We start from the raw sequence: 118,735 nt of genomic DNA on the forward strand, positions 1-118,735 counted from the left end.
AAGGGGCTGAATAATTTTGCACACCCAATTTTTCAGTTTTTGATTTGTTAAAAAAAGTTTGAAATATCCAATAAATGTCGTTCCACTTCATGATTGTGTCCCACTTGTTGTTGATTCTTCACAAAAAAATACAGTTTTATATCTTTATGTTTGAAGCCTGAAATGTGGCAAAAGGTCGCAAAGTTCAAGGGGGCCGAATACTTTCGCAAGGCACTGTATATTGTTGTACATTATTATTAGTTTGACAATTAGGGGGTTCAGTCCAGTGTTGTGTTTACCCTTTTCTTTCATATTTATCTATAATAATTGGTAGTTCTCAGTACTTATTTTCCCAGTTTTTTTTCCCCCACAGTATTTAACAGTGGTACACAATAGGAGAGAGACAGATAATATCTCCTTTTGTTGTTAATATCAACCATAAAGGAAAAGGGCAAAGTACGAGAGTCATGCTATTACTTGTCCAAAGCAGGGATGGAGTGTGAGCTAGTGAGGTAGGCTGCAGTGGGTTTGTTGGTCAATACATATACTGAACATGTAACCACAGTAATGGTGGCCAGTAAATCAGTGAATAAAAATATAATATTGACAAATTAAACAAATTGTAGACCTTTAATCTTTTCCAACATGTCAACAGACACAACTTCAATTATGTATGAAACATTTCACCGTGTTAACTTTCTCTGTATCCCTGGTTGATGTACATGTCAGAGCCTCTTCAGTGTGGATGGGGTATAGCATACATTTTCAACAACAAAGACTGCACTTCTCGTTTGTGTTCTTTACTCTGTTGAGCTCTTTTGTCTTCGTTCCTAGGCACAGCACATGGAGCCTCAGTTGGCATACCAAAACATTCAATCAAAACAAACTAAAGTGTAGCATAAATCATGTAAAATATCAATGTAGTATGACGAATTAGCCATCCATTGTGTTATATCATAAATTGTCTTATATGCCGTCACTGTTGTCAAAAGATTATAAACATGTTAAATAAAGTTACTAACCCAGCCAGTCTTTGGGCCACATCCAGGTTCTTTATCAGTGGCACACATGAAGCAGTTGTTGGCTTTGTTGAACTCTGAAATCAGAGGCATGAACTGAACGTGTGGCTGTCCCACACAGCTACATCAAAATAAAGAATTTACATTTACTTTGAATTAAATGTCATTACCAGACATGTTTAGTATATCCTCAGTCATTTCTTTTCCCAGTTGCTCCATGTGTTTTTGAAGTTTCTATATCAATTTGGGAGGGGATGTTGGGGAAGTTCTGTGCAACTTCCTTGGCCATCTACACCGAAAAATAAAATAGAGCTTTTTTAGCTAATTGTCACATAACAGCTAACCATTCATTATTGAACATATAACTATCAAACCTGCATTATAAAGACCCCACAGCTGAAGGTGTCCTGCTGCATGGTGAGTTATTTCCCCTCCTTTCCACTTTATGTCCTGCCAGTTATCTTTTCCATGGCAGGATCTTCTCATTTTGAAGTATTCTCTTTTTTTATGTAAAAATAATGTAATTATGATTAGTTAGAGGCAAATGAATAGTCGGGCCAAAGTTGTATGCTGTTTTCCTTGTCACTATAATCTAGTAGTCATTTATTAGTAGAGGTAATTTCCTTTATGCCCCATTCTACACACAGCCTAAATTATAGGCACTGAACAATTTACAGGACAATAAAAGTAACATATAGGATCCAACCCTATCACAGAGTGAATAAATGTAATGGCCAGTTTTGAGAATGACACAAATATACATTTTCACAAAGTCTGCTGCCTCAGTTTGTATGATGGCAATTTGCATATACTCCAGAATGTTATGAAGAGTGATCAGATTTAATTGCAATTAATTGCAAAGTCCCTCTTTGCCATGCAAATGAACTGAATCCCCCCAAAACATTTCTACTGCATTTCAGCCCTGCCACAAAGGGACCAGCTGTCATCATGTCAGTGATTCTCTCGTTAACACAGGTGTGAGTGTTGACGAGGACAAGGCTGGAGATCACTCTGTCATGCTGATTGAGTTTGAATAACAGACTGGAAGCTTCAAAAGGAGGGTGGTGCTTGGAATCATTGTTCTTCCTCTGTCAATCTTGGTTACCTGCAAGGAAACACGTGTCATCATCATTGCTTTTCACAAAAAGGGCTTCACAGGCAAGGATATTGCTGCCTGTAAGATTGCACCGAAATCAACCATTTATCGGATCATCAAAAACTTCAAGGAGAGCAGTTCAATTGTTGTGAAGAAGGCTTCAGGGCACCCAAGAAAGTCCAGCAAGCGCCAGGACCGTCTCCTAAAGTTGATTCAGCTGTGGGATCGGGGCACCACCAGTACAGAGCTTGCTCAGGAATGGCAGCAGGCAAGGTGTGAGTGCATCTGCACGCACAGTGAGGCGAAGACTTTTGGAGGATGGCCTGGTGTCTAGAAGGGCAGCAAAGAAGCCACTTCTCTCCAGGAAAAACATCAGGGACAGACTGATATTGAGGACAGGGGTACTGTCATTTTCTCTGATGAATCCCCTTTCCAATTGTTTGGGGCATCCGGAATAAAGCTTGTCCGGAGAAGACAAGGTGAGTGCTACCATCAGTCCTGTGTCATGCCAAGAGACCTGAGACCATTCATGTGTGGGGTTGCTTTTCAGCCAAGGGAGTGGGCTCACTCACAATTTTGCCTAAGAACACAGCCATGAATCAAGAATGGTACCAACACATCCTCTGAGAGCAACTTCTCCCAACCATCCAGGAACAGTTTGGTGATGAACAATGTATTTTCCAGCATGATGGAGCACCTTTCCATAAGGCAAAAGTGATAACTAAGTGGCTCGGGGAACAAAACAGCGACATTTTGGGTCCATGTGCAGGAAACTCCCCAGACCTTAATCCCATTGAGAATTTGTGGTCAATCCTCAAGAGGCTGGTGGACAAACAAAAACCCACAAATTCTGACAAACTCCAAGCATTGATTATGCAAGAATGAGCTGCTATCAGTCAGGATGTGGCCCAGAAGTTAATTGACAGCATGCCAGGGCGGATTGCAGAGGTCTTGAAAAAGAAGGGTCAACACTGCAAATATTGACTCTTTGCATCAACTTCATGTAATTGTCAATAAAAAGCCTTTGCCACTTATGAAATTCTTGTAATTATACTTCAGTATTCCATAGTAACATCTGACAAAAATATCTAAAGACACTGAAGCAGCAAACTTTGTAGAAATTAATATTTGTGTCATTCTCAAAACGTTTGGCCACGACTGTAGAGCGTTTGTAGACTTTAAGAAATAAATATTAAGTGACAGTTTCATCAGTACGTGCTTAAAGAAAGTCATATCACAAAGATCACAGATGACAGTGCCCACCAAATCTATGACAATAGAGAATGAATTGTAAACACCAAAGTGTGTTTGTCAAAATAATATCTGAAAATGTCAGTTGTTGAACATAATACTTCTATTTGCAATAGCAATTTATGATCTATGCAGTTGAGGAATACTCAATGTACCAACACTACATGTAGGAGGGACATGAGACATTCCCACATACAGTATTTTTAAAAGTTTTTTATTTCACCTTTATTCAACCAGGTAGGCCAGTTGAGAACAAGTTCTCATTTACAACTGCGACCTGGTCAAGATAAAGCAAAGCAGTGTGACACATACAACGACACAGAGTTACACATGGAATAACCAAATGTACATACAGTGTGTGCAAATGAAGTAAGATTAGGGTGTTAAGGCAATAAATAGGCCGTAGTGGCGGAATAATTACAATATAGCAAATATTCTGTTAGTGTTCAAATACTGGAGAGTTGAGACCAAATCACGGACGCTGGACAGAGTGGATTTCAGTTGTAACAAAAGACAATTTTAATGAGTCAGAGATATCTTGTCCCGCAGTTTTACGTGCACGGACCTAGTTCACATAACTCGGCAAGAAGCCAGGTGAAAAAGAGGCCTATACAATGGTTACATACATTTTTATACATAGAATAAAGTAGGTGGAGTCTTGTCGTTTCGGTCTTCTTGACTGGTCGGAGGGTTGGAGGCGGGCCTTGCTCTAGCCAGAGCGGGCCCCATTGGTGCACAGCAAAAGTTCTTTGCTCTTGGGACCGGCCAGTTAGAGGGAGATGAGATGTGTGTTTATATAAGGAAGAGGGGGTCAGTCTTATGGCTGGGTGTATGTGTTCTTACGACGGAATGTCTTTGTTTATATGAGCTATGTGTATGAATATTTATATAACAAAACGCTAGAGTGAGATGTGCAGAAGACGAATGTGCAAGTAGATATACTGTGGTGCAAAGGGGAAGAAAAATATATATAAATCAAATAAATAACCATATGGGGATGAGGTAGTTGGATGTGCTATTTACAGATGGGCTACGTACAGGTGCAATGATCTGTAAGCTGCTCTGACAGCTGATGCTTAAAGAGAGTGAGGGAGACATGAGTCTCCAGCTTCAGTGATTTTTGCAATTCATTCCAGTCATTGGCAGCAGAGAACTGGAAGGAAAGGCAGCAAAAGGAGGAATTGGCTTTGGGGGTGACCAGTGAAATATACCCCTGCTGCTATGGGTGGGTGCTGCTATGGTGACCAGTGAGATAAGGTGGGGCTTTACCTAGCAAGGACTTATACGTAGATGACCAGGAGCCAGTGGGTTTGACGACGAATATGAAACGAAGGCCAGGCAACAAGAGCATACAGGTTGTGGGTAGTATATGGGGCTTTGTTGATGAAACGGGTGGCACTGTGATAGACTGCATCCAATTTGCTGAGTAGTGTTGGAGGCTATTTTGTAAATGACATCGCCAAAGTCAAGGATCGTCAGTTTTGCGAGGGTATGTTTGGCAGCATTAGTGAAGGATGCCTTGTTGCGAAGTAGGAATCTGATTCTAGATTTAATTTTGGATTGGAGATGCTTAATATGAGTCTGGAAGGAGAGTTAACAGTCTAACACCTAGGTATTTGTAGTTGTCCACATAAGTCAGAACCGTCCAGAGTAGTGATGCTATGCGGGTGGGCAGATGCGGGCAGCGATCAGTTGAAGAGCATGCATTTAGTTTTACTTGCAGTTGGAGGCCACGGAAGGAGAGTTGTATGGCATTGAAGCTCGTTTGGAGGTTAGTTAACACAGTGTCCAAAGAAGGGCCAGAAGTATACAGAATGGTGTCGTTTGCGTAGAGGTGGATCAGAGAATCACCAGCCGCAAGAGCTACATCATTGATGTATACAGAGAAGAGAGTCGGCCCGAGAATTGAACCCTGTGGCATCCCCATATAGAGACTGCCAGAGGTCCGGACAACAGGCCCTCCCATTTGACACACTGAACTCTATCTCAGAAGTAGTTGATGAACCAGGTGAGACAGTCATTTGAGAAACCACGGCTGTTCAGTCTGCCAATAAGAATGCTGTGATTGACAGAGTTGAAAGCCTTGGCCAGGTCGATGGATACGGCTGCACAGTATTGTCTTTTGTCGATGGCGATTATGATATCTGTCACGCCCTGACCGTAGAGAGCTTTTTATGTCTCTATTTTTGAGTTGGTCAGGGTGTGATTTGGGTGGGCATTCTATGTTCTTTTTCTATGTGTTTGTATTTCTTTGTTTTGGCAGGGTATGGTTCTCAATCAGGGACAGCTGTCGATCGTTGTCTCTGATTGAGAACCATACTTTGGGATCTTGTTCTTCGTTTGTGTGCAGATAGTTTGCACAAGGAAGCTGTTTGGTCGTTGTTTTCTTTCTTGTTTTGTTTTGTCTAAAGTTTCACTTCAGTAATAAAGATTATGTGGAACTCAAGGAATGCTGCGCCTTGGTCTCATCCTCCTTCCGATGATACCCATTACAGAACTACCCACCACCAATGGACCAAGCAGCGTGGTGAAAGGGACTCCTGGACAGGTGAGCAGAGCTATCTGGAGTATGAGACAACCTGGGAGGAGATAGAGAGGTGGTTGGTCGACCCAGGGAGAGTGCCGGAGCCCGCCTGTGATTCTCTGGAACAGTGCGAGGAGGGATACCGGAGAATGGAGTTGGCAACACGAACACGCCCTCCTGTCTGGAGCCTGCAGTCCAACCCTTCGTTCCAGAGGCGCCCTTCGTTCCAGAGGCGCCCTTCGTTCCAGAAGCGCCCTTCGTTCCAGAGGCGCCCTTCGTTCCAGAGGCGCCCTTCGTTCCAGAGGCGCCCTTCGTTCCAGAGGCGCCCTTCGTTCCAGAGGCGCCCTTCGTTCCAGAGGCGCCCTTCGTTCCAGAGGCGCCCTTCGTTCCAGAGGCGCCCTTCGTTCCAGAGGCGCCCTTCGTTCCAGTGGCGCCCTCCAGTCCGGGGCTCTCTACGAGGGCCTTCAGTCCGGGGTCGGCGGTGAGGGTCGCCGCTCTAGAGGCGTTACCTAAGTGGGCCGAGCCAGAGCCGCGGAGTAATGCCCACCCAGACCTTCCCCTATAGGTTCAGGTTTTGCGGCCGGAGTCCGCACCTTTGGGAGGGGGCGGGGGGGGGGGGGGGATGCTGTCACGCCCTGACCGTAGAGAGCTTTTTATGTCTCTATTTTTGGGTTGGTCAGGGTGTGATTTGCTACTCCCCACAGGGTTTTTGTGGGTAGTTGTTTTCTGTTTTGTGTCTTTCTGCACCAGACAGAACTGTTTCGGTTTTCATTCATTCTCTTTGTTATTTTTGTTAATCAGTGTTCAGTTCAAATAATAAAGATGAACACGTACCACACTGCACCTTGGTCCTCCACTCCTTCCAACAGCCATTACAATATCGTTTTAGACCTTGAGCGTGGCAGAGGTGCACGCATGACCAGCTTGGAAACCAGATTGCATAGCGGAGAAGGTACGGTGGGATTCGAAATGGTCGGTGATCTGTTTGTTAACTTGGCTTTCGAAGACCTTAGAAAGGCAGGGTAGGATAGATATAGGTCTGTAACAGTTTGGGTCTAGAGTGTCCCCCTCTTCATGACCGCGGCAGCTTTCCAATCTTTGGGGATCTCAGACGATACGAAAGATGTTGAACATGCTAGTAAAAGGGGTTGCAACAATTGCGGTGGATAATTTTAGAAAGAGAGGGTCCAGATTGTCTAGCCCAGCTGATTTGTAGGGGTCCAGATTTTGCAGCTCTTTCAGAACATCAGCTATCTGGATTTGGGTGAAGGAGAAATGGGGGAGGTTTGGGAAAGTTGCTGTGGGGGGTTCAGAGCTGTTGACCGGGGTAGGGGTAGCCAGGTGGAAACCAAGCCCAGCCTTAGAAAAATGTTTATTGAAATTCTTTATCGATGGTGACAGTGTTTCCAAGCCTCAGTGCAGTGGGCAGCTGGGAGGAGGTGCTCTTATTCTCCATGGACTTTACAGTGTCCCAGAACTTTTTTGTGTTTGTGATACAGGATGTAAATTTCTGTTTGAAAAAGCTAGCCTTTGCATTCCTAACTGCCTGTGTATATTGGTTCCTAACTTCCCTGAAAAGTTGCTTATGGCGGGGGCTATTTGATGCTAATGCAGTACGCCACAGGATGTTTTTGTGCTGGTCAAGGGCAGTCAGGTCTGGAGTGAACCAAGGGCTATATCTGTTCCTGGTTCTACATTTTTTGAATGGGGCATTCCTATTTAAGATGGTGAGGAAAGCACTTTTAAAGAATAACCAGGCATCCTCTACTGACGGAATGAGGTCAATATCTTTCCAGGATACCCGGGCCAGGTCGATTAGAAAGGCCTGCTCGCTGAAGTGTTTTAGGGAGCATTTGACTGTGATGAGGGGTGGTTGTTTGAACGCGGACCCATTACTGACGCAGGCAATGAGGCAGTGATCGCTGAGATCCTGGTTGAAGACAGCAGAGGTGTATTTAGAGGACAGGTTGGTCAGGATGATATCTATGAGGGTGCCCAAGTTTACGGATTTGGGGTTGTACCTGGTAGGTTTCATGATATTTTGGGTGAGATTGAGGGCATATAGCTTAGATTGTAGGACGGCTGGGGTGTTAAGCATGTCCCAGTTTAGGTCACCTAACATTGCAAACTCTGAAGATAAATGGGGGGCAATTAATTCACAAATGGTGTCCAGGGCGCAGCTGGGGCCTGAGGGGGGTCTGTAACAAGCGGCAACAGTGAGAGACTTATTTATGGAAAGGTGGATTTTTAAAAGTAGAAGCTCGAACTGTTTGGGCACAGACCTGGATAGCATAACAGAACTCTGCAGGCTGTTTCTGCAGTAGATTGCAACTCCACCCCCTTTGGCAGTTCTGTCTTGGCGGAAAATGTATTCACATACATAAAGGCATTATTCAGCTCTGATTTTACCTCTCAGAATCCAGAATGGATATGACAATGGGGCCAGCACAGGATGTAATACACCCTTACAACAATCTACTTTTTGATCTTCTTGACTTGTTATCTGGTAAACTGCTACTATGTAGAAAAGAAAAGAGCCCCAATTAGGGGTTAGTGTAGTCCAGTAAAAAAGGTCTGGTTTAGATGAAAAACTATTGCCCTGTGTCCCCGTTCATAGGGGCATGAGAGACTCGTCACTGGTAGAATTGAGTTGGCACTTTATTGGCCAAAACACCCATAGACCCACAAGGTTGAGGTTACTCATGGACAGTAATTAGTAATACTTTTTTTTTGCATTGATGCATTTTGTCTTCTAACTGTCCAAGAATAGGATCCAAAGTGTTAGGAAATATTTGTTCCCATAAATACAAAGGTGGATGTCTCTCCTCATACCTCTGGCACTTTAGTCATACTGCCAGACTGTGCACCACAGAGCCAATCAGGAGAGAATACATACAGTTCAACGGTGCCAGTTGAAAATCAGGGGGTGCGTCTGTGCCTTTTGGATTACTCTCTCTTTACAGAGAACCCCTGTGGTTCTTGTCTGCTCTGCACATGTCTGAAAGTGACAGAGCCAGCAGCCAAGAGAGTTTTTCACAGTATGTCATAAAGTATTACACTTATCAATGTATGTAAAATGCTAATATGTATTAGATCCAGTACAATGGAATAACTAAGACCTGAATTTGAATGCAGCGTGTTCCGATTCCTCCTTCTCTTTCTGTCCAGCAGAGTCAACCAAAAACACTTGGCCTGATGGTTCATGCAGATACTGGGGAAGCAATATAGAAATGTATTGATCCCTTAAAAGATTTTACTATTAAATGACCCATATCACAACCCTCATACCTCTTCACAAAAATGTACCTAAATCAATTTTGGAAAAAGGATTTTACTTATAAAAGACGTAGGAATTTATTTTTCCAGTTAGAAATAGTAGGCCATGCATCAAATAACTATTTTCATCAGAAGAACGAACCCTCAAATGCAATATTGCATTTTTTAAGTTGTCTGCAGGTGGCTTGTTGTGAATGCACTCAAATATCAAGTCATTATCAGGTTATGTAAATTGCGTTCTAATACTCAACGTAGAAGGATTTGTCTTAATGTACAGTATATGAAAGTGATGCTATGAAAATGATTCTTTCACCTTATCAAGCTCACTCTGACTGACATCACTGCCTATTACTGTGATTTAAAAGAGCATATGAAACATTGTTTTTCATGAGGCCTACCTGTGCTCCTTCCTTTAAGCACCTCTGTTTGAACACCTCTCCTGTCCTTGATCCATTCCACATACAGCCATTTGTGGGTCTTTTCAGTGTCCATGTTAAAGATAGTTATTGCGAGGATGGAGCATTTGTTGACTTAAAAGTTTTTTTAAACACCCATGTGAAATGAAGGCCTGCAAAGCTTACAGGTTTAAGTCTAATAGCATGAGATGAAAGTAGACAAACATCAGAGTGTGCAATGTGTAGGCCCACTGAGTGGACATTCTGAACCTTGTTTGAAGTCACTAGGTCACATGACCAAAGAGCTATTGAAATTCTACATTTTGAAAAATTCATGGAAAACCATGTGAGATGAAAATGGACAAACTAAAGGGTGTACAATATAGAAGGGTAGCCAGTGGACATTCTGAACCTTGTTTGAAGTCACTAGGTCACACGACCTAGGAGCTATTGAAACTTTACATTTGGAAAAATTCATGTAAAATCTTGTGAGATGAAAATTGACAATCTAAAGGGAGTAGTCAGTGGAAATTCTGAACCTTGCTTGAAGTAAGTATGTCACATGACCAAGGAGCTATTGAAATTCGAATGTAAAAAAAGTTTGTACTTTGTTCACGCTCCCTAACTAATTCAATTAGGAATACAAGAAGCTGCTCACATTTCCACATGTTTATTAGCTTTGGAAAGCAAATGAATGTCTAAATCGTGAAAATAAGACCTGTGCAATGTTGTGCGCAATGTTTCCAACATCATGACACTTATTTGGAGTTTGTTGCTCAAGTGGTTTGGAAGCTATTGAGGTTTGAAAGCGCGAATATCCGTTGAATATCGAACTTGAAACTGTCTTTACCTCGGTCTTTTCACCCCACTTCGATGCAAAGTGTTCGTAGCATGTTAGGAGAGCATTTTTGATAAACCAAACCATTTTCCTGACCTCAGTCTCCTAACCTGCTATGTTAATTCTCCTAACCTTACTAAAGTGTCGTGAAAAGAATGTTTGCTTTTAACATTTTTGACATTTAGCAGATGCTGTTAGCCTCTTATCCAGAGCGACTTACAATTAGTGCATTCATTTTAAAATATGTGGGACGACCGCATATCACAGTCATAGTAAATACATTTTCCCTCAATACAATAGCTATCAGCAAAGTCAGAGCTAGTAAGGAAGAAAAATTGTAGTTTACGAAAGGCATTTTTTGGGGGTGCTGTGAGATTATTTAAAATACTCTGTGTTTTCGGAAGATGGGCAGGGGACTCTGCTGCCATAGTTTCATTTTGAAGCTTGTTCCAACATTGGGGTGCAGGACAGAGAAGAGCTTGGGCTGGGCTCGATTTGGGGTGTAGGGTCTGAGCATAGTCTGAAGGTAGGGAGGGGCAGTTCCTCTTGCTGCTCCGTAGACAAGTACCATAGTTATTTTGAGGTGACATTTCAACCACAAGATTGTCATTTTGGTAACCAAACTTCAACATAGACAAACCTTTAAAATAATGTCAGATCTTCAATGTTATATCCACTATCAGAAAGAAAACTCAAGGCTGGGCAGCACCTCCTACTGGAGAGCTACCCTTTGGTCTCCCACACAGGGTTTTATTCAAGACCAGCCCTGATATTTGTCACTGGCTATTACTATTGTGAGAGTGATTGTTGAGAGATCTCCACTTAATGAAGTAGATTCACTGTTGCTACCAAAGTCATTCCAAAGGGTAAGTTTAACAGAGCAAATTAAATGTCACCATACTTTATCACTCATATATCATTAATGATGCTATTTAGGCCTACAGTAACTTCAGAAAGTATTCACACCCCTTGACTTTTTCCAAATGTTGTTGTGTTACAAGGTGGGATGGAAATGTATTTCATTGTCATTTTTTGTTAACAATCTACACAAAATACGGTGTAATTCTAACATTTGTAAAATATTTATGAGAAATAAAACGCTGATATATCTTGTTTACATAAGTATTCAACCCCCTGAGTTGAACATGTTAGAATCCCCTTTGGCAGTAATTACAGCTGTGAGTCTTTCTGGGTAAGTCTGTAAGAGCTTTGCACACCTGGATTGTACAATATTTGCACATTATATATTTATTTATTCTTCAAGCTCTGACAAGTTGGTTGTCGATCATTGCTAGAAAGTGATATTGTCTTGCCATAGATTTTCAATCCGATTTAAGTCAAAACTGTAACTAGGCCATTCAGGAACATTCAATGTCATCTTGGTAAGTACCTAGAGTGTATATTTGGCCTTGTGTTTGGGGTTATTGTCCTGATGAAAGGTGAATTTGTCTCCCAGTGTCTTTTGGAAAACAGACTGAACCAGGTTTTCATCTAGGATTTTGCCTGTGTTTAGCTCTATTCTATTTATTTTTATCCCAAAAATCTTCCTAGTCCTTGCTGATGACAAGCATACTCCTACATGTTGCAGCCACCACCATGCTTGAAAATATGAAGGTGTGCTCACTGATGTGATATGTTGGAGCTGCCTCAAACATAACACTTTGTATTCAGGACACAATTTATTGCTCTGCCACATTTTTTTGCAGTTTTACTTTAGTGTCTTTGCTAACAGGATGCATGTTTTGGATTATTTTACTCTGTACAAGCCTCCATCTTTTCACTCTGTCATTTAGGTTAGTATTGTGGAGTAGCTACAGTACAATGTTGTTGATCTATCCTATTTCTCCTATCATAGCCAATAACTGTTTTTAAGTCATCATTTGGCCTCATGGTGAAATCCCTGAGCGGTTTCCTTCCTCTCAGTTAGGAAGGACGCCTGTATCTTTGTTGTGACTGGGTGTATTGATACACCATCAAAAGTGTAATTAATAACTTTACCATGCTCAAAGGGCTATTAAATGTCTGCATTTTTTAAACACATCTACCAATAGGTGCCATTCTTGCGAGGCATTGGAAAACCTCCCTTGTCTTTGTGGTAGAATCTGTGTTTGAAATTCATTGCTCGACTGAGGGACCTTACAGATAATTGTATGCATGAGGTACAAAGATGAGGTAGTCATTAAAAAAGCATAATAAACACTCACACAGTGAGTTCATGCAACTTATTGCGACTAATTAAGCAACATTTTACTCCTGAACATATTTATTCTTACCATAACAAAGGGGTTGAATACTTATTGACTCAAGAGATTTCAGCTTTTCATTTTTAATTAATTTGTAAAAGAAACAACATATATATATATATAAACATGAATCCACTTTAACATTATGGGGTATTGTGTGTAGGCCAATCTCAATTTAATCCATTTTAAATTCAGGCTATAGCATAACAAAATGTGGTCAAGGGATGTGAATACTTCTTAAGACTATTGTTTCAATTCAACACAGAATTCAACAAAACATTGAAAATACAAAAAGGCCTGTAGTTTCAAGCTCTGGTTGATTTCAAATGTATGATCTTTAGTGATATTGAATTGTGTTTGGTTGTCAACAGAACCAAATATCAACATTTGAAGGACGTGTCTTCTGCTAGTTATATCTGTGCCACTGACTTAATAGGCTTTAATTCCCGTTTGTCTACAAATTGATATTGATATATTAGATCCACGTCTCCATCTCAACCAAAAATCTAAGTTAAAGAATAGGCATTTCAATGCATTTAAAGATTGATTTGATTTAGTCTTATTCTTTATCTTAGATTGTTGGTTGAGATGGAGTCATGAATCCAACACATCCAGCACATTTGTAATTTGTAGAGAAACTAGAATTAAAGCCAGACTAAGTCAGTGGCACAGATGGAACTATCCAAGCAGAAGATTCATCTCCTTCAAATGTAGATTTTTGGTTGCTTTGATAACCAAACACAATTCAATATCACTTGAAATACAATAAATAGCCTATTAAAATGGAAATTCAACTAAGTTTTGGCTGTCTTTTTAATTGGTTGAATATAGGTTGTTATCTCATTGATCAATGTCTCAACCAAATATTACCCAACTATTCACTTTGAAATTATGTGGCGTGCCCAGTAGGATGTGTGTGTATGTGTGAAAGAGAGAGCGAGAGACACTTTTGTTTATTATCTATTTCAATTGCTTTGGCAATGTAACATGTTTCCCCTACCAATAAAGCCCTTTGAATTGAATTAAGAGTCAGACGGACGGACGGACGGTCGGACGGAGAGTGTCACAATCGTCGTATGAAGGAGACCAAGGCGCACCGAACAAACTAACAAAATAACAAACGAAATGTGAAGCTATACAATAATGCTGACAGGCAACTACACATAGTCAAGATCCCACACCAGAAAGGGTTATATTTCAATCACCATATGCTGCCTAAAGGCCTGCCTAAATATGATCCCCAATCAGAGACAACGATAAACAGCTGTCTCTGATTGGGAATATCAGGCCAACAGAAATACAAAAACCATAGAAGAACAAAACTAACCCTAGATGAGCAAAACTAGAATACCCACTCTAGCCACACCCTGACCTAAACAAAATATAAAGAAAAAACAGAGATATCTAAGGTCAGGGCGTGACAGAGAGAGAGATATGCCATTCCTATTGTGTGGTGTAATTAATGATCAATAGACTAGTTCAAATGTGTTGGCCTATGTAGGATATTATCTCTGAAGCCGAACATACAACCAGTCAACATACAAACCTCTGTTCATCTGGGTATTATAATCTTCGGTGATTATACTGTAATGATTGACTAGCCAGTCGGGTTTCTCTACTACTAGCGTATGGTTATTGAAATATAACCTAACCTGGGATCTAATTCCCAAACTTATACAACCAAATTGCACAGAATAACAGTATGTGTATTTATAAAGTACCATCATGTAATCATTAAAACGTGATGAAGTACTTGCCAGCCAAGGAGATACATCTGGGCTGTTTGTGTATGTGAAGCCTGTTTCTTTCTTTATCTATCCATTGATGTTGATGATGTTCCCTATTGTTGATTAGTGACGTTATTGTGGGGGTAATCAGCACCAGGGATGGGGCCCTAGCTGTACACTCTTATAAAAAAAGGTGCTATCTAGGACCTTAAGGGGTTTTTCGACTGTCCCCTTAGGAAAACCCTTTGAAGAATCTCTGGGTTCTACATGGAACCCAAAAGGGTTCAACCTGGAACCAATAGGGGTTATGCTATGGGGGCAGCCAAATAACCCTTTTGGAGAAAAAAAATCTAAGAATGTAGGAAGTTGGTGTCTCTGAGCACCATTCTATTCTCCTCCTGGTGAATCGCTTCAGGAGGTGTCTTGGGACGGATACCCTGGTGGCAGGACAGGGAGATCATCAGGGGACTGACCACTAGATGTCCTCGTACACACATGTATGTATCACATCTGGATTTTTCATGTGGATTTCAATAGGATTAGATTATATTAATTAAATCCAAGTATTCATACTATTTTGTTGAACTTTACATAATTTAACAGTATTTCAGTTTTATATTCTGTTACACATGCATATACTGTTCCCGAGCTAGTGGAGGCAGGGAGAGGCCCTGAGTGTAGTAAAGTATATGAAAAATGTGAAAATGTGTGTATGTCATTTGAAAGGCATTTTGTGAAAACATGCTAAACTACAGGTTGTTGAAGACAGACAGGGACATGCTGCTATATGTGTTGATTCAGGTCCATCTCCTATTCCTGTCACTAACTCTGGGTTGACAGCTGCTACAAGCATTTCGCTACACTCGCATTAACATCTGCTAACCATGTGTATGTGACAAATAAGATTTGATTTGATTAGAGGAGCCTAAGTGAAGGGTGTGGCCACAGTGTTCCTCTTGCGGTGTGGTTGGTGGAGGCAGTGTGTGGGCCTGTCTGAAGTGATGTCACACTTCAAAGCTGATCTCCCGTGATTGGCCAAACAGGGGTTCCGAGGCCAGGTGTCCGTCTGAGTAGGCACGGCGCAAGTGGGTGGAGCTACAGGTGTTCTTGATGGCGACCTCGTAGGGAGGTGGGGGGCCCAGCCAGTGGGGATAGTGGGAGGGGGGGCTGAGTGGGGGGTAGTCCACATCATCACCCCCATTCACACCTCGCTGCTGGTGCTCGGAACTAGACACACAAACACACACCCACATAAAGAACAGTTGCAGTACGTGCACAGTGCGTTGTGAACTTGAATTGACCTTTTATGCACTTTAAAGGCCCAATGCAGCCAAACATGTGATATTCCTGTTTTATACAGTGCCTTCGAAAAGTATTCAGACCTTTTCCACGTTTTGTTATGTTACAGCCTTATTCTAAAATTGATTAATTAAATACAAATCCTCAGCAATCTACACACAATACCCCATAATGACAAAGCAAAAACAGGGTTTTAGAAATACCTTATTTACATAATGTCACGCCCTGACCATAGAGAGCCATTGTTTCTCTATGGTAAAGTAGGTCAGGGCGTGACTGGGGGGTATTCTAGTTTATTATTTCTAAGTGGGGTTCTAGGTTATTATTTCTCTGTTGATGATTTGTATGATTCCCAATTAGAGGCAGCTGGTAATCATTGTCTCTAATTGGGGATCATATTTAAGTAGCTGTATTTTCCTCCTGTGTTTGTGGGATATTGTTTATGGGTAGTTGTATGTCAGCACTCCATTGTCGTCATGTTTTGTTATTAGTTTATTGTTTATTGTTTTTGCTAAGTTTCACTATTAATAAATGATGTGGAACTCAACATTCGCTGCGCCTTGGTCCGTTTCTACACACGAACGTGACACAAGTATTCAGACTCTTTGCTATGAGACTCGAAATGTAGCTTTCCATTGATCATCCTTGAGATGTCTCTACAACTTGATTGGAGTGCACCTTTGATAAATTCAATTGATTGGACATGATTTGGAAAGGGACACACCTGTCTATATAAGGTTCCACAGTTGACAGTGCACGTCAGAGCAAAAACCAAGCCATGAGGTCGAAGGAATTGTCCGTAGAGCTCCGAGACCAAATTGTGTCGAAGCACAGATCTGGGGAAGGGTACCAAAAAATGTCTGCAGCATTGAAGGTCCCCAAGAACACAGTGGCCTCCATCATTCTTAAATGGAAGAACTTTGGCCGCCTGGCCAAACTATGCAATCGGGGGAGAAGGGCCTTGGTCAGGAAGGTGACCAAGAACCCGATTGTAACGATCTGGGTGTAGTGGGTGTGAAGTCAGGCGCAGGAAGCAGAGAGTTCAGGGTAGTGCTATTTAATGCACAAACGGTGAACATAAGCCACCCCACGAAAACACAGGGCGCACACAAAGCAAATGCCCCAAACACGGGGACTCAAACAGTCCAGCAAAAACCCTCGAACAGGAAACACGTTAACCTGAAACGTGCACACTAGTCACACAAACAATCCCGCACAAAGAGCAGGCGGGCCGGCTGGCTAATAAAGCCCAACTAATCACCAAATAAACAACAGGTGTAACCAATAAACAGACAAGGAGGGGGAGGAAAGAATCAGTGGCAGCTAGTAGGCCGGTGACGATGACCGCTGAGCGCCACCCGAACGGGAAGGGGAGCCACCTTCGGTAGGAGTCGTGACACGATGGTCACTCTGACAGAGCTCTAGAGTTCCTCTATGGAGATGGGATAACCTTCCAGAAGGACAACCATCTCTGCAGCACTCCACCAATCAGGCCCTTATGGTAGAGTGGCCAGGTAGACTAGTTTTTAAAATGTTTTTATTTTATTTCACCTTTATTTAACCAGGTAGGCAAGTTGAGAACAAGTTCTCATTTACAACTGCGACCTGGCCAAGATAAAGCAAAGCAGTGTGACACAGACAACAACACAGAGTTACACATGGAATAAACAATAATCAAGCCAATAACACAGTAGAAAACAGTGTGTGCAAATGGCGTGAGGAGGTAAGGTAATAAATAGGCTATAGTAGCAAAGTAATTACAATTTAGCAAATTAACACTGGAGTGATAGATGAGCAGATGGTGATGTGCAAATAGAAGTAATGGTGTGCAAAAGAGCAGAAAAGTAAATAAAAACAGTATGGGGATAAGGTAGGTAGATTGGGCGGGCTATTTACAGATGGACAATGTACAGCTGCAGCGATCCGTTAGCTGCTCAGATAGCTGATGTTTAAAGTTGGTGAGGGAAATAAAAGTCTCCAGCTTCAGCGATTTTTTTGCAATTCGTTCCAGTCACTGGCAGCAGAGAACTGGAAGGAAAGGCGGCCAAATGAGGTGTTGGCTTTGGGGATGATCAGTGAGATATACCTGCTGGAACGTGTGCTACGGGTGGGTGTTGTTATCGTGACCAGTGAGCTGAGCTAAGGCAGAGCTTTACCTAACATAGACTTATAGATGACCTGGAGCCAGTGGGTCTGGCGATGAGTATGTAGTGAGGGTCGCAGTGGTACAGGTAGCAGTGGTGGGTGGTATAAGGTGATTTGGTAACAAAACGGATGGCACTGTGATAGACTGCATCCAGATTGCTGAGTAGAGTATTGGAAGCTATTTTGTAGATGACATCGCTGAAGTCGAGGATCGGCAGGATAGTCAGTTTTACGCCGCCAAACTTACCCTAGTGAGTGAAGGAGGCTTTGTTGCGAAATAGAAGCTGATTCTAGATTTGATTTTGGATTGGAGATGTTTAATATGAGTCTGGAAGGAGAGTTTACAGTCTAGCCAGACACCTAGGTATTTATAGTTGTCCACATATTCTAGGTCAGAACTGTCCAGGGTGGTGATGCTAGTCGGGCGGGCAGGTGCGGGCAGCGAATGGTTGAAAAGCATGCATTTAGTTTTACTAGCGTTTAAGAGCAGTTGGAGGCCACGGAAGAAGTGTTGTATGGCATTGAAGCTCGTTTCGAGGTTAGTTAGCACAGTGTCCAAGGAAGGACCAGAAGTATACAGAATGGTGTCGTCTGCATAGAGGTGGATAAGGGAATCGCCTGCAGCAAGAGCAACATCATTGATGTATACAGAGAAAAGAGTCGGCCCGAGAATTGAACCCTGTGCCCTCTGATTTGACACATTGAACTCTGTCTGCAAAGTAGTTGGTGAACCAGGCGAGGCAGTCATTAGAGAAACCAAGGTGATTGACAGAGTCGAAAGCCTTGGCCAGGTCGATGAAGACGGCTGCACAGTACTGTCTTTTATCGATGGCGGTTATTATATCGTTTAGCACCACAGTTATCGATGGCGGCTATGGAAACATATGTCTCCGAATCCCTAGGGCAGGGGTACATTTGGCCCTCCACTCCACCTGCCTCCTCCAGTTTATTTTTGTGAAGGAGAAGGATGGAGGTCTGCGCCTGTGCAGGTATCAACCAAATCGAGGTATCAACCAAATCCCTGTGAGGTACAGCTACCCGCTGCCTCTCATAGCCAGTGCGATAGAGTCAATGCACGGGGAGCGCTTCTTCACAAATTTGGAATATCAGGAGCGCTTACAACCTAACTTAGTACCACCTCAGAGCACTATGAGTACCTCGTCATGCCGTACAGGTTGATGAATGCTCCATCAGTCTTCCAGGCATTTGTAGAGGAGAATATCCGGGACCAGCACGGGCAGGGTGTAGGGGTGTACATCTTTTTTTTTTCTTCTTTAAAAAAAAAAATGTGTTACCCCTTTTTCTGTGGTATCCAATTGTTTAGTAGCTACTATCTTGTCTCATCGTTACAACTCCCGTACGGGCTCGGGAGAGACGAAGGTTGAAAGTCATGCGTCCTCCAATACACAACCCAACCAAGCCACACTGCTTCTTAACACAGCGCGCACCCAACCCGGAAGCCAGCCGCACCAATGTGTCGGAGGAAACACCATGCACCTGGCAACCTTAGTTGCACCGGCCTGCCACGGGAGTCGCTGGTGCGCGATGAGACAAGGATATCCCTACCGGTCAAGCCCTTGCTAACCCGGACGACGCTAGGCCAATTGTGCGTCTCTGGTGGCACAGCTGGCGCTGCAGTACAGCGCCCTTAACCACTGTGCCACCCGGGAGGCCGGTAGTGGTGTATATCGACGACATTCTGATATACTCTGCTACACGCGCCGAGCATGTGTCCCTGGTGCGCAGGGTGCTTGGTCGACTGTTGGAGCATGACCTGTACGTCAAGGCTGAGAAATGTCTGTTCTTCCAACAGTCCGTCTCCTTCTTAGGGTACCGCATTTCCACTTCAGGGGTGGAGATGGAGAGTGACCGACTCCCACCACGGTAAAGGAAGTGCAGCGGTTTCTAGGGTTTGCCAACTAATACCAGAGGTTGATCCGGGGCTTTGGTTAGGTGGTGGCTCCCATTACCTCACTGCTGAAGGGGGGACCGGTGCAACTGCAGTGGTCGGCTGAGGCGGACAGGGCTTTTGGTCACCTGAAGGCTCTGTTTACCTCGGCTCCCGTGCTGGCTCATCCGGATCCGTCTTTGGCGTTCATAATGGAGGTAGACGCATCCGAGGCTGGAATAGGAGCCGTGCTCTCTCAGCGCTCGGGTACGCCACCGAAGCTCCGCCCCTGTTCTATCTTTTCGAAGAAGCTCAGCCCGGCGGAGCAAAACTATGATGTGGGGGACCGGGAGCTGTTGGCTGTTGTCAAGGCTCTGAAGGCGTGGAGACATTGGCTTGAGGGGGCGAGACACCCTTTTCTCATCTGGACTGACCACCGTAAATCTGGGTGGCGAGGAGACTGAACACTCGCCAGGCAAGGTGGGCCATGTTCTTTACCCATTTTGTTTTCACCCTGTCCTACAGACCAGGTTCCCAGAACGCTAAGGCAGACGCACTGTCCCGGATGTATGACGCAGAGGAGCGGTCCATAGATTACACTTCCATACTTCCGGCACCTTGCCTGGTGGCATCGGTGGTGTGGGAGCTGGACACGGACATTGAGCGAGCATTACGTGCAGAGCCCACTCCCTCCCCCCAGTGTCCAGCTGGGCGTCTGTACGTTCCATCTGCTGTCCGCGACCGTTTGATCTATTGGGCCCACACGTCACCCTCCTCTGGTCATCCTGGCATCGGTCGGACGGTGCGCTGTCTTAGTGGGAAGTACTGGTGGTCCACCTTGGCCAAGGAGGTGAGGGTTTATGTTTCCTCCTGCTCGGTGTGCGCCCAGTGCAAGGCCCCTAGGCACCTGCCCAGAGGGAAGTTACAGCCCTTACCCGTTTCACAGCGGCCGTGGTCGCATGTATCGGTAGATTTCCTCACAGATCTTCCTCCCTCACAGGGTAACACCACGATCCTGGTCATTGTGGATCGGTTCTCTAAGTCCTGCCGTCTCCTTCCTTTGCCCTACAGACTGCGGAGGCCCTGTTTACACACGTCTTCCGGCACTACGGGGTGCCTGAGGATATAGTGTCTGATCGAGGTCCCCAGTTCACATCCAGGGTCTGGAGGGTGTTCGTGGAACATCTGGGGGTCTCGGTCAGCCTTCCCTTGGGTTTTCACCCCGAGAGTAACGGGCAGGTGGAGAGAGTAAACCAGGATGGGGTAGGTTTCTGCAGTCTTATTGGCTGGACCGTCCGGGGGAGTGGGCGGCGTTCATCCCCTGGGCAGAGATGGCCCAAAACTCCACTAACCTCTCCCCCTTCCAGTGAGTACTGGGGTATCAGACGTTTCTGGCACCTTGGCATCAGAGCCAGCCAGAGGAGAGATGCAGGGTGCCGGTGGAGGACGTTTTGTTTGGACTTTGTTTTACACACCTGGTTTCAATTCCCCAATTACATGTTCATTATTTAACCCTCTGTTTTCCCCATGGTTTTTGTGAGTGATTGTTGTATTGTAAGTTCGGTCCGATGTTCGTGGGCTTGGTATTACTTAATGTATTTGGACATTTTTAGTAAAGTTCCTTGTGTTACACATCTCTGCTGTGCTGCGCCTGACTCCTCTGCACCAGATACCCCCAGATCCTTACAGTTCTTAGTTCTGCATTTTTTTAAAGGGGCATGCTTATCTAAGATGGTGAGGAAGTTACCTTTAAAGAACGACCAAGCATCCTCGACTGACGAGATGAGGTCAATATCTTTCCAGGATACCCGGGCCAGGTCGATTAGAAAGGCCTGCTCGCAGTGATGAGGGGTGGTCGTTTGACCGCTGACCCATAGAGGATACAGGCAAGGAGGCAGTGATCGCTGAGATCCTGATTGAAAACAGCAGAGGTCAAGTTGGAGGGCAACTTGGTCAGGATAATGTCTATGAGGGTGCCAATGTTTACGGATTTAGGGTTGTACCTGGTGGGTTCCTTGATGATTTGTGTGAGATTGAGGGCATCTAGCTTAGATTGTAGGACTGCCGGGGTGTTAAGTATATCCCAGTTTAGGTCACCTAACAGTACGAACTCGATAGATGGGGAGATGGGGAGTGATCAATTGACATATGGTGTCCAGGTCACAGCTGGGAGCGAGGAGGGTCGGTAACAGGCGACAACAGTGGGAGACTTATTTCTGGAGAGATTAATTTTTAAAATTGAAGTTCGAACTGTTAGGGTATAGACCTGGAAAGTATGACAGAACTTTGCAGGCTCTCTCTGCAGTAGATTGCAACTCCTTCCCCTTTGGCAGTTCTATCGTGATGGAAAATGTGTAGTTGAGTATGTAAATCTCAGAATTTTTGGTGGCCTTTCTAAGCCAGGATTCAGACATGGCAAGGACATCAGGGTTGTCGGATTGTGCTAAAGCAGTGAGTAAAACAATCTTAGGGATGAGGCTTCTGATGTTAACATGCATGAAACCAAGGCTTTTTCGATCACAGAAGTCAACAAATAAGGGCGCCTGGGGACATGCTGGGCCTGGGTTTACCTCCACATCACCCGAGGAACAGAGGAGGAGTAGGATGAGCGTATGGCTAAAGGCTATCAAAACTGGTCGTCTAGAGCGTTGGGGACAAAGAATAAAAGTAGCAGATTTCTGGGCGTGGTAGAATAGATTCAGGGCATAATGTGCAGACAGGGGTATGGTGGGGTGCGGGTACAGCGGAGGTAAGCCCAGACACTGAGTGATGATAAGAGAGCTTGCATCTCCGGACATGCTGGTTATAATGGGTGAGGTCACCGCATGTGTGGGAGGTGGGACAAGGGAGGTATCTAAGGCATGTACAGTGGGACTAGAGGCTCCGCAGTAAACTAAAACAATGATAATTACCCTAAACAGTATACAAGGCATATTGACATTTGAGAGAGACATAAAGCGAGGCATAAAGCAATCACAGGTGTTGATTGGGAGAGCTAGCTAAGACAATAACGGGTAAGACAACAACAGCTAATCGGCTAAAACAACAACAACAGGTAAAATGGCGATGAATGGGCAGAGAGGGTCGGTTAACTACACACCGGGCCTGAGTTTGGGGCTAGGGCCGACAGATAAACAAAGGTAAACAAAGTGGAGTACCGTGATAAATGAACAGCACACAGACAAGACAACGCAGGAGTGGCTTCGGGACAAGTCTCTGAATATCCTTGAGTGGCCCAGCCAGAGCCCAGACCTGATCAAACATCTCTGGAGAGCCTTGAAAATAGTTGTGCAGCAACGCTCCTCATCCAACATGACAGAGCTGGAGAGGATCTGCAGAGAAGAATGGGAGAAACTTTCCAAATACAGATGTGCCAAGCTTGTTGCGTCATACCCAAGAAGACGCAATGCTGTAATCGCTGCCAAAGGTGCTTCAACAAAGTACTGAGTAAAGGGTCTTAATATTTATGTAAATGTGAGATTTCAATTTTTTTTAATAAATAAGCGAAAATGTAAAAAAAAAAAATGCAATTCAATGCATATTAGAATAAGGCTGTAAAATAACAAAATTTGGAAAAAGTCAAGGGGTATGAATACCTTCCGAAGGCAATAGACAGTTTATTAGGTACACCAATCTAGTACTGGGTTGGACCCCCTTTGCCTACAGAACAGCCTGAATTATTCTGGGCATTCTACAAGGTGTGGGAAATGTTTACATGGATGTTGGTCCATGCTGAAGCAATGGCCAAATCAAATCACATTTTATTTCTCACATGCTCAGAATAAAACATGTGTAGATCTTACAGTGAAATGCTTACTTACAAGCCCTTAACCAACAATGCAGTTTTAAGTAAAAATAAGATTTAAGTAAAAAATAAAAAATAACAGTGACAAATATTTAAAGAGCAACAGTAATAACCATTACGAGGCTATATTACGAGGGTACCGGTACAGAGTCAGTGTGCAGGGGCACCGGTTAGTCGAGGTAATTGAGGTAATATGTACATGTAGGTAGAGTTAAAGTGACTATGCATAGATAATAAACAGAGAGTAACAGCATAAAAGAGGGGGGAATGCAAATAGTCTGGGTAGCCATTTCATTAGCTGTTCAGGAGTCTTATGGCTTGTGGGTAGAAGCTGTTAAGGAGTCTTTTGGACCTAGACTTGGCGCTCCAGTACTGCTTGCTGTGTGGTAGCAGAGAGAACAGTCTATGACTAGGGTGGCTGGAGTATTTGACCATTTTTAGGGCCTTCCTCTGACACCGCCTGGTATATAGGTCCTGGATGGCAGGAAGCTTGGCCCCAGTGATGTACTGGGCCGTAAGCACTACCCTCTGTGGTGCCTTGCGGTCAGAGGCCAAGCAGTTGCCATACCAGGCAGTGATGCAACCATGCTCTTGATGGTGCGCTGTAGAACTTTTTGAGGATCTGAGGACCCATGCCAAATCTTTTCAGTCTCCTGAGGGGGAATACGCTTTGTCATGCCCTCTTCACAACTATCTTGGTGTGTTTGGACCATGATAGTTTGTTGGTAATGTGGACACCAAGAAACTTGAAGCTCTCAACCTGCTCCACTACAACCCCGTCGATGAGAATGGGGACATGCTCGGTCCTCCTTTTCCTGTAGTCTATAATCCTCTACTTTGTCTCGATCACGTTGAGGGAGAGGTTGTTGTCCTGGCACCACATGGTCAGGTCTCTGACCTCCTCCCTATAGGCTGTCTCCTTGTTGTCGGTGATCAGGCCTACCACTGTTGTGTCATCTGCAAACTTAATGATGGTGTTGGAGTCGTGCCTGGCCATGCAGTCATGAGTGAACAGGGAGTACAGGAGGGGGCTGAGCACGCACCCCTGAGGGGCCCCCGTGTTGAGGATCAGCGTGGTAAGGGATGTTATCTACCCTAACCACCTGGGGGCGTCCAGGATCCAGTTTCAGAGGGAGGTGTTTAGTCTCAGGGTCCTTAGCTTAGTGATGAGGTTTGAGAGCACTATGATGTTGAACGTTGAGCTGTAGTCAATGAATAGCATTCTCACATAGGTGTTCCTTTTTGTCCAGGTGGGAAATGAATGGCTCATCCGTGACAAAGATCGGCAAGTTGTGCATTCTGAGATGTCGTTCTGCACATCACTGTTGTACTGCGCCATTATTTGTCTGTTTGTCTGTTAGCTTGCACGATTCTTGCCATTTTCCTTCAACCTCTCTCATCAACAAGCTGTTCTTGCCCACAGGACTGCCGCTGGCTGAATGTTTTTTTGCTTGTCGCACAATTCTCGGTAAACCCTCGCCTTGACACTGTCGTGCGGTAAAATCCCAGGAGGGGGGCTTTCTGAGATACTAGATTTGGCGCGCTGGCACTGACAATCATACAAAACTCAAAGTTGCTAAGGTCACTTTGTCTTTGCCAATTCTAACATTTAATCGAACAGTAACTGAATGCCTTGATGCCTATCTGCCTGCTTTATATAGCAAGCCATGGCCAGGTGACTCACTGTCTGTAGGAGTGATCCATTTTTGTGAATGTGTACCTAATAAACTGTCCGGTGAGTATATTTCCACACTATGAGTCTAGAATAATACTGTGAAATTGTAAAAATTATTATAATGCCCTTCAGTGTAAGAACTGTTTGACAATACCGCCTGAAATGTCTGCCTGTTTTGGTGGGACAGTCCTTGCAGTCCTTGCAAAATTCTTGCATGAGGGATTTCTGTTTGGTAAGAAGCTATTTTTGTTTCATTTTCACCATATTAATTGAAAAAAAAATCACAGTAAGGTACTTAATTGTTACCCAGAAATTATTTGATATTGAGATAAAAACGGCTGCATTAGACCTTTAAATTCAACAATACCAATTCAAGAAGGATGATATACACCTCTGCAGCAAGGCTGATTGTGACTCTGGGAAGTGTCCAACAGGACCAGGGTGGCTGAAGAGGACGTGGCCCAGGTCAGGATGGGCGTACCGGCCAAGGTAGTTGAGGTCTGGGTTTGGATAGGGGTAGTTGGGGTGTTGTCCCTGGTGAGGATAGTGGGGGATGTTTGGGTACTCTCCCTGGCTGTAGTCTATGTGGTTCTTGTTGTTCATGGCCCAGAACAGCCCCAGAATCAGCATGATGGCTCCCAGAACCACGCAGCACAGAGAGAAGGCCTGCAAGCGACTCTACAATCATAACAACATCGTATTTATATTAACATTCATTTTAATAGTAATACATTTCACACTGTATTTCTTTATAGTACCCACCTGAGGGGAGGTGAGAAAGGCAGTGGAGCCACCTGTCACAATGAGGAAGAATCCGAGGAAGATGGCTGCTTGGTGGAGGGAAGGCATCGCTCCGGGACCACGGGGTTGGTGTTTGTTAGTCCCTGTGCTGTAGGGAAGGCATCTCCCTCCACATAGGACCACCGGGGATGGAAAATATTAGTCTTCCCAGTGGAGTAATCCCCTGGTAAATAACCCTAACCCCCGTTAGGCATGCTCTGTCCCGGTCAGTTCCATGGGACCAGGTCCAATTCTAAGTGTGCTTCCGTGTCGGTTATTTGGGATTCAAGAAGCAATATGATGAATGGAGCTGAAGTTAAAGGAGAGTTCAAGTTTAAAAACATTCCCACAGAGTCCCGTTACCTCCAGGTATTAAGACAAATAAAATGGGTGAAATGTTGGTCTTTTGTTCCTTCCAGGCTGGATAACGAAATTAAGACAAAACATGACATGATCTCCATCAATTTCTTTTAGAATAATAGAGACACATTTTCCAATGATATCCAGAGGCTCGCATGAAAAACTGACAATATAATACAGTTTCTTAGATAAAGGGAGATTTTCTCTGAAAGCAGGAGAGCATTGCCCGGGAGGGCTGAGCATGTGTGTGAGTGAGAGAGAGAAAGAGAGGAAGAGAGTGTATGCGAGTGTGAGTGTGTGTGTGTGTGTGTGTGTGTGTGTGTGTGTTCCGGACTGGAGAGACAGACAAGCTGACAGCAGAAACCATTAAGGATCCTTACTGGCGCCCCACCCTCTGTCTAATGGGTGTGTACCACTCACCATCCTAGTAACGCTCCATTCATGTGTGTGTGTGTGCGCGCGCATGCCTGGGTGTGTGTGTGCTTTCATGTTCACTCCTTTTTATTTGACCCAACAATTGAAAGTAAATTAAACAGATTTTCATTGAAGTTGTGAAAACACCTTAATTGAAACCAATCAGTCAGAATTCCCTCCCATCACTGTGACAGTTCATAGATGTCACTAAAGCTATGTACAGTTGTGGCCAAAAGTTTTGAGAATGACACAAATATACATTTTCACAAAGTCTGCTGCCTCAGTTTGTATGATGGCAATTTGCATACACTCCAGAATGTTATGAAGAGTGATCAGATTAATTGCAATTCAATGCAAAGTCCCTTTTTGCCATGCAAATGAACTGAATCCCCAAAAAACATTTCCATTGCATTTCAGCCCTGCCACAAAAGGACCAGCTGACATCATGGCCTGGTGTCAAGAAGGGCAGCAAAGAAGCCACTTCTCTCCAGGAAAAACATCAGGGACAGACTGATATTCTGCAACAGGTACAGGGATTGGACTGCTGAGGACTGGGGTAAAGTCATTTTCTCTGATGAATCCCCTTTCCGATTGTTTGGGGCATCTGGAAAAAAGCTTTTCCGTAGAAGACAAGGTGAGCGCTACCATCAGTCCTGTGTCATGCCAACAGTAAAGCATCCTGAGACCATTCATGTGTGGGGTTGCTTCTCAGCTAAGGGAGTGGGCTCACTCACAACTTTGCCTAAGAACACAGACATGAATAAAGAATGGTACCAACACATCCTCTGAGAGCAACTTCTTCCAACCATCCAGGAACAGTTTGGTGACGAACAATGCCTTTTCCAGCATGATGGAGCACCTTGCCATAAGGAAAAAGTGATAACTAAGTGGCTCGGGGAACAAAACATTGATATTTTGGGTCCATGTGCAGGAAACTCCCCAGACCTTAGGGTTAGGGTTAGGGTTAGGGTTAGAGAATAGGTAGCCATTTAAAAATCATGTTAAACACTATTATTGCACACAGAGTGAGTCCATGCAACTTATGTGACTTTTTAAGGAACGTTTTACTCCTGAATGTATTTAGGCTTGCCACAACAAAGGGGTTGAATACTTATTGACTCAAGACATTTAATCTTTTCATTTTTTATTAATTTGTAAACATTTCAAAAAACATTATTCCACTTTGACATTATGGAGTCTAGACCAGTGACAAAAAAATGACAAAAAAATGACAAAAAAATCTCAATGTAATCAATTTTAAATTCAGGCTATAACACAACAAAATGTGGAAAAAGTTAAGGGTAGTGAATATTTACTGAAAGCACTATAGTTAAATGCACTAGATGTTGCATTGGTTAGGGTTTCATGTAATAATCAGTGTAGTTTTATTACCTGGTTTATGGCAGTAATATTGTTATATAATACCGCTATATAAAATCTATAATTACTATGGTAGTTAGATGTACATTATAATAAATAGGTTATATAAATAATGGTTAACCACTGTAGGCCTAGTTTGATATCAGTTTAGTTGAATGGTTTTAACCAAGTTCTTTTTATTGACACTGCGCTGGGGGAATGGTGTGACGGGATTTCTGCTCTCTGATTGGACGAAGCGCGCCAACGTAGCACATGGAGTCATCCCGATTGACGCGTCTTTAGCCAATGAGCGCCGGCCAGAGGCGGGGCTAGCCGACCACACAGCTAGACTCGCCTATCAGAGAAAACGACAGGAGTGGCAGGATTCTAACTTCAATATTCACCCACCTGTCTGTCTATGTAGTGATGTGTGCATTTATGTGTGTGTATGTGTTGGCATGGATAATGTATGTGGATTTTAAAAAGAAGAAGTTTAGAAATCTTGCATCGCATCCCAACTAAAGGCAATAAAATATCGATTGTTCCTAGAAGGGAGTTATTCTCTGGAACAGTCTTAACTAGACCATCATCAGGCCAGTAGACCAGCAGCGCAGGGAGGATGGATCTGTTGTTGTATCTCGGTTGACTGGTAGTTCTCTTTCTGTTGTGGATCAAGGTGAAAGGCTTAGACTACGTGATCGTTCACCAGAGATGGATATTCGTCTGTCTATTTCTGCTGCCGCTCTTATTACATGCGCGCGTGGCTCATCTTCAAAATGTGTTCCGCGCCAAAACAGCACGACCAGCGCGTGCGGGACATCCAGAGACAGGTAAATCCACGTGGCTAAATTACATCGACAATGTGTGTGCGCGTGCGTGAGAGAGAGAGTGCTGTGAGGTTCCTGGGGTGAGGAAAGACTGTAATCCCTCTCTTCCTAAATATATTTTTGGAAAGAACGAGGGATTTGGGAATGAATGAGAGGAATAACAAACTGCAGCATTCACTGTATAGGTCTTGGAGTTCAGTGTGTGTGTGCATTCCGGGAGCTCAGTATTTGAGCATGGCATCAGATACTGTATTTCCTTCTGTCGTTTACAAAGTTTAAATTATTTCTTCCATCGAATGCTCTGTAGTGATTTATAGGGAATAGTAGGAGTAGGGCTTTAATCAGAGACACCAGAGAAAGTGCAGTGCCTTCTGTGCCATAAAGGTCCAGACCTTTAGGCAGATGCCATAATACATACAGTATGATACTGTGTGTGGGTTGCAGGTACACGTGTGGAGGAAGGAGGGGGGGAAGACTCTCATGTGTACAGGTCGACCTGTCTGGCTGACTGTCTCTCTCAGAGGTGGGAAATACAAGAAGACTAACAAGAACATCATGATCAACATGATGGACATACTGGATGTGGACACACAGAGGCAGGTAGGACAAACACACTCACACGCTGTAGCTCTGTATATAAAAGTGTGTAGGTGTGTGTAAACCTGTATGATCTGGGAATATATATGTACAACAGGTGGTTCGTGTGGAGCCCCTGGTCAACATTGGTCAGATCACTGCTCTCCTCAACTCCCTGGGCAGGACTCTGCCTGTGCTGCCAGAACTGGACGACCTCACTGTCGGTAACTCCCTGGGCTGGACTCTGCCTGTGCTGCCAGAACTGGACGACCTCACGGTCGGTAACTCCCTGGGCTGGACTGTGCCTGTGCTGCCAGAACTGGACAACCTCACTGTCGGTAACTCCCTGGGCTGGACTGTGCCTGTGCTGCCAGAACTGGATGACCTCACTGTCGGTAACTCCCTGGGCTGGACTCTGCGTGTGCTGCCAGAACTGGACGACCTCACTGTCGGTAACTCCCTGGGCTGGACTGTGCCTGTGCTGCCAGAACTGGATGACCTCACTGTCGGTAACTCCCTGGGCTGGACTCTGCCTGTGCTGCCAGAACTGGACGACCTCACTGTCGGTACGCTATGCATATCATTATCATTATATCTGCGTATCATCAGTATATATTGTTGGCTCAGGTTTTATAGTGTATGGTGGTATATGTTTTTGTCTATGGTTTTGAGTTATATGGTATATAATGTATATATTGTTGTATGGTTGTTATATGGTATATATGGTGGTATATGCAATGATGTATATAAACCCCAGATTGCTGATGCTATGTATTGGCCATTGGCTTCTTTCACACGGAAGTTCAGCAAAGTGGTATTGTTTATGTTCTGGTTTATGTTCTGGTCGCTAGCAACAGCGCAGAATTATCAAGCTTGCATAATGGCGGCACAATCCTCTCACCGATGCTGTTGTAGTGTCCCTTTTTGTTCCAACAACAAACAAAAACCATATCTCAGCTTTCACGACTTCCCAAGGATGCAACTTTCCGTGACAGCGGGGTGAGAGCAATTAGAAGAGATGAGGGCCCTGACGTCACTATTTTACGTGGGAGCACCTTCGTCTGTAGCCAGCATTTTAACCTGGCCAACTGTCGGCCATATTGGCACTCCCCAGTAGGAGCAGTCCTCTATAGGAATGAATGGAATTCTACACTATTTCAATTAAGGACAAAATTATATGTATTTAAGTATTTTTGTTGTTGTAGTTGGGACAGTAAAATTATACTTGAAGGAAAATGTTTTTACATCTATTTATTTTAATTTTAGTGTTTAGTTCACTTAATAAAATGTATACTGAACAAAAATATATAAACTGTCACGTCGTGTATGTAGGTAGCAGGGAAGTCAAGCGCAGGAGAATTAAACTTGGTATAAATGGTATAAATTTTAATAACTTAAAACACAGACTCCAAAACCAAAGTCCATAATAAAATAAATGTGGGTACAAGAACCCGTCGCACACCAATCCATAAAACATGAACATAACAATAAAAAATCTCTGACAAGGACATGAGGGGAAACAGAGGGTTAAATACACAACACTTAATGAATGGGATTGGAACCAGGTGTGTAAGAAGACCAGACAAAACCAATGGAAAATTAAACATAGATCAATGATGGCTAGAAGACCGGTGACGTCGATCGCCTAGCACCACCTGAACAAGGAGAGGCATCGACTTCGGCAGAAGTCGTGACATAAACACAGGCCTCCCGAGTGGCGCAGCGGTCTAAAACACGCAGTGTTGCAGCATCATTACAGCATGGGGTTCACATAGGGAGTCCCATAGGGCGGCACACAATTGGTCCAGAGTTGTCCGAGTTAGGGGCAGATAATGCCAAGAGTGTGAAAAGCTGTCATTTAGGCAAAGGTTGGCTACTTTGAATAATCTCAAATATGAAATATATTTTGATTTGTTTAACACCTTTTTGGTTACTACATTATTCCATATGTGTTATTTCATAGTTCTGATGTCTTCACTATTATTCTACAATGTAGAAAATAGTACAAATAAAGAAAAACTCTTGAATGAGTAGGTGTGTCCAAACATTTAACTGGTACTGTATATAAACGCAACATGTAACAATTTCAAAGATTTTACCTTGTTATAGTTCATATAAGGAAATCACTCAATTGAAATAAATAAATTAGGCCCTAATCTATCGATTCTAGGGCATAGGCCCACCCACTTGGCATCCAGGGCCACCCACTGGGGAGCCAGGCCCAGCCAATCAGAATGAGTTTTTCCCCACAAAAGGGCTTTATTACGGATAGAAATACTGATCATGCTGCTTAATCAGTTTCTTGATAAGCCACACATGTCAGGTGGATGGATTATCTTGGCAAAGGAGAAATGCACACTAACGGGGACGTAAACAAATTTGTGCACAAAATTTGAGAGAAAATAGCTTTTTGTGTGTATGGAACACTTCTGGTTGCACGGTGGCTTCAACCCAGTGCCCCATATCAGTCATCTAGCGTATATATGAATCATTGGGTATATATATTGTTGTTCGGCTGTGTTATATGGTGTATATATATATAGATATGGTGGTATATGTTGTTGTTATTGTTGTTCTATAGAACAACTGACTGATTGTCATCCAGAGGGGTATACTACAAAGCAGGATCAATGAGTTAGTCAGCTGACTTGCCTATCTATTCTGAAATAACCCTTTTTTTTTTAGATAAGCTTGAAATGGGCATGGACTAATTGACTCAACAAACAAAAACACATATCTACTTTTAGTTTTCTTAATGAACCAGAAAATCAATAGTTATTTCTGGTTGTTGATCAAAGTTAGCTGGCTAACTCATTGATTCTGCTTTGTAGTATACCCCTCTGTAGCTGAGTGTTTCCATGGCATCTTATCCATCAGGGTTGTTTATTTCCTGTTGGGAGCATCATCACCCTCTCTTATTGGATCAGAGGATCAATTGTTTATAGATGGTAGAGTTCCGAGGGTGAAACTCAGAGGAAATGGCTTCAGAGTGCACAGCACTCCTGGATCAGATTCCATAATGGTTTTCCGGATCCATAAATGTTAGAGCAACAGCTTAATGTTTTCTCTTCAGCATGCTGTAGATTAATCTGGAGCACCACAGAGAATGACACACACACACACACACACACACACGATAAACTGTTTGAGTGTTTACGCTGCTCTCTGCTTCACCTGTGAGGAGATTGAGTTCCCTAAGTCCCTAGTGTTGTTGTTTTGTTTGTCTATGTGTCCTGTATTGTTGGTGTTGTAAATTGACTGTGTCCCTGAGCACTAGTGTGCCCCAACTGTCTTTTGTTTACTGAATAATCAAGCCTACCCGTCCACCCCACCCCATCCCTCCCTCTTTCTCCCCCTCGTTCTCCATCTACAGGAGGTCTGGTGATGGGTACAGGTATAGAGTCATCCTCTCATATCTACGGACTCTTCCAGCACATCTGTGTTGCCTTTGAGCTGGTGCTGGCTGACGGCAGCCTGGTCCGCTGCACTGAGGTGAGCAAAGCTCTCTTTACTGCTCAGATCTTTAAGAGAACCTTGGTGTCGGAGCAGAGCAATACCTCCAGTTCTGAAGCTCACAGAGCAATGCTACAGGCTTCCAGTTATGTAGCCCACAGAGCAATGCTACAGGCTTCCAGTTCTGTAGCTCACAGAGCAATGCTACAGGCTTCCAGTTATGTAGCCCACAGAGCAATGGTACAGGCTTCCAGTTATGTAGCTCACAGAGCAATGCTAAAGGCTTCCAGTTCTGTAGCTCACAGAGCAATGCTACAGGCTTCCAGTTCTGTAGCCCACAGAGCAATGCTACAGGCTTCCAGTTATGTAGCCCACAGAGCAATGCTACAGGCTTCCAGTTCTGTAGCTCACAGAGCAATGCTACAGGCTTCCAGTTATGTAGCCCACAGAGCAATGCTACAGGCTTCAAGTTCTGTAGCTCACAAAGCAATGCTACAGGCTTCCAGTTCTGTAGCTCACAGAGCAATGCTACAGGCTTCCAGTTCTGTATCCCACAGAGCAATGCTACAGGCTTCCAGTTCTGTAGCCCACAGAGCAATGCTACAGGCCTCCATTTCTGGAGCTCACAGAGCAATGCTACAGGCTTCCAGTTCTGGAGCTCACAGAGCAATGCTACAGGCCTCCAGTCCTTAGCTCACAGAGCAAGGCTACAGGCCTCCAGTCCTTAGCTCACAGAGCAAGGCTACAGGCCTCCAGTCCTTAGCTCACAGAGCAATGCTACAGACCTATAGTCCTTTAGAAACCATAAAGCCAACACCACTGGAAATGGCAGTTAATCTGGAAACAAAGGGTCCACAGTACAACCAGAGAGAGCGAGAGAGAAGGAAAGGAGAGAGAAGGAGGATTGCTTCCATGGTCCTGTGGAACTCTGGGGTTCCTGGTTGCTGCAGAGATAAAGATCGTCCCGGCAAGGTATTGGATTCGTCGGCAGTATGAGCCAATCAGAGGGCTGGAGAACATCTGCCGTCGTTTCAGTGAGGCGTCTGAGGACAAGAACAACACATTTGTAGAAGGACTGCAGTACTCACTTGACAAAGTTGTTATCATGACTGGCACTATGACTGACGGTGAGAGAGAGAGAGAGAGAAATAGAGGAAGAATGATAAGGTACTCTCAGAAGGACAATGGAGGAGAAGAGTGCTGTTTGTCTGCAATATCTAACCATAATCCTGCACTGTGTGTGTCTGTGTGTGTTTCAGATCAACAGGATCAGCCTGCACTATAAGCCGTGGTTCTTCAAGCACGTTGAGAGATACCTGACAGAGAACAACACAGCAGTGGAGTACATCCCTCTACGCCACTACTACCACAGACACACACAATCCATCTTCTGGGAGCTCCAGGTACACACATACACACACATACACACACACACGCACAATAAAATCACATTTTATTTGTCACATGCGCCGAATACAGTGTAGACCTTACCATGAAATGCTTACTTACAAGCCCTTAACCAACAATGCAGTTCAAGAAGTTAAAATAATTACCAAATAAACTAAAGTAAAAAATGTTAAAGTAACACAATAAAATAACAATAACGAGGCCACATACAGGTTGATACCGGTACCAAGTCAGTACGTGGGGGTACAGGCCAGTTGAGGCAATCTGTACATGTAGGTAGGGGTGAAGTGACCGTGCATAGACAGCAAACAGCGAGTAGCAGCAGCGTACCAAACAAATGGAGGAGGGGGGGTGGTGTCAATGTAAATAGTCTGGTGGCCATTTTATTAATTGTTCAGCAGTCCCATGACTTGGGGTAGAAGCTGCCAAGGAGCCCCCCAGTCCTATTCTTGGCGCTCCGGTACCGCCTGCCGTGCGGTAGCAGAGAAAACAGTCCTCCTTATAGGCTGTCTCGCCGTTGTCGGTTCTCAGGCCTACCACTGTTGTGTCGTCAGTAAACTTAATGATGGTGTTGGAATCGTGTTTTGCCACGCAGTCGTGGTTGAACAGGGAGTACAGGAGGGAACTAAGTACACACCCCTGAGGGGCCCCAGTGTTGAGGATCAGCGTGGCCGACGTGTTGTTGCCTACCCTTACCACCTGGGGGCTGTCCGTCAGGAAGTCCAGGATCCAGTTGCAGAGGGGGGTGTTTAGTCCCAGGGTCCTTAGCTTAGTGATGAGCTTCATGGGCACTATGGTGTTGAACGCTGAGCTGTAGTCAATGAACAGCATTCTCACATAGGTGTTCCTTTTGTCTAGGTGGGAAAGGGCAGTGTGGAGTGCGATTGCGTCATCTGTTAGGGCGGTATGCGAACTCAAGTGGGTCTAGGGTATCGGGGAGGATGCTGTTGATGTGAGCCATGACCAGCCTTGCAAAGCATTTCATAGCTACCGACGGGAGTGCTACGGGCAGTAATCATTTAGGCAGGTTACTTTCGCTTCCTTGGGCACAGGGACAATGGTGGTCTGCTTGAAACCTGTAGGTATTACAGACTTGGTCAGATTTGCCAAATGAAGGGTGGGGGAGAGCTTTGTATGCATCTTTGTGTGTGGAGTAAAGGTGGTCTGTAGTTTTTTTCCCCTCTGGATGCACATGTGACATGCTGGTAGAAATGTGGTAAAACTGCATTAAAGTCCCTGGCCACTAGGAGCGCCGCTTCTGGGTGAGCATTTTCTTGTTTGCTGATGGCCTTATAGAGTTGGTTGAGTTCCAGCATCGGTCTATGGTGGTTGGTAAATAGACGGCTACAAATAATATACGTTTCATCTTCAATGCCCTTGCTGATGGAAGGAGGTTTTCACTCAAAATCTCACGATACATGACCCCATTCATTCTTTCCTTTACACGGATCAGTCGTCCTGGTCCCTTTGCAGAAAAACAGCCCCAAAGCATGATGTTTCCACCCCCATGCTTCACAGTAGGTATGGTGTTCTTTGGATGCTATTCAGCATTCTTTGTCCTCCAAACACGACGAGTTGAGTTTTTACCAAAAAGTTATATTTTGGTTTCATCTGACCATATGACATTCTCCCAATCTTCTTCTGGATCATCCAAATGCTCTCTAGCAAACTTCAGAGGGGCTGTACATGTACTGGCTTAAGCAGGGGGACACGTCTGGCACTGCAGGATTTGAGTCCCTGGCGGTGTAGTGTGTTTGTTACTTTGGTCCCAGCTCTCTGCAGGTCATTCACTAGGTCCCCTCGTGTGGTTCTGTGATTTTTGCTCACTGTTCTTGTGATCATTTTGACCCCACGGGGTGAGATCTTGCGTGGAGCCCCAGATCAAGGGAGATTATCTGTGGTCTTGTATGTCTTCCATTTCCTAATAATTGCTCCCACAGTTGATTTCTTCAAACCAAGCTGCTTACCTATTGCAGATTCAGTCTTCCCAATCTACAATTTTGTTTCTGGTGTCCTTTGACAGCTGTTTGGTCTTGGCCATAGTGGAGTTTGGAGTGTGACTGTTTGAGGTTGGGGACAGGTGTATTTTATACTGATAGCAAGTTCAAACAGGTGCCATTAATACAGGTAACGAGTGGAGGACAGAGGAGCCTCTTAAAGAAGAAGTTACATGTCTGTGAGAGCCAGAAATCTTGCTTGTTTGTAGGTGACCAAATACTTATTTTCCACCATAATTTGCAAATAAATTCATAAAAAATCCTACAATGTGATTTTCTGGATTTTTTTTCTCATTTTGTCCGTCATAGTTGAAGTGTACCTATGATGAAAATTACAGGCCTCTCATCTTTTTAAGTGGGAGAACTTGCACAATTGGTGGCTGACTAAATACTTTTTTGCCCCACTGTACATACATATACATACATATACACACACACACAGTGCATTAGACAGATGATACAAAGTGACCCTTTTATCCTGCAGATTTCAGCATGTCATCATCTCCTCCCCAGCATATAACTCTGCATTAGTCTCCCTAATGTACACAGACACACACGCTGCCATTAGGAAACCACGTGTGGTTTGCTGGTAATTGTTAACCTTAAATTATGGTCGAAATTATGCCAAGTTTTTCTCTGACAGTTATATGAGACATAGACGAGGGTCGTGTTCTGTGGGACATATAATAAACAATCTTTCTGAAATAGAAAACTAAAATGTGTTTCACTCCATTTCAAAACAGTTTTTGAAGCTGTGGAGCTGGAAAGCTGATTGCTGTAAACATGAATGTGTGTTTTTGTCTCCAGGACATCATCCCGTTTGGTAACCACCCAGTGTCCCAGTGTTCCGGTGGATGGTTCCTCCTAAGATCTCTCTGTTGAAGCTGACCCAGGGAGAGACCATCTGACAACTGTATGAGCAACACCATGTTGTGCAGGACATGCTGGTCCCCATGAAACACATCCAGACCGCTATCGCACGCTTTCACCAGGACATCCATGTAAGACACACAGACACACACAAACTAGTCCATTTCACATAAGACACATAGCATGCTTCCTCAAGGTAACATACCCTAATACATTATACACACAAGTGTGACTGAGTTGGTTTATCTCATTTAGGGGTGTGAATGAGTTGGAACAGTATATCTAATTTTAGGGGAGTGACTGAGTTGGTATATCTCGTTTAAGGGTGTAACTGTCTCATTGTAGGGGTGTAACTAAGTTGGTATGTCCATCCCTGCAGGTGTACCCTCTGTGGTTGTGTCCGTTCGTGCTCCCCCTGGCCCGGGGGATGGTTCATCCTAAAGGTGAGGAGGCAGAGCTGTACGTGGACATCGGAGTGTACGGAGAACCCAGGGTTAAACACTTCATGTAGACAGCTGGAGCAGTTTGTCAGAGAGGTGCATGGGTGAGTTTTGTGTGTGTGTGTGTGTGTGTGTGTGTGTGTGTGTTCCAGATGCTGTATGCTGATGAGTACATGGAGCGTAGTGAGTTCTGGGTAAAGTTTGTCGGGATGTTAAAATCACCGGAGCTGGGCTGTCGGGACGCTTTCCCTGAGGTATACGACAAGATCTGCAAAGCTGCACGACTCTGACCTGTGACCACTAACCCCTGATCCTTTAACATCTGCCATCCCACTAGTAACACGATTAAGATTAGAGCCTTTAAGGAGTGTTCTCAGCCTGTTTTTATTGTAAAGCCCAGTGAATGTGAATGTGCTGATGAAACAAATACAGCCTTAACACCAGCCTGTTTTGATGTACACTAGCGTTCAAAAGTTTGTGGTCACTTCGAAATGTCCTTGTTTTTGAAAGAAAAGCAAATTTTTTTGTCCATTAAAATAACATCAAATTGATCAGAAATACAGTGTAGACATTGTTAATGTTGTAAATGACTATTGTAGCTGGAAACTGCCTATTTTTTTTTAATGGAATATCTACATAGGCGTACAGAGGCCCAATTTCAGCAACCATCACTCCTGTGTTCCAATGGCACATTGTGTTAGCTAATCCAAGTTTATCATTTTAAAAGGCTAATTGATCATTAGAAAACTGTTGTGTTAACTACACTGCTCAAAAAAATAAAGGGAACACTTAAACAACACAATGTAACTCCAAGTCAATCACACTTCTGTGAAACAGACTCCATGAGGGTGGTATGAGGGCCCGACGTCCACAGTTGGGGGTTGTGCTTACAGCCCAACACCATGCAGGACGTTTGGCATTTGCCAGAGAACACCAAGATTGGCAAATTCGCCACTGGTGCCCTGTGCTCTTCACAGATGAAAGCAGGTTCACACTGAGCATATGTGACTGACGTGACAGAGTCTGGAGACGTCTCCAAGTCTCCTGGCGTTGTACGAGATATTCAGTTTCTTGGTAATTTCTCACATGGAATAGCCTTCATTTCTCAGAACAAGAATAGACAGACGAGTTTCAGAAGAAAGTTCTTTGTTTCTGGCCATTTTGAGCCTGTAACCAAACCCACAAATACTCAACTAGTCTATAGAAGGCCAGTTTTATTGCTTCTTTAAATTAGCAAAACAGTTTTCAGCTGTGCATAACATAATTGCAAAAGGGTTTTCTAATGATCAATTAGCCTTTTAAAATTATAAACTTGGATTAGCTAACACAACGTGCCATTGGAACACAGGAGTGATGGTTGCTGATAATGGGCCTCTGTACTAGAGGTCGACCGATTATGATTTTTTCAACGCCGATACCGATTATTGGAGGACCAAAAAACACAGATACTGATTAATCAGCCGATTTTTATTTATTTATTTGTAATAATGACAATTACAACAATACTGAATGAACACTTATTTTAACTTATTTTAACTTAATATGATACATCAATAAAATCAATTTAGCCTCAAATAAATAATGAAACATGTTCAATTTGGTTTAAATAATGCAAAAACAAAGTGTTGGAGAAGAAAGTAAAAGTGCAATATGTGCCATGTAAGAAAGCTAACGTTTAAGTTCCTTGCTCAGAACATGAGAACATATGAAAGCTGGTGGTTCCTTTTAACATGAGTCTTCAATATTCCCAGGTAAGAAGTTTTAGGTTCTAGTTATTATAGAAATTATAGGACTATTTCTCTCTATACGATTTGTATTTCATATGCCTTTGACTATTGGATGTTCTTATAGGCACTATAGTATTGCCAGTGTAACAGCATAGCTTCCATCCCTCTCCTCGCCGCCACCTGGGCTTGAACCAGGAACACATCGACAACAGCCACCCTCGAAGCAGTGTTACACATACAGAGCACCCCGCTAACTAGCTAGCCATTTCACATCGGTTACACCAGCCTAATCTCGGGAGTTGATAGGCTTGAAGTCATAAACAGCGCAATGCTTGAAACATTGCGAAGAGCTGCTGGCAAAACGAATGAATGCTTATGAGCCTGCTGATGCCTACCATCGCTCAGTCAGACTGCTCTATCAAATCATAGGCTTAATTATAACATAATAACACACAGAAATACGAGCCCTAGGTGATTAATATGGTCAAATCCGGAAACTATCATTTCGAAAACAAAACAAACCGTTCTGTATTTTATCTAACGGATGGCATCCCTAAGTCTAAATATTGCTGTTACATTGCACAACCTTCAATGTTATGTCATAATTACGTACAATTCTGGCAAATTAGTTCTCAATGAGCCAGGCGGCCCAAACTGTTGCATATACCCTGACTCTGCATGCAATGAACGCAAGAGAAGTAACACAATTGCACCTGGTTAATATTGCCTGCTAACCTTTCTTTTAGCTAAACATGCAGGTTTAAAAATATATACTTCTGTGTATTGATTTTAAGAAAGGCATTGATGTTTATGGTTAGGTACACGTTGGAGCAACGACAGTCCTTTTTCGCGAATGCGCACCGTATCGATTATATGCAACGCAGGACACGCTAGATAAACTAGTAATATCATCAACCATGTGTAGTTATAACTAGTGATTATGATTCATTGTTTTTATAAGATAAGTTTAATGCTAGCTAGCAATTTACCTTGGCTTCTTACTGTATTTGCGTAACAGGCAGGCTCCTCGTGAGGCAGGTGGTTAGAGCGTTGGACTAGTTAACCGTAAGGTTGCAAGATTGAATCCCTGAACTGACGAGGTAAAAGTCTGTCGTTCTGCCCCTGAACAAGGCAGTTAACCCACCGTTCCTAGGCAGTCATCGAAAATAAGAATGTATTCTTAACTGACTTGCCTAGTTAAATAAAGGTGTAAAAAAATATATAATAATAATAATTTGCAAAATCGTCATCTAAAAATACCGATTTCCGATTGTTATGAACTTGAAATCGGCCCTAATTAATCAGCTATTCCGATGAATCGGTCGACCTCTACTCTGTACGCCCATGTAGATATTCCATTAAAAATGAGCCATTTCCAGCTGCAATTGTCATTTACAACATTAACAGTGTCTACACTGTATTTTTGTTATTTTAATGGACAAAATGTTTTGCTTTTCTTTAAAAAAACAAGGACATTTCTAATTGACCCCAAACTTTTGAACAGTAGTGTACAACTTCTGACCCCTAACCCCAACACCTGCCTGTTCTGACCCCCAACCCTAATCTGGTTATTTCTACTGCCTGGCAGAGAGAAAGGAGATCACTGCTATTGTCCACAAATGTTTTTGTTGGTGTATGATGATAATAAAGTTGGTTTTGTCCACAGCAAATCTCTACTACTTTCTACCAAACATAAAAACATCTCATGTTGATCAATATTGATTTTAATATAGTTGAAAAACTAAACTTGAAATCTGCTGGGTTGTAAAACATGTATCCGGAGTTTTTGTTCCATGCTGCTTCGATGTGTGTGTGTGTATGTGTGTGTGTGTGTGTCTAAGCTGATTTCATCAAAGTGTTCCTTCCAGGCTGCACCAGGAAACTCAGTCTGTCCACCGGAACATTTATCGCACGCAACCTCTCCCTGAAACATACAGAGCAATACACACACACACAACACAACACAACAATCACTGTATACTGATAGAAAATGTGATATTTCTTTAATTTCAGGTGAGGTATCACTGTATGTGTGTGTGTGTCTTACTGTGTGTGTTTGTCTCTGTCTGGTTTGTGAAGATATCTCTGTGTCCGGGAATTGAAGGAGGAGGTGTAGCCATTGTCAGTCTTACTCCACCCCTTTTCTGCAATGTCATAACGACCAGGACCAACCATGCTCTGATTGGAAGAGAGGATGTTAGAGTTTAGGGGACAGGGTTAGAGGTCAGAGTTAGAGGTGAAGGTTAGGCTTAACTCACATAATTTCCGTTCTGCAATCTTTCTGTCCTACGGCTGGCACGGGGGGCAGAGGAGAGGAAGGGGGGATGGGTGTGACTCTCTGGACGGGACTGTGGAGAGACGACCTCATACCACCCTGGCCCTGGGAACGTCTGAGGGGAGAGGGATAGAAAGGAGGAATAGAGGGAGAAGAGAAATATATTATATTTGTTCTTTCACTTTTTGGGGCAGGGGTTGGATGTTAAAGGTTAGCTAGAACGGTTGGAGAGCATTGGGGCAGGGTTAGGGGTCAAAGGTTAGGGTACTCACAGCAGGTCGAGGGCATTGGGACAGGGTGCTGTGGTAGATTCTCTCTGTTGGAACAACTGGGTACTGATCCAACATTCCAAACACACCGTGGTTCCGCTTTTCACGACGACACAACTCCTCTCCAAAGCCCCCACACCCACCAGGGTACTCCCCTGGAGTTAGATTTACACACTTCTACACATGTACACACACACAATAAGTTGATGGTAGTCCCTCGCAATTTGATGTGTTCTGAGGTGTGTGTGATGTGAGTGTGTTACCGGGGTAGCGAAGTATCCAGCGGTGATGGGTTTGTCTCGTGGTCCAGTGAAGAGGTCATATGCACCTCTCCTGCTGCTGCCGCTGGCCAACAACGCCTCTGTGCTGCTCTTTAGAGTATAGGTACAGGGACTCAGCCCACAGTCCTACACAGATGCACACACAGTTAGTTGTAGTATAGCTAGTTTTATAAACTGTGTGGTTCGAGCCCTGAATGTTGATTGGTTGACAGCCATGATGGCATATCAGACCGTTTAGCACAGGCATAACAAAACATTTATTTTTAATGCTCTAATTATGTTGGTAACCAGTTTATAATAGCAATAAGGCACCTTGGGGTTTGTGGTATATGGCCAATATACCACGGCTAAGGGCTGTATCCAGGCACTCTGCGTTGTGTCGCGCTTAAGAACATCACTTAGCCGTGGTATATTGGCCATATACCACACCCCCTTGTGCATTATTGCGTAAGTAACCTATACCTTGTTGTTTTCAGTTATAGTGTTGTGTTTGTGTTTGTCATACTGTACTGTTGCCTTCTGGGAAGCGTTGCAGTGAGGAGCTGAGGTGCATGCTAGGAGCCCCATTTAACCCCGACCTCTTCTCCTCCAGCGCTGCCCATGGAACACCCCTATTACCATAGCAACCAGGGCCTGGCGTCCAGCTCTGTAAACACAGAGTTTGAGATGGGGTTGGGGTGTAAGGCACTTTGAGTATCACGGAGAAAGATTGATCTTAGTAGTTTGTAGCCAGTTTACACCTGCTATTAACATGGTGTTAACATGTGACCTACCAACAGTATGCTGAGTATAACATATTGTGTCCTCCTGCCCTCTAGTGCTGCACTGTGGTACCTCTGTGTGTGTGTGTGTGTTGTGGTACCTGTGCATTTCTGAACCGCTCTTCCCTGCTGTCACACACTCCTCTCACACTGCCTGGTTTCTTCTGCAGCTCCTCTATAAAGTCTGCTACTCTGTAGGTTCCTGGACCCACTTTAGTTTTCTATGGGACAGACAGAGAGACAGAGGTTAGGGGTCAGGTGTGTGTGTGTGTGTGTGCACACATGCGTGCATGTGTGTGTGACCCACCAGGAAGCGTTTGTTTTCCCAGGCCTCCCTGTAGAGGAGGTGAGGTATGGCTGCCAACCTGGCAGTCTCCTGGGCCCTCTGCCACCCCGGCCCTTTGGCCCGCTCTGCCACCGACCGTTTACTGAAGTCCCCATGGCCTGCAGCATCATAGTACCCCGGCCCCAGCCGCCTCTCCTGACAAACAACACACATATCCTTATAATATAAAATGTTTGTTATGATTTTGAAGCATAGAGAGGAGGTTTGAGAGAGAGAAAGAGTTATTTCACTTTTGTTTATTATTTATTTCACTTGCTTTGGCAATGTAAACATATTGTAATGAAACAGGCAGGTCACGAACCCTAGCCCGAGGTCCGGCGCGCTATCAACTGTGTCGCAAAAGCATGCTCGTGCGGCAGGGTCGATTTCCGCGCTTATAAACCCAGGGTCGTTACAATATGTTTCCCATTGAATTGAATTGAGGGGGAGAGAGAGAGGTTGGGAGTTACAAGTCATACCAGGTCATTGGTCATATTTTTGCAGTAGGGGATCTCTGTGTAGGTCCCTACTCTCTTATTGGCTGGATGGACCGCTGACACATCAAACCTGCAAACGCACATTGCAGTAAGACATCAGGCCGGCAGTGCTACGGATAACAACATCCATATTGTTTTCCTTATTAATCTTCATGATTCTCCACGTCCTTTTGGCGCTTGTCTAATGTCTTACCTCGATGTCTGTGTTCCAAACGGAGCTCCTTTGAACTTTTTTTCAGCCATTGTTTATTTTAGCCTCCCCTGACACAAGAAATGAAACCTGTGTATTTGACAGAGACGTAGCTATGGCAACAGTGACGTATACGAATATCCCATAACGTATTGTTGATAGAATTCGCGTTGCTAGGAGATACTATCTTTATTCTCTTTATACAGCAGCACTCTGGCAGGCAGGGTTGCGATCTCCAGTTTGCTGCCTGATTGGCTACTTTCAAAACGATGTCGCCGGTCAAACTGTATTGATCGCGGGTTGCAGGTTTTTGGGCTACTTCTAAATTGCACCGCGGCCGCCATGGCATTTTTCTTTCAAATATTTCACTGTGACCTGCTGCTGCTCACTATCAGGTAGTAAGGCAGCCTGTTGCTGAGTGTGTTAGTGGTGGGGTGGGGGCGGAGGGGTGTGCGTATGTTGAGACTGAGCGCTGCACTTGTGTAGCCTACCGGAGCTGGCAAACTGATTTAATAAATAGGCTATAACTTCAGTTTATTGTTGTTGTAGCCTTGTGTTATTATACAATTATTAATGGCCATGTTTAGTTAATGCAATTGGAAGTTATCAATCATGATCACAGCTCTATCAGCTGTTAGAATAGTGTAACGACCCTGGGTTTATAACCGCGGAAATCGACTATGCCGCACGAGCATGCTTTTTTTTCCGAAGGTCGAGGGTTCGAGACCTGCTCCCTGCTATTTCATTACATTGGTGTCAGAAGTGGGATACCCAGGGTCGTTACAATACATTCGATTGAAGGTAACAGTCAATCAGATTAGTCTACAGGTTTAAAACAACAACAAAAAACACTGGCTGTTGACAAGCATAGGCCTATTCAGTTCATATCCATATGATTAATATACGATTTAGTGATCGAAATTAAGACCCCATCCTCGGTAGCCTCTTCCAGCAGGCTATCGGGCAACAGAAGCACTTCTTAACTCTAAATCGCCTCGCCTCGCTATTCATGTTATATACATTAGTCTGTCAATATGAACTAAGCAAGCTTGCCTAAGCTATTGTAGGCTATCAGGGGCTATAGGCTACCTGCGATTAACATAACTAAACCAAATTGAATTACAATCATAAACTCTGATTTTAGTGGGCCTAGCCTATGCCTATTGAAATGACAAGTCAATCTCGCTAATAGGCCATATATAATATAAGTTAGATTTACACACTTCTACACATGTACACACACACAATAAATTGATGGTAGTCCCTCGCAATTTGATGTGTTCTGAGGTGTGTGTGATGTGAGTGTGTTACCGGGGTAGCGAAGTATCCAGCGGTGGTGGGTTTGTCTCGTGGTCCAGTGAAGAGGTCATATGCACCTCTCCTGCTGCTGCCGCTGGCCGCTGTGCTGCTCTTTAGAGTATAGGTACAGGGACTCAGCCCACAGTCCTACACAGATGCACACACAGTTAGTTGTAGTATAGCTAGTTTTATAAACTGTGTGGTTCGAGCCCTGAATGTTGATTGGTTGACAGCCATGATGGCATATCAGACCGTTTAGCACAGGCATAACAAAACATTTATTTTTAATGCTCTAATTATGTTGGTAACCAGTTTATAATAGCAATAAGGCACCTTGGGGTTTGTGGTATATGGCCAATATACCACGGCTAAGGGCTGTATCCAGGCACTCTGTGTTGTGTCGCGCTTAAGAACATCACTTAGCCGTGGTATATTGGCCATATACCACACCCCCTTGTGCATTATTGCGTAAGTAACCTATACCTTGTTGTTTTCAGTTATAGTGTTGTGTTTGTGTTTGTCATACTGTACTGTTGCCTTTTGGGAAGCGTTGCAGTGAGGAGCTGAGGTGCATGCTAGGAGCCCCATTTAACCAAAACTACAAAATCGTTTGTAGTCTTAACATCTGGCACATAATAACGGCACAATCACCAGAAAATAGTTTTAACATTATGTTGACGTTCGTCCAAGTGCTTCTTGCACAGAGATTTCGAGATGATCTGTCCAACTTTCATCCCTCAAACTCTCCTGTTGGATGTATCTATAGTTATGCACATACACATAAGGGATTAATTTACAATCATAGCAGTCAAACTAGTTAAATCAACATCCATTGATGGAACATTATCTGGCGACATTATTCCTTTATTAGCTCGCAATAATTAGAACAATTATTTTCAAGGAAAACCAAATTTAGCTTCTTATGTCGTTACAAATGACTTTGATATTCCTTCTTAATTCATTTGCTCGATAACGTAATGGAAAAGGGTTCATTGGCTAAATGTGGCAACTCGTCTTGCTGCAGCAAAAACAATGTGGGCTAGTTTTTAGGGTTTGTGGGCGGGTTTTGAGTAGTCATGGGAGTAAAGTCTTAGCTATACCTGGCAACCCTGGCAGGGCGGTTCCGGACGTGCGATTCCGAATGTGCTGTTCCGGGCATGCGATATCAGCTTCTTGACATCATCATCATGATGCTGGAGACAATAAACAGGAAAATAGCCTACAAAGAACTCTCGTCATACAAAGCTGAATACCAGTAAATGATATATCAAACCCACGGAAATCCCTAGTTAGTTGCAGTAGCAGTGCGTGAGTAAAATCACTGGGGAAGCCAAGCAAGAATAAAAAAACATATTATAGCCAATGGGTTGTTATAATTGTGTTGTTTGCGCTAAAACCTGTTAGTTCATATGGCTTGTTATATAGGCCTAAGGCCGATACAATATGAAGACTCTGGCAGAATAATTCAAAGCTTTGTTTCTTCACAAAACCAGAGAGCAACCACTGTTGGGTGAAGTGCACAAAGCTTATTGCATGCAACAAACAGTTACATGACCTACAGCATGGTCATGTAAGTTAATGTTCCCAACATTTTCAGACCACTTAACAACTATTGATTTAAAACCATGGAGAGTTACCACAAGTTTCAAAGAAAATAGGAGCTGCCTCCACTATTCCAGCACCATTTCAACTTCAACATTTCAACATAATCAAATCACCTATGCATAGTCTAATACAATGACAACTAAAATATACCAAAAACAATTTAGTCCAATTAACTTAAGCTAAATATGATGTGGCTGTCCATGGTTCTGATTTGTGTGTTTGTGCATACGTGTGTGTTTGTGCAAGTAGAAAAACATGTTGACTCGCCCTAATTGTAGAGAAATGCCAATGCCATCCTCCTATCTTTCATTTTGAAAAATGGTCTCTGTCATACAGTTCAAGCTTTTATTTTATGTTGTCCCGCTACCTGGCTAAAATGCTTGTTCGCTAGCCTAACTTAATTTCATGTTCATCATTAGCTAGTTAACATTAGCCTTCTACATCTAGCCACATATTGAACTTTCATCCTGTCCAACTAGGGGCACAATGTATGAATTTATGGTTTGATCAGAATCGCCTTAATAGTCATTGGCCAGTACGGAGAATGAACTAAAACCACAAGTGCAAATCCTTATCTCCATTGCTAATTTAGAAAAGGTACCATGTTAGCAAGCTAGCAACTGGAGGACAACAACACAATGAGATGCAACAATTCAAGTTGTTTCTGTCAATGAAATATGCTCTCAATGCAATGTCATTGGAGAGAAGCCAAATCCAAACTGGCTTCCCTTAACACTTTTTTTTGGTGCGCCAAAAAATAAGACTATTCATAGTTGAGCTCACTCAGTTTAGCTGAATGCTGATTGGCTTTTATTATTTATTTTTATCAAGAAAGGCCAAATGCTTGCTGGCTTCCCTTGCATGCAATGCTACTTGTGGCAACAATGTAATTCTCTTTTGGACAAGACAGCATCAGATAGATGGCCTACACATGCAGAGACAGAGGGGCGTTGAATGAAAATTATGAAACACAGAGAGATGAAAGATAATTGATTTCATATGTTTATTGGGGAAGTCTGGCTTTATCAGGAATCAAGGTAAGACCCAAGTGCAGACTGTGTGACGTAACAATGATTATTGTAACAGCAGGGGCAGGCAAACAACAGGTCAAGGCAGGGGTCGAGAATCCAGAGTAGAGGCCAAGGTACAGGACGGCAGGCAGGCTCAGGTCAGGCAGAGGTCGGTAATCCAGAGGTGGAGCAAAGGTAAAGAACGGCAGTCAGGCGCAGGCAGTGGTCAGGCGGGCGGGTACAGGGTCAGGACAGGCAAGGGTCAAAAACCAGGAGGACGAGAAAAGAGAAACTGGAACAAGCAGGAGCTGAGACCCAAAATGCTGGTAGGCTTGAACAAACAAGACAAACTGGCAACTGACAGACAGACAGACAGACAGACAGAAAACACAGGTAGATATACACAGGGGATAATGGGGAAGATGGGCGACACCTGGAGGAGTGTGGAAGCAAGCACAAGGACAGGTGAAACAGATCAGAGCGTGACAGGCTTCCCTTGGCATCCACGAATACATGCCACTGGTTAGTTGAGCATGCATAGGCTACAGACTTAATATACCTCAGTGGCTACAGAGCATGAAGTCTATTCTACAATTGTCCTGCAGGGACTCCTCAACTTCAAACTGCAAAATGCACATCAACCCCAGTTTAAGTTCAAGAGAGGAGTTCAACCAGCAATATATCTTTCAATAAAATTATTTCAGTATAATTTCTGATGGGTGTTTCCTGTATGGTGAAATACCCTAGCATTTTATGAGAGCAAAGATCATTTACTGATAATGCGTTATTGTATGTCTTGTATTCATGAGCTAACAAGGAGGCTTCACCCGGAGTCTGTATTAGATTTAATATGCTTCTGAATGTTCTTCTTCCTAAATAGATTTGAAATCAGCTAATTTGGTGTTAATAGCCAGCAATCAGATGGAAGAGTAGAGCTACCCTCCACAGGCAGACCAAGTGTAATGTGTGAACGCATGTTTCTCATGAACAATCAATGATTGAATTTGAACCTAAGATGTGCTTGACAAAAACATTCACTGGTGAAAAATGTACCACATTATAGGTAATGTATCCAGGGCAAGTGTGAATGGTTAATCATGACAGTTTCCCTGAATTGTAAAAGTGTAATGTTACATTAGGTCTACCTTCATCTTTGTTATGTTACCTTAGTACTGTAGAAGCTGATGTGACACTGATGTGTCCCCCAAATGGCACCCTATTCCCTATAGGGCTCTGGTCAAAAGTAGTGCACTATGTATGGAATAGAATGCCATTTGGGACAGAATCACCGATACTCGTAATAAAGGTATTATTAACTGTAAACACCCAGAAGAGAAGTGTCAGCTGTCTTCCTTGACCTCAGTGTGACCTGTGGTGGAGCATAAGTCTGAAGGTGTCAGCTCTCCAGGTTGGGAAAAGTACTAAAAGTATGTTCATAGATGCTACAAACCTCCTACGAGTGGGTTGTTACAAGGATGTACTGTATTATCAATTATTGTCAATTATATTATTTTGTCTGGCCAAATTCCCCTTAGGCTCTACCCTTGTTGAGGGATCTGAATTTGATGACTCGGTTGTCGCTGAGAATTTTCCTGTGAAACATTTTCTGCATGATTGTCATAAATTCACTGAAACCCTGCAATAACACACGGTTATATTAACAGTATTGCACTTTTCAAGTAGCCTGATTTTGTCCAGCTAATAGCCTAACCACTGATCAAGCAACATTACATCAGCGGAAAAGTGTGACTGGACTAAACTTTAAGATCCTGTTGCTGCATGATTATTGTGCTGCAACAATACTGGTCATTTTAAGATCCCATCTGTGCAGTAAAGCAGGCCCACTGGGTAAACAAAACAAGACTGGGTCTGTGTGTTTATCTTCTCGAGGTCTGCCCCCTCTCACATTATCAAACCTCTTCCAATTCTCTGAGGCTTGGACAAATAGTGCTGACACTGCTGCGCATGCACTGCTGTTCTCACATCATTCTGCTCTTTGGGCAGGCTATCTGTACTGTTGGTGACAATTGTTATAGGGCTGTTACATTTTTAAAGGTGGGCAGGGAGAGTTTTAGCTAGCAGCTGTGTGTGTCATAGTTTAACCAATAAAACCTGGTAGTGGCCACTCCAAGGTCTGTTTGATTCCATTGTTGGACTGCTCCTTCAACTTTAATGTCTGACCACTGGGACTTTGACTGAGCCAGCAGCACAGCATACTCTTTCTTAGTTCTGTTCTTATCCTCAGGAGGGGATGTTGGTGTGGATCCTGTTTCTGCTCTGCCAGGTGGGGGCACCTGCTCTGGCACAAGACCTCTGCCAGCGCGGTGAGTGACTCAGAGTAGCTAGGTTTATAAGACGCTCACATCCTCATAGCTGGAATTACTTGGTGTTTGGTTTTTATTATTTAGTTTGTAAGTATTACAATTTGTACAATACCAGTTTATTGCTTCCATGAATGTTTGTTTCAGCTAATATTCCAATAGTTTAATGTAGGGAGAAAGACAGTTTAATATGTCAGCTGATCAGAGGCTTGAGGAAGAAGGTACTGGTTGGGAGTGTTTTCATGACTTCAAATGGTCTACACAGGATGTTGTTATCTTGTCTTTGCATTACATTTGGCTAGTTTAACAGCAGCGAGTGCCTGAGTGGGCAGAGGGCGAACACGCAGTAAATATTAAAATACTTTATGGTTTGTGGTACAGATAGTGTCCTTCCTACTGTCCTGATAAAGAACTGTGAGACTAGATGAGCAGGGTGTCCTATTCACTGTTTGTTTAGTTGGTGTCCTGTTTTTTGTTATTGTACTGTTTGTTTCATTGGTGTCCTGTTGTTTTGCTATTATACAGTTTGTATCAACCGATGTGACTCAAGTCAACATCTTCGTGACTTATTAGACTAGACTATTGTATGCTAATGTTTGATGATGTCTAAAACATTGAGCATACAATATTTGAGGTAGGGGAGAGAGATAAAAAAAAACTGTTATTCTCTCTGTAGATGCTCCAAATGGCTACAAAGTGCGCATCAGCCTCAAAACTGCTTTGGGAGAGGATGCTGTGAGTACTATGCTTACCAAAAGATACAGCAGATTATTCCATTATTTTCAGAAATGTTCTCTGAAATCAGTGATGTGCTCTAAAATACAGAAGGGGTCCTATCGATCAAGAGCTTTGAAATGCTATTCATTTATTATTTTCAACATTATCAACACAGAAAAATGTGTTTGAATATTGTGATTGATGATGAGATTATACTTTTTTTGTCTGCAGTATGAATGGAATCAGAGTGAAATGTTCTTTTTCCAAGCTACTATGGCCTTTGCCATGAGGAGGCACTTCCAAATGGAAACATACAAGTAAGAATATCTACAGTGCCCGAAAAATGTCTGACACATTATTTAATCAGTCGCTGTTTGAACTCAATACAAAGCACATGCTACAGTACATCAGCATGTAGTACATTATAAATTGGGTTGTTTGAGCCCTGAATGCTGATTGGCTGACAGCCGTGGTATATCACTGTATACCACAGGTATGACAAAATGTTTATTTTTACTGCTCTAATTAAGTTGGTAAGCAGTTTATAATAGTAATAAGGCACCTCGGGGGTTGTTGTATATGGCCAAATATGTTTTTTCACTTCTTAAAAAAAAAGGTTTATTTCCAGCCTTCCTGTGAGCATGTTTTATGACTTCTGTTTAAGTCAATAAAATTGTCTTCCTGGTGTGTTGTGTAATGCTGTCAACATGGCATTTCTGGCATTATGATGTTTGTGGGACTTTTCCAGTGTCGACAACATTATCCTGTGTGTTCAGACTTCGAGGGTGTCCTTCTGGTTTGTGGTGACATCACCAGACAACACCACCATGCTTATTCCTAAGGCAGATGTGGAGAAAGCTGTGAGGTAATGCTCTGGTCTACTTTAAAAGACAATGTTCTGGTCTACACCTGTGGATAAAACTAAAGTAAGAAAATGAACATAAGCATCCACCTGAATACCTTCTAAAACAGAAAATAGATATTATGCTTACAATGGGAAACACAAGGCAAGCGGTATTTAGACAGATTCAAGTACAGTTTGAGATAACAGACCTGTAAAAGAAGAGATGTACTATCTGGACCTAAATGAACCCCTTCTATAACCAACAGGATGTCAAGGCATCGCATCAACAATGCCTTCCTCCTGTCAGATAGGACCCTGGAGTTTCTGGGCATCTACCCTACACTAGCAGCGACAGTCAACCCTGACACCCCTCCCTGGCTCATCGTGTTTGGAGTGGTCATAGGTGCTGTGTGTGCTGGAATCATTGCCCTGCTCGTATCCTCTCTGCTTCAAAAGAGACGGTGAGTCCACCCTTTGACAATACTTCAGTCTTTCTGTTCATAATGATATGTTTGGTTATTTAACTGGTGTTGATGGTTCATCTTGATCTAGGAAAGAGAAAGGGATGACAGAGGATGGGCAGGATGAAGAGGACATGCAGGTGAAAGGAGTGGAGAATGGCATCAACCTGGATGGCACTTACAATAGAGGATTCACAGATGATGATCGCTTTACAAAGCTGTAAAGGCTTTTCCGGTACAATGCTGCCAAGTAAGCACTCCAAAGACCCTTTTATGCACTGTATCTACAGTTTCAAACTGCAGTGGGTATGAGATTTGGTAAAACAGACTAGCCACTAGGTAAATAAATAAGTGAAAAGAACAGTAAGACGGGTAGCCTTCAACTGATGTGAATTCAATGTGAAATCAACAAAACATGTCACCATGACATTAGATTTAGGTTAAAAGTTTTGTGAAAAAAAGAAAAAAAATCCCTTATGTTGATGACTTTTTAAAAATCCAATCAGTTATCCACATTGATTTAACTTCATCACATTGCATTTTTGTGGAAATGATGTGGAAACAACGTTGATTCAAGCAGCTTTTGCCCAGTGGGTTCAATCCAATTGTAAATGTATGAGAAGGTGTATTGCATATTTGTTTATAATCAATGAAAGAATAAACATTATCTCAGTGGTAGTTTATAAATCAATCACAAGATTATATGGTTGGGTTTCCTTTTTACTTTATTTTTGTGGTAGGCTATATGGCGAATATCACAATTCAGTTACAGTTGAAGTCGGAAGTTTACATACACCTCAGCCAAATACATTCAAACTCAGTTTTTAAACTCAGACATTTAATCCTAGTAAAAAAATCCCCGTCTTCAGTCAGTTAGGATCACCACTTTATTTTAAGATTGTGAAATGTCAGAATTATAGTAGAGAAAATGATTTCTTTCAGATTTTATTTATTTTATCACATTCCCAGTGGGTCAGAAGTTTACATACACTCAATTAGTATTTGGTAGCATTGCCTTTAAATAGTTTAACTTGGGTCAAACGTTTCGGGTAGCCTACCACAAGCTTCCCACAACAAGTTGGGTGAATTTTGGCCCATTTCTCCTGACAGAGCTGGTGTAACTAAGTCAGGTTTGTAGGCCTCCTTCCTCGCACACGCTCTTTCAGTTCTGTCCACCAATTTTCTATAGGATTGAGGTCAGGGCTTTGTGATGGACACTCCAATACCTTGACTGTGTTGTCCTGAAGCCATTTTGCCACAACTTTGGAAGTATGCTTGGGGTCATTGTCCATTTGGAAGACCCATTTGCGACCAAGCTTTAACTTCCTGACTGATGTCTTGAGATGTTGCTTCAATATATCCACATAATTTTCCTACCTCATGATGCTATCGATTTTGTGAAGTGCACTAGTCCCTCCTGCAGGAAAGCACCCCTACAACATGATGCGGCCACCCCTTTGCTTCACGGTTGGGATGGTGTTCTTCGGCTTGCAAGCCTCCCCCTTTTTTCTCCAAACATAACGATGGTCATTATGGCCAAACAGTTATATTGTTGTTTCATCAGACCAGAGGACATTTCTCCAAAAAGTATGGTCTTTGTCCTCATGTGCATTTGCAAACCGTAGTCTGGCTTTTTATGTTGGTTTTGGAGCAGTGGCTTCTTCCTTGCTTAGCGGCCTTTCAGGTTATGACGATAAAGGACTCGTTTTTACTGTGGATATAGATACTTTGTACCGGTTTCCTCCAGCATCTTCACAGGGTCCCTTGCTGTTGTTCTGGGATTGATTTGCACTTTTCGCACCAAAGTACGTTCATCTCTAGGGGACAGAACGCGTCTCCTTCCTGAGCAGTATGATGGCTGCGTGGTCCCATGGTGTTTATACTGGGGCGGCAGGTAGCCTAGGGGTTAGCGCGTTGGACTAGTACACCGAAATGGTTGCGAGATTGAATCCCCGAATTGACAAGGTAAAAATCTGTTGTTCTGCCCCTTAACAAGGCAGTTAACCCACTGTTCCTAGGCTGTCATTGAAATAAGAATTTGTTCTTAACTGGCTTGCCTAGTTAAAATAAAATAAATACTTGCGTACTATTGTTTGTACAGATGAACGTGGTACCTTCAGGCAATTGGAAATTGCTCCCAAGGATGAACCAGACTTGTGGAGGTCTACAAATGTTTTTATTTTGTGGAGGTCTTGGCTGATTTCTTATTATTTTCCAATAATGTCAAGCAAAGAGTCACTGAGTTTGAAGGCAGGTCTTGAAATACAGCCACAGGTACACCTGTGACTCAAATGATGTCAATTAGCCTATCAGAAGCTTCTAAAGCCATGACATAATTTTCTGGAATTTTTCAAGCTGTTTAAAGGCACAGTCAACTTGGTGTATGTAAACTTCTGACCCACTGGAATTGTGATACAGTGAAATAATCTGTAAACAATTGTTGAAAAAATTACTTGTGTCACGCACAAAGTAGATGTCCTAACCAACTTGCCAAAACTATAGTTTGTTAACAAGAAATTTGTGGAGTGGTTGAAAAACAAGTTAATGACTCCAACCTAAGTGTATGTAAACTTCCAACTTCAACTGTACAGTATGAGTTATCCATGGCTTTAGTTAAGTATTTCTGCAAACCAAGGAGGTGACAATGGTCTACAATTTTAATATTGTCAAAACTGTGAAATCATAGAAAGAATCCATAAGCATGTTAATTTAGAGATCATGAATGCTTCTTCTCAGTGATCGCAGATCTGAAAATAATCCAAATGGAGCAACAGTTCAATAAATGTATTTGAGAGGGAGGAAAACCCCACGATAATTGATTTAACTAAGAAATGCATGTAGTTAAGTGTTAAACGCCTATTAATGTTTTTTACTGCTTGTTTTGCACAATGTGAACCACTGGGGAAGAACACGTGAACAGATTGGTTTAAACTTTAAATAGGTTTTATAGTGTATGTTCTATTAGTTTGACATAATGGCCATTTTGATATTACTGTAGATTGCTAAATTATGGAAAAATATATAAATTGTGTGAATCAGAGGATGTGCAAACCATCTGTGATTTAGATGGAACCTCTCCAGTTTGTTGAGATTAAAGCAAATTAAACTTCATTAAGGACTTGAGCTTCCAATTGGCTCATTTATCCCCCTCTGTTACTATTCCCCAGGTCGCTGCTGTAAATGAGAATGTGTTCAGTCAATTTACCTGGGAAAAATAAAAAAAGTGTTACCTCTATTCAGCTACAGCATACGACGAAAGATTATGGACACATGATGCAACACACATTCAGTCAATGCCTGCAATTACACATGCATAAGGGGTAGATGTGGGGTCAGCTGTACAGGCGGCGACAAATGAGGCAACGCCCTGAACCGTGTTAGGCCACCAAAAGCATTGTCGCAGAAAGGCCAGGGTCCGCCGGGAGCCTGGGTGGCAGGCAAGCCTGGAGGAATGGGCCCACTCCAGGACAGCGGAGCGGACAGCATCAGGCACGAACATCCGGTTATCTGGGACTCCCCCAGGGTACGGCTGGGACCTGTTTCCCAGCTGAGTCCCGTCACCAGGCACGAGCTGGGAAGGATGGTCTTGGGCTCCGGGGTGGTAGCCGTGGGATTATAGTGGCGAGACAGAATATCTGGCTTGTAGGAGAGGGAAGAGTTGAACCGGATAAACAGCAGGGCCCATCTCGATGGCCTGGAGTTGAGGCACTTGGCGGTGCGGAGATACTCTAGGTTTTTGTGGTTGGTCCACACAATGAACGAATGTTCCGCCCCGTCGCGCCAGTGCCTCCATTCCTCCAATGCCATCTTCATTGCGAGAAGCTCCCGATTCCCCATATCGTAATTTCTCTCTGTGGTGGTGGAAGAAGGCAGTGCGGGGATGTAGTTTAAGGTCCAGTAGAGAATGTTGGGACAGAACAGACCCCACTCCGACATCCGAAGCATCGACCTCCACCACGAACTGACGGGAAGGGTCCAGATGAACCAGGATCAGAGCCGTGGTGAAGCGGTGTTTAAGGTCCCTGAACGCCCTGTCCGTGGCCGTAGACCACGTGAACGGAACCTTGGTAGAGGTGAGGGCAAACAGGGGGAGGCTAGGGTGCTGTAACCCTGGATTAAGCGGCGAAAAAATTGGCGAATCCCAGGAAGCATCGCAGCTGCACCCTGGACGTAGGCTGAGGCAAATCCACCACCACTTTCACCTTCTCGGGATCCAACCTTGACGCTCCCAGCAGAGATGATGTAGCCCAGAAAGGGAATGGTGGAGCGATGGAACTTACACTTTTCCGCCTTAACAAACAATTGGTTCTCCAGAAGGCGCTGGAGAACCTGCCGGACATGGAGCTAGTGTTCTTGGGGAGAGTGAGAGAAGACGAGGATGTCTTCAATGTAGACGAAGACGAACCGGTTCAGCATGTTGCGGAGAACGTAATTCACCAGACCCTGGAACACAGCAGGGGCGTTGGTGAGACCAAAGGGCATGACCAGATATTCGTAGTGGCCGCTGGCCGTGTTGAAGGCGGTCTTCCACTCGTCCTCCTCTCGTATCTGCACCAGGTAGTAGGCATTATGTAGATCCAGCTTGAAGAACACAGTGGCCCCTTCGGAGTTGTCAGGTCCCGACAGCGAGTACAGACGCCCCCGGGGCAGTGTGGTGCTAGGGGGAAGGTCAATCCTGCAGTCACAGGGGCGGTGCAGCGGAAGGGATGTGGCCCAGGACTTGCTGAACAACTCCCGGAGATTCTGGTACTCCGCGGGAATGGCGGAGAGATCCAGAACCACTTCCGAGGACCCAGGAAGATGGCCTGGGGAAGGTTGCACCAACTTCAGACAATGGGCGTGGCAGAACCGACTCCAGCCCATGATGACACCCGTAGACCAGTTGATGAGTGAGCTTTGTCGCTGGAGCCAGGAGAATTCCAAAACCATGGGGATCTGGGGGGAATTGTTGAGAAGGAACTGAATGATCTTGCTGTGATTCCCTGACACCCGTAGGTTGATGGGATTGGTGTTATGGGTGACCTGACCTATAGAGCGCCCATCCAATGCTCTAACATCCACGGGAATGGAGAGGGGCTGTTCAGCTCGGAAGCCAGTGTCGCCTCCAAAAAGCTCTCATCGGCCCCAGAGTCAATGAAGACCCGAAGAGATTTGGACTGGTTTCCCCACAGCAGAATGACATGAAAAGGGGTGCGAGTAAGGGAAGCAGAAAAGTTCCTCATATGGCCCACAAGAGTACTTGCTCCTACCGGTGAGCCTGGTCTTTTACTGGGCACGAGGACACAAAATGACCAAAAGTCCCACAATACAGACAGTTCCTTGTGCTGATCCGGTGTTGCCGTTCCGCTGGCGACAGCCCAGCCCTGCCTAGTTGCATGGGCTTGGGAAACAGTGCCTCAGCCCTCCACTGTAATTCTCGAGGAAGGTCAGGATATCTCGGGTGCTCTCGGCCACGGGACCGCCGGTGACTTCCGGGATGACTCGGAGGCAAGGTGGAATCCCTGGACGTAGGAGTGAAATCGAATTTCCTCTCCATTCGTCTTTCCCGCAGTCGTCCATCGATGCGGATGGTCAAAGCGATGAGGGAATCAAAATCAGTGGGTAACTCCCAAGCCTCAAGCTCGTCCTTAACCTCCTCCGAGACGCAGTGCAGGAACATGTCGAACAGTGCTTCCGGGTTCCACACACTCTCCGCTGCCAAAGTACAGAAATCCACCGCATAGTCGGCCACAGTGTGGGCGTCCTGCCGGAGCTAGATTAGCTTCCGGGGAGCTTCTCTCCTGGAGAACGGGGCATCAAAGACCTTCCTCACGTCTCCCACGAACCCCTCCAGGCTCGCACATACGGCCGGCTGCTGTTCCCATATGGTAGTAGCCCAGGTGAGAGCCCTTTCAGACATCAGCGTGATGAGGTAGGCTATTTTGGAGCGAATCCAAGGGGAAGGAGGAGGGCTGAAGCTCGAAAATGGGGGCACACTGAGCTAAAAACAGGTGATTGGCTCTCCATCGATCACCTACTTTTTGCCTTACCTCTCTAACCTTACTACATTTGCACACACTGTACATAGATTTTTCTATTGTGTTTTTGTCTGCATGTTTGTTTATCCCATGTGTAACTCTGTTGTTGTTTTTGTCACACTGCTTTGCTTTATCTTGGCCAGGTCGCAGCTGTAAACTGGCCTACCTGGTTAAATAAAAAAATAAAAAAGTAAAATCAGGTATGAAGGTAAGACCCAAATGCAGACCACATCAAATAAACAATAGTTTAATATTCCAACAGGGGCAGCCAATAGACAGGTCAAGGCAGGCAGGTGTCAGTAAACTAGAGGTGGGGCAATGGTACCAGGCAGCAGGCGGGCTCAGGGTAAGGCAGAGGTCGATAATCCAGAGCGGGGCAAAGGTACAGGTCGGCAGGCCTGCTCAGGGGCAGGGAGGTGGGCTCGGAGTCAGGACAGGCAAGGGTCAAAACCAGAAGGACGAGAAAAGAGAGACTGGAAAAAGCAGGCGCTGTGACACAAACCGCTGGTTGACTTGAACAAACAAGACGAACTGGCAACAGACAAACAGAGAACACGGGTATAAATACACAGGGGATAATGGGGAAGATGGGCAACACCTGGAGGGGGGTGGAAACAATCACAAAGACAGGTGAAACAGATCAGGGTGTGACAAAATGGGTGGCAATAACTTCCTACAACCTCTAATGGGTAGGTATTCTACCAGTTTCAGCTCTGGTAGTGGAACACACAAGGGCCTTAGATTTTTTTAATCAAATGTAGCATCAGCAACTAAAGCAGCTTGCAACAACCTCAAGTGTGGCGCTCAAGTGCCTTTGATCCTTCTCCAGAAAGGACATGTTACAAAGGGAAAGCTTCTGTGAGTCATTTGTTTGAGAACATTCTGTTCACTGGCTGAATTGTTTTCTTCCCACATCATAGCCATTTCTTATTCTAGACACAAGGGGGAGGTTTTAGCCATGCGGTCAGAACATACAGTTGTTTAGGACATACAGTTGTTTTAGCTATATATGTGTAATATGAGCCAAGGTCGATTAGATTGTCCTTTGCCAAGGCAGCAGCTACTCTTCCTTGGGTCCAGCCAAATTAAGGATGTTATACAATTGTAAAAACATTACAATACATTTCACAACACATTAAGTGTGTGCCACTACTCTACAACACAAAATCCATGTGTATGTGTGTATAGTGCTTATATTATCATGTGGGTTTGCAGTCTTATTATGGCTATTCATTTGATAGATAAGGGGATAACTTCCACCTCCAAAGCATGTATTGTAGGCCTACGGAGACCATCGACAGACTGAAGTATGACCTCTGCTGGTCGATAAGTGTATACCGAAGATGGTTTAGCTAAAGTGTGGAAAGATCTCAATTGAATACTCCTCTCTCCTTCTCAAAACCCATTAGATTCCCTCAGATTACACAGACCCCAAAATAATTTTTAAACAAATCCAATCTTGATAAAGTCCCATATAAACTCCCACATCTATTACGTGAAATACCACAGTGTGCCATCACAAAAAAGGGCAACCAGTGAAGCACAAACACCAATGTAAATACAACCTATATTTATCTGTTTATATATTTTCCCCTTTTGTACTTCAATTATTTGCTCATTTTTACAACCAATAATATAACATTTGACATGTCTATTCTTTTAAAACTTTTGTGAGTGTAATGTTTACTGTTCATTTCTGATTGTTTATTTCCCTTGTTAAATGTATTTTTGTCTATTTTCTATTTCACTTGCTTTGGCAATGTAAACATTTTTCCTATGCCAATAAAACCATTTGAATTTAATTGAAAGACAAAGGTCCCTTCCCTCTGACCTTCTCCTCCAATGGGTTCTGAAAATAAGAGAGGAAGCTTCATATCCGTTGCCAAACCCACTGGCTCCAGGTCATCTATAAGTCGTTGCTAGGTAAAGCCCCGCCATATCTCAGCTCACTGGTCACCATAGCAGCACCCACCCGCAGCACGCGCTCCAGCAGGTATATTTCACTGGTCACCCCCAAAGCCAATTCCTCCTTCGGCTGCCTTTCCTTCCAGTTCTCTGCTGCCAATGACTGGAACTAACTGCAAAAATCACTGAAGCTGGAGACTCATATCTCCCTCATTAGCTTTAAGCACCAGCTCACAGATCACTGCACCTGTACAAAGCCTATCTGTAAATAGCCCATCCAACTACCTCATCACCATATGGTTATTTATTTGATTTATATTTTTTTTTCTTCCCCTTTGCACCATTTATTGTATTATTGTATTTATTTTGCTCCTTTGCACCCCAGTGCCACTCCTTGCACACTCATCTTCTGCACATCTATCATCCCAGTGTTTAATTTGCCATACTGTAATAATTTCGCCACTATGGCCTATGTATTGCCTCACCCCTCTTATCCTACCTCATTTGCACACACTGTATATAGACTTTCTCTATTGTATTTATTGACTGTATGTTTGTTTATTTCATGTGTAACTCTGTGCTATATGTGTCGAACTGCTTTGCTTTATCTTGACCAGGTCGCAGTTGTAAATGAGAACTTGTTCTCAACTAGCCTACCTGGTTAAATAAAGGTGAAATAAATAAAACATGTAAAAAAGGACACCCCATTGGACTTTGAATTGAGGACCGTATAGACAGATAAATAGTAATTGCGTCTTTTTGTAGGCACTAACTCTACCATGAAAATTATTGGCGTTTTATAGGGTTTTTGGATAAACGCTGAAAATAAGGTATGTGGTAAACACAGGCATCGGATATTTTATACGTTTTGCTCTATGAGATTATCTTCATCAGTTAACGTCACTTTTTGTGAATTAAGGCTTCATAATTAATAATGGTCATGTAAACTGACTGCTATTATCTCATAGAAACCGTATAATATCTCCTAAGCATGTGTTAACCTCGTACCTTATTTTCTGCGTTTATTCTTCCCCCATTCATTTTTTCCCATTGTGATGGCGGAACGAACCAGAGGTAAATATTTTTCGGGTTTTACGACTACAAACTGGCGAGCTCACGCCCCACCAAACTGGCTGTCGTCCAATCGCGTTCACGTTGTCATTCTGCATCACGCGGTTGCTAAGCAAATCGTCCCGCAAGTCCTTCTCAAAGTCAGGGTATGAGTAGATAAACCTGACTATTTTCATCGAAAGTACGCAATGTCACTATTCAAAAACGACACAATATTACAGATAAGTTAAATATCTTACATATCGGAAAATATTTGTAATGTTGTACTTGTTGTTCACGAAATTCATGCTAATGTTGGGTTTTTGAGCTAGCGCGCAGTGTTGATCCGAGCGTTCTGACCTCAGAACGTAAATTCGTAAATTCGCTCTGGCTCTCTACTCCGATTTCAGAGCACTCTCGCCTGAGTGTGCCTGAGCGCAGAATAACTGATGAAATTACGAACATACCAAAGGCAGTCAAGCGCCCAATGTAACTGACTAAAGTTGGATAGCCTGCTAGTGTTTTGGGGGGGTTGATAGCTTGCGAACGTAAATTACTTCCAGACATTGAGAACACTTCACTCTGACAATTTTGCTCGCCATAGCAGAACTAGTTAGGCTGTGTTCATGTTATCTAGAGCGTTAGTGGCTGTAACTGTTGCTAGCAACAATTTAATTCCGTTTTTTGTCAACCTTTACTGACACATGTCATATTCAAAGGATGTTTTGCGCTCGTAAATTCATCAGTTAATCTGTGCTCTGGCAGATACGATTCCAATGTAGTTTCCCCATCTCCTCAAAGTATCACTGGTATAGCTACCAATGTGATCTATTTGTACTTTTACTTCCGCATCTAGATCTTCTGAGCACATAACCACAACTACCACACTGGATGTAGCTAGCTTGTCGTAGATTTTACGATTATCAGGGTCAGTTAGCTACTAGATAATTGAAACAGTTACTGCTTAACTCAGGAAATAGCTAGCTATGTCCAAACCAAAGTTTGTTGTGTTTGACCTGGGTAAATTGAAAATATAACTACTGTAACGTTAGCTAGCTAACTTTATCTAGCTATGTAGCTAGCTAGCAATGTTATGAGAATGAAGACTCAACAAATAGCATATCTTGCTAATACCAAAGCAGAACAAGAATATTGTTACAGCTAAAGTAGCTTGTCTAGCTATCTGTCATGTGTTTCTGTCATCCTCCATAATCTCTGTTTTGTTTTTTCCTTATCTCAGATTATACTCTTTGGCCCTTCTGGGTGAATAGCTATGTGGACCCACAATTTCACAAAGACAAAGAGTGAGTTTATTGGTTAAAATCTTGTTGAGTATCAAGCTAATGATGGCTTTAGGCTATATCTTTCTCTAAATCCTCTCCCTTCCAACTCTTACAGACATCAGCCATGTCTTTTCAAATTTCAAATAATATCTCATCTGCCTTTCCCGACAGGGGAGTGGTGTTGAATGCAAGGAGGGAGAAAATCCAACTGTTCCCCGAAACAGTGGACATATTGACTTCTCTACATGTCCAAGGGATCCAGATTGGAGTGGCATCACGGTCAGTTCATACAGTGATCAACGAATTGTAAAACAAAATCATGCTATTTTATAATCCTGATTAAAAATATGTTTTAACATCTATGTAAAATGTATTTAGACAACGGGCATTTCTGTTTTTAGCCTCTAGATGATTGTTTGAAATAACATGCCATTGTAAATCAATATTTTATTTATATTTCTCAGCACAGATGAGGTAGATGGAGCCAATCAGCTGTTGTCCCTCTTCAATCTCAACCAATACATATCCTTCAAGGAAATATACCCGGGGTCAAAGGTCCCTCACTTCAAAAAGTAAGTGTCTGAATTTGAGATTGCCGTGTTCACGTGCTAGTTGGAACTAGGAAACTCTGACATTTCTGACTTGCTATAACTGGTTGTAGTTAATCACGTGCCACGTTAAACAAATTAGCAAATCTGACATTTCTAGCATGTGAATGCAGCATTAACGACCACTACCACTGGACGATTCTTCTGTGAGGATGGAAGTGTGTGTTTGTGTTCATGTCTGGCCGTGAAAGTGTTTATAGTGGAACTCACTCTCATTGTGTCTTTGTTCAGGCTCCAGGCAGACAGTGGATTCAAATTCAGTGAGATGATGTTCTTTGATGACGAACACAGGAACATCACAGCAGTCAGTCGACTAGGTACAACTTTCATAACTTTCCACCTCAACTCAAACCAATTTATAATTTCGTAAAGTCATTAAAATGCATGCACAACAGGGTAGGTCAAATTATAGATGATTTAAAATGATTCCATATCATGAGTTGACCACGGACATTATGACATGACATCTGTTTTGAAGTATAGCAAATTAGCAAGTACTGTATATTGCATAAACCATTCACACCCAAAGGAGATAACAACACAAGTACTTTAACTTACCCTGAACTCTGGTTTCGCTCTCAGGTGTGAACTGTGTTCTGGTCCCTGAACTCTGGTTTCACTCTCAGGTGTGCACTGTGTTCTGGTCCCTGAACTCTGGTTTCTCTCTCAGGTGTGCACTGTGTTCTGGTCCCTGAACTCTGATTTCTCTCTCAGGTGTGTACTGTGTTCTGGTCCCTGAACTCTGGTTTCTCTCTCAGGTGTGCACTGTGTTCTGGTCCCTGAACTCTGGTTTCTCTCTCAGGTGTGCACTGTGTTCTGGTCCCTGAACTCTGGTTTCTCTCTCAGGTGTGCACTGTGTTCTGGTCCCTGAACTCTGGTTTCTCTCTCAGGTGTGCACTGTGTTCTGGTCCCTGAAGGAGTGACTATGAAATTAGTCAATGAAGCGCTTCTGCAGTTCTCCCAGGGTGCAAAATGAGGACTTGAGGACAGAGTTGATGCAATACATACAGTGCCTTGCAAAAGTATTCATCCCCCTTGGCGGTTTTCCTATTTTGTTGCATAACAACCTGTAATTGAAATGGATTTTTATTTGTATTTCATGTTATGGACATACACAAAATAGTCCAAATTGGTAAAGTGAAATTAAAAAAATGACAGAAAAGTGGTGCTTGCATATGTATTCACCCCCTTTGCTATGAAGCCCCTAAATAAGATCTGGTTTAACCAATTACCTTCAGAATTCACATAATTACTTAAATAAAGTCCACCTGTGTTCAAGCTAAGTGTCACATAATCTGTCAAATGATCTCAGTATATATATATACACCTGTTCTGAAAGGCCCCAGAGTCTGCAACACCACTAAGCAAGGGGCACCACCAACCATGAAGACCAAGGAGCTCTCCAAACAGGTCAGGGACAAAGTTGTGAAGAAGTGCAGATCAGGGTTGGGTTATAAAAAAATATCTGAAACTTTGAACATCCCATGGAGCACCATTAAATCCATTATTAAAAAATGGAAAGAATATGGCAGCACAACAAACCTGCCAAGAGAGGGCCGCCCACCAAAACTCACGGACCAATCAGAGAGGCAACAAAGAGACCATAGATAACCCTGAAGGAGCTGCAAAGCTCCACAGCAGAGATTGGAGGAGCTGCCGTACACTCCACAGAGCTGGGCTTTATGGAAGTGTGACCTGAAAAAAGCCATTGCTTAAAGAAAAAAATAAGCAAACACGTTTGGTGTTCACCAAAAAGGCATGTGGAAGACTCCCCAAACATATAGAAGAAGATTTTCTGGTCAGATGAGGCTAAAATTGAGCTTTTTGGCCAGCAAGGAAAACACTATGTCTGGCGCAAACCCAACACCTCTCATCACCCCGACCACGGGGGGGGGGGGGGGGTTCATCGGCAGGGACTGGGAAATTGGTCAGAATTGAAGGAATGATGGATGGCGCTAAATACAGGGAAATTCTTGAGGGAAACCTGTTTCAGTCTTGCAAAGATTTGTGACTGGGACGGAGGTTCACCTTTCAGCAGGGCAATACCCTGAGCATACTGCTAAAGCAACACTCAAGTGGTTTAAGGGGAAACATTTAAATGTCTTGGAATGGACTAGGAAAAGCCCAGACCTCAATCCAATTGAGAATCTGTGGTCTGACTTAAATATTCTTTATCCCTTTACACTTGTGTGTATAAGGTAGTAGTTTTGGAATTGTTAGGTTAGATTACTCGTTGGTTATTACTACATTGTTGGAACTAGAAGCACAAGCATTTCACTACACTCACATTAACATCTGCTAACCATGTGTATGTGACAAATACATTTGATTTGATTTGATTTGAAGATTGCTCTACACCAGCGGAACCCATCCAACCTGAAGGAGCTGGAGCAGTTTTGCCTTGAAGAATGGACAAAAATCCCAGTGGATATATGTGCCAAGCTTATAGAGACATACCCCAAGAAACATACAGCTACAATTGCTACAAAAGGTGTCTCTACAAAGTATTGAGTTTGCGGGGGTGAATAGGTATGCACGCTCAAGGCAAACATTTTTTTGTCTTATTTCTTGTTTGTTTCACAATAACAAATATTTTGCTTCTTCAAAGTGGTAGCATGTTGTGTAAATCAAATGATTCAAACCCCCCCCAAAAATCAATTTTAATTCCAGATTGTAAGGCAACAAAATAGGAAAAAATGCTACGGGGTGTGAATACTTTTGCAAGCCACTGTATACTTTACCTCTTGGGACATTGTTGTACTGCCACAAACCTGATTCATACAGAATTTTTTTAAACTCCAGGCTGTGATCTCAAACCTCATTACTTCACTTCATTCAGTGTTACTGCAAGATGAGAGCAATGTTTGAGTAGATGGACGAATGTTTTCTTCATGGCTTTTTATGTGTATAATCAACGATACTTCAAGGGTGGCCAGAGCCATGCAATCAATATGTTATAAATGTGTTGAATTGGAATTCAAGGTACATGAAATAACGTTCTCTGTCTTGTTTTTTAATTTGACCAATTCTATTACACTTATTATTACTGTTGCAGAGAAAATATATAAAAGTATTTTTTTTAATGAATATAGCTGGCTTCATTTTGTCTTATTTCCATATTAATTCATTTTCTATTCCATATCAACTGTACATAGTCATGGTAATTTTTTTATTTGACCTTTATTTAACTAGGCAAGTCAGTTAAGAACAAATTCTTATTTTCAATGACGGCCTAGGAACAGTGGGTTAACTGCCTGTTCAGGGGCAGAACGACAGATTTGTACCTTGTCAGCTCGGGTGTTTGAACTTGCAACCTTCCGGTTACTAGTCCAACGCTCTAACCTCAATACTCAACTCGCATGTTCTATAATTTATGCACTGTTATTTTCTCTAATTTAGCCTTAGACTATTCATTCAGTTTTAATTTACTCCTCTTTCTCATTGCCTATTCTTCATAGAAGCCACAGGACAATCTCCACACCTATTTTTTCTACCCAAAGAACTAAGGATTTTTGTTGTCAAATGTATCAAGTACAAATCTAATTCTCATTAAGATGGTTGGTTGATTGAGATTTAATTCCCCTTGGTGATTACATAGAGGCCTGGTGGAACAAACAAATGTCAGTTTGACCAAGGCTCCTGGTCTATGCTAAATGTAGTCGTCACATAGTAATTGAAAGTAACATTGTTATCATTTTAATAGCTCATTTTAAAAGCGATGAGTTTTTTGCAGTAGTAGTAGAAATTAGCCATATTGTTTGCAAATCAGATCATCTTGATCTTTTGGTGGGAAATATTGATTGGTGGTCATATGAATCATTATTCAGTTAAATTATTCACAGTATAGTCAACAGTAAGATTGCGTGTGAATGTTTTCCCAGTTCCATCTCAGGTTTAAAGAAAGAGCCAGCTTGTGTAGTAGGAAGGGTTGCAAATATGAAAGCAGACCAGAATATCACTACAGCCCTAAAATCAATGAACAGGTTTATATTGCCCAAAATGTTATATCTGAACTATCTGGGGGAAATAACATGTCACGAGACATATTCAACAACAACCATTTAATCACTTCAAATGATGGGTGTCATTTCTTGTATTCAGTGAGTGAAATAATGACAGTGTTACTCATAAAGGGACGCTTTCTTGGTTTGTGTGAAATCCTCCACTGAATAATCACCACATTGCAGAGGTTGATATTTACAAAATGCACATAATCATGTCGCTATAGTAGGAAACATGACACTTTTTACAAGGCTCCTTCAAGGACATATTATCTCAGGTATGTGTGCAAATTGCATAGTGTTTCATAGAATTTCCCACTGTGATTATAATTACTGGGAGTTACACAATACATAGCTTGTTGGCTACACAATTAAATTCAGAGGAGCTCCCTCCTGATTGTGAAGCAACATAGCACCTGTATACTACAGTGTGTCTACTAAGATGTTATCATCAGAACAGCTTCCATTTGACTGGATGTAATGTGGACAGATTCTTCAGTCATGCCTATATGTTTATATTAACTCCATGTAAAGTGTGCTTTTTAAATTGGTTAAATTCAGTTTAAATTATGCATTTGGGAACACAGTGTTCTGAGTGAGAGTGCCCCTATTAAACTATCAATATTAAATATCACAATTCCATTACATTTTTCATGAGGCCTATTTTCCAACAATGCGGCTTTCAGGGCTGGGAATCAATATTTCAGAAAGTTAATTTTTCATAAATTTAGCTAAGTGAATTATTCATATCAGTTACAAGAGAAGTCTAAAAGTGACGGATTTTATATGCTCTTTAATAAACACAGAAGGGTGAGTTCATGAGGTGTGCTGAATGGATCCTCTGGCATGTCTCGGCTGTGCTGCATTGCCAATGAGCAGGAGGTTTAGTCATTGAACAGAACAGAACTTTCTCTCTGAAGTTGTGCATAACACCCTCGTATTGCTTTTAAATTGAATCCGTTGGAGTCTCTCTCCTTTTCAAACTGCTACTCAGTGTCTTTGATTCGCAGGTTCTCTAAAAATCCCACCTTGAGACCTCTTTTTCTTCACCCACACTCTCTGTTTTGCTTGTGTCATTGACAACCAAACCTTGGCTTCTATCTCCTACCAGTGTCTCCTCCTCCACTGACCTTCTGTCAAACTCCTTTTCTTGTTCTCTCTCTTTGATTATCTTCACCAGCCTTTGGAACTTCTGGTCCAACTTGTCTACTGTTTCCCTCACCCTCTCCTCCTCTCTCTCTCCCTCGCTCTCCAGTGAGCTCAGCGACCCCGCTCGGGAGTCCCCCCCCTCAAACTCGTAGGTCTGCAGTGAGTCGTAGGGTGGCTGGGATAGGTCTAAGGTCACCTGGTCCAGACGGTGCTTCAGGAAGTCCTCCATCCTCACAGGCAGGGAGGAGTTACAGTTAGCCCCACCCCCTACCATGTCAGCCACCAGTCCCCGCTCACAACCCCACCCCCTGCCGTATCCCAGCATGCCTCCAGAGAGGGGTAGTAGCTGTGGGGTCAGGTCCCTCCTACTCAGCGCATACATGTTCAGGAATTCTGCACTGCCTGGATACAAAGTAGTCCCAGTCACAGGTATCCCTCCACTGCCCTGGTTTAGTGAACCCACAATGCTGTATGTTGAGTCCCCCAGTAGATTAGTGTGGATGTGATTAGTATTTATCTGGCTAACACCAACAGCATATTCATTATTCTCTGAGCTGGGGAGAGAAGAGGAATCTGTGTCTGTGTCTTCTACTGCAGAGCTAGAAGCTCCGGTGGTGGTGGTAGTGTGGGAGGGAATGAGGTCTGGATTGTTCTCCTGCTGCTCTGATGAAGAGATGCTGCTGCTGTGACTCTGAGAGGATGAGCCATTTGGGACAGAATAGGTCAGAACCAGTGCTTCATCTGTCAGTACAGACTCAGGCTGTGCCTGGGGAGGAAATACACAATACTTTTATAACGATTATCAAATACTTTAAAATGAAAAATAGCCTGAGAGATTTACAAAAATAATATTGAGACAGCTGAGGTTGATAATAACAACATTGTTACATCCATTATATATGAAAGCTAATATCTGACTCTGATTGGGCCCTGCTCTGGATGCAGCTGCTGCTGGGTGTCAGTGTTGGTCTCCCTGCCTCCCTCTTTTTCTGTGGGTCTGCTGTTAGCCACCCAGATCTCTGGTCCATCTCTGCTGGGGCACCATGGCTCAGCAGAGTTGAGATGAATCGCTTCAGGCTCCAGTAGATCAAAGGTGCCCTGGTTCTGGATGACTAGGGAGTTATTATCCATGTGATTGCCAGGAAGCTCATAGGTTCCCATCGGTTTGGCCAGCTGCAGACCTGACTGGAACGGTGTTGGCCCCTTGTGACAGTCTCTGAGGACAGGCAGGGTGTGAATGCTGTAGCAGAGGCGTCCGTATACAAGGGCTGAGCCTGGACGCTGTGGGTCCGCAGTAGAGTGTGGGGTCCGGCTCCAGCTGTACGTCATGTCCCTGGCCTGATTCTGCTGGGTGTACCATCTGGGGGAAGACAAGAGCATAAGGCAGAGCAACACAGAGACACGTGCACGCCCACACTCCCTCACGCATGCTCACACACACACGCACACAAACAGACGTCACAGCTCACATGTTCCTGCTGTCCTGCATGCTCTCTACTCTGTGCATGCTCTCTACTCTGTGCATGCTCTGGAGCGCGGTGATGTCAAAGGCAGCAGTGTCTGCCTCCCCTCCCCCTTCGTCATCGTAGGTAATGATGTTCTCCCTCACATCCTCCTCCTCAAATGGGGAGTGGGAGTCTTGCTTCTGATGCCGCAGAGACAGAGACAGAGCACACACCACTGGGGGAGAGAGAGAGAGGCACATTATCGTAAATACCACACACTGACACTGCAGTCCATTTCACGGGATACTGATCTTCAGACAGACAGACACAGGTAGTATACTGAGAACAGTAGAAACAGGCATGTGTACTATACATCAGACAGTAGACCTCAAGTCTTACCTAGCAGTGTAGTGACACAGGCCAGCAGGGCCAGCAGGGTGACCATACTGAAGATCAGTGATGGAGAGGTTGAGGGCCGGGGCAGACATACCGTCTGTCTCTCCCAGCCCCTGTCCCTCTGTCTCCCCTGCTCCTCGGCCCGCATGCCCCCTCTCAGACAGGGACATACGTTCACGGTGACCGTCCCGGTGTTGGTGAGGCCAGACGCCCCATCCCGCAGCACAATGGGCACGTACAGGGTGAGGAGGGAGAAGGAGAAGTCAGGGAGGGGCTGCAGTGCCGACTGGAGAACAAGGCTGGCTGTGGCACCTGGGATTGAATAAGACAATAACACCAGAAACTCAAGTCAGTCATCAGGTCACTTGTACATGAATGCCATTCTCCAGTTATACGTCATAATATGAATTTCAGTTAAATTCAACAGGTCTATATCGTCACTGTAAGATGCAGGCGCACTGTCATCAAGCATGTAAAATAAAAATAAGCATATTGTCAATGATAATCCAGTTGCAGAATTTCTGATTTGACATAAGGGGTTTGAGGAGGGTGACAGCTTGACATAGAGGTTGAACATAGCTAGAATTCACCTCCACTCTCCCTGATGGTGAGGTTTAGAGCAGAGCTGAACTCTGGAGGGATGCTGAAGTGGATGGTGACGGCCTGTCCTCCCTGGTCCCTATCCACTGCCCTCACCACCTGAACAACCTGCGAGACAGAGCAGAGAGAGGAGAACTTCTATTGGACCTCACAAGCTAGGTTTCCATCCAATTGGCGACAGATTTTCATACGAATATTCAAAAATCTGCATGTACATTTTCCCACCAGAGATGTGATTCCTTCAAATTGACTTGTTGCGGATAAAATTCTGTGCATGAAGCATTGACATTAAAGCCAGTAGATGGTGATAGCGCTGACGTCATCCATGTATTCCTTTGGAAAACTCTCGATGGCGCATGAAGACGGAAGTATTTGACTTTGAAGAACGCCATATTGCCACAGATAGAACAATGAGCTAGATGTTTCAACAGATGTATAAATCTGAAGCCTCCGGTTGACATTTTCCCTCACCAACAAATGGCCCAGTGGCCGGAAGTGGGAGAAGATGAAACATTTGATCTCAATACAGTTTTCTTTTCCTGAAAACTATAATCTGTAGTGGACTAAGATTGGTAAACTTTACCCTTTGCTAAAGTTTCAATATGTTTTATTGTTTAGTAGGAGTGCAAGGGAGAATTTAGTTATTGCACACGCTCACTTCATAGAGTAGGCGTTTCCTAACGGAAATATTCAAATACATGCTAGAACATTCCAAAAGGATCTCGCTAACTCGTGCTTGGCTTGGCCCACCTCCTTGCTTGTTTTGCCCACTATGATTAATTTGCTCCCATTGGAAACGACAGGCTGTGGTCTATCTTGGGTTAGTTATAAAAATCTTTGATATTGCTGAATGGGTTTGAATGGCACCATAAAATCATGGTGAAAGTGACCGTAACTAGCACAGGATCAAGGTTGATGTAAATGTTTTCATCCTGCCTGAGAGAGTTAACTGGGAACCTCATTGTAGCCTACCAGCCCATGATTGGTCTGGACACGTGGTCCTGCGTGACAACAAATGTAGTAGTCAGAATGGATCTCTATTTAATCTCGATTTGTAGCGAACTTGAAAATAATTCACCGTGGGGATCGAATCTGATCATAATAAGCCCATTTTAGATCCCAAAATGGGGGTACATTTTTGGGGGTGTTTGGCCGTTCTGATGATCGTAATTTACATAGGCTTTCTAGGTCAGACCAGGGCTTTTGGCACCGCTAGGTTGCTACTACTGAGGTATAATAAGAACAGTTGCTACGCAGTAGCCGTCCAACAGAGCTTGTGACTTCACGCTCCAGACCGGACATTTTACTTACAAATTTCCATCATTACATTTTTTATCTGATGTACTTTAATCACATAAAAAAAGGTTGGATGGAAACCTGGTTACAGCCACACAACTCCAAATCAAATCAAATTTGATTTGTCACATACACATGGTTAGCAGATGTTAATGCGAGTGTAGCGAAATGCTTGTGCTTCTAGTTCCGACCATGCAGTAATATCTAACAAGTAATCTAACCTAACAATTTCACAACAACCACCTTATACACACAAGTGTAAAAGAATGAATAAGAATATGTACATAAAAATATATGAATGAGTGATGGCCGAACGGCACAGTCAAGATGCAGTAGATGGTACAGAGTACAATATATACATATGAGATGAGTAATGTAGGGTATGTAAACATTATATAAAGTGCTATTGTTTAAAGTGGCTAGTGATACATTTATTACATCAAGATGCAGTAGATGGTATAGAGTACAGTATATACATATGAGATGAGTAATGTAGGGTATGTAAACATTAGTGGCATTGTTTAAAGTGGCTAGTGATACATTTATTACATAAATATTTCCATTATTAAAGTGGCTAGAATTGAGTCAGTGTGTTGGCAGCAGCCACTCAATGTTAGTGATGGCTGTTTAACAGTCTGATGGCCTTGAGATAGAAGCTATTTTTCAGTCTCTCGGTCCCCGCTTTGATGCACCTGTACTGATCCTTGCGGTTATGGGCGGAGCAGTTGCTGTACCAGGCGGTGATACAGCCCGACAGGAAGCTCTCGATTGTGCATCTGTAAAAGTTTGTGAGTGTTTTTGGTGACAAGCCAAATGTCTTCAGCCTCCTGAGGTTGAAGAGCCATTGCTGCACCTTCTTCACCACGCTGTCTGTGTGGGTGGACCATATCAGTTTGTCCGTGATGTGTACGCTGAGGAACTTAAAACTTTCCACCCTCTCCACTACTGTACCGTCAATGTGGATAGGGGGCTGCTCCCTCTGCTGTTTCCTGAAGTCCACGATCATCTCCTTTGTTTTGTTGACATTGAGTGTGAGGTTATTTTCCTGACACCACACTCCGAGGGCCCTCACCTCCTCCCTGTAGGAGGTATCTCGTCGTTGTTGGTAATCAAGCCTACCACTGTAGTGTCGTCTGCAAACTTGATGTGCATGGCCACGCAGTCGTGGGTGAACAGGGAGTACAGGAGAGGGCTGAGGACGCACCCTTGTGGGGCCCCAGTGTTGAGGATCAGCGGGGTGGACATGTTGTTACCTACCCTCACCACCTGGGGGCGGCCTGTCAGGAAGTCCAGGACCCAGTTGCACAGAGCGGGGTCGAAACCCAGGGTCTCAAGCTTAATGACGAGTTTGGAGGGTACTATTGTGTTAAATGCTGAGCTGTAACCGATGAACAGCATTCTTACATAGGTATTCCTCTTGTCCAGATTGGTTAGGGCAGTGTGCAGAGTGATTGCGTCATTTGTGGACCTATTGGGGCAGTAAGCAAATTGGAGTGGGTCTAGGGTGTCAGGTAGGGTGGAGGTGATATGGTCCTTGACTAGTCGGTTGGTGTATGTGTCCTGGAGGGCAGGTATTTTGTCCCCGGTGATGCGTTGTGCAGACCTCACTACGCTCTGGAGAGCCTTACGGGTTATAGGTGGAGCAGTTGCCGTCTCAAAGCACTTCATGATGACCGAAGTGAGTGCTACGAAGCGGTAGTCATTGAGCTCAGTTACCTTAGCTTTCTTGTGAACAGGAACAATGGTGGCCCTCTTGAAGCATGTGGGAACAGCAGACTGGGATAAGGATTGATTGAATATGTCCGTAAACACACCAGCCAGCTGGTGTCCAATGGCATTGGATAAAAATTTGATAATAATAACTCAGCCAATGGCAATGGAGAAAAATAACTCTGGAGAAACAGGACTCATTACACCAATAAGGTGAAGAAGAAAAACAGAAACAGTGATCTGACATCAATTGCTCTTGAGTCAAAAGGAGACGCAATAAAAGGAATAGGAAATCTTCAAAGACATCTACAAATAATTGTACTGAAGGTACAATTAATTAGCATTAAGGTTTTCAGCATGCAGGGCTGTAGATAGACAGATTGATAAAGTGGAGTGTCAAAGTTACATGGGTAAGTGTTAGCAGCACTGACCTGTCCAGGGGTACTGGAGTCACACACAGATGTTGTGTACTGTCTGTCCAACTCTGGTGCATTATCATTCTGGTCCAGTGTCTCTATGGCAACCACAACCCTGGTCACAAGGTTTGGATTGTCTAGAAAAGGAAAGGAATGCCTAGTGAGTTTAACTTCAACTTCATCACAGCCATCACCAGGGCTACAATGAGTGATATGAGGGAAAACATGACTCTGTACTAAGCCAGAGTGAAGGTATTGTCTGTGGGCAGCTGGGTCTGAAAGGACTTGAACCTCATACCTCTCTGTGTGGCGATGACAGTGATATTATGCCATTGCTCACGCTCCCGGTCCAACTCCATCACCGTGGTGATAAGGCCGCTGTCAGAAGTAATACGGAACAGAGCCTCCAGGTCAGACTGGGGATCAATGGAGTACCTGAGAGAGAGACGGGAGGGGAGGGGGAGAGAGAATAGTTTGAGTAAAGAAAATGTGAGTGAGTGAGTGACAGACACACAGACAGATGGACGGACTGACGGACGAACAGACAGACTGACGGGCTGACTAAGTGAGTGTAGCCTACCTGATGTTTGTGCTTTGTCCTGTGTCTGGGTCAACAGCAGATACTCGGCCCACGCTGCAGACAGGAGGACAGTTCTCAGACACGTCCAGACGGTAACGGGATCGGGAGAAGCGGGGGGGCTCGTCTGCGTTGAGGACCATGACCCATACGGTCGCACAGTCCTTAAAGGGTCCCTTCCGTAGGAACCGTGCATCCACCATGGGGTTCACAACTTCCACTGAGAATGAGAATGAACTGCGACTCTCATAGTCCAGCAACTGAGGAGAGAAATACAGCCAATTATGTTTTACTATACTTTTCTAGAACCATTTTTATCTCCTTTGCTTCCTCTCTATCACCCTCCCTAACTCGAACACTCTTTCTTTCCCTCTTTTCATCATGCCCTTTTCCTACCCTTGTTCCATAATTATTTTGCTCCCACATTCACTCATCATCACCTCATCCTATCTCATACTCTCACGCTTGTCACACAAACTTTGTTAAATGGAGCTTGCGATGCCCCATGTATTCAACACCACACTGAAAAATGCACAGGCTCACAGCCTATTTTCCGGTTGGTGATTTAAATTCAACTGCTAGTCGGAATCTTTAATTTATGAATTAGTTGTGCATACAGTGCCTTGCGAAAGTATTCGGCCCCCTTGAACTTTGCGACCTTTTGCCACATTTCAGGCTTCAAACATAAAGATATAAAACTGTTTTTTTTTGTGAAGAATCAACAACAAGTGGGACACAATCATGAAGTGGAACGACATTTATTGGATATTTCAAACTTTTTTAACAAATCAAAAACTGAAAAATTGGGCGTGCAAAATTATTCAGCCCCTTTACTTTCAGTGCAGCAAACTCTCTCCAGAAGTTCAGTGAGGATCTCTGAATGATCCAATGTTGACCTAAATGACTAATGATGATAAATACAATCCACCTGTGTGTAATCAAGTCTCCGTATAAATGCACCTGCACTGTGATAGTCTCAGAGGGCCGTTAAATGCGCAGAGAGAATCATGAAGAACAAGGAACACACCAGGCAGGTCCGAGATACTGTTGTGAAGAAGTTTAAAGCCGGATTTGGATACAAAAAGATTTCCCAAGCTTTAAACATCCCAAGGAGCACTGTGCAAGCGATAATATTGAAATGGAAGGAGTATCAGACCACTGCAAATCTACCAAGACCTGGCCGTTCCTCTAAACTTTCAGCTCATTCAAGGAGAAAACTGATCAGAGATGCAGCCAAGAGGCCCATGATCACTCTGGATGAACTGCAGAGATCTACAGCTGAGGTGGGAGACTCTGTCCATAGGACAACAATCAGTCGTATATTGCACAAATCTGGCCTTTATGGAAGAGTGGCAAGAAGAAAGCCATTTCTTAAAGATATCCATAAAAAGTGTCGGTTAAAGTTTGCCCCAAGCCACCTGGGAGACACACCAAACGTGGAAGAAGGTGCAGATGAAACCAAAATTGAACTTTTTGGCAACAATGCAAAACGTTATGTTTGGCGTAAAAGCAACACACCATCCCCACTGTCAAACATGGTGGTGGCAGCATCATGGTTTGGGCCTGCTTTTCTTCAGCAGGGACAGGGAAGATGGTTAAAATTGATGGGAAGATGGATGGAGCCAAATACAGGACCATTCTGGAAGGAAACCTGATGGAGTCTGCAAAAGACCTGAGACTGGGACGGAGATTTGTCTTCCAACAAGACAATGATCCAAAACATAAAGCAACATCTACAATGGAATGGTTCAAAAATAAACATATCCAGGTGTTAGAATGGCCAAGTCAAAGTCCAGACGTGAATCCAATCGAGAATCTGTGGAAAGAACTGAAAACTGCTGTTCACAAATGCTCTCCATCCAACTTCACTGAGCTCGAGCTGTTTTGCAAGGAGGAATGGGAAAAAATGTCAGTCTCTCGATGTGCAAAACTGATAGAGACATACCCCAAGCAAGTTACAGCTGTAATCGCAGCAAAAGGTGGCGCTACAAAGTATTAACTTAAGGGGGCTGAATAATTTTGCACGCCCAATTTTTCAGTTTTTGATTTGTTAAAAAAGTTTGAAATATCCAATAAATGTTGTTCCACTTCATGATTGAGTCCCACTTGTTGTTGATTCTTCACAAAAAAATACAGTTTTATATCTTTATGTTTGAAGCCTGAAATGTGGAAAAAGGTCGCAAAGTTCAAGGGGGCTGAATACTTTCGCAAGACACTGTAAATTCTATTGTATTTGAATCCCCTTTTTGTCTATTACTTATTTTCAAGTTATTCACAGTGAGACAATGTTTTGTTTGAGATAATTAAAGGGATTCTCTGGAACTCTTGTATACTTTTTAGCCAGTAGGTTAGAAAGGAGCACTCGAGACAAAATATGTCCCCCAAAAATTGCGTAGTACATCACATATTTTCTCTCGCGCTCTGCTCTGTGTGCATCATGTGCATCTTGCTAGCTGTCACTCATATGGCGAGGGGCTGAAGCTCATTGGTTGAACTCAAATTGCTTGAGGTCTGGCCCATGCGGGGGAAAATGGAGCAGCGTCCAGAAAAACAGTTGCCTTCAAATTAGGGATTTTGGTGGTCAAAAGCGGGAGGTTTAAAAAATACTTAGTAGTCACCAATGTTCCGGAGGATGTCTTTAAATTTGCAGGACTCGTGCAACCACACAACAGCAAGGGAAAACAGTTAAATTACTGTTTCCAGGGCCTCCCGGGTGGCGCAGTGGTTAAGGGCGCAGTGGTTAAGGGTGCTGTACTGCAGCGCCAGCTGTGTCACCACAGACTCTGGGTTCGCGCCCAGGCTCTGTTGCAACCGGCCGCGACCGTGGGGCGACGCACAATTGGCCCAGCGTCGTCCGGGTTAGGGAGGGCTTTGCCGCTAGGGATATCCTTGACTCATCGCACACCAGCGACTCCTGTGGCGGGCCAGGCGCAGTGCACGCTAACCAAGGTTGCCAGGTGCACTGTGTTCCCTCCGACACATTGGTGCGGCTGGCTTCTGGGTTGGATGCGCGCTGTGTTAAGAAGCAGTGCGGCTTGGTTGGGTTGTGTATCGGAGGACGCATGACATTCAACCTTCTTCTCTCCCGAGGCCGTACGGGAGTTGTAGCGATAAGACAAGATAGTAGCTAATAACAATTGGATACCACGAAATTGGGGAGAAAAAGGGGTAAAAAATAAAAACATATATTTTTTTACTGTTTCCAGACCAAATATTTATTCAAAGCATCCTATTACCAGGCCTGATTATGACTGACTGAACTCTCTGCAGGCAACACTGTCCTGCTGTTTTAAATGTTTTTCACTGAATTAACTTCCTGGTAAGAGTGCCATGGAGGAGCTATGCTTAGTTTAGCCCCTCATTTTATGCCATTGTGGATGTTTTTGACTTGAGTCTGATTAAGAGCTAAATGCAGTATAAATCTGGTCTCCATTATTTATTTCTCACCTTGTTTAGTACAATAACGGCTTCTTGGTCTCTTCCGGTGATGTTAAATGTGTCTCCCTCCTCTCCGTCCAGGATGGTATATTCCAGCATGGCATTATCTCCCAGGTCAGCATCTGTTGCTGAGAGGCGACCCACCTCCACCCCTGGTGCTGCCAGCTCAGAGACAGAGAACGACCAGGCACCTACAGACAGAGAGAGAGAAAGAAAGAGCGAGAGAGAGAGACCGAGACCACACAGATGAGTGACAGGCATGGACTAACTAAACATACCGTTTAGACCATAAAATGATAGAGTAGTCATCCAGTAGTCCTCAGGGAAAATGTTTACAGTAATGATAAGTGGAGGGAGAGTAGAGGGACAGCAAGAGAGTAGAGGGAAAGTCAGAAAAATAGGGACACAGTATAGAGGAATGTATTGTGTCTCAGAGCATTATATTTGGCAGTGATTTTATTGTCTATTGGAGCAGAAACGACTGAACTTTAGATGAAATATTTATAGAATAGAATGTAGAAGCGCTTGGATAAGAAAAGACTGACATTATCTCTCACTGTTGTTCATGAAGAGCTAGCTTAGTGCTGTTGAGGACCCTAATAGAGCAATCTCAAGATGTTATTAATTCAGATTGATGACAATGATAATAATAATGATGATGAATACGATGGTGATGATGATGGTGGGGAGGAGGAGGATGACGAGGTAAGCAGCTCATTCATGGAATGTATTCATTAGTTTGCAATGATGAAGGAAGAGCCACATGCACAAAATCAACTATTAGCGCAGTAGTCTCTTCTCACAGCTGCTGTGTGACAACCCTGGCAGAGGAGACCCTAAAGGTGCACTTAGTCTCTTCTCACAGCTGCTGTGTGACAACCCTGGCAGAGGAGACCCTAAAGGTGCCCTTAGTCTCTTCTCACAGCTGCTGTGTGACAACCCTGGCAGAGGAGACCCTAAAGGTGCACTTAGTCTCTTCTCACAGCTGCTGTGTGACAACCCTGGCAGAGGAGACCCTAAAGGTGCACTTAGTCTCTTCTCACAGCTGCTGTGTGACAACCCTGGCAGAGGAGACCCTAAAGCTGCACTTAGCAGCAGAGAGTGCACCATCACAAGTGTCACAGTACAAGGCATTTCATCACTCTAAACACACACACACACACACACACACACACACACACACACACACACATACATACATACATACATACATACATACATACATACATACATACACACACACACACACACACACACACACACACACACACAAATGGAGCATTACTAGGCGGTAATGCATAACATATGCCAATAACAAAACAGTAACAGTAATGTTGCTTACTCTTTCTGAAGTGAGGGGGGTTGTCGTTGACATCACTCAGCCTCACAGTGACTGTGGTCGTCCCTGACATCCCCCCCAGGTGCCCCCCCATGTCTTTGGCCTCAAGTACTACCAGATAGGTGTCCTGACTCTCCCTGTCCATGTCAGTTACAGCCGTACGTAGGACACCTGGCAGAGAGGAAAAGGAGAGGACATAGGACAGTAAATAACCCCATTACAATGACAAGGACAGCTAAAGGGACAAGCAGACTGTACCAGGATGAGTTATCTGCTTTAATATCACATATCGCTATGTCACAAGCTTTTATGTACATAGAATACCTGTAGACTGTCTATGGCTGTACATACAGACAAACAGAAGGGCACAATGTTGCATCTTTACAGATCACATGGGCATACTGTAGTCTGTTCATCATCATGGCTATCAAATGGCACATAACATGTAGCTTGATAGGAGTGTGTATTATAGGCCTATCAGACCTGTCTGAGGATCCACAGAGAAATACTGCTGGCCCTGGGTCACAGCATACACCAGCCTGGCACTGTTACCATACGTAGGGTCGTCTGCATCCGTGGCTGTCACCTGGATTATGGATGTACCTGTTAGTGAGAGATGGAGTGGTGAGACTACAGGAATGAGAAATAAGCCCTTGAGATAGCCTGACCAGACTGTAATGTAAACCACAGATCAGGACCGGAGACCTGTCAGTCACATGTAGTACCTATATTGGCCATCTCGGGCACAGTGGCGGTGTAGGGCTCATTCTGGAAGACAGGTGGGTTGTCGTTGATATCCTGAACTCTGATGATGAACGTGGACGAGGGTTCGAGGGCGCGGCCTGTCTGGCGGTTGGTTGCTGTAGCAATCAGGCGGTACTGGTCCTTGTCCTCTCGGTCCAGGGACTTGGTGACGTGGATGTTTCCTGTGTTCCCGTCGATGACAAACACAGACCCCACCCCCTCTCCTTCTAATATGTACTTAGTACGCCCATCGCCCCTGTCCATGTCTGTGTGCAGCTGGAGGAGATGGGTATGGACAGAAAATAAAGTCACAACAGTAATCTATGCATTCTGCTTTGAGCCTTGCTTAATGAGCGACTTTTGTTCTCTCTGCTCTATTCTCTAAAACGCCAGGGTTTATAGTTTAAACTGATGCTTTTGATATATTGTGTCCGAGCCACCACTGACACAGACAATGCATCCCTCATCAGCGCCATTTTTCATCAACCTAAACAAAAACATGTGATTGTGAAATGAGCGATTGAATCAAGCTCAAGATGTGGTATTCAGTGAGTGAGAATTGAATGGCACCAGGTGTGAAAGGGACAGAGGAGAGCTGAATGAGTACTGATGCGTACTGCTAATTAACTCATTGGACCAAGCAGGCCACTGTGGGATTGTTAGGGGGTGAAAGTACATGACTGTAGACAGTGGCCCCAAATGTCCTGCTCACACATGCAGAACACTGACAGCCCAATGTGTCCATCTGCATGTGTCGCTCTTTCTGTCTTCTGTTCTGTTATGTTCTGTCTGTTTCCTTTCCCTCTCTGAATCCATCTGTTTGCTTGTCTCTGTATCTCCCCTTAACTTTGTTTTTCTATCACCCTCTCTCTCTGGGAACATGCCTCTCTCTCTGACAGTCCATCTGCCCATCTGTTTCTCTCTCTGGGAACGTGCCTCTCTCTCTGACAGTCCATTTGCCCATCTGTTTCTCTCTCTCTCTCTGGGAACGTGCCTCTCTCTCTGACAGTCCATTTGCCCATCTGTTTCTCTCTCTCTCTCTGGGAATGTGCCTCTCTCTCTGACAGTCCATCTGCCCATCTGTTTCTCTCTCTCTGGGAACATGCCTCTCTCTCTGACAGTCCATCTGCCCATCTGTTTCTCTCTCTCTCTCTGGGAACGTGCCTCTCTCTCTGACAGTCCATCTGCCCATCTGTTTCTCTCTCTCTCTCTGGGAACGTGCCTCTCTCTCTGACAGTCCATCTGCCCATCTGTTTCTCTCTCTCTCTCTGGGAACGTGCCTCTCTCTCTGACAGTCCATCTGCCCATCTGTCTCTCTCTCTCTCTCTCTCTGGGAACGTGCCTCTCTCTCTGACAGTCCATCTGCCCATCTGTTTCTCTCTCTCTCTCTGGGAACGTGCCTCTCTCTGACAGTCCATCTGCCCATCTGTTTCTCTCTCAATCTCTGGGAACGTGCCCCTCTCTCTGACAGTCCATCTGCCCATATGTTTCTCTCTCTCTCTCTGGGAATGTGCCTCTCTCTCTGACAGTCCATCTGCCCATCTGTTTCTCTCTCTCTCTCTCTGGGAACGTGCCTCTCTCTCTGACAGTCCATCTGCCCATCTGTTTCTCTCTCTTTCTCTGGGAACATGCCTCTCTCTCTGACAATCCATCTGCCCATCCGTTTCTCTCTCTCTGACAGTCCATCTGCCCATCTGTTTCTCTCTCTCTTTCTTCATCTGTATCTCTATCTGTCTCTGTTTACTTTGCAGTAAACAGTGCTTGCTTGTTCAGTATTTAATGGCAGTAGGGGGACATTTACAGGCAGCTGGTTGGGTAAAAGGCCAAACACACAGAAATAGAAAGCTACAAGGATTACTCAAGCCTTCATCACACAGGGCTTTCTGAACAGGAACCTCAACATCTCACTCCCCTTAAGGCACATCTGCACATGTTCATAATCTACTAGGTTTATTCATATCACATCATTTCCTCCGCTCTGCTGCGGACTCTCCGTAAAAGACCAACACAACCTCTATCTTAAACCACAACCCTTTATTTTAACTAAACTCAGCAAAAAAAGAAACGTCCTCTCACTGTCAACTGCGTTTATTTTCAGCAAACTTAACGTGTAAATATTTGTATGAACATAACAAGATTCAACAACTGAGACATAAGCTAAACAAGTTTCACAGACATGTGACTAACAGAAATGGAATAATGTGTCCCTGAACAAAGGGGGGGGGGGGGGGGGGGGGGGTGGGGTCAAAATCAACAGTAACAGTCAGTATCTGGTGAGGTCACCAGATGCATTAAGTACTGCAGTGCATCTCCTCCTCATGGACTGCACCAGATTTGCCAGTTCTTGCTGTGAGATGTTACCCCACTCTTCCACCAAGGTACCTACAAGTTCACAGACATTTCTGGGGGGAATGGTCCTAGCCTCACCCTCCGATCCAACAGGTCCCAGACGTGCTCAATGGGATTGAGATCCGGGCTCTTCGCTGGCCATGGCAGAACACTAACATTCCTGTCTTGCAGGAAATCACGCACAGAGCGAGCAGTATGGCTGGTGGCATTGTCATGTAGGAGGGTCATGTCAGGATGAGACCGCAGGAAGGGTACAACCTGAGGGAGGAGGATGTTTTCCCTGTAACGCACAGCGGTGAGATTGCAAGCTTAGTCCGATGATGATGTGACACACCGCCCCATTCCTTTGACAATAAACGCGAATCCGACCATCACCCAAGTTGAGACAAAACCACGACTCGTCAGTGAAGAGCACTTTTTGCTAGTCCTGTCTGGTCCAGTGACGGTGGGTTTGTGCCCATAGGCGATGTTGTTGCCGGTGATGTCTGGTGAGTACCTGCCTTACAACAGGCCTACAAGGTTTCAGTCCAGCCTCTCTCAGCCTATTGCGGACAGTCTGAGCACTGATGGAGGGATTGTGCTTTGCTGGTGTAACTCAGGCAGTTGTTGTTGCCATCCTGTACCTGTCCCGCAGGTGTGATGTTCGGATGTACTGATCCTGTGCGGGTGTTGTTCCACGTGGTCTGTCACTGCGAGGACGATCAGCTGTCCATCCTGTCTCCCTGTAGCGCAGTCTTAGGCATCTCACAGTATGGACATTGTAATTTATTGCCCTGGCCACATCTGCAGTCCTCATTCCTCCTTGCAACATGCCTAAGGCACGTTCATGCAGATGAGCAGGGACCCTGGGCATCTTTCTTTTGGTGTTTTTATCAGAGTCAGTAGAAAGGCCTCTTTAGTGTCCTAAGTTTTCATAACTGTGACCTTAATTGCCTACCGTCTGTAAGCTGTTAGTGTCTTAACGACTGCTCCACAGGTGCATGTTCATTAATTGTTTACGGTTCATTGAACAAGCATGGGAAACAGTGTTTAAACCCTTTACAATGAAGATCTGTGAAGTTATTTGGAAATTTACGAATTATCTTTGAAAGACAGGGTCCTGAAAAAGGGACCATTCTTTTTTTGCTGAGTTTATAATAAACAGAATGGGTTGTTTGATATTTACTGGGCAGTATACTGCAGGTTTTTACAGTAATATGGACACAGCTTTGTGGTCAAACTGTGGTTGTTATATTTATCACATGAGAATGAAATTCAAGACAAGCCACAGGCAAGGAACATTGTTCATGTTATTATGTCACATAAGCCTGGAGAGAGCAAGAGCAAAAGAGTATTATGGCCCCATAGGACTTAAATCACATAGATGTGCATTTCTTCTACACAAAAACACCAAAGGGATGCATGAACACATTGGTAAACATGTCAACTGTAATGCATAAACCACAGGTGTATACAGCCGTAGTACACAAGTGTCTCTGGGTGTGAGTGTGTGTGTGTGTGTGTGTGTGTGTGTGATGTGTGTGTTAGAGAGAGAGCAAGAAAAAGAGAGAAACAGTGTGTGTATATGTGTGTAGTTGAGCGTGCAGTTAGGGATTAAAGAAACACATGATAACACACAGTAAGAAATGCTAGATTAGGGGGTTTATTCTCTCCAACACCCCCTTCCTCTTCTTCCTCCTTGAATCTGCTTTTATTTGTATCCCACACACCACCACGAGAGACATCTTTGTCATTCTTCCATCTCACTCCCCTAAAAAACATCCCCCCACCCTCTCTCTCACCAACCCATACCCCCCTACTCTCAATCCAATTGCTAGCTCAGTCCTGCTGTGCATCAGTCGCCATGGCAAAATATTCCTCTGTGGGGTTGAAACTTATCCAATCCATTAAAACAAAAGAGTGGAGGGGAATTCTTTTTTGAAATTATCTCTGATTGAATTCCCAGAGGGCTACTTGTCTTTCCCTATCCTGTTGTCACTCTCCCCACTCTCTTTAATTTAAATGTTCTGTATTCTGCTTGTTGATTTTCTCTTCCTGAAAATGTCTCATTCATTGCCATGATGGACTTTATCTTACCCCACTCAATGCTTACCATCTACAGTGCCTTGCAAAAGTATTCGGCCCCCTTGAACTTTGCGACCTTTTGCCACATTTTAGGCTTCAAACATAAAGATATAAAACTGTATTTTTTGTGAAGAATCAACAACAAGTGGGACACAATCATGAAGTGGAACGACATTTATTGGATATTTCAAACTTTTTTAACAAATCAAAAACTGAAAAATTGGGCGTGCAAAATTATTCAGCCCCTTTACTTTCAGTGCAGCAAACTCTCTCCAGAAGTTCAGTGAGGATCTCTGAATGATCCAATGTTGACCTAAATGACTAATGATGATAAATACAATCCACCTGTGTGTAATCAAGTCTCCGTATAAATGCACCTGCACTGTGATAGTCTCAGAGGTCCGTTAAAAGCGCAGAGAGCATCATGAAGAACAAGGAACACACCAGGCAGGTCCGAGATACTGTTGTGAAGAAGTTTAAAGCCGGATTTGGATACAAAAAGATTTCCCAAGCTTTAAACATCCCAAGGAGCACTGTGCAAGCGATAATATTGAAATGGAAGGAGTATCAGACCACTGCAAATCTACCAAGACCTGGCCGTCCCTCTAAACTTTCAGCTCATACAAGGAGAAGACTGATCAGAGATGCAGCCAAGAGGCCCATGATCACTCTGGATGAACTGCAGAGATCTACAGCTGAGGTGGGAGACTCTGTCCATAGGACAACAATCAGTCGTATATTGCACAAATCTGGCCTTTATGGAAGAGTGGCAAGAAGAAAGACATTTCTTAAAGATATCCATAAAAAGTGTTGTTTAAAGTTTGCCACAAGCCACCTGGGAGACACACCAAACATGTGGAAGAAGGTGCTCTGGTCAGATGAAACCAAAATTTAACTTTTTGGCAACAATGCAAAACGTTATGTTTGGCGTAAAAGCAACACAGCTGAACACACCATCCCCACTGTCAAACATGGTGGTGGCAGCATCATGGTTTGGGCCTGCTTTTCTTCAGCAGGGACAGGGAAGATGGTTAAAATTGATGGGAAGATGGATGGAGCCAAATACAGGACCATTCTGGAAGAAAACCTGATGGAGTCTGCAAAAGACCTGAGACTGGGACGGAGATTTGTCTTCCAACAAGACAATGATCCAAAACATAAAGCAAAATCTACAATGGAATGGTTCAAAAATAAACATATCCAGGTGTTAGAATGGCCAGACCTGAATCCAATCGAGAATCTGTGGAAAGAACTGAAAACTGCTGTTCACAAATGCTCTCCATCCAACCTCACTGAGCTCGAGCTGTTTTGCAAGGAGGAATGGGAAAAAATTTCAGTCTCTCGATGTGCAAAACTGATAGAGACATACCCCAAGCAAGTTACAGCTGTAATCGCAGCAAAAGGTGGCGCTACAAAGTATTAACTTAAGGGGGCTGAATAATTTTGCACGCCCAATTTTTCAGTTTTTGATTTGTTAAAAAAGTTTGAAATATCCAATAAATGTCGTTCCACTTCATGATTGTGTCCCACTTGTTGTTGATTCTTCACAAAAAAATACAATTTTATATCTTTATGTTTGAAGCCTGAAATGTGGCAAAAGGTCGCAAAGTTCAAGGGGGCCGAATACTTTCGCAAGGCACTGTATGTTTGTGAGTCTGGGCGTTGATGTATGTTTGTTTCTTTGCGTTGTTTGTAACTTATTTTTTAACTTATTTTGCACATAATGTTGCTGTTACCATCTCTTATGACCGAAAATAACTTCTGGGCATCAGAACTGCGATTACTCACCACGGACTGGCAGAATCCTTTTTTTCCTTTAAAGAGCCTGATGAGCCTGACATGAATGATATACTGCTTTCCCAGGGACAGGCCTAGATCCCCGTTATTTGTGTGAAGAGGAGTTGGAGAAAAAGGGGCCAGAGGGCGGGCTGCCTTCTGAGAATTTGTTGGAGATCGAATAAACCTCCACTTCCTTCCATTCTGCTAGCAAGCTTGCAATCTTTGGAAAATTAATTCGATGACCTACGATGAAGATTAAACTACCAACGGGACATTCAAAACTGTAATATCCACGGAGTCGTGGCTGAACGACGACATTATCAACATACAGCTGGCTGGTTATTTGCTGTTTCGGCAGGGTAGAACAGCGGCATCTGGTAAGACGGGGCGGAAGACAATTAATTTTTGTAAATAACAGCTGGTGCATGATATCTAAAGATGTCTCAAGGTTATGCTCGCCTGAGGTAGAGTATCTCATGATAAGCTGTAGTCTACACTATCTACCTAGAGAGTTTTCATCTGTATTTTTCGAAGCTGTCTACATACCAACACAGACTGATGCTGGCACTAAGACCGTACTGAATGAGCTGTATTCCACCAAAAGCAAACAGGAAAACGCTCACCCAGACGCGGCTCTCATAGTAGCTGGGGACTTTAATGAAGGGAAACTTAAATCCGTCTTACCAAATTTCTATTAACATGTGCAACCAGAGGGAAAAACAACTCTGGACCACATTTACTCCACACACAGAAACGCATACAAAGCTCTCCCTCGCCCTCCATTTGGCAAATCGGATCATAATTCTATCCTCCTGATTCCTGCTTACAAGCAAAAATTAAAGCAAGAAGCACCAGTGACTCGATAAATAAAAAAAGTGGTCAGATGAAGCAGATGCTAAGCTACAGGACTGTTTTGATTCCTCCGATGGCATTGAGGAGTACACCACATCAGTCATTGGCTTCATCAACAAGTGCATTGATGACGTCGTCCCCACAGTGACCCCAACCAGAAGCCATGGATTACCGGCAACATCCGCACTGAGCTAAAGGCTAGAGCTGCCGCTTTCAAGGAGCGGGGACTCTAACCTGGAAGCTTATAAGAAATCCCACTATGCCCTCCGACAAACCATCAAACAGGCAAAGCGTCAATACAGGACAAAGATCGAATCGTACTACACCGGCTCTGACACTTGTCGGATGTGGTAGGGCTTGCAAACCATTACAGACCACAAAGGGAAGCACAGCCGAGAGCTGCCCAGTGACACGAGCCTACCAGACAAGCTGAACTACTTCTATGCTCGCTTCGAGGCAAATAACACTGACACATGCATGAGAGCACCAGCTGTTCCCGAAAGTCTGTGTGATATCGCTCTCTGCAGCAGATGTGAGTAAGACCTTTAAACAGGTCAACATTGGCTGCAGGGCCAGATGGATTACCAGGACGTGTGCTCCGGGCATGTGCTGACCAACTGGCAGGTGTCTTCACTTACATTTTCAACCTCTCCCTGTCCAAGTCTGTAATACCAACATGTTTTAAGCAGACCACCATAGTCCCTTTTGCCCAAGAACACTAAGGTAACCTGCCTAAATAACTATCGACCTGTAGCACTCACACCTGTAGCCATGAAGTGCTTTGAAAGGCTGGTCATGGCTCACATCAACACCATTATCCCAGAAATCCTAGACCTACTCCAATTTGCATACCGCCCTAACAGATCCACAGATGATGCAATCTCTATTGCACTCCACACAGCCCTTTCCCACCTGGACAAAAGGAACATCTATGTGAGAATGCTGTTCATTGACTACAGCTCAGCGTTCAACACCATAGTGCCCTCAAAGCTCATCAATAAGCTATGGACCCTGGGACTAAACACCTCCCTCTGCAACTGGATCCTGGACTTCCTGACGGGCTGCCCCCAGGTGGTAAGGGTAAGGGTAGGTAACAACACATCCGCCACGCTGATCCTCAACACTAGGGGCCCCTCAGGGGTGCGTGCTCAGTCCCCTCCTGTACTCCCTGTTCACTCATGACTGCACGGCCAGGCCCGACTCCAACACCATCATTAAGTTTGCCGATGACACAACAGTGGTAGGCCTGATCACCGACAACAAGGAGACAGCCTATAGGGAGGTCGTCAGAGACTTGGCCATGTGATGCCAGGACAACAAGCAGCTGCTCGGCCTCTGACCGCAAGGCACTACAGAGGGTAGTGCGTACGGCCCAGTACATCACTGGGGCCAAGCTTCCTGCCATCCAGCACCTCTATACCAGGCGGTGTCAGAGGAGGTTCCTAAAAATGGTCAAAGACTCCAGCCACCCTAGTCATAGACTTTTCTCCGTGCTACCTCACAGTAAGCGGTACAGGAGCTCCAAGTCTAGGTCCAAGAGGTTTCTAAACAGCCTCTACCCCCAAGCCATAAGACTCCTGAACATCTAATCAAATGTGTACCCAGACTATTTGCATTGCCCCCTCTCTTTTACACCACTGCTACTCTCTATTGTTATCATCTATGCATAGTCACTTTAATAACTCTACCTACATGTGCATATTACCTCAACTAACCGGTGCCCCCACACATTGACTCTGTACTGGTACCCCCCTGTGGATAGTCTCGCTATTGTTATTTTACTGCTGCTCTTTAATTACTTGTTCCTTTTATTTCTTATTCTTACTCATATTTTTTTTCAACTGCATTGTTGGTTAAGAGTTAGTAAGTGAGCATTTCACTGTAAGGTCTACAGCTGTTGTATTTGGTGCATGTGACTAATACAATTTGATTTGATTGGATTTGATCATAAAAACTCTCTCAAAGCCCTAAAAAGCGCTGCACAAAAAACAACTCCTCCGTATGTGAGATCCCTTATGACATCATAGCTATCTCAAGCCCAGAATCAGACTAGTGCACTAACTGCAACATTGGTCTCCACCACTGGACTACCATCCCTTCCTGACTGTATCAATAAAAGGCAGAGAGGAAGATGGAACATTTACATGGCTGCTTCTACTGTGGCTGGTACAGTTCCGTGTTAGCGTTACAGCTAATAGAATTCACATACACACTAAAGCTGCCAGCAGCTGCATTAACAGTCCACCGCTTTGCCTGTGATGTGCTACAAGTAACCTCCAGGGCTCTAGATGGATCAGGTGCGAACTGGCTTAAAACGTATTCAATCATCTCATCATCAGACTGGTTGAACACTGACTTCCTGTCAGCTCTATGGTGTTCTTGGTGTGGTGCGACCAACCATATTTATTGACTAACCTTAGTGAACTACAGTATGTCTGACTAGTAGAGTACTGTATCATCAAGCTATTGTTCTAGGAATAACTTAACCAAAGCTACAAGTATGACATTTGTATGAACCAAAGCTACAAGTATGACATTTGTATGAACCAAAGCTACAAGTATGACATTTTTATGAACCAAAGCTACAAGTATGAACACTTTTATAACACTTTAATTCACACTGTACTTTTAATAATATACAGTATATGAGCATTTGTTTTGATGAGGCCTTACCCGTCCGATGAGCACTGGTTCTGGTCCTCTGTACTCCTCAATCACAAAGAACTGGTTCCACTGCCAACTCCGCCTATGACGAGAGCGAGGCCGCTCCCAAGTTAGAGTTAGCCCCACCACCCCCGCCTGAGATACCAAGCCCCGGCTTGAGATGCTCTTTGGAAGAACTCTGGACTCTGGATGGAAGTCAGTCTGGAGTTTCAAATGATGGTTGGGGTCTCCATTGGGATCTGCCTCCATGGACTCTTGTGCCTCCAGTGACTGAGTGTGAACATTATCCACAGCTTCACTCTTGGATATAATTACATTCCAAGTGGTGTGAAGGGTAAAGGCAGTTTGGGTTGATATCTGTACCAGTTCATCCAGGCCATTATTTCCCTTTTCTGTTAATCCAGGAGCCAGTGGGATGTGGGTAGTCATAAGAACCTCAGCATTCTCACCATGATTCACCAGAGAGACAGTATTTTCTCCAGCCCTGACATCTGTTAGGGCTTGCTCACTGTTCTGAACTGGAATTGGTAAACTAACAATTAGTGAGCTCTCACCTCTGTGCTCCTCCCACATACAAACCAAAACTAGAAGAAGCACCGTTGGGGTGGTCATAGTGGAGTTGGTATGTTGGTATGTTAGTCAACTAATTTCAACAAAGAATTCTCTAGAGATTTTTGTTCCTCTCCTTGGATTCTGCTATGTCTTCTCGCCACATTGTGCTTTCCTTTGCTATGTCCAGGGTCAGTCTTCATTCTGTTTGGTTTTCATTCAGAGCTGGATTACCTGAGAGGAGAGATAATTAGAGTAATCTCAGCTGTTTTAATTAAAAGGAGAGCAAACAGCTCTGAGGTGCAGGAGGCATGAAGACATGCAGAGCTGTTGACAGTATTCTCATTAACTCCTCAAGACCTTAGGAAAGCTGGCTGCCATTTTACAACTCCACATTGTGGGGAATATATTGTAATAGCACTGTTCTGTTTGCACAGTTTTTTTTTAATACTGTCTATGTTCAGATTTGTCCATTGTTTAGTGTTTGGTGAATTGAAGGATTAGACACCATAGTCATAGCTAATAGAAAACCAGAGGCTATTGTCAGTCTGTTGTAAATTTGCAGCATATAAATATCTATTGTCTATTTATAACATAATAAAACATTTCAAGGGCTCAGACATGCTCATAACCAGTGAAAAAGCATAACACCGGTTAGTTAAAGAATGTCACTTAATACTTAATGACAGAATGGGACATAGTATAATGAGACTATTGTGTTAAGTGATGAGCTCAATGTAGAGCCTGTAAGGGAGCTTTGTCTCTGGAGGCTGAGTTTGGACCTGAAGGGCAGAGTGTGTGTCGCAGCCCACTACTTTACTGTGTCAGACACAATTGTCAGTCCATCCGATGATTGATTTCATCCTAAAGATGGCCTCCTCAATGCCCATTAGTAGAAGAAGTTACCCATAAGAGATTAATTGGACTCATATATATTTTTATACATTTCTGTCCTCATTTCCCAAAAGTTTAACGATCCGAGTTTCGTTGGTATTAGAGTCAGACCCCGGCTATCGATCTTCCAGGCTTTGTACAATGAAGGCTCGTCACCAACTTAACAAGACTGAAAATGTGTAATCCCAATTTCTCTATCTATCTCCCTCTATTTTCTGCAATCGCCGCTCTTTCTTGTGAATCTTCCTGTGAATTTGTCAATGTCACTCTTTACCTTTTTCCTCTCTCACGTTTAACACACAATCACAAACACACACTCATATTCAAATGTCAATTTATTTCTATCGATAAGAAATGATATAATGGCCTCATCCCTACAATCCCTGATTTAGTAATCCTCTTTTTTATATTGAATAGCCTTATCTGTCCTATACAGTGCAATTAAAATATCTGCAATTGTATTACAACACCCATTCATTTAGATGCAAATGAGGGCCTAAGTTAAAATATTATTAACCCAAAATGACTGTGTAATATTTATCAGAATGTTTAATTTATCCAATTTTAGAATGTTTACAACAGGGACACAATACTCATTCATTCCAATTCAGCAATTGTCCTAGTTTCTTAATACTTGAGAACAAAGTACTAATTTGAGCTTTTGATCATAAGAAAAATTGTTGCTTTGTTCTACCCTTCTCCCCTCTTCACATCAATTATTTCGCAGAAGAAAAAAATGACTGTTGAAAAGGAATAAGGCTATTTTTTTTTGCACATATTAAAGCCACCTCATCAATATGAATGCCAGATGTGCACTCAGTCTCTCTGAGCCGATGTGTCTGTTCCCTCATCTTTAAACCATCCCCTATATCTCCGCTCTGGCGCTTTTAGAGCTATTCTCTTTCTTCTGCATAATGTTGCATCTTTAAATCCATTTCTTGGCCCATTTGAAAACAATTAGTTTGAGTGTTTTTCATATTGTTTTTCATGTCTATCGCTCCACAATTAAAGAAAAAACATGCCATTTAATATTATTTTTCAGTATGTGAGATGTAAGTGTTCGTGAGGGGATGGATCGTGGCTAGAAAGAGATAGAACGATAAAGATAGGGAATGAAAGAGTCAGGGCGATTTACTGTTGCTGGCTGATGAGTGGTGACACAGGTCTAAATTGCAAATCGCTGTTTCAGTCTCCCTTCACTCTGTGTGCAGCTTAGCTTCACTGCAAGGAAGCTGTTTCATTTTTATTAAAAATAGCCTGTGCATGTCAGGCCTTTACATAGATATATAGAGAGAAGAGAGGTAGAGGGGGCAGAAAGGGAGACAGAGAGGGAGCAGAGAGAGAGAAAGACAGAGGGAGGTGGGGGGGAGAGAGGGGGGGGGAGATAGAGGAAGAGGGAAAGAGAGAGGGGAATATGTGATGAAGGGAATGTTTAGCTGGCTTAAAGACATGCTCTGCAACTTTGGCGACTACTAAGTATTTTTTAAACCTCCCGCTTTGGGCTGGATGTGTCAACGTATAGTTGACATGCATAATCTATGAGCAGAATTACTGTTTTACCTCAATTAGCCACAAAATCCCTAGTTTGAAAGCGACTGTTTTTCTGGAAGCTATGCTGCACCATTTTCCAATTATTGTCCCCCACATGGCCACCCCCCTAGCAATTCGAGTTATAACCAATGAGCTTCAGCCCCTAGACATTTGAGTGACAGCTAGCAAGATGCACACACAGCAGAGCGAGAGAGCAATGACGTAGTGCACATATCTGCACATATACTCAATTTTTGGGGAACACTTTCGGCTCGTGAGCACTAATTTCAGAACTACTGGCTAAAAAGTATACAAAATTACTAAAGAATCTCGGTAAACAGCTAAGGGATGGGACTGGAGAATGTCCAGAGCTATGGATGCATGGACTGACCATCCATGTTATCAAAATTGGATAAATCACTGCCACTCCAGCTGCTCTTTCTTGATATCTTCTCTCATAGTCCGAGAGCATCTGCGGTGGTGGTACAGGCCTACTCATTTCTCCCAAATGGAGATTTTGTCTTTTCTACCTATCTTAACTGACCATCTCCTCATTTCAATTCCATGCTGTCACTGTCACTTTTTCGCTCAACCTTACCATTGTTGTCATTATCACCCCCTCTGTGCCCTTGGAGAGTTCCTCAAGGAGCTTGACACCTTCATAAGCTCATTTCCTGACGATGGCTCACCGCTCTTCGTACTTGGCGACTTCAATCCCCGGACCTCTGCCTTCGATTCATTTCTTTGTTACTCTCTCTTTCCCCTCCTTGCCTCTTTTGGTTGCACCCTTTCCCAATCCCCTCCAACTCACAAGCAAAGCAATACGTTTGACCTCACTAGAGGCTGTTTGCCTACTAAACTCACTGCAACCCCCTCCAGGTCTCTACTTTGTTTCCTTGTCTGTCTCCCTTTCCTCCAACGCGGGCAGCTGAGTGAAAATGGAGGAAAACTAAACTTCCAAAGGACCTATTATTCATTCACTCCCTCCTCTCTACCTTCTCTTCCTCTGCATCCACTGCAAAGACACTTTCTATCACTCCAAAGCTCCTCTAATGCTAGGAAACTCTTTTCCACCCTCTCCTCCCTCCTTTATCCTCCACCCCTCCCCTCCCTCCCTGCAAACAACTTTGTCAACCACTTTGAAAAAATGGCTCGAGTTTCACCCTCCTCAAGAAACCAACACTCGATTCATCTGATGTCAAAAACTATGGACCAAGATTCACAAAACCTTCTTAAGAAGAAATGTCTTCTTAACTGCCATTTTTTCGTTAACTATAGACTTAAGAAGGAAGTTAAGGAAAGTTGCTATTCCTAAAAATGGTTATTGGAAATGTTCTTGCGGTAAGTAGATTCTTGAAAATAAAGTTTTTGTACACGTTCTTAATTCCAAGATAGCTAAACCCTTGTCTTAAACTCAGGGCAGTGAGATAAAAAGCAATTGAACATATTTCATTCACTCACACACTTCATCTGAAAGTTTCAGTTTCAGATTATTTTAAACCCAAGAACATGTTTTAGATCAGCAACCTCAGTAATAAATATGCTAAAATGATTGCCATTGTGAGCTAGATAGCTACCTAAAATGTTTGCCTAACATCTTAAGAAGATTTGTAAGTTCGTAAGAAATCATTCAATCTTAAGACATTTTTGAGGAATAGCACTTCCGAACTATGTATATTTTTTCTTAAGAAGCTTCTTTTTTTTGTTTCTTTAAAAAAATACATTTTACCCCTTTTTCTCCCCAATTTCGTGGTATCCAATTGTTTTAGTAGCTACTATCTTGTCTCATCACTACAACTCCCGTACGGGCTCGGGAGAGACGAAGGTTGAAAGTCATGCGTCCTCCGATACACAACACAACCAAGCCGCACTGCTTCTTAACACAGCGCGCATCCAACCCGGAAGCCAGCCACACCAATGTGTCAGAGGAAACACAGTGCACCTGGCAACCTTGGTTAGCGCGCAATGCGCCCGGCCCGCCACAGGAGTTGCTGGTGCTCGATGAGACAAGGATATCCCTACCGGCCAAGCCCTCCCTAACCTTGACGACGCTAGGCCAATTGTGCGTCGCCCCACGGACCTCCCGGTCACGGCCGGTTACGACAGAGCCTGGGCGCAAACCCAGAGTCTCTGATGGCACAGCTAGCGCTGCAGTACAGCACCCTTAACCACTGTGCCACCCGGGAGGCCCTTAAGAAGCTTCTTATATTTTTGCGTAAGAAGTGTTTTGTGAATCTGGGCCCTGTATACCTTCTTTCTTTTCTTTCCAAAACACTTGAGCGTGTTGTCTTTGATCAACTTTCTCGTTATCTCTCTCAGAGCCATCTTCTTGACCCTAACCAGTCAGCTTCAAGACGAGTCACTCAATCTAGACTGCTCTTCTCTGTAGCACGGAGGATCTCAGCCTGTCTCAGGCTGTGCACACTATTGGATTGCATCCTACCTGGCAGAGCCGCCCCTACCAGGTGAAGTGGAGAGGATCTGTCTGCACCACATACTCTCACTACTGGTGTCCCCCAGGGATCGGTTCAAGGCCCTCTCCTCTTCTCTCTGTACACCAAGTCACTAGGCTCCGTCAAATCTTCACATGGTCTCTCCTATCATTTCTATGCGGATGGCACTCAACTACTTTTCTCCTTCCCCCCTTTGACACCCAGATGGCGACATGCATCTCTGCAAGCCTGACAGATATCTCAACTTGGATGTCGGCCCACCACAAGCTCAACCTCGACAAGGTGTAACTGCTCTTCCTCCCGGGGAAGGCCTGCCCGCTCAAAGACCTCTCCATCACGGTTGACAATTCCAAAGTGTCACCCTCCCAGGGTGATAACCTTGGCATGACCCTGGACAACACCCTGTCGTTCTCAGCAAACATCAAAGCAGTGACCCGCTCCTGCAGGTTCATGCTCTACAACATCCGTAGAGAACAACCCTTCCTCATACAGGAAGCGGTGCAGGTCCTAATCCAGGCACTTGTCCTCTTCTGTCTGGACTACTGCAACTCGCTGTTGGCTGGGCTCCCCGCTTGTGCCATCAACTTATTCAGAACACAGCAGCCAGCCTGGTTTTCAACCTTACCAAGTTCTCTCATGTCACCCCGCTTATCCGCACACTCCACTGGCTTCCAGTTGAAGCTCACATCCACTACAAGACCATGGTGCTTATCTACAGAACAGCATCCCCCCCCTTCTAGCTCTGACTCTACTGACAGCTACATTATTTAGGAAAAATGTACATTCTATGCCTGTGATATGTGGGTGCCCCACCTAGCTATCTTAAGATAAATGCACTAACTGTAAGATTGTAAAATTACAGTTTTAACCATGTTTTGAGCCTATACGGTGTTTGTTTACATTTACTTTGTTTACAAACATTGGAGTAAAACAAGCTTATGGGCCTCAAGCTACTCAATCCATATTGTGGAAGTTAAGTGTTACAGTCTGATGAGAATTTTAAGGCAAAGTTCCCACGTTAGCGGAGACTGCATTCATGGTAAATGCTGCATATGTCAGAGTTTAAATTTATATCTCAACGCTTCAGCGATACAGATTGAATAGAGCCCTATATCTTGGGTTCTGATGGGGTACGACAGGTAAAGAAAGCTAATGAGGTATTTATAAGTTGAGAAGTCCAAAAATGGATGTAGCAACTGTTTATTGCCCCTTTAAGTAACAAAGACAGGCAGAGATTTTACTCCACCCATGCATCTCCCTGGCATTCTCTTCTTCCTTCCATTCAATTGAACATTTTAAGACTGCTCATTCTCTCTCTCCATCCTCTCTGTCTTCACAGCCTGTCCAAATCAAACTGATGAGAGGCCTCATTGTGACTATACTTGGCACATCCCTCATCTTGCTATTGTCACCATCTTACATTCAGACAGTCAGTAAGTAGTAATTCAATACCCAATCAAAGTTCTGTGTTGTGGCAGACAAAGCTCTGTTTTGTGGCAGACGTATGCTCTAACAATGTGCTAGGGCTTACGACTCAGCTGTACATTCACTTGACAAATAAATGTGTTCAACAAAGACTACGGTGAGCGGGGACTAGGGAATATCTATACTGGCTGGCTGGATACTGTGTGTGTGTGTGTGTGTGTGTGTGTGTGCGTGCGTGCGTGCATGCGTGCGTGCGTGCGTGCATGCGTGTGTGTGTGTGTGTGTAGCCTAGCCTATATGCTGAGTGAAATTGGCTGATAATGATTTTCTCTTTGATGTCTAAAGTCAAAGTGTTATTGATGTGTGAATGTGGTACATGGTCTCTCTCGTTCTCATTCCAAGAGTTTGTTATTTATCTCCCTACTTTCTCTCCTCTTGTGTCACACACATACAAACATACACACACTTCAAAGCTGGGCATTAGCATACTTTAGATAAACTGAACAGCCTGGAGCATGACCTTGTCTTGTTAGAGAACGTTGGAGCTGTGACCCCTCTGACGCATGTTATTGTGATCTGCACACAAAAGCTAAAATGTTACCACTGTGGGAACAGTGCCAGGGAAACTTATCCAAGGGATGGATTGCTGTCATAGCTTGTCCATAGACTGTTTACAGGGTAAGGTAACCAATGTGTAATTTGATTAACTAACCCTTTAAGCATGAGTAAATCCGTGTGGACTGTGGAACCAGTGCAGGCTGCAGGTGAGCGTTTCTGAGAGCACACGCACGCACGCGCGCACACACACACACACACGTGTAGCCTAGTCCAGGAAGGGAGGGAAGATGACAATCACATTGGTACCATCTGTCAAATCTCTGCGTTTAGTTCAGTCAACCAGAATAGCCACAGTTTGGTCCCATAATTCCAACAGATCTCTTGGATAACTCTGTATTTGTCTGCATTTAGGCTGCCGCTAAAACAACTGACATCTGTTCCTGACATTTGAAGGCGAACATCTTTATTTTGCACATTTTATTTTGGTATAAGCACGCGCCCCACACAATTTAGGCTGTATTTCAGATGATATATATTCAGATTCAAATGGATAGGCTTTTTGTATTGACATTAAAATAAAAACATTTGGGCATGCATAACCCTGTCAACAGTCAACAGCCATGATAAACCATCGATACCCCATTCATTCTGCAAGATAAATGGGCTAAAGTGAAAGTAGGCTACAAATAAACTGAACCATATTAAGAACAAAACATTTTGTCCTGATGCATTTTTCTCTCACCAATTTCAATCTTACCTTTCAATAAAGATATCATCTCATAGCTCTTTCAACTGCCTGTGATTTAAGTGAACGCGCTGAATGAAATACAACTAGAATCCAACGTTGGAGAGAAGCCTGTGTTCCTTGTGTGCCCGCTCTCACTCTCTCTACTCTCACTGTCCCTGAAAATTACATATCACTCCCCCTCTGTCCTCACAGACCCCTTCCTCCTCGCAGGGCTGACAGTTTGTTTGTCATATTTTTGGGATATTGTAGACTAGGCTACTATTTTGCCAGCCTTCATGCCATAATGTAATTGTGGGCATGTTTGCTTTGCATCATGTGAATGAATATTTAGCCTAGGGGTTCCCCAACTGTTTTCCTCACAACCCCATTTTTATATCTGAAAATGTTTGGGACCCCAACCATGTGAAACAAATTATGTAGACTTTTGTATTTGGGGCTCAACTCACAATCAAATACTTTTAATGTTTGGCTATGACAGTCAATTACAAATTAGTCTGACAAAATGTATATTATCTCACCACCACTAATAAGATGGGTGTGCTTGATGCATGTCATGTCGGAGCATCTCAAAGTCCGGGGGCGTGGATGACAGTGCACACCTCAATACAATGCCATAGATGTCTCAAGTTTAGAGGGAGCGTGCAATTGGCATGCTGACTGCAGGATTGCCCACCAAAGCTGTTGCAGGATGATTTAATGCTAAATTAAGCCATCGTTTTAGATAAATTGGCAGCAAGTCCAACTGACCTCACAACCACAGACCACGTGTAACCACGCCAGCCCAGGACCTTCACATCCGGCTTCTTCACTTGAGGGATCGTCTGAGACCAGCCACTCAGACAGCTGATGAAACTGTGGGTTTGCACAACCAAAGAATTTCTGTCGGGAACCGTCTCAGAGAAGCTCATCTGCGTGCTTGTCATCCTCACAAGGGTCTTGACTTGACTGCATTTCAGCGTCGTAACCAACTTCAGTGGGAAAATGTTCATCTTCAAAGGTCACTGGCACACTGGAGGAAATGTGTGCTCTTCAACGGATTAATCCCGGTTTCAAGTGTACGAGTGGGCGAGCAGTTTGCTGATGTCAACGTTGTGACCAGAGTGCCCCATAATGGCAGTGGGATTATGGTATGGGCAGGCATAAGCTACGGACAACAAACACAATTACATTTAATCGATGACAATTTGAATGCACAGAGATACCGTGACGAGATCCTGATCTTGAGGCGTGAAAGCCTGACGATCCGGCTGAGGCGTGGGAGCCTGACGATCCCGCTGAGGCGTGGGAGCCTAACAAGCTGGCTGAGGCATGGGAGCTTGATTGGCCGGCTGAGACATGACGTAGGATGGGAGTCTGATGAGCTGGCTGAGGTGGCTGAGTTGTAGGAGCCTGACGAGCCAGCTGAGGCATGATGTGGGATGGGAGCCTACCGAGCCAACCGAGGCAAGGAAACCTCTCGAGTCAGCTAAGGAGTGGAAACCCAACGAGCCACCTGGCTATCTTGAAGCATGTGGGGACAGCAGACTGGGATAGGGAGAGATTGTATATGTCCGTAAACACACCAGCTAGCTGGTCTGCGCATGCTCTGAGGATGCAGCTAGGGATGCCGTCTGGGCCGGCAGCCTTGCGAGGGTAAACACATTTAAATGTCTTACTCACATCGGCCACGGAGAAGGAGAGCCCACAGTCCTTGGTAGATTTTGTATCAAGACTGCCCAAATGTGCCTAACTGGTTAATCATTTTTCAAGATCATAACTGTGCACTCTCCTCAAACAATAGCATGGCATTCTTTCACTGTTATAGCTACTGTAAATTGGACAGTGGAGTTAGATTAAAAACTTTCTGCCAATATCAGATATGTCTATGTCCTGGGAAATGGTCTTACAACCTCATGCTAATTGCATTAGCCTATGTTAGCTCAACCGTCCCGTGGGGGGGACACCGATCCTGTAGAGGGTTTAATATGTCTGAAAGCAAGACGTCGGTGTTCGTGACGTGGCTGGTTTTCCTTTTGTAGTTTGTGATATATACGTTTTGTGTCTGAGCCATTGAATTGCGACTCCACTTTGTCTCTATACTGACGTTTTGATTGTTCGATTGCCTTTTGGAGGGAATAACTACACTGTTTGTATTTGGCCATATTCCCAGTCACCTTTCCATGGTTAAATGCAGCGGTTCGCAATTTCAGTTCAGCGCGAATATCGCCATATATTCACTGTTTCTGTTTAGGGTAGGTTTTAGTAGTCACAGTGGGTACAACATCTCCTATACACTTCCTTATAAACTCACTCACCAAATCAGCATATACGTGGATATTATTCTCTGAGGCTACCCAGAACACATCTCAGTCCACATGATCAAAACAATCTTGAAGCGTGGATTCCAATTGGTCAGACCAGGGTTGAATAGTCCTTAGCACGGGTACTTCCTGATTGAATTTCTGCCTATAGGAAGGGAGGAGCAACATGGAGTTGTGGTCAGATTTGCTGAAAGGAGGGCGGGGAAGGACCTTGTATGCATTGTGGAAGTTAGAGTAGCAGTGATCCAGTGTTTTTCCAGAGCGAGTGCTACAGTCAATATACTGACAGGATTTAGATAGCCTTGTTCTCAAATTTGCTTTGTTAAAATCCCCAGCTACAATAAATACAGCCTCAGGATATATGGTCTGCAGTTTGCATAAAGTCCAGTGAAGTTCCTTGAGGGGGATATACACTGTGACAATAACCGAAGATAATTCTCTTGGGAGATAATACGGTTGGCATTTGATTGGGAGGAATTGTAGGTCAGGTGAACAAAAGGAGTTGAGTTCCTGTATGTTGTTAGAATTACACCATGAGTCATTAATCATGACACATACACCAGCGCCCTTCTTCTTCCCGGAGAGATGTTTATTCCTGTCGGAGTGATGCACAAAGAATCCAGGTGGCTGTACCGACTCTGACAGCATATCCCGAGAGAGCCATGTTTCCGTGAAACAGAGTATGTTACAATCCCTGATGTCTCTGGAAAGCAACCATTAGCGAGTAATATACTCGGAAGTGGTGAGTGGTGTGCGCGCCTACAAAGTCAGACCAGAAGACCGCTCCGTCTTCCTCTTCTCCGGCAGCATTGTTTTGGGTCAGCCTCTGGAATCAGTTCAAATGCCCTGGGTGGTTCGGACAAAGGGTCCATTTCGGGAAAGTCGTATTCCTGGTCGTAATGCTGGTAAGTTGACGTCGTTCTGATATCCAATAGTTCTTCCCGGCTGTATGTAATAACACTTAAGATTTTCTGTGCTAACAATGTAAGTAATAATACATGCAAAATACTGCAAAGATTTCTACGGACTAGAAGCGAGGCAGCGCTCTCTGCAGGCGCATCTTGATCAAGCCTTCATCTGTGACCAACAGATGCATATCAGTATTCCCAGTCATGTGCAATCCTTAGATTAGGGCCTAATGAATTTATTTCAATTGACTGATTTCATTATATGAATTGCAACTCAGTAAAGTCTTAGAAATTGTTGCCTGTTGTGTTTATATTTTTGTTCAGTGTACTGTACCATCGAAGTTACCTGCTGCAGTTTATCTCAGAGTTCTGCGTCCACGTGGCAGAGGGATACATATTAATAACTAAAGTGCAGAGGCCTGCCAGCTGTCCCGCAATAGATGGAGCCCCATCCGTGCAAACGACCATCATTCAATCCCATGGAATATGTTTTCGTCAATATAGCCACGCAGCACACTGAACATCCCCTGTGCTGTTTCATGCTCGGGAATCGTGAGACAGAACAATATGTCCTCATGAATATCATCCCCTGACATGTATAGCGAACAAAGGCCAAAACATGGGCATCTCAGCCCTCACAGCTAATGTCCACTTGGAGAGCATAAGCTGGGGAGTCTTGATTGCTAGCAATAGCATAAATTCTTCTTTTAACAGTGTTATCTGACAAAGGTATTGATGTGAGTTTCTCTGCCTCTGTCTCCCCACACATTGCTTTTACTATATCAATTGTGGCCAGTAATATCAAAGTCTCTGCAAGAGTGTGTGGTTTCATAGCGTAGCAGGCCTAGCCATTCACCGTGGGAATGATTCAAGTGCAATGGTCAACTGTGGCACTTTCTCATGATCTAAGGGCGCTCTCTGGTCAAATTTTATCTTTTAGATTTGACTGATTTTCATTTAGATTTTTAAGGTTAACCACATTACAATGACTTTAAAATACAAAGACCATATTTTTTGTTGTTGAATACATATGTAGTGCATTCGGAAAGTATTCAGACCACTTGACTTTTTCCACATTTTGTTATATTACAGTCTGATTAAATAGTTATTTTCCTAATCAATCTACACACAATACCCCATAATGACAAAGCAAAAACAGATTTTTACATTTTTTACATAATTTATTAAAAATGTAAAACAGAAATATTCAGACCCTTTGTTTTGAGACTCGAAATTGAGCTCAGGTGCATCCTGTTTCCATTGATCATCCTTGAGATGTGTCTACAACTTGATTGGAGTTAACCTGTGGTAAATTCAATTGATCGGGCATTATTTGGAAAGACACACACCGGTCTATATAAGGTCCCACAGTTGACAGAGCAAAAACCAAGCCATGAGGTCGAAAGGAATTGTCCGTAGAACTCAGAGACAGGATTGTCTCGAGGTACAGATCTGGGGAAGGGTACCAAAACATTTCTGCAGCATTGAAGGTCCCCAAGAACACAGTGGCCTGCATCAATCTTAAATGGAAGAAGTTTGGTATCACCAAGACTCTTCCTAGAGCTGGCAGCCCTGCAACACTGAGCAATCGGGGGAGAGCTCCAGAGTTCCTCTGTGGAGATGGGAGAACCTTCCAGAAAGACAACCATCTATGCAGCACTCCACCAATCAGACCTTTATGGTAGAGTGGCCAGGCGGAAGCCACTCCTCAGTAAAAGGCACATGATAGCCTGCTCTCAGACGATGAGAAACAAGATTATCTGGTCTGATGAAACCAAGATTGAACTTTTTGGCCTGAATGCCAAGCATCACGTCTGGAGGAAACCTGGCACCATCCCTATGGTGACGCATCGCAGCATCATGCAGTGGGGATGTTTTTCAGAAGCAGGGACTTGGAGACTAGTTAGGATCGAGGGAAAGATGAACGGAACAAAGTACAGAGAAATCCTTGAAGAAAACCTGCTCCAGAGCACTCAGGACCTCAGACTGGGGCGAAGGTTCACCTTCCAACAGAACAATGACCCTAAGCACACAGCCAAGACAACACAGGAGGGGCTTCGGGACAAGTCTCTGAATGTCCTTGAGGGGCCCAGCCAGTGCCCGGACGTGAACCCGATCTAATGTCTCTGGAGGGAGAGACTTGAAAATAGCTGTGCAGCGACGCTTCCTATCCAACCTGACAGAGCTTGAGAGGATCTGCAGAGAAGAATGGGAGAAACTCCCCAAATACAGGTGTGCCAACACTCAAGGCTGTAATCGCAAAGGTGCTTCAACAAAGTACTGAGTAATGGGTCTGAATACTTATGTAAATGTGATATTTCAGTTTTGTATTTGTAATAAATTTGCTAAAAACTGTTTTTGCTTTGTCATTATGGGGTATGGCGTGTAGATTGAGGGGAAAAACAATGTCAATACATTTTAGAATAAGGCTGTAACGTAACAAAATGTGGGAAAAGTCAAGGGGTCTGAATACTTTCTGAATGCACTGTATATATTTTTTTCTTCAGGGTTCTGGAAATTTTCCCATGACCCCATTTTCATTTCAGGGACTCAACCCTTAAGTTTGGAAACCGCTGATATAGCCTATTCTTGTACACTCATCCTAGCACCTGTGACCCAGTATACATTATCACTGAAGTCAGAGGGTGCATCCATCAGCCAGTTGTAAACAATATGGTGTTTTTGTTATGGGAAAGTGCAATAGTTTGAGTCTGAAAATAGTCCTTGCAGCCTTGCACTCACAAATAAGAATGCTCTGCATTAGTCATCTCCCCATCAGTCACTCTTCAAATGGCCTCTTCGAGGTGGTGGCTGTTGAGGTAGGAATATGCTGAGTAGAGTAAAACTGAAGTTGGTGAATACCACAAGAGGTTGGTGGCACTTTAATTTGGGAGGACGGGCTCGTGGTAATGGCTATAGCAGAATGGTATCAAATACATCAAACAAATACACTGTGTTCGAATACTCATACTAACCGTACTATTTGTGATGTAAATTGAGTATATAGTATGTTTATTGGTCATAGTATGGATATAGTTAAAATGCCAAAAGTTCCCGGGTATCATACTAAATTCTCCAAAATAGAAAGTATACATGCAGTGGACACCATTTCCGTGCTTTTAGGGCCCATAATGCAATTCTTCAGAAAATGGGCGTGGCTTCACAACGTTTTCAGATTTGAAGAAATTGGTGGAAAATATGCCGCCGAAGTCCGACGAGAGCAGATACAAATGAATTGCTTTAACAAATTATGACAAATGTTAAGAAAATGTTGAGCAATGTAATAAAGTAATGACTTTTCAAATAAGTTATGTTACACGTTATGTTAGCTGTCAATTTGTTTGCTATGCTATCCTTACGAACCACATAGCATTACAGCAGTATGTACCACTATGTTACCATTGTTAGCTAAGTTAGTTACCTAACGTTAGTTGGCTACTAATACACCGAACAAATGGCAGGCAGTATATTAACTATCTGCTATCTAACTACAGTGCCTTGCGAAAGTATTCGGCCCCCTTGAACTTTGCGAACTTTTGCCACATTTCAGGCTTCAAACATAAAGATATAAAACTGTATTTTTTTGTGAAGAATCAACAACAAGTGGGACACAATCATGAAGTGGAACGACATTTATTGGATATTTCAAACTTTTTTAACAAATCAAAAACTGAAAAATTGGGCGTGCAAAATTATTCAGCCCCTTTACTTTCAGTGCAGCAAACTCTCTCCAGAAGTTCAGTGAGGATCTCTGAATGATCCAATGTTGACCTAAATGACTAATGATGATAAATACAATCCACCTGTGTGTAATCAAGTCTCCGTATAAATGCACCTGCACTGTGATAGTCTCAGAGGTCCGTTAAAAGCGCAGAGAGCATCATGAAGAACAAGGAACACACCAGGCAGGTCCGAGATACTGTTGTGAAGAAGTTTAAAGCCGGATTTGGATACAAAAAGATTTCCCAAGCTTTAAACATCCCAAGGAGCACTGTGAAAACGATAATATTGAAATGGAAGGAGTGTAAGACCACTGCAAATCTACCAAGACCTGGCCGTCCCTCTAAACATTCAGCTCATACAAGGAGAAGACTGATCAGAGATGCAGCCAAGAGGCCCATGATCACTCTGGATGAACTGCAGAGATCTACAGCTGAGGTGGGAGACTCTGTCCATAGGACAACAATCAGTCGTATATTGCACAAATATGGCCTTTATGGAAGAGTGGCAAGAAGAAAGCCATTTCTTAAAGATATCCATAAAAAGTGTTGTATAAAGTTTGCCACAAGCCACCTGGGAGACACACCAAACATGTGGAAGAAGGTGCTCTGGTCAGATGAAACCAAAATTGAACTTTTTGGCAACAATGCAAAACGTTATGTTTGGCGTAAAAGCAACACAGCTGAACACACCATCCCCACTGTCAAACATGGTGGTGGCAGCATCATGGTTTGGGCCTGCTTTTCTTCAGCAGGGACAGGGAAGATGGTTAAAATTGATGGGAAGATGGATGGAGCCAAATACAGGACCATTCTGGAAGAGACCTGAGACTGGGACGGAGATTTGTCTTCCAACAAGACAATGATCCAAAACATAAAGCTAAATCTACAATGGAATGGTTCAAAAATAAACATATCCAGGTGTTAGAATGGCCAAGTCAAAGTCCAGACCTGAATCCAATCGAGAATCTGTGGAAAGAACTGAAAACTGCTGTTCACAAATGCTCTCCATCCAACCTCACTGAGCTCGAGCTGTTTTGCAAGGAGGAATGGGGAAAAAATGTCAGTCTCTCGATGTGCAAAACTGATAGAGACATACCCCAAGCGACTTACAGCTGTAATCGCAGCAAAAGGTGGCGCTACAAAATATTAACTTAAGGGGGCTGAATAATTTTGCACGCCCAATTTTTCAGTTTTTGATTTGTTAAAAAAGTTTGAAATATCCAATAAATGTCGTTCCACTTCATGATTGTGTCCCACTTGTTGTTGATTCTTCACAAAAAAATACAGTTTTATATCTTTATGTTTGAAGCCTGAAATGTGGCAAAAGGTCGCAAAGTTCAAGGGGGCCGAATACTTTCGCAAGGCACTGTAACTACCCAACGTTTAGTGACTTGATTATTCACGTCATTCTTAGCTAAGTGGTATAGTCGTTGTGCGTTCTCAATGGACATTGTTAATTCTGGCTATCTGCTACGATTTCAGAGCACTCTCGTCTGAGTGTGCCAGAGCACAGAGTAACTGATGAATTTACTAATGCTCAACACCCGTTGAATATGGCCGGTGTCAGTAAACGTTGGCAAAAAAAAAAGAGTAATTAAATTGTTGCCAGCAGCACAGTTAGTCACCAACTCTTACAGTTACAGTCACCAACGTTCTGGATAACAAGAAAACAGCCTAACCAGCTTTGCTAGGGCGAGTAAAATGGTCACAGTGAGGCGTTCTCTGTGTCTGGAAGTAGCTAGCCAACGTTAGCCAGTTAGCTTGGGTGCTTAACTGCCGTTGAATGCTTGGATCAATCCTACTCCTCGGCCAGACTGGTCCAGTGTGTGCTCTGCACACTCTGAATTTACGAATGGACAATCTGACAACATTATGGATTTACGATCGCCCAGAGGTCACTCTGGCACTCCAGATTGAATTTACGAACACTTCAAAATTGTAAAATGTTTAGCTAGTCATTTGTTATGCTAACAAGAGGTTGCATAGCAACAGTATCATTTTCCAGTAGACAGGCAAAGCGCTAGTACACTCAACTGAAACAATGCCATCCCTTTAAAATATACTTAAATTAACTAATACTATATAGTATATTGTACAAAAGACTATTGAGAGTAAATATTAGTGCATCATAGGAGAGCTGTAGCTCCGCCCACTGGTGATGTGGCGCAGGGCTTGCTGGCGATCTCTAACTGAGAAGGAAGTAACTAGAGAAAGTACACAAGCCGTGATAAGTTCCAGCCATCTCATGTGACAACCACTAGTTAGTATTCTTTGTTTAAGCCAAGGCCAGTGTGCCTATTTCTCACAATTCATGTGTTGTGGACGCACTCCTTTGTTATGCTAATTATAGTTTATATTGCGAGCTAGCAACTGTAAGCTTGCTAACCCTGTTGTTTTTGTCATCTCATTTCAGACATTTAGTCACAGCCATGTTGTTAGGTTGTATTACACTGTACAGAAGATAACCATATTATTTATAGCTTATGTAATTTGAGGTTGTATTAAGCCTATACCTGCCATTTGCTATTGTATTTAATTTCCCCCTTTTCAGAACCACACACTCTTGGTTAACACAATTGTCAGGCCATACACTGTGCCATTACTGCTCTATGTGAATCAGCGTCATTAAACAACCACAACTGGAATCCTACCGGTCTGTCACCTGTGCCCTTACAAGCACCTAGGAGAGAACACATAGTGCTAAGTATAACCTAACCCTTAAGAATATACAGTCCACCAAGTCTTCAACTACATCATATGCGATGTCGGCTCTTCCTATCATTGTGAAGCAGAATTCACCAAGCGTTGGATTGCTCACCCACTAATAGGGAACGTGAGCTGGGTTTAGACCGTCGTGAGACAGGTTAGTTTTACCCATACGCATTAAGTATGTTAGTATCCAAAATGAAATCTAGAATCGGCTTCCTATATCGCAACAAAGCATCCTTCACTCATGCTGCCAAACATACCCTCGTAAAACTGACCATCCTACCGATCCTCGACTTCGGTGATGTCATCTATAAAATAGCCTCCAACACTCTACTCAACAAACTGGATGCAGTCTATCACAGTGCCATCCGTCTTGTCACCAAAGCCCCATACACTACCCACCATTGCGACCTGTAAGAGCTCGTTGGTTGGCCCTCACTTCATACTCGTCGCCAAACCCACTGGCTACAGGTTATCTACAAGTCTCTGCTAGGTAAATCCAGACAGAAAATATTTACACAAGAAGCAATCTATTATCACACAGTCAAAACTCTCCGTCGTTTAGTTAAGTTCACCATTCTGCACCCCATTATCTCTACTTGCACATTCATCTTCTGCACATCTATCATTCCAGTGTTTAATTGCTATATTGTAATTACTTCACCACCATGGCCTATTTATTGCCTTAACTTACCTCATTTGCACTCACTGTATGTAGACTTTTTGTTTTCTTTTGTTCTACTGTATTATTGACTGTATGTTTTGTTTATTCCATGTGTAACTGTTGTATGTGTCAAATGCTATCCTTTATCTTGGCCAGGTCGCAGTTGCAAATGAGAACTTGTTCAACTAGCCTACATGGTTAAATAAAGGTGAAAAAAATTAAAAATTAAAAGTATGGGTATTCAAACACAGCTCAGGTTGTGTTTTCCATTCACTCCATTCCGGCCATTATTGAGCCATCCTCCCCTCAGCAGCCTCCTGTGGTGAATACATATAGTATGCCTATACTAGTGTATAGAACATTAATAATTTCAATTTTTACATGTGGAAACATGACACAGGAAATAAAATGTTTTACCAAGTTTGCACAACTTCAAGTGCATGGAAGCCCCGGTGGATGCTATTGTTATATGGTACAGCAACTGCTCGGCCTCCGACTGCAAGGCACTACAGAGGGTAGTGCTTACGGCCCAGTACATCACTGGGGCCAAGCTTCCTGCCATCCAGGACCTCTATACCAGCCGGTGCCAGAGGAAGGCCCTAAAAATTGTCAGACTCCAGCCACCCTAGTCATAGACTGTTCTCTCTGCTATCGCACCGCAAGCGGCACCGGAGTGCCAAGTCTAGGTCCAAGAGGCTTCTAAACAGTTTCTACCCCCAAGCCATTAGACTCCTGAACATCTAATCAAATGACTAACGAGACTATTTGCATTGCCCACCCCACCCTCACTACTGCTACTCTTATGTATGCATAGTTACTTTAACACTACATATTACTTCTATACCACCTGTATATAGCTATTTACAGATGCTCTTTAATGTTAGGTTTTTTTCCCCTTTAGGTATTTTCTTAACTGCATTGTTGGTTAAGGGCTTGTAAGTAAACATTTCACTGTAAGGTCTGCGCACGTGAAAAATAAAATGTTAATGTCTGGGCTGCATATTGAACCTGGTTAATTCCGTAAGCCTTGAAAGTGAGAGTAGCGCTATTGCTGTTTTCACTGAAAACCACTCATTTCCTTTGCCCTAATTCTTCATGACAATAATGGAATCATAAATTACTGGTCTGTTCAATTCACTGTTACCAATAACATTTTATTTTATTTTAAAAAGCACACGTTAGATGAGAATGAATGAGAACATTTATTAAAAATGTTACAGAGCAGTCAAAATAATAAAAGTCAGCAACGCCACTACGTAGCAACACCACTTTATCCCTGGCAGAGCATGGAAAATGTGACAACCAGGTTACAAATATCTTTAAAGGTCATTTTCAGTCATCCAGATCCTGTGCCAAGTTTGGATGTGTGTAAACACCATTATTCTTTGATTGAATGGTCCCCAAGGCTGTCACATAACATCTACCCTCCCATACATTCTATTAACCGCCGCCCTTCTCTCACCATACATGAACCAACTCCTCTCTATGCCTTCTCTGCCTGGTACTGTTGGTGCAGCATTAGGACATCTGACTGGGACACTCTGGTCCAGCCCTCACTGTGGACGTGGTAGAGGTTGACCTGTCCTCCACTGTAGGCATCACGGTATGTGGCCTGATAGATGGCCCTGCGACCCAGATCACAGGCCTCCTCCACTGTCAGGTCCTTCTGCTTCAGACCGCTGTCCACGATGCCATACGCGTACATGGAGCCAGAGCCCACCGCAAACAAGTCCCCACACACACGGTTCCCCTCAGAGTCCACGTAGTAGAGACCTGGAAGAGGGAGAAAGTGAAATGTTAATATTTGCGAACGTTAGCCATGTGCAGTAAATCACCTGTTGGTGTCGCCGAATGGAAGAGATTGAACATGTAGAATCGTTGGGAAAAAATAAATGACGGCTGCTGTACTGTGGTCTGAGGTGATAGGACGGTGTGTTTCCCTTTTTGGATTTTTGTCTTTAGTGCACTTTAATAGGAGCTTTCCCTCCCTAAGGGGAAGGATGTGCCATTCATTTATAAAATCATGGGAGATATGACATTTATGCTACTGCAATATGTAAACTAGGTAAAAAAAAGAAACGTCCCTTTTTCAGGACCCTGTCTTTCAAAGATTATGTAAAAAAAATATGTTTTTACATTTAAAAAAAGCTTCACAGATCTTCATTGTGAAGGGTCTAAACACTGTTTCCCAGGCTTGTTCAATAAACCATAAATAATTAATGAACATGAACCTGTGGAACGGTCCTTAAGACACTAACAGTTTACAGACGGTAGGCAATTATGGTCACAGTTATGAAAACTTAGGACACTAGAGGCCTTTCTACTGACATACCACGTGTAACACCTACACAGGATTGGTACATCCGAACATCACATCTGCGGGACAGGTACAGGATGACAACAACTGCCCGAGTTACACCAGGAACACACAATCCCGCCATAAGTGCTCAGACTGTCCTCAATAGGCTGAGGCTGGACTGAGGGCTTGTAGGCCTTGTAATATTCATATGTGTAAACATGAATTATAATAAAATGCAGTACTACAGGATATTTCCTAAAGTAGCTCTTTATTAGCTAGCTATAACTTGCATGTCCACGTATCTCCAACCATGATCAACTGCCCATGACTTAACCATCTGGGTGGTCTTAACCAATCATAGCACAGTATGATACGGCGGTAAAATGCATCCAATTATAATTGAGTATGTTTACACATGCGTGCAAAACAAGACATGGTGTCAGAGTAAAAGGTCTTAAAAGATTGAGTTCCTTCACCTCGAATGGACTGGGAGTCTACAAACTTACCCAATGCATGGTGTAAGTACAAACAGCATGTGGAGCTAATGTTCACGGGTCCTCTGAAGGACAGAGGAGAAGAGGAAAAATGCAGCTACTTGCTCCTCTGGATCGGTGAAAAAGGGAGAGATATTTACAACACATGGACACTTACCGAGGCTGAATCAAAAGGTACTGAAAACATACTACGATCGATTTGAAGCATATGTTGTGCCGAAGACCAATACGATTTTCGCTAGGTACAAATTCCATGGGAAAGTACAGGGAGCTAGCGAGTCTTTTGAACAGTTTGTGACTGAGCTGCATCTGCCCGAGGAGAGGAGAAAATGCCCTCAGAGCGTCTCAGAATTCTGGAACCATCGTGATGAACTATCACAGATCAACGGAATAATTTTCAAAGGAGAAAAATCATTATTCCTACCAGTCTCAGAAGAGATTTTGAAGAAGATCCATGCTGGACACATGGCCGTGGAAAAGTGCAAACAGAGAGCACGGGACATTTTGTTTTGGCCCGAAATGTGCAAACAAATAGAGGACATTGTTGGTAAATGCGCCATATGTCTTGAACGACACCCCTCAAACACCAAAGAGCCAATGTTACCTCACTGTATCCCAGACCGACCCTGGCAGGTCGTGGCAACCGATCTGTTCACCTGGAACAACGAGGACTGCATCGTAACAGTGGACTACTACAGCAGATCTTTCGAACTCGACAAGCTTCACAGCACCACATATGCAGCTGTGATACACAAGCTGAAAGCAGCCTTTGCCAGGCATGGTATTATAGAGACTTTAATATCTGACAATGGGCCCTGTTACAAATCAAATGAGTTTGAATCCTTCACAAAAGCATGGGAGTTTACACATGTCACCAGAAGCCCACATTACCCTCAAAGTAATTGCCTTGCTGTTGATGAGCCATAGACTTAGCTCAATCCTTCCTAGCACCAACTGCAACCTGAGGTCGTCAGCTACAAGGAAATGCATGAAAAACATGCACAGACAGGTCAGCTAGACCACTGCCACCACTGATCGACGGAGAGTCAGTTAGAATCCAGAAGCATGGCTTCTGGAAGACAGCAGTCGTCATCCATCCAGCCAGCTGACACTGAACGTTCAAATCACTTCCGCACCGCAGAAGGAGCGGTGTACTGCCGCAATCGTCGTCGCCTACTGAACACAAAAGAACAACACACTGATGAGATGAACTGTTCCCCTGAAAGAGAATGTGATGGACTAAACACAAACACAGCACAACATACTTACCTGCAACACCACAAGAACTGTTGACTGACACAGAAGCATGCTCAGCATCATATTGCACAAGGTCAGGAAGGGAGGTCAAGCCCAGAGCTGTCCTAGACCTGTGAAATGTCAAAGGGTGTAGGCGGATCGCTGCCCTAAAAGAGTTTGACTGTAAACTTGTTATTGAAAGTTCACTTGAAATGCTTTGGTATTGTATTTGTTTGCAATGTTAAGATGTAATTTCTACTGCGAAAGCTGAGTTGCTGAGAGTCGCTTGTTTGAAAAGTAACAGTATGTTGGATCATTGTTCAGTCTGTTGATTCAGTTGGTGTAGTATGCAATATAAATGGTTACTTACCTTGAGTTCAAACTACAGAACATGTTTTCAAAAGAAACACTTAGAATACGTAAACATTTTTTTTAAGGGGGATGTAATATTCATGTGTAAACATACTGAATTGGATGAATTTTACCGCCGTATCATACTGTGCTATGATTGGTTAACCCCACCCAGATGGTTAGGTCATGGGCAGTTGATCATGGATGGAGATACGTAGACATGCAAGTTATAACTAGCTAATAAAGAGCTGCGTTAAGAAATATCCTGTAGTACTGCATTTTATTATTTTGTACAAAGCGTGCAAAACAACAGGCCTGTTGTAAGGCAGGTCCTCACCAGACATCACCGGCAACAACGTCGCCTATTGGCACAAAACCACCGTCGCTGGACCAGACAGGACTGGCAAAAAGTGCTCTTCACTGACGAGTCACGGTTTTGTCTCACCAGGGGTGATGGTTGGATTCGCGTTTATCGTCGAAGGAATGAGCGTTACACCGAGGCCTGTACTCTGGAGCAGGATTGATTTGGAGGTGGAGGGTCCATCATGGTCTGGGGTGGTGTGTCACAGTATCATCGGACGGAGCTTGTTGTCATTGCAGGCAATCTCAACACTGCGAGTTACAGGGAAGACATCCTCCTCCCTCATGTGGTACCCTTCCTGCAGGCTCATCTTGACATGAACCTCCAGCATGACAATGCCACCAGCCACACTGCTCGTTCTGTGCATGATTTCCTGCAAAACAGGAATGTCAGTGTTCTGCCATGGCCAGCGAAGAGCCCGGATCTTAATCCCATTGAGGACGTCTGGGACTTGTTGGATCGGAGGGTGAGGGCTAGGGCCATTCCCACCAGAAATGTCTGGGAACTTTCAGGTGCCTTGGTGGACGAGTGGGGTAACATCTCACAGCAAGAACTGGCAAATCTGGTGCAGTCCATGAGGAGATGCATTGCAGTACTTAATGCAGCTGGTGGCCACACCAGATACTGACTGTTACTTTTGATTTTGACCCCCCCTTTGTTCAGGGACACATTATTCAATTTCTGTTAGTCATGTCTGTGGAACTTGTTCAGTTTGTGTCTCAGTTGTTGAATCTTATATCCATACAAACATGTTAAGTTTGCTGAAGTAAACAGTTGACAGTGAGGACGTTTCTTTTTTTGCTGAGTTTGTGGCTCACGTGTGTAATTAAAATTCAGATCCCTAGTTGCAGTCTAAGACCGCAAGATCTGATAGAGGTTAGGGTCTAGATTCCATCCAGACCATGGAATATCCGCATTATATTGTGATTGAAATTTAAAGATGTTTGACAAAAATTGCGCGTCGGCTCAATCGGAAAATCCCTTTACATTTCAATCTCGCTATAAAATGGATCTTCCATCCTGATGAACCTAGCCCTAGATTTATCAGGGCTGATCTTGTGTGATAGAATGGGTTAGCCTATATATTATCCCTATCCAGCTTAGACTATGATGTCAGTTGGTGCACGTGTAACAGAGATAAGATCGTACTGTAATCTCACTCTAAAGCTTCAAATGTCTCCACTCATGTTGCCGAATGGCTTACTTTTTGGTGGCGCAACTGGCTAGCATGTTGTCGGTCCTGTGTGTTTGCGAAACAGAGGATTACTTGTTTGAGCCCAGTAAGAGGACATCGACAATACTGCTATTAAGCTAGAACAGTGAAGCCTGACGCACACAGTTCATATCATATCCATACCTGGTCCAGTCTTGTCCCAGCCACACACCATGGTTCCCATGCTAAGGCCCATGCCTTTGTACTGGTACACCATGTTGGCCAGCAGTTTTGAGGCGGCTGCCACTGAGATGCGTTCCTTGTTGCGGAGCTCGTAGACGCGGCACTGGCGGGCCAGCAAGCGCTCCCAGAAACTGCAGTCAGCTGCACCTCCAGCCATGGTGCCCAGCAGGTAGGGGTTGATCTCTATTACCTTCTTCACTGTCTGGGAGGCGATGTAGGAGCCAGCTGTGGCTCTGGAGTCCACAGCCACAATGACACCATGCTGGAACTAGGGAGAATGGATATGAGGCAGAAGACAATGGTTAGCCTTGATTATTTCAGATGTAATTGTTTAAACAAGTAGCCTATTGAGAACTAAAATGGCCATGGAGGAGCCATTTTAGTCTGATTATGTTCTCATTCAATATATTGTTTGTGTTGTCTGTCTATGGATGTTACTGGGGGCCCTTTCACATGGGGTTATAGGTCACTTAATGTAGGTACACAGGTGACCTGGAAGTGTTAGCTGTCACAGGTGAGAATTGCTTATGTGATGTAAGTTAAATGTTTTTGCATTGGAACGCATATTCAGTAATACATGGCCCAACTAAAGATCTAACTAACGTTAGCTAGGTCTAGAAAACAAAATGTACGTGGACGTGTGATGAACTTCTCTTAAACTGCGACAATGGCGTTTCATAACGTTAGCGTTACAGTTAATTAATTGATTATACAAGCTAGCTAACTAGCTAGCTATCGTGCAAACTGTTGGCGAACTATTCTTTAAATAACTAAAGTTAGCTATGTAGTTAGCCACCGTTCGCAAGCATATTAGCTAGCTACCAAGAAAATTAGCTTAGCATACTTACTTTGAAGGCTAATGTGGTTGTGCCATGAAGGAATTCAATCTTTCTATCTGGTCCATCTTCGTTAGAGCACGAAGTGCTCAGAGCGAAAGAGAGTCGATCTCCTCCAACAGACTCCAAACCCAACTCTGCTTCATACAAACCACTGGCGAAGCCATGACGCTGGCGACCATAGTTGGAAAAATCTACTGACTCACTCTGCAACACACTAGCAAGCGCCATCTTTGAACTATGGATGATGATGACGGTAGGGCTTCTGTTGTTATCGAAGCAATTTTGCCGGTAAAAGGAAATACGTCACTGTTTTGAACATCGTTAGGGGTTTTCTCAAGATGGCCAAAGGACGCAGCGTTGTATCCAATTATTATTTATAAATAATGCCTCGTTCAAAATCACTGGGAACTCGGAAATCTCCGAATTCCGTGCGTTCAAAACAACTGGGAATTCAGAAAAATCGAGCTCCGACTGGAAAAATCGATTTGAACGGTCACCCAACTCGGGAACTTAGACCTCTTTCTGGAGCTCCACTTTTCGACCGGAACGGATCACCGATGTCATGATTTGACTTCGTATTTTTCCGAGTTCCACGTTGTTTTAAATGCGACACTTTATTTAACCTTTATTTAACTAGGTAAGTCAGTTAAGAACAAAGTCTTATTTACAATGACGGCCTACCAAAAGGCCTCCTGCGGGATACAAAATAAAAAATAAATACAATATAAATATAGGACAAAGCACCCATCACAACAAGAGAAACATCACAACACCATATAGATGCCTAAGATAACAACATAGCAATCAAAAGCTTTGGCCAAGTCAATAAAAATAGCAGGACAATATGGTGACATCATTGAGGACCTTTAAGGTTGCAGTGACACATCCATAACCTGAGCGGAAACAAGATTGCATACCCGAGAGAATACTATAGACATCAAGAAAGCCAGTCAGTTGATTATTGACAAGTTTTTCCAACACTTTTGATAAACAGGACAACATAGAAATAGGCCTATAACAGTTAGGATCAGCTTAACTGTGGCTGCCTTCCAAGCAATGGGAACCTCCCCAGAAAGGAGAGACAAGTTAACACGTTTGTAGATAGGCTCGGCGATGATAGGGGCAGCAAGCTTATAGAAGAAAGGGTCTAAACCATCTGACCCAGATGTTTTTTGGGGTCAAGTTTAAGGAGCTCCTTTAGCACCTCGGACTCAGTGCCTGCCAGCAGGGAGAAACCTTGTAGGTGGGCAGGGGCAAAAGAGTGAGAAGCATCAGGGATAGTCGCACTGGAAAGGGTGGGAGATGAGGAAATGTTGTACGGGCAAGGAGGCATGGCTGAGTCAAATAGGAATCCTGACTTAATGAAGTGGTGATTAAAGCGCTCAGCCTTGTGCTTCTTGTCAGTAACAACCACATCATCAACATTAAGGGACATGGGCAGCTCTGAGGAGGAGGAGGGTTTATTCTCCAGGTCTTTAACCGTTTTCCAGAACTTCTTGGGGTTAGACACACAGAGAGAGAACTGCTTCTTAAAGTAACTAACTTTGGCCTTCCGGATAGCCTGAGTGCGCTTATTTCTCATTTGCCTGAACAATAGCCAGTCAGCCTAAGTATGTGTGTGCCGAGCCTTTCACCAAGTGCAATTCTGAGGTGGAGTAACTCTGCAAGATCACGGTTGAACCAGGGGCTGAACCTGTTTTTTATTCTAATTTTCTTTATGGGGGCGTGTTTTTTAACAATACCATTAAAAAAGAAGGTCCAAGTGTCTTCGAAAGAGACGATCAAGCTGATTCTATACCATTTTACAGAGGCCAGTTCATGAAGGAAGGCTTGCTCATGAAAGTTTTTTAGCAAGCTTCTATGACAAATCAGGACAGGTTGTTTCACCGAGCAGCCGTTATGAACACAGGCTATAAAACAGTGATCACTAAGGTCATTACAGAAAACACCAGACTGATACCTATCAGGATTATTTGTGAGGATAACATCAAGGAGAGTAGCCTTTTCTGGGTGTTTAGAGGCATACCTTGTGGGATTGTTAATAATCTGAGAAAGATTTAGGGAGTCCCATTGCTTTAGGACTTGGTCAGGTGGTTTAAGCATGTCCCATGGTTAGGTCACCTAGCAGGATAAATTGGGATTTAGTGTAAGGGGCCAGGAGAGAGCTTGGGGCAGGTAGGGTACAGGCCGGTGCTGATGGAGGACGATAGCATCCAGCAACAGTCAACAAAGAGCTATTTGAAAGTTTAATGCTTAAAACCAACAAATCAAATTGTTTGGGGAGAGACTTGGTGGAGACAACTGAGCACTGAAGTTGATCCTTGGTAAAGATTGCCACTCCCCCACCTTTGGAAGATCTGTCTTACCAAAAAAGGTTATAACCAGAAAGGTTAACATCAGTATTCAGAACACTCTTCCTTAACCACGTCTCAGTAATGACCACACATCTGGATTGGAGCGGTGAACCCACACTTTCAATTGATACATTTTAGGTAATAAACTTCTAGTGTTAACGTGCAGAAAACCCAGGATTTTACGAGAGCAGAAATCAGTGAAGCAGATATCAGAGCACAAATCAGAATTGAGGCTAGCAACAGTAGGTGGGCCAGGGTGTTCATGCACATTTCCAGAAATCATCAACAGTAATACAATCAAGGCACGGCAGAGGACAGGGAGAGCTCTGCAGTGCTGATTTTTGACATCTGAATGTGCATCAGATGGCAACAAGATCATATTGTACAGCGATTTCATCAGGTAACATGATTACAAAGCGAGAGGTGGTTAGAATAGGATGGGAGGCCAAAAGTCTGAGTAACCAATAGAGAGTCAGAGTCCCGAGTGTGGGAACATACATAATCTGTCCCATGGTTGGGTAAAGAAAGTTTGTAGTCAACAAAGTATGCAGGAATCATGAGGAAAATAGCAAAATAGCAAAATTCATAAGAAAAAATTTTAATATATAACGAGTTGGGGCTAGCCATTGTAAATTCAGAGTCACTCACCCCAACAGTGTGTGTGTGCTGGAGGCGAGCGAAAGCTCAGGAGAGAGGGGTGAGTGTGGTGGAGGTACCTGTACCAGACAGAGGGAGACAGGCCAGGGAGAGAGGGGTGAGTGTGGTGGAGGTACCTGTACCAGACAGAGGGAGACAGGCCAGGGAGAGAGGGGTGAGTGTGGTGGAGGTACCTGTACCAGACAGAGGGAGACAGACCAGGGAGAGAGGGGTGAGTGTGGTGGAGGTACCTGTACCAGACAGAGGGAGACAGGCCAGGGAGAGAGGGGTGAGTGTGGTGGAGGTACCTGTACCAGTCAGGGGGAGACAACCAGGGAGAGAGTGGTGAGTGTGGTGGAGGTACCTGTACCAGACAGAGGGAGACAGGCCAGGGAGAGAGGG

At 43.7% G+C, this 118,735-nt stretch overlaps 5 protein-coding genes and 1 pseudogene across 14 annotated transcripts; 3 read left to right on the forward strand and 3 right to left on the reverse strand.

Annotated features, from left to right (window-relative positions):
• Window positions 1-28,447: 28,447 nt before the first annotated feature.
• Window positions 28,448-38,205, forward strand: LOC110522997 (annotated as a pseudogene).
• A 2,631-nt stretch (window positions 38,206-40,836) lies between these two features.
• LOC110524520 (lymphocyte expansion molecule) lies at window positions 40,837-44,701 on the reverse strand. The gene is made up of 10 exons (XM_021604248.2): window positions 43,972-44,701; window positions 43,761-43,848; window positions 43,264-43,437; window positions 43,058-43,177; window positions 42,701-42,841; window positions 42,178-42,321; window positions 41,918-42,091; window positions 41,629-41,760; window positions 41,418-41,548; window positions 40,837-41,294 (listed from the first exon to the last, which is right to left on the reverse strand). The coding sequence occupies exons 1-10, from the start codon at window positions 44,019-44,021 to the stop codon at window positions 41,207-41,209; spliced, it is 1,242 nt and encodes a 413-aa protein (XP_021459923.2). The 5' UTR covers window positions 44,022-44,701; the 3' UTR covers window positions 40,837-41,206.
• A 3,416-nt stretch (window positions 44,702-48,117) lies between these two features.
• On the forward strand, window positions 48,118-52,892 carry LOC110524521 (collectrin). 2 transcript variants are annotated; one of them, XM_021604251.2, is made up of 7 exons: window positions 48,118-49,937; window positions 50,128-50,206; window positions 50,880-50,938; window positions 51,152-51,237; window positions 51,669-51,785; window positions 52,031-52,225; window positions 52,317-52,892. In XM_021604251.2, the coding sequence occupies exons 1-7, from the start codon at window positions 49,848-49,850 to the stop codon at window positions 52,447-52,449; spliced, it is 759 nt and encodes a 252-aa protein (XP_021459926.2). In that variant the 5' UTR covers window positions 48,118-49,847; the 3' UTR covers window positions 52,450-52,892. The 2 variants fall into 2 exon arrangements, with proteins under 2 accessions (XP_021459926.2, XP_021459925.2); XM_021604250.2 differs by lacking the exon at window positions 48,118-49,937 and adding an exon at window positions 49,970-50,014.
• An 8,537-nt stretch (window positions 52,893-61,429) lies between these two features.
• Window positions 61,430-64,369, forward strand: mdp1 (magnesium dependent phosphatase 1). Of its 9 annotated transcripts, none has more exons than XM_036976512.1 (6): window positions 61,430-61,686; window positions 62,438-62,501; window positions 62,652-62,759; window positions 62,945-63,052; window positions 63,320-63,405; window positions 63,671-64,212. In XM_036976512.1, exons 1-6 carry the CDS (start codon window positions 61,647-61,649, stop codon window positions 63,781-63,783), a joined length of 519 nt encoding a protein of 172 aa, XP_036832407.1. In that variant the 5' UTR covers window positions 61,430-61,646; the 3' UTR covers window positions 63,784-64,212.
• Window positions 64,370-66,899: 2,530 nt separating this feature from the next.
• Window positions 66,900-98,229, reverse strand: LOC110524523 (cadherin-2-like). The gene is made up of 14 exons (XM_021604252.2): window positions 98,074-98,229; window positions 89,917-90,690; window positions 80,181-80,475; window positions 79,939-80,058; window positions 79,459-79,626; window positions 78,126-78,307; window positions 74,682-74,938; window positions 74,400-74,536; window positions 74,117-74,238; window positions 70,670-70,787; window positions 70,083-70,391; window positions 69,708-69,918; window positions 69,157-69,598; window positions 66,900-69,004 (listed from the first exon to the last, which is right to left on the reverse strand). The coding sequence occupies exons 2-14, from the start codon at window positions 90,517-90,519 to the stop codon at window positions 68,105-68,107; spliced, it is 3,864 nt and encodes a 1,287-aa protein (XP_021459927.2). The 5' UTR covers window positions 90,520-90,690; window positions 98,074-98,229; the 3' UTR covers window positions 66,900-68,104.
• An 11,274-nt stretch (window positions 98,230-109,503) lies between these two features.
• LOC110524524 (proteasome subunit beta type-5) lies at window positions 109,504-115,687 on the reverse strand. Its single transcript, XM_021604253.2, has 3 exons — window positions 115,353-115,687; window positions 114,466-114,772; window positions 109,504-110,140 (listed from the first exon to the last, which is right to left on the reverse strand). The coding sequence occupies exons 1-3, from the start codon at window positions 115,569-115,571 to the stop codon at window positions 109,851-109,853; spliced, it is 816 nt and encodes a 271-aa protein (XP_021459928.1). The 5' UTR covers window positions 115,572-115,687; the 3' UTR covers window positions 109,504-109,850.
• Between the last annotated feature and the right edge of the window lie 3,048 nt (window positions 115,688-118,735).

Source organism: Oncorhynchus mykiss, chromosome 5 (genome assembly GCF_013265735.2).
Source record: "Oncorhynchus mykiss isolate Arlee chromosome 5, USDA_OmykA_1.1, whole genome shotgun sequence".
In the NCBI taxonomy this organism is placed as follows: Eukaryota; Metazoa; Chordata; class Actinopteri; order Salmoniformes; family Salmonidae; genus Oncorhynchus; species Oncorhynchus mykiss.

What these genes read in the sequence shown, in the direction of transcription:
- LOC110524523 (XM_021604252.2), bottom strand. Translation starts at nt 90,519, where the DNA reads ATGACCACCCCAACGGTGCTTCTTCTAGTTTTGGTTTGTATGTGGGAG. An exon ending in GCCCGAGATGGCCAATATAG is followed by an intron (nt 80,059 to 80,180) that starts GTACTACATGTG and finishes TCTCACTAACAG; the next exon opens with GTACATCCATAATCCAGGTG. An exon ending in GGACAAAGCACAAACATCAG is followed by an intron (nt 74,537 to 74,681) that starts GTAGGCTACACT and finishes TCTCTCTCTCAG; the next exon opens with GTACTCCATTGATCCCCAGT.
- LOC110524520 (XM_021604248.2), bottom strand. Translation starts at nt 44,021, where the DNA reads ATGGCTGAAAAAAAGTTCAAAGGAGCTCCGTTTGGAACACAGACATCG. An exon ending in TTTGGAACACAGACATCGAG is followed by an intron (nt 43,849 to 43,971) that starts GTAAGACATTAG and finishes GTGCGTTTGCAG; the next exon opens with GTTTGATGTGTCAGCGGTCC. An exon ending in GATTGCAGAACGGAAATTAT is followed by an intron (nt 41,549 to 41,628) that starts GTGAGTTAAGCC and finishes TCTTCCAATCAG; the next exon opens with AGCATGGTTGGTCCTGGTCG.
- LOC110524524 (XM_021604253.2), bottom strand. Translation starts at nt 115,571, where the DNA reads ATGGCGCTTGCTAGTGTGTTGCAGAGTGAGTCAGTAGATTTTTCCAAC. An exon ending in CAACCACATTAGCCTTCAAA is followed by an intron (nt 114,773 to 115,352) that starts GTAAGTATGCTA and finishes CATTCTCCCTAG; the next exon opens with TTCCAGCATGGTGTCATTGT. An exon ending in CTGGGACAAGACTGGACCAG is followed by an intron (nt 110,141 to 114,465) that starts GTATGGATATGA and finishes TCCCTCTTCCAG; the next exon opens with GTCTCTACTACGTGGACTCT.
- mdp1 (XM_036976512.1), top strand. Translation starts at nt 61,647, where the DNA reads ATGAAATTACGAACATACCAAAGGCAGTCAAGCGCCCAAT. An exon ending in AAGGCAGTCAAGCGCCCAAT is followed by an intron (nt 61,687 to 62,437) that starts GTAACTGACTAA and finishes TCCTTATCTCAG; the next exon opens with ATTATACTCTTTGGCCCTTC. An exon ending in CACAGCAGTCAGTCGACTAG is followed by an intron (nt 63,406 to 63,670) that starts GTACAACTTTCA and finishes TTTCGCTCTCAG; the next exon opens with GTGTGAACTGTGTTCTGGTC.
- LOC110524521 (XM_021604251.2), top strand. Translation starts at nt 49,848, where the DNA reads ATGCACTGCTGTTCTCACATCATTCTGCTCTTTGGGCAGGCTATCTGT. An exon ending in GGGCTGTTACATTTTTAAAG is followed by an intron (nt 49,938 to 50,127) that starts GTGGGCAGGGAG and finishes TCTTATCCTCAG; the next exon opens with GAGGGGATGTTGGTGTGGAT. An exon ending in TCTCTGCTTCAAAAGAGACG is followed by an intron (nt 52,226 to 52,316) that starts GTGAGTCCACCC and finishes ATCTTGATCTAG; the next exon opens with GAAAGAGAAAGGGATGACAG.